At 38.4% G+C, this 144179-nt stretch overlaps 5 protein-coding genes and 1 long non-coding RNA gene across 8 annotated transcripts; 3 read left to right on the top strand and 3 right to left on the bottom strand.

Moving 5' to 3' along the window:
* The first annotated feature begins 4694 nt into the window (after positions 1-4694).
* LOC142178231 (uncharacterized) lies at positions 4695-5180 on the top strand. The gene has a single exon (XM_075247556.1). The coding sequence runs from the start codon at positions 4695-4697 to the stop codon at positions 5178-5180; it is 486 nt and encodes a 161-aa protein (XP_075103657.1).
* Positions 5181-16783: 11603 nt separating this feature from the next.
* On the top strand, positions 16784-18730 carry LOC142178587 (uncharacterized). The gene is made up of 2 exons (XR_012706856.1): positions 16784-17421; positions 18411-18730. It is a non-coding gene; the product is annotated as an uncharacterized LOC142178587 (long non-coding RNA).
* A 23188-nt stretch (positions 18731-41918) lies between these two features.
* LOC107786751 (uncharacterized) lies at positions 41919-47167 on the top strand. The gene is given in 6 exon segments (XM_016608267.2): positions 41919-41946; positions 41949-42077; positions 43537-43739; positions 43894-44134; positions 46500-46636; positions 46731-47167. Coding segments are annotated over 6 exon segments (966 nt in total). The 3' UTR covers positions 46959-47167.
* A 3383-nt stretch (positions 47168-50550) lies between these two features.
* On the bottom strand, positions 50551-52876 carry LOC107786743 (aquaporin PIP2-7-like). The gene is made up of 4 exons (NM_001325421.1): positions 52490-52876; positions 51548-51843; positions 51231-51371; positions 50551-50836 (listed from the first exon to the last, which is right to left on the bottom strand). Exons 1-4 carry the CDS (start codon positions 52782-52784, stop codon positions 50717-50719), a joined length of 852 nt encoding a protein of 283 aa, NP_001312350.1. The 5' UTR covers positions 52785-52876; the 3' UTR covers positions 50551-50716.
* Positions 52877-68056: 15180 nt separating this feature from the next.
* On the bottom strand, positions 68057-75318 carry LOC107786738 (uncharacterized). 3 transcript variants are annotated; one of them, XM_075247155.1, is made up of 15 exons: positions 74922-75318; positions 73669-73840; positions 73449-73586; positions 73134-73215; positions 72351-72427; positions 71959-72059; positions 71186-71294; positions 70725-70841; positions 70554-70639; positions 70348-70414; positions 69814-69892; positions 69456-69547; positions 69192-69335; positions 69010-69075; positions 68057-68569 (listed from the first exon to the last, which is right to left on the bottom strand). In XM_075247155.1, exons 3-14 carry the CDS (start codon positions 73581-73583, stop codon positions 69040-69042), a joined length of 1125 nt encoding a protein of 374 aa, XP_075103256.1. In that variant the 5' UTR covers positions 73584-73586; positions 73669-73840; positions 74922-75318; the 3' UTR covers positions 68057-68569; positions 69010-69039. The 3 variants fall into 3 exon arrangements, 2 of the variants coding, with proteins under 2 accessions (XP_075103256.1, XP_075103255.1); XR_012706502.1 differs by lacking the exon at positions 73669-73840 and having other exon boundaries at positions 68213-68406; positions 68498-68569; positions 74922-75312; XM_075247154.1 differs by lacking the exon at positions 73669-73840 and having other exon boundaries at positions 74922-75312.
* Positions 75319-77565: 2247 nt separating this feature from the next.
* Positions 77566-81960, bottom strand: LOC107812884 (SKP1-like protein 1A). The gene is made up of 2 exons (XM_075247930.1): positions 81576-81960; positions 77566-77900 (listed from the first exon to the last, which is right to left on the bottom strand). Exons 1-2 carry the CDS (start codon positions 81861-81863, stop codon positions 77727-77729), a joined length of 462 nt encoding a protein of 153 aa, XP_075104031.1. The 5' UTR covers positions 81864-81960; the 3' UTR covers positions 77566-77726.
* Positions 81961-144179: the final 62219 nt, after the last annotated feature.

Genomic DNA, 144179 nt, shown 5'->3' with positions numbered 1-144179 from the left:
GCGGCCGTAGATTGTGCAGACGAACTTATCAGAGATCTGTGAGAAGTGCGGTCGCAGAAGCTAGGCAAGAGCAAAAGTTCATAGAACCTGTCAACAGAAGTGCGGACCGCACAATTATTGCGCGGTCGCAGTTACATTTGTGTGGTCTGCAAAAAAGACATGTGCGGCCGCACTCAAAAATGTGCGGACCGTAGAAAGAGAGAGATGCGGCCGCAGTTCAGAATTATGGCGCAAGATTCCAATCCTGTCAGGTTAAAGCAAAAGTGCGGACCGCACATGGAATTATGCGGCCGCAGAACCTCCGAAAGGGCATTTTTGTTCGAAAATTCTAGCTTTGTATAAATAGAAGAGTTTTACTTTTTTAGGTCAAGTTTTGACATCACCAGATATAATAGTCATTTTTCTTTACTCTCTTTAGTAGTTTTTTCCATTTTGAGCTTTTTGAACATAGATTTCTTTATTCTAATTATCAATATGGGTTTAATTATCATTTCTTCTTCTATTTCTTCTATCTTAAGCATGAGTAACTAAATTTTCACTATGGTTGTAATCTAACCCTAGAGTGTAAACTTAATAGGTGTTTGAATTATGGCTTTTTTATGGTTGGATGTTTATTATTTAGCCTTGTTCTTGCTTTTAATTGTAGAATTAATGGTTGCAAACATTACTTCATGCTTATTTGACTTGGTCTCTACTTGAGAAAGAGAGACTTAGTCTAGGAAAACTTGGCTAATAAGAAATTGGGGTGAATCAAGACATTAATAGTCCCAATTAAAGGGTTGAATCTAGAGATAGTAAAACCCGACTTGAGCTTGTTATCAACCACTTTGTTCTACACCCATTTGGACTTGAGAAAGCCAAATTGGGCAAAGCCACTCTCTGACCGAGAGGTATTGAGTGGGTACTCAAGTGTTGATGGCTATAATACACTCCGAACAATAAAACAAGCTTTAAAGTTTATAACCCGTTAGGCAAACACCTAGGTGAAGGTCATAGCCCTGGGTCTTTTATCATTTGAAAAACAACAAAAACAAATTCTTAATTTCATTACTTAATCTTGCAATCTTAAATTGGAATAGACATAGAACAAGCATCAATTTGTGAAAGTGTAATTTGAGATAGTTCATACTCATACACTGCAATTTATACTCCTAAATCCCACGTATAGCTCCATGTGGAATTCGACCCTGACTCCTTGTTGGGTATTACTATTGCAATCGACTGTTTCATAACCTTGAATTAAGGTGTGAACTTGGACGAGATCAATGCCGCGGGCTCGATTTTACTATACACATATACTTCACTCTAAACATGTTTATCTCTTACTCTCCAAGTAAAATATTTAACTTTCTGAATTTCGATCCACGTACGAGTAAACTAATCCATAAAATAGGATTCCTAGGTAGGAGTAAGGTCTGCGTATACTCTATCTTCCTCAAATCCCATTTGTAGAATTTCACTGGGTAGGTTGTTATTGTTGCATGAGTAAACTAATCAAGATTTAAGGGATAACAATATTCAGCATTATTAGTTTTTTAATGCCCACTGTTTGAGTAATTAGTATAGCTACTCAACTTTTTGGCCATAAAAAGATGTACCTAACACTATAAATATATAATTTATATTTTGAAGTGTTGATGTGTTTATTGCGCATGGACGTCGGCACCTTAATTCTAGTTTCTTCCACACACACACACACATACAAAAAAACCCGAAAACAAATAAATAAATAACACACGACTAAACCCAAAAGCCCCATCCGCGCGTCCAAGAGCTATGGCGATTGGCGATTTTGTGAAGACTAAGAGAAAAGATTCGTGAGCTCTTTCATGGCGTCGCTTGTCACTGTCCAACCACCTGATGGGGTTGGTCAGCCATCTACACTTCTCCCATAACCTACTACATCTATTATACCCACAAATCAAGTCCAAAACTACGCAAATCTGTTACAACCAAATCATTAAATACTCTCATGCAAACCCTAGCCGTCGGTCCCATAAAACCAGTAAAGTATTTACATGGAGAGCCTATAATACGTTGGAAAAAGGCAGAAGTGAAGCAATCAATAGTTAACAAGGTTTACAACTGGCAGTGTTGGAAAAATGTTCCTATGGCAAGCCAATGATCAACGAATTACGCAAGGTCATACCAATTCAATGTAAGTTGAAATGTGCATGTTCTATAGGGATCATTGAAGATAATCATGTGCTAATTAGGTTATCATTGATGGAGGACTATATTCATCTACTTTCGAAGCCAGCTTTTTATTTGAAGGCACAAGGTGAAATGTGGCAGATGCGATGTACTAAGTGGAATCCATGGTGGAAACCTCATGAAGAGACCCCCAAAGCTATTGCGTGGATTAGTTTCCCAGAGCTTCCACCTAATGTTTTTGGTAAGGAATCGTATTTTTTTGGGAAAAAGAAGTAGGTAATCCACTCCATGTTGATTTGGCTACACAAAATGGCACAAGACCTAGATGTGCAAAAGTTAAGGTAGAAGTAAATTTACCTGCAAAATTCCCTACAAGAATTAAGATAGTGGAAGAAGAAGATGAGACTGGGCTGGAGGAATCTAAATGGATCAAGATCAAGTATGACTACTTGCCAAAATATTGTAATACATGTAAAATGCAAGGGCACAACGAAGTTGAATGCTGGGTAATTCATCCAGAATTGCATAAGAGGTATGATGACAAGGTTGAGGATCAAGATACTGGAAGGGAAGTAGTTGGTACTGCAGCTGCTTCAACTAAAGTACTCTCAAGTGGTAAAGTTTTGTGTAAACCAATCACAAATAATGCCAAGCAGGAGTGGATGCAATCAAGAAAGAATAATTATCAACGTGATAATAGGGGTCATATAATTGATAATAAAAAAGAGAAGGCAGTTGACAATGGGGAGGGGAAGAATAAAGATGAGGCAGTCTCAACAAAAAATAAATTTGATGCTTTGGAGGTAGAGGATATTGATCAATCAACTTTAAGGATCATTGATGGCAAAGTAGAGGGAAAAGGAAAAGAAAAATAGAAAGAACAACTAGAGAATGTTACCAAGAAAGGGCAGGAGAAGCAACTTGGTAATAATGCTATGAATGGTCAGGAGAAGCAGCAGGTGGGGAATGTTGAAAATCCCAGCTCCAATCATAAGGGTGCTGGGATTACTGTAATGGCTAAAGAAAGTGTTCCTAATCTTAGTAATATAAGGATTAGGGTGGAGGAAAGTATTGAACCTGGTAAAGAGAATCCGGGTGGAAATATGAGCCTTAATCCTAGTGATACTGGATTAATGATACATATACAAAGGATAGGATGATTGACTGGGTTCAAAGGAGTTTTGGTACACCTAATAAAGTATTTAATGTTACCTAAACCACTCATTCCAGGAGGTACCTTCTGAGACCTTTGTGGAATCACCTAAGTCAACTGGAGCTACTAGAGGTGATAGACAATTATGGAGTGATGAAGTACATGAGTTTGAAGATAATTCTGAGGAAAATACAAGCACAAAAACTGATGATTAGAGGTGCAACTTACAACTTGAACAAGCAAACATTGTAGACATTAGGTCTACAGTAAACCCTAGCTCCTAAGAAATTAGGATTGATGATTTAGAGAAGACCAATGCTCAGCAACCTTTGCAACTAATTAGAAGTAATACAGGAACACAAGAAGAACCTATAATCAATGGTGGATCAACTGAAAAAACAGTTGGGAAGAAGAACTTCAATGGGACAGCAAACCCTAAGGGAACTTTTTAGAATTTTAACAATTCTAGTGGTGATCCGGTAGAGATTTTGAGGAAAGAAAAGGTTGGCAATTTTAATGTCTTAGATGATACAGTGAGGGCAAATCAACAAACAGCTCAGGGCAGGACCACTGATCTTAATGGAATAGTAACTTCTGGGAAAATGACTACAGTGAACCCTAATTTGGGCAATGTCTATGAACTCCAATTCAGGATGATGTAGGAAATTGTAGGCAATTTGGAGCAGAATGCTAAGGTATCTGAGGAGCATGCTATTATACCAAAGACCACTGGAGATATAGAGGTAATACCAATGGCTTGTGCATCAACCACTGATCAGATCATGCAGTTGCAGCTCAATGTTCCATTGAAGTCACCTTTGCAGACAATACATGACCTAGTTACTCACAATGTGGAACCTGTGGAGATAGCTTTGATAGAGCAACAAAAACTGAAAGAAGAAGGAGATGATGAATCAACTGTTGAAAATTTCAAACAAGTGGCAAGGGAGACTGATTTATCTCCTAGAATTAGTGAAAAAGTGGGTAAGAAGACAAAGAAGCAAACTCAACATAAAGAACCTCTTCAACCCTTAAGAATCATGCCTAGGAGGGCAGCCTCACATACTAAATGATGATCAAGACATTGATTTGGAATATTAGGTCTGTGAATACACAACAAGCTTTTTCTAGGGTGATCAATATGCAAAGGGAGCACAATATTTAAATGGGAAGAGATGGTTGTTCTTTGATGTTGTGGTAGAGTGGGAATCGGTAATGGAAACTGCTCAACAGGTGACTGTTAAGGTGTTCCATCATGATATTGGGCAATATATCATGATGACCTTTGTGTATGCAAAGTGTTCATCCTTGGAGAGATTGGAATTGTGAGATAACTTGTATTATTTGGCAAGTGACATGGAGTTACCTTGGCTAGTATGAGGGGATTATGATCATTATTTTGCATGAAGATGAGAATATAGGGAGCCTACCAGTACATCCTCCTGAATATGAGGATTTTGCATTTTGTGTAAACTCATGTGGCTTGTTTAATCAAGGATATAAAGGAAGTACATTTATATGGTGTAATATGAGATCTAATGCTGAATGTATTTTTAAGAGATTGGACAGGATATTTGTGAACTTGCCATTTCAAAATATGCGGTCTACGATTGAAGTGGAACATTTGATTAGGACAGGATCAGATCATGCACCATTGCTTATAACTTGTGGAGAGCAAACTACAAGCTTTGTCAAACCTTTCAGATTTTTGAATTTCTGGACAAAACATGCTACATTTAATGAGGTGGTGAGGCAAAATTGGGATGTTGACTTCATTGGAGATCCTTTTCTAATGTTCAAGCATAAACTGAAGAAGGTGAGGGCAACTTTATCTAAATGGAGCAAGGACACCTTTGGAGACATTTTCAAGTAGTTGGCAATTCTGAAAGACATTGTGAAGGTCAAGGAGATGTTGTTTGAGGAGGAGCCAACAATTGAAAATAGAATAGTTCTTCAAAAAGCTCATAGAACTGAAGAAATACTTGAGTACAGATGAGCAGTATTGGAAGAAAAAATATAATATGACATGGTTTGTTGAGGGTGATATGAACACTAGTTTCTTTCACAATCATGTCAATGGCAAAAGGAAGAAGCTGCAATTGAAAAGAATCCAGAATGGGGATGGCAACTGGTTAGAAGAGCAAGAACAAATGGCCAATGTTGCAGTTAAATTCTATCAAAGACAGTTCACTAAGGAAGGGGATCTTACAGATTTTTCTATGCTAGAGAATGTACCTGCTATGGTGACCTTGGAGCAGAATTTGGAGTTGTGTAGATTTCCAACCCTAGAAGAGGTTAAGGTTGCAGTGTTTGAGCTAAGTGGAGATAGTGCCAGTGGTCCTGATGGATTTAATGAATTATTTTATCAAGAATGTTGGGATGTAATTAGTTATGACATACATAATACGGTACTTCATTTCTTTGGTGGTGCTGCATTGCCTAAGTCTATCACTCATACCAATTTGGTGTTGCCGCCAAAGAAACCAAGAGTCCAGACCTTGTCAGACATAAGACCAATAAGTTTGAGCAATTTTATCAATAAAGTGATGTCTAGAGTTATACATGATAGATTGGAGAAGTTCTTGCCTTCCCTAATATCACCCAATCAGTCTGTATTTGTGAAAGGGAGGAGCATATTTGAGAATATCCTCCTTACTCAGGAAATTTTCACTGATATAAGATTGAGAGACAAGCCTGCCAATGTTATCATTAAGCTTGATATGGCAAAGGCATATGACAGAGTTTCATGGAAGTATTTGTTATATGTTCTAAGGAGAATGGATTTGCAGAACATGTTATCAATATGGTGTGGAATTTGATGTCTAACAACTGGTATTCAGTCTTGGTGAATGGACAGTCCTCAGGTTTTTTCAAGTCAACAAGGGGAGTGAAGCAAGGAGATCTACTATCTCCTGCCATATTCATTTTGTCAGCTGAGGTGTTATCTATGTCTTTGAAGACAAATCATTTGTTGGATTTGGTATGCCTAAGTAGTATGATCCTTTGAACCACTTGGCATATGTTGATGATACCATCATTTTTGCCTCATCTCATCATCCTTCCTTGAACAAGATCATGGCAGTCCTTGGTGGATATGAGCAGGTATCAGGCCAGTTGATCAACAAAGCTAAGAGCTCCTATTATATGCATGCCAATGTAGCACATGTGTTAATCCAAGCAGTGGGAGATATTACATGCTTTGCTAGAGGAAACTTCCCTTTCATATACTTAAGGTGTCCTATATTCTACACTAGAAGAATGAAGGATTAATATGATGATCTTGTAAAGAAAGTGAAGGCTAAGTTGCGCTCTTGAAAAGGAAAGCTGTTATCATTTGGAGGAAAGGCAACACTTATTAGTAGTGTACTGCAAAGCATGCTAGTGCATCTCTTATAAGTTCTTGATCCCCCTGACAACATACTGGAGCACTTACATAAGATCTTTGAAAGGTTCTTTTGGAGCACCAAAGAGGAGGGAAGGAGTAAGCATTGGTCTTCTTGGAAAAACTTATGTCTTCCTAAAGAGGAGGGAGGACTAGATTTTAGATCATTACATGATGTATCAAAGGCACTTTTTGCTAAACTTTGGTGGAGTTTTAGGACTACTAAAACTTTGTGTTTAACTTCATGTGGAACAAGTACTGCAAAAAGGAGTTACCTACTATTGTGCAATTTAGAGAAGTTTCTCATGTGTGGAGACAAATGTTGAATATTAGGGAAGAAGTAGAATATGAGATTCTCTGGGAGATGAAGAGTGGAACAATAAATATATGGCATGAAAACTGGACTGGGCTAGGTGCACTTTATCATGTATTGCCTCCAGATATTCCAGTGAATGAAGAAATGCAAGAGGTATCATAATTAAGGCAAGGAGGAGCATGGAATGATAAACTACTGGAACAAAGCTTACCTGAGGATCTTGTTGAGTACATTAAACAAAATGTCCACTATGAAGGCAGTGAGGAATACTGGGACAAACCATATTGGATGCCAACACCTTCAGGCAAGTTTACTGTTAGTAGTGCCTGGCAGATCCTTAGACATAGGGCAACCCCTAATCTAGAGTTTAAACATATGTGGATCAAAGGTTTGCCTTTCAAAATCTCATTCTTCATGTGGAGATTATGGAGGCATAAGATATCTACAGATGATCTATAGAGAATGCATGGATATATCCATGTTTCAAGATGTTGGTGTTGTCAACAGCCATAGGAGGAGACATTTGATCATATCTTCTTAACTAGCCCTACTACTGACAAGGTTTGGAGGACATTCTTGGGGGCTGTAGGGATTACCATCACATTGGTGCAGGTGAAACAAGTTATAAGATCTTGGTGGAATACTAATTGTTGTCCAAAATTGAAGCCTTTATTTCAGGCAACTCCAGCTATTATCAGATGGGAATTATGGAAGAAGAGAAACACTGGTAGGAATGGGGGAACAATGTCTACTAATAGAGTCATTCATGAAGTGAATAAGACACTTTAACTTCTTGACAAGAGTTAGGTATCCATGGTTACCTAATATACCTGTGTTGTAGCTTGATATGATCCAGTTCTTTGAAGGATATAGACCTATTCTGATCACTAAACAAGTCACTTGGCAGGTGCCTTATGGAGGATGGTATAAATGTAACATTGATGGTGCTTCAAAAGGGAATCATGGACCTAGTTCACTTGGATTTTTTTAGTGAGATATAATGCAGGAGATTTGATTTATGCAAGAGTAGTGGACATAGGGGTAACTACCAATGTTGTAGCTGAAGCAAAGGCAATATTGGAAGGACTGGAGTATTGTGTTGAACAAGATCGTCATCCACTCATTTTGGAGACTGATTCTTTGGTTATGAAGAGGGTGATAGAAGGAAAATGGGATCCACCTTGGTGTATAGGGGCAGAAGTACAGAAGATCAAGGAGATAAGAGATCACTTCAATGTGATCTTTCAACATGTGTTCAGAGAGGGCAACACAGTGGCAGATTTTTTAGCTAACTTTGTTTTTTCTTTTACAGGTACTATTCAGTTTCATAACTTCTCTGAACTGCCTAGTGCAGGGAGGAGACTGATCAACATGGACAAATATCAAATTCCTAATCTAAGGGTTAGGATAGCCAAAAGAAAAGCACCTAATTGATGGCTAGGTATGTTAATAAAATGTCAGTTGCTGCTTCATGTGTATTTAGTATATGTTTCTGTGTATTACTAGGGTATCTTCCAGTGGTATTAGCATGTTATAATGCTCATTCTGGTGGTGACTTAGTGAGATATGGAACAGTTCAGATAAGCAGGCAGTTGAGTTCTTGTCATATAAGATCTCTATGTGCTAATGTGACTAGGCTGAGGTATTGGAATGCATTGATCCACTGTAAGACTGGAGTCATGCTAAGATTACAGGTCACTCCTAAACAGTATATAATAATGTGTACAGAAGGGTTACAATGTACATAGAAACTGGGATCCAACAAGATCACTGCATACTTGTCTACCATTGGTACTCTAGGTAATGTTATGACACTTTTCAGTGGTATTGGCATGACTACATGCCCATTCTGGAGGTGTCATGGCAATGCCTGGAGTTGGTTTGATATGCAGTTGAAGCTGCTCGATGATACTGGAACACAGCTTTTTTCATGCTACATTTTGAAGTCCAGGAAATTAAAATGCAAACTCATCTTCATTGCAATTACATGGTACTTGAAAGGAATGAGAAGTTTACTGCTCGGAATATTGAGGTTCATCTACATGACTTATGCATGTTGCTTGGATGTTATGGTGTTGCTCGGAGATTCACACTTTCTTTGTCCTTTGGAACGCAAAACTTGGCGCCCAGTGAGAGCATTAGAGGTGCTACATTGAGGTTTTGCACTTGGCTTGTAGATACACACCACCTTATGTTAGGAATTGTCTAGTTTTACATGTGTAATAGTTTGCATTTATAGCTTTCTTAGCTTTAGATCAGTAGTTTTCACCTTTGAGTCTGGACAAATTGTAAACTTTGTATTCCAGTTTTTGGATTATTATTTATATATTAGCCATTAGGCATGTAGCCTAGTGGTATATTTGCTAAAAAAAAATAACACACGACTTTGTAAGATCATATTGACAAAGTCACATACTCAACATAATCAAACCTTAACACAACTAAACCTTAGATGAACGTTGATTTGATGAAACTAATCAAGTTATACACTTTTTTTCCAAGTTCAACTTTAAATGTTGTCCAAATGTTAAATAAATCTTTTAAATAGAAGAAAATATTCATCAAGATAGTTAACAAAACGGATAGATACATGCATTTGGCGCTGAATGAACGAGTATGAAAAATAAAAAATAAAAATTGTGTTTGATAAGTCTTGGACAAAGACACAAGAATCAAAGGAAATTGTCATTAAACTAACAAAACATCTAGATTTTTCTCTTCTGTATAAACCGCATAAAAGGATTACTGATCGTTTATAAGTTAATTACTGATTAGACAGGTGATTACGACTCTATTGATTTGGTGTAACTCATGGAAGTAATCTATTATCTATTCTGATTGAGCCTACACTAATTAAACATTGAATTGCTAATTAAAAAATCGAAAACGGTAGGGACGACATACAAATAAATATTAACCATGCCAGACGCACCCAGTTGCAACCTACATTGGTTTTATCTGATAAGTGAGTGGACAACTAATTGCTAATTCACTTATCTGTTTTAAATAGAACAATGTGTCGGAGTACTAATGATGAGACAATGTAATTGTCACTCTCAATTTGAATATTGATTCTTCAACTTGAATTATAAAATTTACATACTTATATATTTATAAACTATATAAAAGTACAACGAAAAGTCACAATCTTTTATAGTAAATATTGCATGTCCACTTTTACTTTTCCTACTCTTTCACTTCAACATTTACTCTTGATTTTTTGATGATTTCCTTGTCTTTCATGCTCTCTTCTTCTTCTTTGGCTTTTCCATATTATTCCTTTTGCTGTTTTTTTCTTTTTGGTACTTGGGAAACTAGGAGGTCCGTTTCACAGTTCTCTTTCTATATGTATTACTGGCAGGGGCGGAGCTACAGTAGTGGGTGCGGGTTCGGGCGAACTCAGTAATTTTTTTCGGAACCCTGTATTTGTATTGAAATATTTACTAAATCTATATAAATATATACTGCCGAACCCAGTAACAAAAGGGGTCTTGGTTCAATGGTAAGAGTTGTGAGTCCTTTGGAAAAGGTGAGGGTTCGATTCCCCTTGAAAGCAATATTTTATTTTAAAATTTAGAACCCACACACTTAAATCCCTGGCTCCGCCTCTGATTACTGGTTAGTCTGATGTTACCCATTCTGAAGTATTGCATGTAAGTAACTTCTTTTATTTAGATGTTACCCATTCTGAAGTATTGCATGTAAGTAACTTCTTTTATTTAATGAAAATTTTGAGATTTTAACTAAGATTTGAAATTAGGGATTTAAGAATTCAATTTGACCAAACAACTGAAAGGCACAATATTGGGTGTATAAACCAAACCGGAAAACCGCACCAAACCGAAAAGTCAAACCAAACCGATTAAAAAATCTAATTAGATTTGATTTGGTTTGGTATAGAGTAAAAAAAAACTCGAACCAAACCGACATATAAATATATAATTTTTATATATACTTTTAAGACTTCTTATAAAATTTTCTTTAAATAATGTCTAGAAATATTTGTGATTCTCTTATGGATGTAATATTTAGTTAAATATAAAGTGCTCCATATTTATTTAACTTTAAATAATGGGTTATATGATCACTTTCTTATCAAATGTTAGTGAAATGCGTCAATCTCTTTGTTCTTCCATATTTATATATCAAGATCTATTAAATTTTTATATCTTTTTCGAATTTAAAATGGTATTTCGATAATTTAAAGTGAAATAGAACATATCATTATATAAGTTCATATCTACTTTTATATCTAATTATTAAATTCGGTTAATCTTGAAAGTGTACATCAACGTAAAATTATTGTCAGACGATTAAAAAATAACTATTATGTGTTACTAAGAAAATTCTTTCATAAGAATATTTTAATAGTTCATATATTTGTCAATTTTTTTAATTTTTACCAAATATATACTTACTTATAAAGAATTTAACAAAGTAAGATTGAAATAATATTCATATAATAAATGTCACACCTCTTTTCTACCCCACAAAAAGATATGTGTGTTTTATGGATCATTGTGGGTTAAAGAGTTTTTCCAATTAAAGTGACAAACTTGAGTATGGATTATTTTATTTACAGAGTCGCCACTTGGAATTGAGTTTTTGGGTGTTCCAAGTCACATTTTATTTGAATCTCTAGTCAAAGGAAGGTCTGACTCTATTATTATTGGTCTACGAAAATAAAGTCCGGGTAAGGAATTCTGTTGATCGGGGAGAAGGTGTAAGGCATTCTCCGAGTCTCGTGATTCTAGCACGGTCGCTTTATTGACTACATTTGGCTTATATTATTTGATTTATTACATGTTTAAAAACCTTTTTATGCGTTACTGCTTCTATACCGCTTTTATTTTTAGCCATTTTTAGTATTTATGGAATTTATTTGAACAAGTCACGATGTCGCGCACTTGTTATTTTTGTACGCATTGCAAATCACGTCACGTGAAACGTGCCCGTGATTTAAAATATATTTATTTTATTATTATTTTGAAGTTGGGGTCAAGTCACGTATACGTGCACTTGAAATTGTGGTTACGTATCATGACTATGTCACGGGAACCGTTCTCATAGTCACGATAATTTATTGTTAATCGCGCCTAAAAAGCATACTAGCGATGTTTATTCATGAATATTTTCCTAAGCTACTTTAATATTGATTCTGAGGCTCTTGTTTTATGGATATAACATTGTGGAAAGATATGTAGAGTTTCAACGATATTTAATCCACATAGTAGTTAAGGACATCATATGTACTTACAAAAATTGAACAAGTGGGTTTAGGAAAAGGGCCAGCATGGATCAACTTATTTGAGCCCATTATTGTTCTAAAGAAATCTGATTTTAAACCCCCATCTATTCCAAATTAAAGGCAGCCCACTATCTATTAAGTTACCATAGGCCCAAAGTTCTATCAACTAAATATCTCAATAGCACATGGCCCAACGTTGCAATATCAGAAGGGCTAGAAAATAAATATTCTTAAGCTACTAGATAATCATGCTCACACTCATCAATTTAAACACATAAAATAATCATTCGAAACTCAAAACCAACAATATAAAATTTATAAGAAAAGATATAATCAACCAAAGTGAAGAGAGAAACTTTATTGTTGAAAAATATTCTCCAAAACTTGTACAAGGGCAACAAAAACTTCTAACTGATTGAACATGGTAAGACTCAACGTCGATTGCCAAGGCCTCAACGACGACCTCGAAATGACCTCGACCCCAAGAAAATGATGTTGTTACGGGGCTATTTTTGGCGGTTTTGAGGCTGAATTTTTCCGGTTATCTTGGCGGGTTTTTGCAGGTGGCTAGAGTGTTTTGAGGGCTGATTTTAGCGGCATGACGCAATAGCTTTTGGAGGTGCGTTTCAGCTGTGTTTTGGCTGATTTTGGGTGGTATCTTGGTGCTGTTTCGTGGTGGAATTTGCAGTACCTTTCAGTTGTTGTTTCGGGTCTTTTTTAGGACTGATTGCAGCTAGCTTTTTGCTGCTTTGTTGGCTGGATTTTGGTGGATATGGAGCAGCTTTTTTTATGTTGTTTTCGCTGATCTTTTTAGGAGTTTAGGGGGTGGTTTTAATGGAGTTTGGTGGTGTAACTGGGCGGAAGGGAGCAGAGGTTCACTGCTGATTTTTTTGTGGTTTCGGGATGGCTTTACGACTGCGTTTTGGAGCTATTTTGAGACTGTTTGGTGGCTGTTCGGCAGCAGCAACGCAGCTGTTTTAGAGCTGGTTTTCACCGTGTTTTAGTGGTGGAAACAGGGGCTGTTCGGGATTGTCTTAGGGTGTTAATGATGGAGGAAGTTTCACTGCTGGTTTTGGCCAGCTTTCAAGGTAGTTTTAGGCTTAGATTTTGTGTGATTGAAGAAGAAAGAGTTTGCTTCCTTATTTTTCTTTTTTTTCTAGATCCCCTTTTTTGGTGTGTTATGTATGTGTTTTAATAGCTGAAAATGGGGTATGGGATTTGTGAGTGGGGGACAAGGGAAAGTGGAGTGGGGACAAAGTGTGGTATTGATGAGATGAGTGGGCGAAAATTCAAGCACGATTAAAAATTAGGTACTCACAATAAAAAAAAAATCTAAAAAACAAGACAAAACCGAACCAATCCAAATCGATATAGTTGGTTTGGTTTGGCTTTGATAAAAAAATCGAACTAGTCCATGTACACCCCAGGCACATATGCAAAAGGAAACGGGTGAAGGTTACAAAGAAGCTGCTTCATAGAAGATTTGTGAGCGACTCATATTGAGAGGTAATGGATGAATTATTTACTTGATGAAAAACTATTAAGATCTTTTTTTGGGTTATTTCAATTATTCATATCGATTTTCATGATTTTAGATAATTTCTATTTCAATACTCATAGTAGTTTAAGTAAAAAGAAATGGATGGTACCTACGAGTTTCAGACACATTAGTATTTCATTCATAAGGAACTGGCTCCAAGATGACAACCTCATAAAGATGTTGTATTTAACTTTCTATTGGCTGAAATTGGGTGTGACTCTGGTCCTACTTTCGTTTGTCCTGTTTGTATCTTCTTCTTGCGTACTTATGAATATTTCTTTTTGTTTTCCTTTCTATTTTGCTATCCCGTTCTATACATGCATGTTCTCATGTGTCACTGAGTTGCGTGGATCTAAGATTTCATATATAGTCCATAGATATTGCCAGTTCAGTTCCTTCTCCCTATCTTCTAATGTTTTTGAAACTGTATATTTTCCTTGATCACATTTTTCCTCTATTTGATATAAAGCTTTCTTTGAATGCGTGGGTTTTACATGGTCAATGTTTAAGAAATTTTACACTAGAATATAGCACTGAGCAATATGTTTTCATCTGAAGAAAATATCTCAATGTATTAGATGATTTTTAAGTAAAAAGAGATCTAGATGATTGATTTTAACATAAAAAGTGTGTATTTCTAGATTGCTATTAGTCTTTTATAGGCTCACATAATAAATACTATGTAGCTGGATGAATAACTCCAACAAAGAGATTGTCTTTCCAGTAAGGTAGGAATTACGGAGAAGTGGAGAAAGCTAAGATGGTATATATATGGTGCTTGATATTTCTATGCTAACTGTATGAGAAGATGGCATATTAAATTTCTCCATTATATGTTTATGTTACAAGGGAAGGTCTAGATCAGGATAGCTTCAATGGCGAGGGTTGAACAGATCATTCTAAGGCAAAAAGGACCGCAAGAAACTTAGATGTTACTTGTGACATACGCACGTACACATGCGCACTCTTTTATAGCTCAGTGCTTCACTTTTTTAGTTGTTACTCCCGTATCTTCCAACTCTTCTTATCCTAATGCATTTGTAGTGGCAAGTAATTTGAGAGTTCAAAAGGAAAATGATTTGAGACGGTCGAAGATGGACTTGCATTAATCTCTCAAGTAAAATGATCGAAAAAGCTTTATTACCTTGACAGTACGTTGCCTAATACTCTTTTATAAAAATCATAGCTAGACTCAAATTAAACTATCTGATCTAAAAGGTGCTACTAGCAGCTGGCTGAGCAGTAAGATGAGGAAGAGACATCCACAGAGGGCCATTTAATTGGAACGCTAGCTATACCTGGGTGCATACTCTGGACAAGCTGGAAGAAAATGAACTACAATGGTTAATATTTTGGAGTTTGTCGTTACAGTGTTGGGCCCGTGCAGAGCACGGGCTGGAAGCAACTAGTAACCATATAAGGTAAAAATTACATGGGCGCCCTATTTGGTCGCCCACATTTAACCTATACCCATATTTTTAAAATTACTTAACTTATACCCTAATTTTAACAACTTATACCCAATTTAACCTATACCTCGCCTCCTCTTCTTCCTCCTGGCCTATGGGCTCCTTTCTTCCTCCTCTTCTTGTCTATCAAATTAACTTTTCAACCACTACTTTAATATATTCACTAATAAAACGTGAAGTTAAATTAACAACTTAACCTATATTTGATCAAATACTGTCATAAAATAATAAAATAGAGTATTGTTATTGTTCTCTATTTGAAATCAGAAACCCTGTCAACAGAAGGTAAAACGTGGGCTTCTGCAAATTTTACAATCCTTTATTTTGCAAGCTCGAGATACAAATCCAAATGCATCGAGAGCGCAACAGATACTCTCTAGTTCATCTTGTTATGTGTTTATCTCATACTAAATATACAGAAGTTCCAAATCCAGTATAAAGAACATGAAGAATTTTCCATGAGGTAAAGCCCGATGTGATGCCAAACCAGCTCTTACTTACACTAAAAAGTTAATTTGTCCTGAAGTTTGCACTACAAATTGAAGAACTTCAGACTAATTTGTCTGAAATTTGCACTATGAAGTGAGGGGAAACTGATGTTTGCCCTTGCACTATGAACTGAAGTTCCTGAAGTTTGCACTACAAATTGAAGAACTTCAGACTAATTTGTCTGAAGTTTGCACTATGAACTAAAGTTTGCGTGATTGCCTTTGCAAGTTAGGCCAAACTTCAGGCAAAAATATCTGAAGTTTTGCTTTGATAAGGCTACACTTCAGGCAAAACATTCTGAAGTTCAAACTTCAGACATAAGTTTTTGCTACTTAAGGCCCGTATGCCTGAAGTTACAAGAAAAGTGGATATGCTTGCAATTTTTTTTACAAAGCGGGCATAGATTAAAATGTGACCCAAAAACTGGTATAGATACAAATCCCCCCGTATAAGAAAGCAATAATTTATCATTGTTTGTCCTCTGACTTACGAACTAGAAATGTTGTCCACTCTATCATCTAGGCCCATCTACATCCTAAATATTGGGGGGGGGGGGATTAAAAACTCGCATGATTAACAACTGGTAATTGGAAAATAGCCACATTTTCAAAATTAATTAAAATTTAATCACTTTTTCATGTAAAAATAAATCTGAACAAAAACACCCTCAAAAATCCGGAAAAATTCGAGTATAATATACTGTAGTTCGAATTTTTTACATATGAGATTCCGGCATAATGTGCTAGAATTTCATAATGTGCTGGTGTTCCAATATAATATACTAGAAGTTTAAACGCACGAGCTCCATAATCCAGCATATTATGCTGGAACTTTCCGTGTTTCATCTAAAATAGTGGCTATTTTTTGATTACTATAAATGCTTAATTTTGCACTTTCATTTTCTTTCTTTTTTATGTTTATTATGTGTGTAAGTGTAGGATTTTTTTAGTTATTTATAGTTAATTAAAAGAGAATAGAAATGTGGGCTAAGTTGTGTTGTTAGCAGAGTTGGACCGAAATTAGCCCCAAAATCGGAGCCCAAAAGCACCTGGACCTGGTCTAGTAGTCCAGAGATTAAGTCTCAGCCGTTTGATCTCTCTTGATCCAATGGTCCAAAATCAATCTCCCAACTAGGTATTTAAGACTTAGAAAGGCTGAAATTTTATCCCATTTCCCCCATAATTCTTCTACCCTCCTTCCCCCTTCCCTCTCTCACGTCCCTCATCAGACTCCTCTGCCACCCCCACGACGGCGGTGCACGTCCAATCACCCCAAACTTTCACCCCCCCCCCCCAACCCCTCAATCTCAACCTCCTCTTTTTGATTCCAACCTCCAAATCCTAAAAATCCCTCCCAAAATCCACAAATCTACCCAAATTCGAAAAATCCTAGCCTCTTTTGTCCCTAAATTGATGAGGTTACATACCCCCCTTTTCACATAAAACTTGCATATACATGTATGTCTTGCTTGGTTCTATCTCTTTGTGTTAGTTTCAAGTCCAAACTCCGTCTTAGTTTTTTTCAACCCAAAGGCACTTGTTTCCTTTTGGCAAGACGTCGGAATTTATTAGTTTAGCGTCTGTCAAAAAAAAACATGCGCCTCAGGGTCAGACAACAACCACTTGGCATTGTCTCGTTGCTCGATTCGACGTTGAATGTTCGGAATTTTGGTATAAACTCGAACTCGAAACCTTTCTTCCATGTTTCTGATTTTTATTTCAGCATTGTTCTATCATATTTCTTTGTAGTGTATATTTTGCTAGCGATCGTTTGATTCTCATCTTTGTTGATTACATTAGTTTGTCTCACTAGTAACATTTTTGTGTTTTCTTTTAAGTCGTTAAGTTTGAATTATGTTTTCTGATTTTGCTTTAGTATAAACTATTGAGTTCTATTAAGCCTTCACTAGTCAATGCATGTATTTGCTTAATCTTTAAGTTCCCGTTCTCTTTGATTGATTAATAGTTCAATGTTAAGTTTTAGTTACATGTTTGTGGTATTTTAACTAAGTTCTAGTTATTTGTTTTGGCTTGAAGCAAACAAGGTTTGGTATTAATTGGCTTAAAGCTGAAGTTAGCTAAGTTGATCATGATTTAGGATACAAAGTAGCTTACTTTTTAGTATTAGAGCAGCTGAAAGTACATTTTCCTCCATATTTTTGCCACTTTAGTTGGTTTGGACTGTCCTTTCCCTTTTGGATAGCCCTTGGACAGACTTTTAGCACACTTAAGTGAGTCTTTTGGGCAGGTATTTTGGTAGCAAAAGTTAGTCCTTTTGGACAGACATTTTGTAAACTAAAAGTTGTCCAATAGGTGCTTTAGTTTCCTACTTAAGAATTCATTTTCTCACACACTTGGACAAATCTTTCACTATAAGTAAAACACATAACTTTGAGAGAACAATTCAGCAGCGGAAGCATCCTTTAGCAACTGAAAATTGTGAGCTTTGTGAGTGACTTTTAGAGTGTAAAACCATTGAGAAAATAGAGTGATCGTTTGGCTAAGTTCTGAGTTTACTAGTTACTAGTTTCATAATTCTCTGCTGGATTTTCTGGGCTGTTTTTAACACTGACTGGCTGCTATTACGTAGTTGTTTTTGCTGGCTTTGTTTGCTAAAATTCAATTCGCTCTCCACTGATATTTTCTTTTCTGCTGCCCAGGTAATTTCTTCAACTGTTGTACTACTTTTGGATCAAGAGTGAATGGAAATAAAGTGATTCGAACCATTTTAGTATATTCAGCACCTTGAAAGTATTATGTTCGTGTATGATCTGTTTTATTTTAAGTATCAAGCATATATAAGAGTTGGTGTTGAACTTTTTCTTTTAGTTAATGACATGTTTAAATACTGGTTAGGTTGTTGTTTGTTTCAAATGGGTGTAGGTTTTATTCTGATGTATTAAAGATGATATTATGTTACTTTACTCCTTTATATTTTAAGACTTGCCTTGATGATGTTCATATTGGGTTTTATGTCCAATCTTTTTAGTTTATGGTTTAAGCATTCTTGATGAGTTATTAGCCAGATATTAAGCTTGATCTTTAAGAGAGAAAGAAGAGAGTTTTATGTGTTAGTATTAATTTCGTTTGGTTTATGAGATTAGAGCTGTTTAGTTTAGTGCAAAGCTTCAACCTGATATTTTATTCTTCTTCCGTGCATGTTTAAATTCACATATTTAGTTAGATATTAGCCTTAAAGATGTATGCCAAAAAAGAGATACTGATGAAGTAGAAGGTGATTTAGCAATGAAAAGAGTTTGGTTACCTTAGGCTATGGAAATAATAACTACCTTCTCGATTAGTCCATTGTAGTATCTGTTGGTTTAATTGTTCGCTATGAAATTGAGCTTGAATATTTAGTGCTCTTTCTACCGTTTGTTTTCCCAACAAGTTGTGTTAATTTTTGGGTTTAAATTAAGCCATTCTAGAAGACATGAATATGTTGCAAGGATTATTTTTTTAATGAAAGAGAATGTGGTTTAAGGTTTGGTAATGATAAGTGGGCCTTTAACCACCAAGCTAACAAATTGAAAAATGGGTCAAATAAGAGTAATATCAGTAGGCCCGATGCTAACTAAGCTAGTTGACCCATTCCTTTTCTTCTTAAAAATTAATTAGCTGGCCCATTTTCTTATAATAAATTTCAGCAGTCCAATAGCTCTAAAATCCATAAGTTGGTCTATTTTTCCTTTAACGAGAAGTTGGCCCATTTCTTTAAGATAGATAGAGGTGGTCCAACATCTTATTTGCATAATTTTTTCCAACAATAAGGCTAGAAAATAATAATAATAATAATAATAATAATAATAATAATAATAATAATAATAATAATAATCAGACTTTTGTTACTAATTAATTAACTCATTTCCTTCTAATTAATTAATTTAAACGCTAGGCAATTAGCAGGCGTGCTTTAACTTTTTTATTCACGGACTCGCTTGTGTAGCGTAATATTTAACACTTAATAAATTAATTCAATAATTTTAATAGCTTAATTAATTTTCAATTTAATTAATCTTTCGCTATAATCGCGGATTCGCTTGCGTAGTGCGATAGTGGTATTTAATAAATTCCTAAACTAATTTTCTCAAACACAAATGTAGTAATTTCTCAAAAATATTACAAATAATTGATTGTCATGATTTCGGATTCTCTTGCGAGGAGCAATTATAATAAGTTAATTAATTTTATTTTCGATCACGCATTCACTTGCGTAGCGTGGTCATGACAACGTAATATTCTCCAAGTCATTCTTCAATATTTCTAATAATCAAAGCAATAAAAAGGACATGGGTAATGCATGAAAATCAATAAAATACATTTTTATCCAAAAATAATATAAGTCAAATGTAGTCAATAAAGAGACCGTGCTAGAACCACGGGACTCGGAGAATGCCTGACACCTTCTCCCCGGTCAACAGAATTCCTTACATGGACTTTGTTATCGCAGACCAATAATAATAGAGTCAAGCCTTCCTTTGACTAGGGATTCAAATAAAAGGTGACTTGGAATACCAAAAAAATCAATTCCAAGTGGCGACTTTGAACAACAAAATAATCTCTATTTCAAATTGTCACTTTAATTGAAAAAACTCTTTGACCCACAACAAATCCATAACACATATCTTTTTGGGGTAAAAAAGGGGGGGTGACAGCTCTGACGACTCTGCTGGGGAACTCAACCAGAATTAAAGCTTGTACATGTTAACTTTTATTTGGTTTTATTAATTTTGTATATATTGTGATTTATTTGTGCCTAATGTGCTACTTTTTCGCTTTTTACCGCTTTGATATTGTTGAACTGTACATATAAATTATCTTCTCACGCACCCCTCTGAGTCTTCTTGAAATTAAATTGGTCATTTGCATGACATAGCCTGCTTTCTTTGAGATAGTTGAGGTGTTTGTCACCCGGTGAAGGATTTTAGTCACACGCATTTTAGGCGGGGAGCATCACTAGCTAAGCCGGAAAGCAATGCTACCGGTACGCTGACTCTCCTTGGCTCGAGTTGTCCGCTCGAGTAAGCCAGTCTAGATTCCTTCTCCACCAGGATTTAAACCTAGAAGAACAAATCTCATGCCGGATATCCCTAGTAGATTCGCTTTATTTTGCATCATGTGCATTTGACTTAGCAACGCTCGGCACAGGAGTCGGGTTCTGTTTTAGGATAGGTACCTTGTTGAGACCAATATGTTCATGTTACATATTATCTATTACATTAATCGGGAGGCTTTCATGTTGACCAGCTTTAGGATAAATCGGTTAAATGAACAAGAGAGAAATTCTACGATTTTTGTACAAATGTCTGTTAAAAAATTTTTAAAAAAACATAAGGGGACGATGTGGTCTAGTGTTATGATTTTAAGGATTAATTTTCATAAAAATCAAAAGAGAAAATAGTCGGTTTTTATCGAACTACAGGGGTTTGATTCTCACTATCCGGTGAAATACGTAGGCAATCTCAATCGGGTTCGGCCCACAATTTCAAAAAAATAAAAAGCATAAAAATTATGCATATGCATAAAAATTTTGGAAAAAATAAAAATAAAATTAACTATTTTTGGTCACCTTTTACTGTTTTTCCCTCGTATCCGGCCGTTTTGCCAAGACATCCTTAAAATCTTCCTCGGAACTCGGAAGTGCTGAAGGGTCATTTTTTGTAAGATAGCTACTTTGTCCATCTTTGTTCAACTTTTACCATTTTGCCCTCATGTCCGATCATTTTTGTCGAGACAGCTTTAAACCTTCTATGAAAGTATCGAAAGGCTGTTTTCACAAATTAGTCATCTTATCTGATTTTGTCTGACCGTTTTTTCGAGACAACCTTAAACCTTCCACGCAAGTACTCAAGGGCTATTTTTATTAAAATGGCTATTTTATCTAATTTTGTCTGGTCATATTTGCCGAGACATCCTTTGAACCTCTCTCAGGAGTATCGAAGGGCCGTTTTCATAAAAGTAGCCTTTTTTATTTATTTTGTCTACTTTTTATCATTTTGTCCCTGTGTTTGGCCATTTTTGCCGAGACATCCTTTAAGCTGGAAGTATCAAATGGTCATTTTCGTAATAATAGCCATTTTCCTACTTTTATCATTTCACCTTTTGTGTCTGCTAATTTCAAATAAATAATAATGAAAAATAGATCGAGTCCTAAATTGGCATTTAAAAACAAAAAAAATAATCAGAATTTGCATATAGTTTAGGTAAGTCATGACCCCTTTTTTATCTTATTCTTAGGTTCACCATGAATTCTCCACAAAGAAGCGGTCAGAAAAGGGTAAGGGATGAGACACCTCTTATGTTCTTGATCATAGATAAGACCCCGAGTAGTCTCTGTAATTGGTGGGCTAGTTTTGCTACATGGGAACGGAATCAAGTATTTAAACACCTCAAGTTCCTCACAAATATCATGTGAATTAAGCCTAAAAGAGATTTAATCGAGGCCCTAGTGGGGTTTTGGGACCCCGTGAACAATTTCTTCAGGTTCAAAGATTGTGAAATGATGCCTACATTGTAAGAATTAGGTGGGTTTACCGGATTGGGGAGAGACCTTCATGGGAAAAATCCTGCGGCTCCGAGAAAAGTTGGTGTGAACAACTTTTTGAAGAAGTTATGCCTCCGTCGAATTCCAATGGTTTGCTTGAACGAAGGTTGGTTCCGTTGGAATATCTCTATGACAGATTTGGGGACGAGAAAGGGTTTGAGAACTGCTCGGGCACATAATTCGTCAACCAATTGAGTTATGATACCTGGAGGGAGTTGAGAATCTTCGCATTCATGATATCATTTCTGGGGATCATGGTCTTTCTAGTGCGTGGTAGGCGCATCAGAATTCGATTGGCTGCGGTAGTCTCATTTTTGCAAAGTAGCGAGGATCATACAATTCTTACCATGATTCTGGGAGATATTTTTTGAGCTTTGACCCACTGCCAAGAGGGTAAAGATTACTTCGAGGTATGCAACATTCTGCTGTAGATGTGGTTCATAGAGCACCTTTATCATCATCTAATAGTAGTAAAATTCAATGACAATTGGCTGAATTACATTGGATGTCACCCAGACAGGGCCGCAAGTTGTAATATTCCAAAGGGGGTGAGGGCCTGGCGGACATTACTTGGTTCATTGAGTGCTGATAGAATCACTTGGAACTATTATTGGTTACCTTCTGCTAGGGTCATGCAAATGTCGACGTATCGCCCGTTCTTTATACTCATGGGTTTCAGAGGTTTCCAACCCTACGCACCCCTACGTGTCATGCACCAGCTAGGGAGAGAGCAAAAGAGGCCCCCGATTGAGGATATGCGACCATTCGTGTGGGAATTCAAGGGAGAGGAACTTCCAAAGGAGTCATATGAACAAAAGGTTTGGTTCAGTGGTCGATTTTCCAACTTGGACGAGATGGTAGTTGATCGTGAACATGGAGAGGTAAGCCTCGCATACATTGAATTGTTTCACAACCAAGCTATCCCGGAGCAAAGGCCAGAAAGATCTATACAGAATGCATTTGATTGGGAGGAGGAGATCGATGCCAGAGTTAGAGAAATTGGAAGGGAAGTGGCACAAGAGTACCAATCCAGTATTGACATTTTACAAGAAGATAAAGCCATTCTGGAGACCGCCATGGATATACAATATGCTGATTTCGAGCGGGAAAAGGTTCACTGGGCACAAGAGAGGCGAGCACTCAAAGCTCAAATTAGACGGAAAAAAGTGATCACTACCGCTCAACAATAAGAAGAAAAAGAAGCCCAGTTCAAGGTGGTTTGTGATCATGAGCGCAGAGGTTTTGCTCCATTAATCCAAGGTATGAGGAATCATATAGGGGGAGTTGAGTCAAGCAAAGAGCGTCAGATCATGGAGTTTGAAATAGAAAGATATCACTACCAAAGTATGATCAATCGATTGGAGGGGGAGTCACTAGAAATTCGGCGCTAGAGAGATATGGCCTTGGAGCGCGAGCATGATGTGCTGGATCTAGCTGAGACTCGTGGTTAGTGAAATCAAGAGTTGCATTTGGCTCAGGAACACATTAAGGGAAAGATCCTCGAGGTAGCCACATATACCTCTCGAGCATGCAGGAGTTTCTAGGGAATGACGCCTGAGTGGTTTGCAGAAGTATTATCGAACGTCACCCGTCACATATTTACAGACTTAGAGAGGATATACCGCGATGTTAGGGTTAACCGTAGGAATAAGTTCCTTGACTACAGTGATGCCGTTGGATTCTCCCGCAAAGATCAGAGTTTTCTTTCACTTGGCAGTCCATTTTGATTGTTCATTTGTTGCCATTGAGCCTTTAAGAGTCTTTTGGTGTGTTGAGTCTTGTTGTTTTGATTTTTATCTTAAAAAGTCCAAACCATTGTTCGAGTCTGGTCTTGTTTAGATGTTCGTCTTTATGTAATTTTTGTTTTTGGGTCTTGTATACAAAATTGAAAATTAATTAAAAAGATTTTGTTTTAGAAAAATTCGAAAATGAACCAAAAAGATTTTTGTTTTTGTAAACATAAGTAATAAAAAAATTGGTCATGTTCCTGAACTACGTAATGATCTGATTCATGCGGCGACATGATACGTAGACAACCCCCAAAAGGTTTGATCAAATATTTTTCAATGACTCTAAAATGAGGGATCAAAATGAGGCGAGTGAAAGGAAAAACAAGGAAAAAAGGAGAAGGAAATAGGAGCGTCAATAAGCAGCAACCTTATAAGCCGAAATAAAACATGAAGCCTTCCAAAGGCACGGTAGAAATGGTGATAATGTTAGGAGCATGGCACATTACATGTGATTCATATCTGTAAAATGCTTAACCCTAACACGTTTGTTGTCTCTTATATAGTAAGCTTAAGGTGGTTGGTTTGTGGTGAAACTGGCAACACATCATTACTTTACCAGATCTAAGGGAAAGGTAGCAATGGCTAATAATGATGAAATTAGGGGTGTTCAAAATCGAACCGAAATCGAAAACCGAACCGAAACTGAAGCTTAATGTCTTATTGGTATCGGGTTAACGGTTTAACGGACAGGGAACAGATTGATTTTTTTTTATTAACGGCTTATCGGTTTGGGGGCAGATTATTCAATTTTCTTAACGGATAATCCGTTAACCCGTTAAGAGTATATATATATATATATATATATATATATATATATATATATATATATATATATATATATATATATATTTTTTTTTTTCCAGAAAGATTACCATCTTCTAGAATCATTCATATTTTGTTACAAAACCTTAACTTTAAAAAGTTTTCTATATAGCCAAAGCAAAGCCAGGAGACACTGCAACTTCTAACTAGTTTCATGTCAACTTTTCTTAGCAAAATCCGAAAGAGTAGCAGCAGAAAGGACACAAGCCAGTTACAACAAAATTTACAGAGCAACAATAGCTTCAACCACAACCAGCAGTGACAACTCTCAGGTTAATACTGCTAATATCAACCATTACCATAAGCTAAGCATCATAGTTGAAAATACAATTCATCTGTTACAAAAAGGCATTTATAATGTTTGTCATCATTATAAGGCACTGAAGAATGTCACCATTTCAATCAACTGAAACTAAACCGATAACCGCCCGATAATAGCTAAACTGATACCAATGCGCCCGATATCTTATTGGGTGACTAGCGAATTAATACATTTAAAAACCGATAACCGATAAGCCAAACTGTTAAGAGTAAATAACCGCCTGATCCGCCCGTTAAGCAGCCCTAGATGAAATCGAGCTGGTCAGTGACGACCCCTAGGGTCAGCCAGTTGAGCAAGAGTCGAAGGAAGTAAGAAGATTGAAACAACAACTGTCTGATGTGTATCAGGCTTGGGTCTCCGGTCAGCCTCCGCCTCAGGGTCCCTCAGAAGGAACTTCCAACATACCTCTTGCTACTCAACCATCGCTCCATGTAATGAGCGATCATATTCTACCACAGGGTATGTGCCAAACTACAGCTTCCATGCCGCCCCTGGTACCTTTAATGTGCGACTTCCAGCCTCACCGGTCAAGAACACCCCTTTTGTCGTGTCTGGCACGCCAGTATATATAGTCCCGCCACCACCTCCTATGATGAGGTCAAATAATGAGCCACCATCTAATGCTTACGATGGCCAATACTACTCTCCAAATATGGCTTTCAAGGTCTCGGCTCCATACAATCAGACTCCTCAGCACGAGTCACCAGTGGGAAATGAAAAGTCTGCCAAGACGGGTGAGCCAGATGAGATGGCCAGGAATATAAAAAGTCTTGAACAAAACATAAAGAACATACAAGGACTAGGTAGTCACAAAAGTATTTTGTTCAGTGATCTATGCATGTTACCTCACATCCACTTCCACCAAGGTTCAAGACCCCAAAATTTGAAAAGTATGATGGACACGGCGACCCTATCACCCACTTGAAAAGGTACTGCAACCAACTGATGGGTGCGGGTAGAAAAGAAGAGTGTGTATTGTGTCAGACATGTGATGAAATAGTTGATCATTTATTCAGAGAATGTGAATTTGCACAAAGAGTATGGTCCAAGTTGATTATGTGGGCATAGAGGAAAGATCAGACTGTTGTTGGATGGGATCAGTATACTCACAATATCATTGCTAGAGTTAAAGGCAAGTCACAAGCTGCACAAATTTTTAAACTTTTATATTTTGAATTTGTACATGGCATATAGATAGAAATGAATCTTAGAGTTTTTGAGAAACAAAGAAAAAGCTGGGAGAGCATAGCAAGGGAGATTGCAATAGTTTGTAGTGTTAGAGCTTTCCCTGGAATTTAGAATGTTGTTCATAGACTTAAATTCTAGATTAGCTATGTGTTAGTTCTGGTTTTTTGTTTGAGATAACAGGTTGTGTGTAGCCTTGTTATGGATCATGTAAATATTTACTTAGTGATTAATACAAAAATTTAGTTACAAAAAAAAATTGATGATGGCTTATTTTGGGGAAAGTCTTGTGAGGGTAGCCTCTGAATGGTTCATTGACCAAGATATCTCTCACTAGCATGTCTGGGACGACATGGCCTATGCCTTCATCAAATAATTCTAGTACAATATTGATATTGCACCAGATCATAATTTTCTGTCCAATATGAAGAAAAAGCCGACTGAAAGCTTTAGGGAGTATGCCATCAAGTGGAGGGAGCAAGCGGCTAGAGTTAAGCCACCCATGGATAACCACGAGTTGTTCACCATTTTTTTGGAGGCTCAAGAGCCTAATTACTTTCAGAACATGATGTCCGCGATGGGTAGACATTTTGCATAAGCAATCAAAATAGGGGAGATGGTCGAAAATGGCCTCAAGACTGGCAGAATTGTAAGTCGGGTTGCTTTCAAAGCTAGCACCCAAGCAATCCAAAATGGGTCGGGAAGTTTGGCAAATAAAAAGAAGAGAGATGAAGGGTCCATGATGACTTCGGGATCCATGGAAGTTCAAAGAGGGGCATCGCACCCTTATATGCAAGTTCAACAGGGGCAATTCAGCTACCCTCAACATTATTACCCCCCGCCAACTCCTCAATACTATGTGGGCCCACCACAGTATATAGTGTTTAATGCCCAGTCTTATGCTCGTCCGCCCAATAAACAAGTACGGGCGCCAGATCTAAGGATCCTTTGACCTCAGTAACAAATGTTTTGGGCACCCTACAATGCTCGTCCCAGGCAGGATTATGGTCGAGAGCAGAGGCCGGTAGAAAATTTCACTCCACTGGCTGAATCATACTCTATTCTGTTCCAAAAGTTGAAGCAGGTGGACGTGATTGGACCCATCGCTCCCTACCATATGCATCCCGATTCACATGGATTTCAAGAAAATACTAGATGTGAATATCAATCAGGTGCTTGGGACATAGCACTGACGACTGTTGGACTTTGAAAAGAGCCATAGAAAGACTCATATCTGAAAAGTTGATTGTGGTGACAAATGGCGAGGACCCTCCTAATGTGACAAACAACCCATTGCCAGCACACAATGATGTTTATTTTGTGAGAATGATTGGTCGAGATCAAGAATACAAGCCTGTTGGCCGAGCAGAAATGACGATGGGAATGATTCAAGAAAGAACAAGACTGGAAGTAAGTCCAAGCCAAGATGTGCCGTTGATTGTGAAAGGCGTCTAGAGCTCAGAGAAGGAAACTTTATTTGTTAACAAAATTTCGAGGTTGGGAGTCGGTTCTAGTGTTCCAAGCCCAAAGTTGTATGTCCTGGGAGGCCACCCCGTTATGAGGCAGAATCAAGGTGGTACAAAAGGTATAACATAGCTGATCATAATCAAACACGCCGTGCAACCATGTGTGACAAACACGAAAACCATTCCTTGGAACTACAACAAAACTGTAGTAACCTACAAAGGCAAGGAAATCATAGAATAAGTGGGGGAGACTGGGGGCTTGACTCAATCGGGGAGGTATTACTCTCCAGAAGAGTTGAGGAAGGCCAAGAAAATCAAATAAGGCCAAATGCCAATAAAGAAACCAGTCACTGAAAAAAAGGCGGGAGAGTTTTTGAAAAAGATGAAAGTTCAGGATTACTCAATCATTGATCAGTTAAGAAAGACTTATGCTAAAATCTCTCTGCTATCTCTGCTCATACATTCAGAAGAGCATGTCCGTGTACTAATCAAGATCCTGAATGAGGTACATGTCTCAGAGAACACCACAGTGAATCAGTTAGAGAAGATGACCAACAATTGTTTTGAGGTGAATAAAATCTCCTTTACCAATGATGAACTCCCTGAGGAGGGAGCCGGGCACAATAGGGATTTACACTTAACTGTCAAATGTGAGGGGCATTACGCAAAGCGAGTCATGGTTGATGGAGGCTCGAGCGTAAATGTATGCCCTCTCTCCACCTTGCAAAGCATGAAGATCAATACAGACAGAATCTGAACAAGCAATGTCTGTATCCGGTCTTTTGATGGATCAGTGAGAGACACCATTGGGGAGATCAGCCTCACCATGACAATTGAGCCGGTTGATTTTGAAATTATCTTCCAAGTAGTGTACATGGAAACTTCTTATAACTTTCTTCTTGGAAGGCCATGGATCCATACGGCTCGAGTTGTGCCATCCACCTTGCATCAGATGCTCAAGTTCGAATATGACAGGTAAGAAATTATTGTTCATAGAGAATACGAGTCATCCATTTATAAAGACCCGTTAATCCCGTGTATTGAGGCCAAGGACGGGTGCGAGTCCATTGTCTATCAGGCTTTCGAAGTGGTTGTTATGGACCATGTTGAGTAATAAAAGCTTATTCTGCATCATCGTCTTTCTGCCACATCTATAATAATGGCTGCACTTATGCTGAGACGGGGTTATGAGCCAGGAAAAGGCCTGGGGGCATTATTGCAAGGAATTTCGAAAACCATCTCTCCCTTTAGCAACAAAGGTACTTTTGGCTTAGGCTTCAGGCCAACACAAGCAGATGAAGACAAAGCCAAGCACCGCAAAAAGCATGGGTAGGTCTTGCAGCAACCCATCCCTCACATTTTCTACACTTTTGTCAAGCCACGACTCCAAGAGGGTAAAAATTCCTCAGCACATGAAAACATCGATGAAATGTTCTATGGCCACAACCAGATATTTTCTGAAGTGAATATGATCCAAGTTGGTGAAGGCACTAGTCGTTCCGATATGCAACTAATTGGCTCAGACACCATGCTCAACAACTGGGAAGCAACTCCTCTCCCCACAAGGAAAGAGTCTTGGTAGTTTGCTTTTGTAGCTTCTTTTTTGTATTTTGGGTTACTTTCAGGGTTGTAATTCAAACATCTCAGTATGATTGTTTTGTTGTGATGTTAACACTTCTATCCTTTAAAATTCAATGAAATGCAGTTCAGTTTTGTATTAAGTTTGTATCTTTTTCTTTTCCTAATTTCTGTCATTTTGTTTCCATTTCAGTTTTGTTAATACCAGCTTTAATAACATGACATGCATGCAGAATTCATGCGACAGATCTTACAAAGCTATCTAATTTTGAAATAATGCATCAAGAGGTTGAATATAATGAAGATGAAGTTGTTGAGGAAATAAAAAGAGAGTTGGAACAATTTGAAAACAAGCCTAAGCCCAACCTCAATGAAATTGAGCCAATTAATGTCGGAAGTCATGAAGAAGTTAGACAAACAAAGATAAGCATTCACACTGAACAAAAACCAGATATGCCTTAATTCAACTTTTATTTGAATACAGAGATGTGTTTGTTTGGTCTTATGATGATATGCCAGGTTTAAGTGCTGACCTAATGACTTATAAGTTTCTCACATATCCTGATTTTCCACCAGTACAATAAAAGCAACGAAAATTTAAAATGGATATGAGTGACAAAATCAAAGAGGAAATAATGAAGCAACTGAGCGCCAATGTGGTCAGAGCTGTCTAATACACCACCTGGGTGGCAAATGTTTTTCTTGTGCCAAAGAAGGATGGAAAACTAGAGTCTGTGTTGACTACAGGGACCTGAACAAAGTAAGTCCAAAGGATAATTTTCCTTTACCAAACATCCACATTCTTTTAGATAATTGCGCAAATCATGAGATACAATTGTTCGTGGATTGCTATGCTGAGTACCACCAGATTCTAATGGATAAGAATGATGCAGAAAAGATTGCTTTTACCACTCCATGGGGTACTTATTGTTACAAGGTCATGCCATTCGGTTTGAAGAATGCATGGGCAACTTACATGAGGGCCATGACTATCATTTTCCACGACATGATGCACAAAGAGATCGAAGTATATGTCGATGATGTCATCATAAAATCAAAGACATAGGATGATCACGTGCGCGATTTGAAAAAGTTCTTCGAACGTCTTCGAATGTATGACCTTAAGCTCAATCTAGCCAAGTATGCATTTGGGGTTCCATATGGGAAACTTCTCAGTTTTATAGTCAGCCGGAGAGGCATCGAATTGGATCCATCTAAGATAAAGTCCATTCGAGATCTGCCACCCCCGAAGAATAAAACTGAAGTCATGAGTTTGCTCGGTAGGTTGAACTACGTCAGTAGGTTCATTGCTCAGCTCACAACCACATGCGAGCCCATCTTTAAGTTGCTGAAAAAGGATGTTACCTGGTCCCACCTGAACCTGGTAGGCCTTTGTTTTTATATCTATCGGTGATAAATAACTTATTTAGATGCGTTTTGGGGCAACATGATGCGACATGCAAAAAGGAACATACAATCTATTATTTAAGTAAGAAGTTCACCAATTATGTGGTTAAGTACACCCTTTCAGAAAGGACATGTTGTGCCTTGACTGGGGTCGCTCAGAAGCTGAGGCATTATTTTTTGGCCTAAACTACTTACCTCGTATCTAGAATAGATCCTTTGACGTACATATTCCAAAAGCCAATGCCCATTGATAGGCTTGCAAAATGGCAAATCCTGCTCATAGAGTTCGACATCGTCTATGTAACTCGTACCGCAATGAAAGCACAAGCATTGGCAGAGAATCCAGTTGATGATGATTACAATCCACTAAGCACATACTTCCCAGATAAAGAGGTCAACTCAATAGAGAAAGTAGTTCAGGACGATAGCCATGTATGGAAAATATATTTTGATGGGGCTGTCAATATCAAAGGAGTTGGGATCGGGGCAATCCTCATCTCACCTATTGGACAGCATTACCCTGCAATGGCCCGACTTCGTTTCTTCTGTACCAATAATACGGATAATATGAGGCTTGTATCATGGATCTGAAAATGGCCCTCGATCTGGATGTGCATGAACTATGGGTTATAGGAGATTTCAACTTGCTTATCTAGTAAGCCCAAGGCGAATGGGAGACTCGAGACATCAAGCTTATTCCATACAGACAATGTGTGTATGATCTGAGAAAAAGATTCAAATCCATCGAGTTCAGGTACATTATCAGGTTTCTCAACGAGCTAGACGATGCCTTGGATACTTTAGCCTCGATGCTCCTTTATCCAGGCAAAACCCATATTGATCCACTAGAAATCCAAGTTTTTAATTAACACGGTTACTGTAATACAATTGAGACATAACTAGATGGTGAACCATGGTATAATGACATAAAACGATTCCTGAAACAAAGGAATACCCAAAGCATGCAAAGGGAGATCAAAAAAGAACTATAAGGCAGCTCGATGTTGGTTTCTTCCTAAATGGGCAAATTTTGAACAAAAGGACCCCAGACTTGAATCTATTGAGATGCATAGATTCCACATAAGCTGAGCGGATCATGAGTGAAGTGCATTCGGGGGTATGTGGGCCTCACATGAATGGATACATTTTGGCGAAGAAGATTCTACGTGCAGGGTATTATTGGCTTACTATGGAGCAAGATTGCTTTAATTTTGTTTGCAAGTGTCACCAATGCCAGATTCATGGCTACCTGATTCACTCGCCTCCATCGGAGTTGCATCCCATATCCTCTCCTTGGCCTTTCGTTGCTTGGGGAATGGATGTTATTGGGCCAATCGAGCCAAAGGCTTCAAATGGGCATAGATTCATTTTGGTTTCCATTGATTACTTCACCAAATAGGTGGAGGCAGTTACTTTCAAAGAAGTCACCAAGAAAGCAGTAGTAGACTTTGTTCATTCCAATATCATATGTCGTTTTGGTATCCCAAAGACAATTATCACTAACAATGCAGCTAATCTAAATAGTCATCTGATGAAGGAGGTATGCGAGCAGTTTAAAATTATGCATCACCATTCTACGCATTACCGACCAAAAGCCAACAGAGTCGTTGAAGCGGCAAACAAGAACATCAAGAAGATTCTCAGGAAGATGATCCAAGGGTCCACACAATGGCATAAAAAGTTGGCTTTTGCTCTTTTGGGATACCGCACGACTGCTCGCATATCTGTTGGTGCAACTCCTTATTTACTAATATATGGAACGTAAGCTGTAATACCGGTTGAAGTCGAAATTCCTTCTCTCCGGATCATTGTGGAATCGGAGATTGAAGATACAGAATGGGTAAATATCTGTTTGGAACAGCTGATGCTGAACAATTTGGGGCAACATCGGAAATCCAAGGTCTCCATTAAACAATATAGAGTATCCGAGCATCTCGGTACCACACTAACAGAATCGGTTCTTCGACAGCAGTGGCCATGAATTCAAACTACTCGGGGGATCAAGGCCACAAACCGATCACCACTTTGAAAACTCACAATATTTCCTTGTTTGAAGCAGGAGCAAAGTGGTGTAAAATGGCGATTCTCAAAGGACGAATGTCACCAAAGATAAGTTCCTCAAAATCTCCATTTTCTTTTATTTTCAGCATTCATCACTAATGTTCATACCTCCCATTTTCGTAGCTTAACTCAGACAGAACCTTTTCGCCTAAGGGGATCCAACTCATATTCCGGGTAGAAGTACTCTTCGCTCAAGCTGTTTATGTAGTTTAACTCAGGTAGTTTCTTTTTGCCTAGGGGGATCCAGTTCATATTTCCGGGTAGAAGTACTCTTCGCTCATGTTGTTTATGTAGCTTAACTCAGGTAGAACCTTTTTTCCTAGGGGATCCAGCTCATATTCCGGATAGAAGTACTCTTCGCTCAGGCTGTTTACGTAGCTTAACTCAGGTAGAACCTTTTCGCCTAAGGGGATTCAGCTCATATTTCCGGGTAGAAGTACTCTTCGCTCAGGCTGTTTTATGTATCTTAACTCAGGTAGAACCATTTCGCCTAGGGGATCCAGCTCATATTTCCGGGTAGAAATACTCTTCGCTCGGGCTATTTTTGTAGCTTAACTCAGGTAGAACCTTTTCTCCTAGGGGATCCAGCTCATATTAAGGGTAAAAGTACTCTTCGTTCAGGCTGTTTTACGTAGCTTAACTCAGGTATAACCTTTTCGCCTAGGGGAATCCAGCTCATATTTTCGGGTAGAGATACTCTTTGTTCAGGCTGTTTTACGTAGCTTAACTCAGGTAGAACTGTTTTGCCTAGGGGGATCCAGCTCATATTTCCGGGTAGAAGTACCCTTCGCTCAGGCTATTTACGTAGCTTAACTCAGGTAGAATCGTTTCGCCTAGGGGGATCCAGCTCATATTTCCGGGTAGAAGTACCCTTCGCTCAAGCTGTTTACGTAGCTTAACTCGGGTTGAACCGCTCCGCCTAGGGGGATCCAGCTCATATTTTCGGGTAGAAGTACTCTTCGCTCAGGCTGTTTTACGTAGCTTAACTCGGGTAGAACTGTTTCGCCTAGGTGGATCCAGCTCATATTTCCGGGTAGAAGTACTCTTCACTCGGGCTAATTACGTAGCTTCACTCAGGTAGAACCGTTTTGCCTAGGGGGATCCAACTCATATTTCCGGGTAGAATTACTCTTTGCTCAGGCTGTTTTATGTAGCTTAACTCAGGTAGAACCTTTTCGCCTAGGGGGTCCAACTCATATTTCCAGGTAGAAGTACTCTTCGCTCAGGCTGTTTTCTTAGCTTAACTCGGGTAGAACCATTTCGCCTAGGGGATCCAACTCATATAACCTTGAAATTATCTTTGAAATAAAAATATAGTTTTATTTTGAAAATGAGTCGGCTTGCGTAGTTCCACGATAGGCGCCATCACGACAGGGGTTAGTTTTGGGTCGTGACACAACACCTGGTTACATTCATTTCAGTAATACAGAGTACCAACCCCTGATTACATTTTTCCTTTCAGTAATACAGGGTACCAAACCCTGGTTACATTTCCTCTTCAGTAATACAGGGCGCCAATCCCTGATTATATTTTATTTTTCGTAATACAGGGTACCAACCCTTGGTTACATTCCTTTTACGTTTCATATCATTAATACATGGCACCATCTCCTGGTTACATTTTATCCCCGAGTACAAAGGTATCAAGCCATAATTACATTTCTCTTTCAGTAATACATGGTACCAAACCCTGGTTACATTCCTCCCTAGTGATATAGGGTGCCAATCCTTGGTTGCATTCCTTTTCAGTAATATAGAGTACCAACCCTTAGTTACATTCTTTCTCAGTAATATAGGGTGTCAACCCCTGGTTATATTTTCTTTTAGTAATACAGGGTACCAACCCCTGGTTACATTCATTCCTAGTGATATATGGTGCCAATCCCTGGTCACATTTCCTTTCAGTAATACAGGGTACTAGCCCCTGGTTACATTCCTTCTAAGTGATACAGGGCGCCAACCCCTAGTTATATACATTTCTCATTTCTCAGTGATACAGGGTGCCAACCCCCGGTTATATTCCTCTTAGTGATACAGGGTGCCAAACCCTAGTTATATTCCTCTTAGTAATACTGGATGCCAACCCCTGGTTACATACGTTTCTCAGTGATACAAGGTGCCAACCCATAGTTACATCCCCTGGTTACGTTCTTTCAGTAATACAGGGTACCAGTCCTTGGTTACGTTTCCTTTTAGTAATATAGGATACCATCCCCTAATTCCATTTTCTTTTAGTAACACGGGGTTCTACCCCCTGGTTGCATATCCTCATATAGCTAGTTTAAACTACTGTCTCTGTCTTCCTTTCAACAAATTGGATAGTTTGTAGCTTTCTCTAATAACTCACAAAATTTTTCTAGTGCCAAACTGGAGCAGAAATATTTTGTTCGTTTTATTCATCTTTGATGGCTTTGCAGGACCCTGCCGTAAAGCACATATTATGGCGATTAAAGCTTGCAATTTTCAGTTCTCATCAGAAGAAAGAAAATTGTTGTCATAAGATAGTTGGAGTTAGTTTCGATAATGTGTCAGCAACTCGGCGTCTCAAGATTTATCTTCTCAATTTCGGATCAGGAAAGCAAGCAACTGATATTGAGTCATATTCCTTTTTTCAAAGAGCATCAAGATCCACTCTAAGGTCAAAACAAGCGAGCAAGTCAAGAATCAAGATTTGACTCCAGAAGACACATTGCTAGGAATTTTATAATCTTAGTTTGTAGATATATGTAGTTCTCTTCTCTTTTTATTTTAATGTAAGCACTCTTTTTCTTTTGATGTAAGCAGCAAGTACCAATAACAGTAACAACAACAACAACAATATCAGTCTTAACTTCAGTATCTGGTAGTCCCAGCTACCAAAATTTTTTCAAAACTACACTAACCTGATTCCTTTATAGCCAAGGATATTTAGGAAACCTCGGAAGCAAGGTTCGGTCACCTTTTTTCAAAAAAAGAATGCTTCAATTGGAGTGTTATATTAGCAAATTAGCAATGGCATTCACTATCTTTGCACAAAAACTCTCCATGTTCTCGAGCAAAGAGGGGCAGTTGTAAATGCCTAATTTTGCACTTCTTTTCTATGTTTATTATGTGTGTAAGTGTAGGATTTTTTAGTTGTTTATAGGTAATTAAAAGAGAATAGAAATGTGGGCTAAGTTTTGTTTTTAGCAGAGTTGGACCGAAATTGGCCCCAAAATCGAAGCCCAAAAGCACCTGGACCCGGTTCAAAATAAGGCCATCCCGTTGGAGTCTTTAAACGACGTAGTTTCATAGTGAAACTGCGTCGTTTCATCTGGTAGCCCAGATATTGACTCTCAACCGTTTGATCTCTCTTGATCCAATGGTCCACAATCAATCTCCCAACTAGGTATTTAAGACTTAGAGAGGTTGTAATTTTACCCCATTTCCTCCATAATTCTTCTTATCTCCTTCCCTCTTCACTCTCTCGCGTCCCCCAGACTCCTCCGCCATCCCCACGATGGCGACGCACGTCCAATCACCCCAAACATTCACCCCCCTCAATCTCAACCTCCTATTTCCGATTACAACCTCTAAATCCTAAAAATCCCTCCCAAAATCCACAAATCTACCCAAATTCGAAAAACCCTAGCCTCTTTTGTCCCCAAATTGATGAGGTTCCACGCTCCCTTTTCACATAAAACTTGCATATATGTGTAAGTCTTGCTTGGTTCTATCTCTTTGTATTAGTTTTAATTCCGAATTCCAAACTCCGGCGATCGGAATTCCAGCGTCCACCGTTGCCCACCCCTCTGCCACTACCACGGCTTCTCCGTCTTAATTATTTTCGAGCTAAAGACACTTGTTTCTTTTTGACAAGATGCCGGAATCTATTGGTTTAGCGTCTTCCAAAAAGAAACATGCACCTCGGGGTCGGACAACCACCACTTTGTATCCTCGGCATCGTCTCGTTGCTCGATTCGACGTCGAATGTCTCAAAATTTGGTATAAACTCGAACTCGAAACCTTTCTTCTATGTTTCTGATTTTTGTTTCACCACTTTTCTATCATAGTTCTTTGTAGTGTATATTTTGCTAGCGATCGTTTAATTCTCATCTTTGTTGATTACATTAGTTTGTCTCACTAGTAATATGTTTGTGTTTTACTCTAAGTCGTTAAGTTTGAATTATGTTTTCTGATTTTGATTTAGTTTAAACTATTGAGTTCTATTAAGCCTTCACTAGTCAATACATGTATTTGCTTAATCTTTAAGTCTTTGATTGATTAATAGTTTAATGTTAAGTTTTAGTTATGTGTTTGTGGTATTTTAACTAAGTTCTAGTTATTTATTTTGGCTTGAAGCAAACTAGGTTTGGTATTAATTAGCTTAAAGCTGAATTTAGCTAAGTTGATCATGATTTAGGGTACAAAGTAGCTTAATTTTTTGTACTTGAGTGGATGAAAGTATATTTTCCTCCATGTTTTTGCCACTTTAGTTGGTTTGGACTGTCCTTTCCCTTTTGGACAGCCCTTGAACAGACTTTTAGCACACATAAGTGAGTCTTTTGGGCAAGTATTTTTGTAGCAAAAGTTAGTCCTTTTGGAATGACTTTTGGTAAACTAAAAGCTGTCCAAAAGGTGCTTTTGTTTCCTACTTAAGAGTTCATTTTCTCACACACTTGGACAGATCTTTCACTCTAAGTAAAACACATAACTTTGAGAGAAAAATTCAACAGCTGAAGCATCATTTAGCAACTGAAAATTGTGAGCTTTGTGAGTGACTTTTAGAGTGTAAAACTATTGAGAAAATAGAGCGATCGTTTAGCTAAATTCTGAGTTTACTAGTTACTAGTTTCAAGAGTCTCTGCTAGATTTTCTGGGCTATTTTTAACACTGACTGGCTGTTGTTACGTGGATGTTTTTGCTGACTTTGTTTGCTAAAATTAGGGCTGCTTATCGGGTGGATTGGGCGGTTAATTACTCTTAACGGTTTGGCTTAACGGTTATCGACTTTTAAATGTATTAATCCGCTAGCCACCCGATAAGATATCGGGCGGATTGGTATCGGTTTAGCTCTTATCGGGCGGTTTATCGGCCTAATTCAATCTATATTGCATGCATTAATTGTTTGTTGACCGCCTAGCATACAAATTCAGAATAGGAAATTACACATTGAGTCCAGACATACATGTCTGTTAACGCCTACATAAGAATGATGTAGTGTGTCATGTGTTGTAGAGTGAAAAAAGTTGTGGCACAACACTGCTGTTCTTCTATTAAACATAGACAACTGACATTAGTTTAAAAAAATAAAAGCAGAGGTGATCCATAGACATCAGCTTAAACAATCTTGTTGTTGGGTGGGAGAATAAGCTAAGCTAAGCCAAGCCTGGGATCCTCTGATGCATAGTACGTAAGGATTCTGATTATTTAGGAATTAGGCGTTAGAACTTAGAGACAGAGTATTGGAAGAAGTGGAAGGGTTTTTGATATTTAATATATATATATGGATAAAAATAAATTTTATATATATATATATATATATATTCTTAACAGGTTAACGGATTATCCGTTAAGAAAATTGAATAATCCGCCCCCAAACCGATAAGCCGTTAATAAAAAAATTTCAATACGTTCCCCGTCCGTTAAACCGTTAACCCGATACCAATAAGCCATTAAGCTTCAGTTTCGGTTCGGTTTTCGATTTCGGTTCGGTTATGAACACCCCTAACTAAAATTCAGTTCGCTCTCCACTGATATTTTCTTTTCTGCTGCCCAGGTAATTTCTTTAACTGTTGTATTACTTTCTGGATCAAGAGTGAATGAAAATGAAGTGATTCGAACCCTTTTAGTATATTCGGCACCTTGAAAGTATTATGGTCGTATGTGATCTGTATTCTTTTAAGTATCAAGCATATATAAGAGTTAGTTGAACTTTTTCTTTTAGTTAATGACATGTTTAAATGATGTTTAGGTTGTTGTTTGCTTCAAATGGGTGTAGGTTTTATTCTGATGTATTAAAGGAGACAATATGTTACTTTACTCCTTTACATTTCAGGATTTGCCTTAATGATGTTCATATTGTGTTTTAGGTCCAATCCTTTTAGTTCATGGTTTAAGCATTGTTGAATTAGCCAGATATTAAGCTTGATCTTTAAGAGAGAAAGAAGAGAGTTTTATGTGTTAGTATTAATTTCGTTTGGTTTATGAGATTAGCGTTGTTTAGTTTAGTGCAAAGCTTCAACATGATGTTTTATTCTTCTTCCGTGCATGTTTAGATTCACATGTTTAGTTAGATATTAGCCTTGAAGATGTATGCCAAAAAAGAGTTACCGATGAAGTAGAAGGTGATTTAGCAATGAAAAGAGTTTGGTTACCTCAGGCTATGGGAATAATAACTAGCTTCTCGTGTAGTCCATCGTAGTATCTATTGGTTTAATTGTTCGCTATGAAATTGAGCTTGAATATTTAGTGTTCTTTCTACAGTTTTTTCCCTAACAAGTTGTGTTAATTTTTGGGTTTAAATTAAGCCATTCTAGAAGACATGAATGTGTTGCAAGGATCATTATTTTAATGAAAGAGAATGTGGTTTAAGGTTTGGTAATGATAAGTGGGCCTTTAACCACCAAACTAATAAATTGAATAATGGGTCAAATAAGAGTAATATCAGCAGGCCCGATCCTAACTAAGCTTGTTGACCCATTCCTTTTCTTCTTAAAAATTAATTAGCTGGCCCATTTTCTTATAATAAATTTCAGCAGTTCAATAGCTCTAAAATCTATAAGCTAGCCCATTTTTTCTTTAATAAGAAGTTGGCCCATTTCTTTAAGATAGATAGAGTTGGTCCAATATCTTATTTGCATAATTTTTTCCAACAATAAGACTAGAAAATAATAATAATATTTTCCAACATAATTAACTCGTTTCCTTATAAGTAATTAATTTAAACATTAGGTAATTAGTAGGCGCGCTTTAACTTTTTTATTCACGGACTCGCTTGCGTAGCATGATGTTTAACACTTAATAAATTAATTTAATAATTTCAATAGCTTAATTAATTCTCAATTAAATTAGCCTTTCACTATAATCGCGAATTCGCTTGCGTAACGCGATAGTGGCATTTAATAAATTCCTAAACTAATTTTCTCAAACACAAATGTAGTAATTTCTCAATAATATTATAAATAATTGATTGTCATGATTTCGGATTTGCTTGCGAGGCGCGATTATGATAAGTTAATTAATTTTATTTTCGATCACGCATTCGTTTGCGTAGCGTGGTCATGATAATATAATATTCTCCAAGTCATTCTTCAATAGTTCTAATAATCGCATCAATAAAAAAGTACACAGGTAAGACACGAAAATCAATAAAATACATTTTTATCCAAAAAAAATATAAGCCAAATGTAGTCAATAAAGCGATCGTGCTAGAATCACGGGACTCGGTGAATGCCTTACACCTTCTCCCCGGTCAACAAAATTCCTTACCTGGACTTTGTTATCACAGACCAATAATAATAGAGTCAAATATTCCTTTGACTAGGGATTCAAATAAAAGGTGACTTGGAACATCGAAAAAATTAAATCCAAGTGGTGGCTCTGAAACAATAAAATAATCCCTATTTCAAATTGTCATTTTAATTGGAAAACTCTTTGACCCACAACAAATCCATAACACATATCTTTTTGGGGTAAAAAGGAGGGTGTGATAATTATCAGTCCAAAAACTAGCTAACCCATGTTATTTTCACTAAATATTGGGTAGCTCTTTATCTTTGGGATATTTACACAAATAGCTGGTCATATTCATTATTTATTTTTTCTAGCCATATAATTAGATTATACACAATTATACATATATTATACTTCCATCGGCTATTTCTAGCTTAAGTGGTTGTGTGGGCGGCTATTTGGGTTAATTCTTCTTTATCATTCTGTAAAAATTGGGTGGGCAAGCCACCTTTTGAATCGACATTTAAAGTTCCATTACTTGAAATATAGTTAAAAATAGTCATTTTTTAATTCAAAAACTCGAATAAAAATACCCCCAGTCAAATTACTGAAAACCACTAGGACAACGTGTTAGAGTTTGAAACTTTTACAAGTAAAACTCCAGCACATTGTGTTGGAGTTTGAAAATTCTCTTTTAGGTGAAACACCAATATAGCATGATAATGTTTTGAAATTTTACAAGCCCATTGATTGGGACATGCGAAATTGCGAATCAAATCCAAATAAGGGTTATATTGTTCCCCAAATCCAGGTTCATCTCAAATTTCTTTCTCGGTCAAGTTCACACCCACTACATCAATCTCAAGCTGCGAATTTGCTCCTCCTCCATCTCTTTCTCCACCGAATTCGAGTTATAAGGTACATGTGAATTATGTTAAGCTGCATCTCTTTTTATCTATCTCCCAGTGCATAAAAAGAAGGTTTCGGTTTCCGATTTGTCATAGTTATTTGTGATTTATACAATTAATCTACACTTTTATTTGTTTTCCATGTGATAATAGCTACAAACATATGATATTGCGAATCTGCTTTTGCATTCACTAGTCAATTTTCTGACTATTTCTGTTATTAAATATAATCATTGATTAGAACGGTAAAATTATAAAATATAGCTTATTCAGTTCCTTCACACCTTTAACTTATGATTGGTGGGCAGAGTTCCCTGGCATCGATGCTGGTGGGAGGTAGCATATACCCGGTGGAATAGTTGCGCCCAAGCTGGTCAGGGCACCACCATCATAACAAAAAATTTCTAATTCACTTTTTATTTTTAAACCATATTAATTCAAGCATTGGGCATCAATTGGTTAAAAAAAAAGAAAAGCACTAGCTTATTGGTGTAGTAACTAGGAGAGGTTTAATGTTACTTGTAACTGGGAAAATAGTTTTAAGTTTTACCTCTTTACAAACTTGAGATGGATTGAAGTTACATCTAGACTTTACTTTATGAATTGTGATATTTTCCATGTTTGCCCGGTTTGAAAATTTATTTTGGTTAAAACTGTATATTTGTATTGACGATGCAGGAAATTGATGTGATAAGGGAAACTAGAACATGACTGAAGAAGGAAGAGTTCACCCCGATTGTCGAAATGCATCCAACCCTTATCATGAATGCAGCGATTATTGCTTCAATATAATAGCTGCAGCAAAGAAGCAAATGAGCAAAGCTGAAACAGGTTAGACTTTAGAGCTGGTTTTAGCTTACAACCCTGGATTTCTTTGGCTTTTTGGCGCTTATGAGTCAACTCACAAAAAGTTAAAACCATTTAGTTATGGCTGTCTGCACTTACCCAAAGAGCCAAAAAAAAAAAAAATTAAAAAGAATATGTTTTGCGCATTGTTTTATGTCTTTATTCCGTTGCTGATTCTATACTGCTTGCACAAGTTTAGATACCCTGTCGCTGAAGCTACTGATGGTTGTTTTTTCACCTGGAATTTTGTGTTCATGGTTTTTACGGGACTAGAGATTAGGTTCACAAAAGGCTCCTTGGTATTACTAGGTTTTTTTCCTTGTAGATAGCTGTGGTATATTGATTTGATTCAAGTATTTCTTCAGAAAGTTGTAATGAGGAGGGAGTTGTAGTAGAGCACCAATCAAAGAAAAAGTAATACTGGATAGAGAGTGACCAAGCAATCTTTGCCGGTAAAAGATGGCAAAGTGAGAGCGTAGGGTGTTAGCTGGTTGAGAGACATATATAGCTGTGCTGTCTCCTGCATTACTGAGGTCAAAAGAGTTGGTAATTGGTGCTTAAGGTAGTGAGGTGCTGGAAAATATGGGTTGTCATGGTTGCATTGCTGGAAAATTGACATCCCTAGATGGAAGGGTGAAGCTTGAAGTGTTGTTTTCAAGTTTGAATCTTGTTGAGCAAATGCTTTACATGGTTGCAGTACAATGGCTATAGATCTTGTCTAAACATGTCCTGCCGTATTGGGGAAAAGTAAATAATAGTGTCAGTAGTAGTTCATGGAACGGGGAAGAGTAAGTTTTTGTGAATGCTGCGTAGGAACTCCTTGTAAATGTGTGATCAGTTCTGTCGTATTAACAGCATTGAGTTGAGAAATGGGGATCTATATATGCTGAAGTGAACTTTATCATGTCAGCAAGAGGTTAAGCCACACACTTCATTTTAGGTTGTACTTATATGTGGCCAATGCTTAGCTGAAATGTGAATTCAAATGGTGTGAGGTTGCTGAGGACACCAATCTGAACTAATGCTAAGATTTCTTGGTTTTCTTTGAGCTTTTAGGGATTGACATGGATTGACAATCAGGGCTCTGAGTTTCCCCCTAATATGATAAGCTCTACCCTTCCTAAACCTCTCCTCCGCCCACAAGGAGCCCAATAGGGGCTCCTTTTAAAAGTCTATACCTCTATTATCATCTTTTAAAAGTCTTTCTTTATTGGTTGCACGAAGAAAACTATACTTGAAGCAAAGACAGCATTTCAAGCATGAACTGTTGGAGATTCTAATGTGTTAGGTTTAATTAGTTAAGCTCACATAAGTCTTTTCTCAAGCATCTCAGTTTGCTAGCACTTTTATTTCTAACGAGAGCTAAAGCCTAATGTTTGCTCCTTGGAATGGCAAATTTGTTATATGTATCTTGCCTTGTCTGACCTTTTTAATGTGCTATCAGGTGTATTGCAAGCTAATACTGTTAATGTTCGGCCCCACTCGGTTCTGAGTTCTGATAGGGGCGAAGTTGCACCTGATGAAAGGGATGATGTCGAGAGGCACAATGATGCAGATGATCAAGATGATGGGCGGGGTAATATGGGAGAAGACTCCGCAGATCTCACTGGGAGGAAGAAAAAGTTATTCGAATTAAGGTTAAAAATGGTAATTGCAAATATCCTTCCTTTCTGTTTCTTTAGAAAGCAATGCCCGCATTCAGTTAGCTTGTCTATTTAGTGTTTTTTTTCCTTGTTTTTTTTTGTTCTTTATGGTATCCTGATCAGATTATTTATATTCTAGCTTGTGGAATTTTATGCAGAATGAGGCAAGAAAAGCTAATCAAAGTGCAATGGTAGCAGAGAAGAAAAAAACAGAAGCTCCACCAGAGTCTAGGGGAATGTCCAAGCAAAAATGGATCGAGGAAAGGAAGAAGAAAATTGGGAAGTTGTTAGATGCCAATGGATTAGATATGAGTAAGGCATACATGCTAGATACACAAGAGTCGGCGGAGTCAAAGTATAAGAAGTGGGAAAAGGAGCCAGCGCCAGCTGGTTGGGATGGTATGAATGATTTTTCATCACTGCTCTATTTGTAGCCCTCCCTAAAGGGCAGCCCGATGCACTAAGCTCCCGCTATGCGCGGGGTTCGGGGAAGGGCCGGACCACAAGGGTCTATTGTACGCAACCTTACCCTGCATTTCTACAAGAGCTGTTTCCACGGCTTGAACCCGTGACCTCCAGGTCACCTGGCAGCAACTTTACCCGTTACGCCAAGGCTCCCCTTCCCCACAAAAAAAAGAATAAATAAATTAAATAAATAAAAAATAAAAGAAAGAAAAACTTTACATGGTTATTGAAGCTCACACCTATGTAGCATAAAATGTGTGTCTGAGATAAACTCACTTTATTTTGCCCAAAAGAATCATTGTCTGCTTAGTTATCAAGCTTTAAATGGTTCAATACCCTAAGCCTTAGCTGCTCAGTGAGATTCACATGTGATTCTTCACTTTAAAATGGTCGAGGAGGAAGTAAATTCTTGGTCATTCATTGGTATCAACTCTTCAAACAAATGGCAGTATATAGGGCTTTTAGCATGCACAATTTAAGCTGTATGCCTGTGTTTTTGGTATGAGACAAGATTACCTTGTGACTTCGTGTTCTCAGTATGCTTCATCTACTTTAGAGTTTGTATAGACTTGATAGTATGACATAGAGAAGGAAATATTGACATGAGAGAGCTAATTGATGTGTTCACTGTGTAACATAAGTATTATCCAGCTCTCCGATGAATTTCTTACGAATGGTAACAATTGGAATGTGATTTCAAAAGAGCTGAGAGTGTTTTAGAATATATTTTCACATAAGAGACAAATCATCTACAATTTGGTGAGATTACCTTTGTTTTCATGTTTCAGCACTATCTTTGGAGGAAGTGTGTGTGTCCTGCTTTACACTTTTACTTTAGGAGTATGACAACAATTGCGGTGCATTTATTTGTAAAAGTTTTTGCTTAATAAACCGGCGTGCATTTAGATCTTACACCAACAACAATAACTACTCCTCAATCCCAAGAGTTGGGGTTGTCGGTATGATTCCTTAATATCGTAAATGCTCTGTTTGGGTCCATAATCTATATGTTGTACTTGAGCATTATCTGACACTAGGGGTTTTCTAATATATTCTAGTGGTTATATCTCTAATATACTGAGGGTGTTGTAGCAAGCACTAGTCTTCTAGTTGGTATCACCTATATGGATTTTTAACTTCTATTGGTTTCTATCTTTTGCTATATCTGCTTGAATTTCAAGATATTTTTTATCTTATATTTTTTATCTTTTGAGATAACTTCTTTCCAGGTGATTTTATGTCTACCTCTTCCTCTTTTCACACCTTCAATCATCATGTTCTCACATACCGAAACCGGTGCATATGGAAGTCTACGTAACACCTGGCCAAACCATCTCAAGCGACATTCTCTCATTTATCCTCTATGTGTGTCTTCTGACGGATGTGATCATTTCTTATCTTATCTATCTTGTTTAACTCTACATCTATCTTAACATTCGCATCTATGCGACACTCATCTTGTGGATATATTGGGCTTTAGAGGCCCAACACTCACTCCCATACAACATTGCTCGCCTAAAATTCAGTCTATAGAACTTGCCTACTTGCCTTTCACTTTTGTAGGTATCTTCCTATCACATAACACTCCTATCACATAACACTCCTGTGGCACTGCTCCATTTCAACCATCCTACTTTAATGCTATGCATAACATCTTCATTTATCATTCCATTCTCCTGGAACATTGAGCCTAGATATCTAAATAGTCTATATTTAGGTACATCATTTCCATCTAATCTCACCTCAAGTTCACTCCTATCTGGTGGTCTAAAATTTGATGTGTCTAATTGGACAAGGTTTACATTTGTACAGTTGTGGCTTGTGGTGTTGCGACTGGGGAAAAACTAGGAATTAGTTGGATTCCTTCAGTTGATAAATTCTAATATTCTATCGTTTTTAATTTTTTTTTATGTTGATATATATAACTGGAACTAGAGCTATTTTAGGAGAAATTAATCATTATGTGTGGCTATGATTGTATATTCTGGCAAAATTTTCGCATGTATTTGCTAGCCTTGTATTATCTAGCTTGAATTTAGGTAGAAGATGGATTCCGGTCTATGATGCTGTAGAGCTACAAAGCTTGAGCAGTAGTAAATATGTGATATATCTTCGGGCCTGTGATGATGCATGGTAAACATATATTTTCTTAAAGTTCAATCCCTTATCTTGGAATATAGCTGACCTTCATTTTACCTTATATTTTTCTGGCACTTTGGAATTTATGGATTGTGATGCAGTTTTATATGGTGAAGCTGAGCTAATTTCCTTCCCTCTCTGTGTTATTTTCATTTTTCAGTTTTTAATCAGAAAACGCTATACAATGCATACAAGAAGCGGACAAAGAATGTTGCGGTTGATCTAGATGAGTACAGTAAAATGAAGGAAGCTGACCCCGAATTTTATCGAGAAGCTTCAAGTCTCCAATATGGGAAGGTAGGTGCTTCAGCCATGATCCCTAGTTTTGTTTTTTATTTATTTCAGACTTTAGCAAAGAGGTTCCCTACACTAATATCTTTCAACCGTACAGGCACCAAAATTGTCAGAGGACAAGATAGAGAGGATGGTGAAGGAGCTCAAGGACAGGGATGAGAAGCGCCAGTCATTTAGTCGGAGGAGAAAGTTCCATGAAGAGAAAGACATCGACTCTATTAATGATCGTAACGAGCACTTCAATAAGAAGATTGAGCGTGCCTTTGGAAAATACACCTTGGAGATCAAGAATAACCTTGAGAGAGGAACTGCTTTGCCTGATTAAGGTATTAACATGTCATGTCAACGTGTACTTTTCTGTATTCTAGAGTGCAGTCTTGTGGTGGGGATGCTTGTTGATGCTGTTGCTTTCCTGTATGATGATTTCAGTTAATGTCAATTACTATCTCTCAACCTGATGCAAATGCTTCGTGGTGGTTGATTATGGTTCATATTGTAAATCCAGTTATTTGCAAGGAACTTTTTTAATATAAACCAGATAACTGTGAATATCTAAAATCCCCTCCTCCTAAATGAAAGGGTAGAATAGGGATACGATCTATTAAAGGTATGAGCTTTTTTTCTCTGACTGGTATAGGATTATTATTAATCCTTTAACAAATAGTCAAGAAGTATTTTATCTTTGCATAGACGGACACTTGTAATGAAGAATTTGCATTTCTCAGCAATTTATGCATCCAAATGAAAAGGTAGAGGAACTTATTATTGTATATGCAGTGCATTGGTCAAGTCCATTTAGGTGCAGTATCAGGTGCTTAGATTTGCTTGGAGAAAGGAGTGACCGAGTGGCGTAGAGTGATTATTATGGTTTGGCTGCATTTTACAGTAAGTTTTCTCCCGCAATTGGTGAGTTTGTGTACAAAGGGTTTCCCGATGTCAGTTCTTGTTTGCTAGACTCGATTATTCGTGAGCAGAACAATTATTTGGTTATGCTATTTTGGGTTTTGCTTTAACTGAAGCTATTGCCTTGTAGGATGCTGGTTTCACTAGTTTTCCAAGGCATTTTGCGAAATCCTTTATTGATGGTGAATCAGTCTCACCTATGATTGTGATGATTTAAGTAGTGAGATACTGTTTCAATTTAGATGACACGCTTTCCTTATTAGTCCGTTCAAAAAAGAATGACACATTTCTACAATTGGAAATAATTCAACTTTAAACTCTTCATTTTACCCATTTTATTCTTAATGAGAAGCTTTTATAACCATACAAATGTTATGGCCCCACAAAGCTTTTACCCCCTTAAACTTTTAAGACCACAAGTTTCAAAAGTTTTTTTTTTCTTCTTAAATTCCGTATCGAGTTAAACTACATTATCTAAATTGAAACGGATGGAACGTAACTAAGGTGTCTTTATAGTTCTTGTAGGCATAGACTTGAGTAATGCGCAGGTGGAGCAAAGATTTTTGAATTACCAAAAGCCATTAATGTTAACAGCTGGAGTGCGGCTGAAACTAGGTGTGGCAAAATGATTAAAAAAAATAATTAACCATCCATATTATTCATTAAAAATGAGTTGGATAATAAATTTTTTAAAAACGGATCAAATGTGGATAAGAATCATATTATTCATTTAGAAAATTGATAACTAATGGATAACCAGTAGATAACTAATGGGTTTTAACTTTTACATTTGTAAAATTTCAAATTGGGGGTTCCTCAAGTTTGGAAGACTGAATTCTCTCAAAAGTGATCATATTCATGAAGTTGTGGATAATATGGTAACTATATTATTCGTCGATTAATCCGTTTTTTATTCGTATTAAATATGGATCGGGTCGAATAATTTATTCGTTTTTTCATTATCATTACCCGTCCCAATATGACCCAACCCGCCCGTTTGCCACCTCAAACTAACCATGATCAGCTGGTCATTGTACCACACCACTAGGCATATAACAGTTACATTTCTGCTTTCTTGCATGGCGTTACCAGGCAGAAACTGCAATTAACGACACTGGTATGTGTTGTTGTAAAACTGACAAGATAACCATGGCTTTGCCTTGCGATAAATTTACTTTATCTAAGTTTGGATTAGCAGTAATTGTTCACTGTATTACTCTAAGTCTTGACCTAATTATTGGAAGTGCAAAACGAACTTGTCTGGTTTCCGCCAATTCTAGTTGAAAATTCAAAATAATGCGAATAAGCAGTTGGTTGGCCTAACAAAACTGATTGTTAGAATACGTCTCGGATAGGTAAGAGGAGCTACAGTTCTTTTGCTTTTGCACCTTCCATGTGAGGCTACAGGAAAGAAATTACAGTTCTCGAAATTCCCATCTCTCTTATCTTTAATTTTCTTAACCTTTTCGTTACCGTTGCTGTTTTTTCCCTCACTTAGTCCTATTGTTTGTATTCAAGTCAAAAAGAGGCCAGGCACTTGTCATGCCAGCCTGCTATCTTTTGTCAGATCTTTCCAGACCCAGATAAGAGAGAGAGTGACTAGAGAGAGAGAGAGAGAGAAAACGGGCCCCACAGCATAGAAGGGTATCTTTGTTTCTTTGAAGAGACACGTGGCACCATGGAATGTGGCAAAATAGTCTCAAAGATCAATAAAGGACGAGCACAATTGAATGCATCCCTTTATATGACAAAAAAAATGATTCTATCAAGTGGCTCGATGCCCAAATTGAATTTCCACAAAAGCTTAGCTAAATACAATTTTGGGGGAAAGATTCTCCATTATTACAATAGAAGTGACAAGAGAATTGTTCGACAAAAATTAGTGATACAAATCATACTTTATAAAAAAGAATCTGCTCCTAAATGATTTGCTTAATAATTATTTATGCTTCTTTAAACTTGGGTTAGTACAATATTAGTATAGTACAAAGTTCTGCCTTTCATTTTTCCATATCCCACCAATCCCTTCTTTGATTAGAAGACTTCCTCCATCTAGTCGGAGAAAAAACTTACTCGGATATACGTTAAATAAATCCTTGTTTGGGGGAAAGATTCTCCATTATTACAATAGAAGTGACAAGAGAATTGTTCGACAAAAATTAGTGATACAAATCATACTTTATAAAAAAGAATCTGCTCCTAAATGATTTGCTTAATAATTATTTATGCTTCTTTAAACTTGGGTTAGTACAATATTAGTATAGTACAAAGTTCTGCCTTTCATTTTTCCATATCCCACCAATCCCTTCTTTGATTAGAAGACTTCCTCCATCTAGTCGGAGAAAAAACTTACTCGGATATACGTTAAATAAATCCTTGTTTGGGGGAAAGATTCTCCATTATTACAATAGAAGTGACAAGAGAATTGTTCGACAAAAATTAGTGATACAAATCATACTTTATAAAAAAGAATCTGCTCCTAAATGATTTGCTTAATAATTATTTATGCTTCTTTAAACTTGGGTTAGTACAATATTAGTATAGTACAAAGTTCTGCCTTTCATTTTTCCATATCCCACCAATCCCTTCTTTGATTAGAAGACTTCCTCCATCTAGTCGGAGAAAAAACTTACTCGGATATACGTTAAATAAATCCTTGTTTTTAGTTATATGAGCGTATCTAAAAGAATACTACGTCATATATTCAATAGTATGGTGTTAATTAGGGAGCGCAATGATTCGGATAAATCAAGCCGACCTAATCTGACTCCATTTATAGGATTATACTGCTTGCGTTTGTTGTTGTGGCTAGCTAACAGTTCCCACACACTCAGATCATGGTTTTGAGTGCTGAACAACGTGAAATCATTAGGGGCTTGTTTGGTAGGGCTTATTTCGAAATTAGCTAACACCTATAATTAAATATATTATAAATACAATTTCAAATTTTAAACTAAAATTATTATCTTTATCGAGGAAATGAAAAGAGGAAAACACCACCAACACTAGTCATACCAAATAAATACACATCCAATGCTAACATTAAAGATTAAACTGTACCAAACGAACAAAAAGAGAATGGTTCGTACATTCCTCATACACAGAATCAAACAATTAGACAAGAAAAATTTTGAACTTGTGAAGGCAATTTTCTTCTTCTCTGGTTGTGGGTAACTTTGCTCAATTGGTTGGGTTGCTGCGGAAAGATCCCAAAGCTTTAACAGCTCCTGCTCTCAATACAAACTGATAGTATATTGCTGCTATCAAAGCTCCCACAAATGGTCCAACCCAGAAAATCCACTGCAATATATTCCGAAAGTAATATGAAATTATGTTTGGACATGCATTTAAAAAAATATTGTAGCTTTTGTGAGGAGAAATGAAATTTTACTAGAAAAAGTAATAAAACCACTTTTCAAACTTGAAACTCATATTCAAAAATATTTTCAAGAATTTAGTCAAATTTATAACAAAACAATATTTTGAAGATGAGTTTTAAAAAAAAAGTAAGAAAAATTATGGCCAAATGGGTCCCAAGGTTTATGTGTTGACGATACAAAAAATATTTACAGAGACCCCTTTAAAAGGTTTACATGAAATAAATGGTCGGTGATGTACTATTATATGTTAAATTACGCTGATGGTATAAAAATCTCATAAGTTAAATACTTTCTAAAATAATAAATACACTTACTTGGTCATCCCATATTTTCTCTTTGTTGTAAATGACAGCAGCTCCAAAGCTCCTAGCAGGGTTGATACCAGTTCCAGTAATTGGGATAGTTGCCAAATGAACCATGAATACAGCAAATCCAATTGGCAGAGGAGCCAAAACCTTCATTTCCAAATATAAAATAGTTTATATTAGTATTGAAAACTCAAAACCACAACTCCATTACTGCACCACTATTCATTTGTGACAATAAATTCAGACTTAATACACACAAACAAAGTATTTTCAAGATTTTATACTTAAAATTCAAGATTTGTCTAGTTGTTAGAGGAACTTACAGGGACGTGAGAGTCACGTGCACTTCTCTTGGGGTCAGTAGCAGAGAAAACAGTGTAAACAAGAACAAAAGTTCCAATAATCTCAGCACCCAAAGCTGTACCCTTGTTGTAACCAGGTTGCACAAAGTTAGCACCTCCACCTTCTAAGTTATAGTAATGTTTCATAAAAGCCTTAACGAAACCAACACCACAAATAGCACCAAGTGACTGTGCTATTATGTATGCAACAGCTCTTATCAATGACACTTTCCTTGCCAACAACAAACCAAATGTCACCGCTGGATTAATATGACCACCTGCAACAAAAAAGCAAACACACATCCGTTAGTTGTTTCTCGGAGTCCAAGATTCTAACTTTACGGGGACTAAATTTTAAAACGAGAGCTACTAACTGAGTTCTAAATTTGATATTTATACATATTTAATGAATTTTTTAACACAAATATATCATTTGAGAAAAAAGTTACTGGTTCAATCGAACCGGCTTTTAGGCAGCTTCTAGCTCCGCCCTGCTTAAATGGGTGTTTGTTGCCTTCAATCTTTAAGAGTTTAGTACTTACGCATGTAATTTTAAAATTATCGTTAATTTAGTGCCTAAATACTAAATCTAGTTGAACAGTTAGGATGGGGGAAAGCTGCATGTCTTAAAGGGATCAATTGACCCCCTTCATCGAAAAATTACACTGCATAAAAAATAAAATATAAGTAGGTTTTAGAAATATATAATATATATACTGAAATCGGGGTATATTTTTCAAGTTTGAACACACTTATGGGAAATTATTGGCTTCGCGTATGTTACATCTCCCTTTGTATAGGAGAATCTAGTCATTTCTAGCACGTTTAAAGTTGGCCCCCGTACCATGTATGCATATAGTAAAAATCTTATTAGTGAGTCTAAATTCGGTATTCGCCTCGAAAAAGTTAGGTTATTGTGCTTACCAGAAATACCAGCAGTGCAGTAGACAAGAACGAAAATCATGCCACCAAAAGCCCATGCGATACCAAGAATGCCAACACCATCACAATGGTCAGCGGCGTTCAGTTTCTTGTGGCCAATGACAGTGGCGACGGTGACGTAAAGGAATAGAAGAGTGGCAATGAACTCAGCAATAACAGCTCTGTAAAAAGACCATTTGGTAAGTTCAGCCATGTCAAGAAGAGGAGCTGGTGGAGGGTCAACATAGTCTTTTCCATGTTGATGAGTTTGTCCTTCCTCAATTACGTCCTTTGACATGTTTTCTTTGATGAAAGTAAAGGTACTTCTGCTTAGAAGTTTGCAGTGAAAGAGAGCAGAGTTTTTAAGTTTTTGGTTTTCTGCTTTTGTCTGAGAAGAAGGTGATGGGTTTGTGTTAGCTTTTATGGGTGGGGGAATGAACGAGGATAAGGGAAAGGGCATTTTAGGAAATACAAGTGAAGGAACAACGAAATATTCCTGTCAAGAAGATATCATTAATGTAAATCCTGATGTTATTAGTTTAAATTATAGTGGTTTCTAATTATTGTTGTGCATTTGAGTTTTCTTTAACAGAGATCTTTACATTATCTAATAATACACCTTTGATGTTTATTTTAATTTTGAATCAAATTAGTCTAGCTGCACTAGTATGTACTTACCTCAACTATTTCACATAGTACTCTTTATGCTTCCATTAGTACAAATATCAAATAAATCTACCGGCTTAGCCAGATGGAATAATGTCTCGTTCTATTTTATATCGGCTTAAATTTAAATCCTAGTCTAGTGATTTCCAATTGTTGTTCAATTGAGTATTCTTTACTCGCTATCTTTAGGTCGATGAAATATATACAAGATAAGTTTTAAAATATTCTTAACGATTGTGATACATGTATTAATAAAAGATAACATATATCCAATAATATTAGTCGGAGGTGCGCCTACTGTTTCCGACATCACCGTTACAACAAGAGAAATGTTTTTAAGGATTGAAATTGATGTATGTTTGGACCAATAAACTGCGTTAGGGAGTGGGATTAGTGGGGGATGGGTGGGACAAGAGAGACAGCGAGGCCATGTGAGGGCTAATTATCTGTTGGTCTGTATTGAGTTGTTTTTGTAGGGACTTTTGTTTTCTTGCCCGTTTCAGCCTGGCAGCCGAAAAAGCCAGCCCTATTGTCTATGGCTAACCCTCCTTCCCTTCTCTCTAACGGTCGCATATTTTTTGTCCACTTAAAGCACAACAATAAAATAACATATTCAGTGAGATTTAATATGTGACGCCTCGGGAGAATAGGGTTTATGCAAATTTTACTGTTACTGATAAATGAACTTTGAACATAACTCAACCTCAAAAACAAGCTTAAGATGTGAGAATTGTTCAAGTCCATATAAGGAGATCACCTAATCCTCTTCATTGTCGATGTGGGACTTGACACCCCCTCTCACGCCCAAAACTGGACATCTGGAGCATGGACAATTATAGGGCCCCAACATCGGAAAATCGGGTTGTGTCCTGCTCTAATACCATGATAAATGGATTTTGTGTCTAACTCAACCTCAAAAGCGATAGCTCAAGAGGTGAAGATTGCTCAAGTCCATATAAGGAGACCACCCATCCCCTTCATTGTCGACGTGGGACTCAACACCTACCTTATATGAGGTAGAGCGGCCTTTTTTGGATAGACCATCGGAATTTTTTTTAAACAGGTTTGAAAAATACAAAAGTAAAAAAGTTATGATGAAAATACGGAAGAAGAAAAATACTCCTATATTGCCGGCAAAAATAGTAAAGAGAACCAAAATAAAAGAGACAACAGTAATAATAAAACTGAAGAATAAGATTACTGGAATTACTAATAATAATACTGATAAAATAAATAAATTTTACCTTTTTGGCTTTTTCTCGATACTTAGTTTAAAATCTGGAAATAAAATTGATAGATATTTACTCAAGATGGAGTATTAATTTAAAAAATGACAACAAAGAGTTGCTAAACTCTCAAATTCATTTGAAACTTAAAATCCACTGCTAAATTTTCTTTTTAAAGCGAAAGAAGGTATAGAGTTCTTGAAGTAATTTACAAATTTTGGAACCGAAGATTTCATGCTTAAAACTTAAGTGTGATAAATTGAGTACTTGTAAAGATTTATTTCATGATTTTTAGTCCGAAACTACACGTTGCTACCGAAAATGGCTTCCTCCAAAATCAAGAATGTCTCTTTAAATATTAGCATTATTGTAAAACATTTAAACTTTACTGGTTGGTAAGTTTTCATATTCATGTTACAAAATATAAAGTTAAAACTGTATTATTATACCACCGAATTTAGTATATTATCCAAGGATAGGTTTCTTTGAGGCCGATGGCCATAACAACAACGACAATAATATACTCAGTGTGTTTCTACAAGTGAGATCTAGAGAGGACAGAATATACACCGTCTATCCTTATTTTGCTGTGAAGTAGATGGTTGTTTCCGATAAACACTCGACTCAAGAAAAACGTTTTCAAAACAGGTTTAAAAATGCAAGAGTAAAAAAAAAAGTTAAGATAGAAATATCGAAAAAAAACGTATTAACAAAAAAATAGTAAAGAATATAAAAATAAAAGATAGTGGAATGATCCAAAAACTACATGATAGTGGAATGATCTTTTATCATCCTTATGATCAATTTTTTTTTTCAAAGGAATTTAAATTTTGCGCATCCCTTTACTTATTTTGTCTTTTTTTCTTTTTCAGTTGAGAAACGTTATTTTGTTCATCGTTCGAGTACTTCTTTTTATTTTTATTAAGCTGTACAAACGTGGTATGGACATAGCAAATCTTGTGTCCTTATCTAGAATTCAATTCTGTAGCATAAGGAATATTATTTGATTGTAGTAACCCAAAAAAGAAAACATTTATTAATTTATTCTTTTGTGGTTTGCTGTGTTTTGATCAATCATCATTATTATAATTGAAAAAACTCGTCATATTGGAAGAGCTGTATTTGTAGTTTTTATAATATAATAATATTGATTTCTTGAATGCACAATTAACTAAGCAATGACAAATTCAGTCAGTCAACTTGAGGTCAAAAAAGAAAAGAAAAAGAAGCTTTATCGTAAAATGAAAACAAACAATTTCTTGTGTGGCTCGAAACTGTATTTTGTTTATAATTTTAGGGTCAGTTTAGTTATATGTTCTGTTTGTTAGGGTTAAGCCAAGTACCGTTAGACATTCTTTGGATGCTGCAAATTCTGAACTTTTCTTTTTCTTTTTGTCCTTTCCTTATAAAAAATAAATTAGGTATTGGTCCTTCTTTTTTAAAAGATAATTAAAAACAGGTCCATTATCAAAAAGAAGCATGTGAAACACAACTGGCTTTTAGTGTTCGCCAACCCCACAAATCTTCATTTCCTTATCTTTTGTCACACCAACCTTTTATCCCTTTTGCCAAACATTTTATGTCTCTTAAATTTGATTTCGTAGATAATTTGCTTCTTATTAATGATTATTTGGAAGCTTAATTAAGCATAATACTTCATGCTAAAATTAACAATTTTTCGGAGCCACAGATTCATAATAGAATGCGTAGATAAAGTATCACACCTATGATTTGAATCTATGACCTAAAAAACCCTCAACTATTACGCTATAAGCTTTTCTTATGTTGAGGTTATTCAACAACAAAAAAATTATTTTTGTCCCTATTTACAGTGTGATATATTCCGGGCGATAGAGTAGTCTGTTGAACTTCCTTGAGAGACAGATTGATTTAACTGCATATTTTGGGTTCGAGTTGTGAAGATTGATAAAATCTTGTTACGGAGCTTTTCTTTGTTACTAAATCTTATGCAGCATGAATAAGTTGGTCGAATTTCGCTACGAATACAATGAAAATAGGAAGAAGAACATGTTTGCTTTTGTTTTGCCCTTATCTTAAAATTGAATGTTGTGGAGCCATACAAAATTTGTTATATGTATCTTAGAGCTGGCTTAAGGACTGGAAAAAACCAGTGAGAGACTGACACGTGTACAATGACGTTGAAGAAAGCTGCTGCTACTACTTGCTAGACGTTTTGAGAGGGTTCCTTTTAACCGTTGGAGAACAAAACAGAGTGGAAATTTGGAAAGTTTGTTTCTTTTTTTATTTCTGGTATTAGAGATATTCAATGCAAGCAGTTTGTGGCCGCTGCCCCACCCCACCATTCGCCTTAAAAAGAAAACGACACGACGTTATTTGGTTCATTTGATGTTCCCATCAGCTTGTTTTCGTATCTTGATCATTAATATTGGTAGCTTACAAAGTATTTCGTGTTCACACAGGATTCGAGAAAAGACGGTCTACTTTAATATAAGTATTAGTGATTGTTTTTACGACTTAAATATTGAGTTATAAGTCACACATAGACAATTTTACCGTTGGTTCAACCCGTAATTATTAATATTAACATTTTTTGAAAATCAAATAATTCTATATTTTAATATTAAGCAGATGAAAAATACTTATTTTATTGAATCTATAAGAATTTGAACCAAGACTAGATATCCCCTTTGTTCTAATTCCAACTTTATCCAACACTATATACCACACTAGTAGATACTTCTAACTAACATTCTTTCTATGTCCATTTCTATGTCCTATGAATTCAAGTTCACGTCTTATTGCATCTAGTTAAATTTAATGAGGGAAAATATCAGTTATGTCCATTTATAAGTATCAATACATAAAATATTACTAATATTAATCAATTAGCTATTTATTATCACATCCCTTTTATATCACAAAAAGATATATATTATAGATTATTATATGTTAAAGAGTTTTTCTAATTAAAGTGACAAATTTGAGTAGGGATTATTTTATTTACAGAGTCGCCACTAATAATTGATTTTTTGGATGTTCCAAGTCATCTTTTATTTGAATCCCTAGTCAAAGGAAGGTTTGACTCTATTATTATTGGTATACGAAAATAAAGTCCGGGTAAGGAATTCTGTTGACCGGGGAGAAGGTGTAAGGCATTCTCCGAGTCCCGTAGTTCTAGCACGGTCGCTTTATTGACTACATTTGGCTCGAATTAATTTTGGATAAACTCTGATTTATTGGTTTCCATGCTTTATCTATCAGCTTTTAATTATTAGAATATGAAATTATCTTTGAAACGAATCACGTGTTTGAATCCGTTTTGTTTATTGTGCCAAAATTATGTCACACGTACGTGTACACAATTAATAACATTTTACTATATTAAGATTGTTTTGACCAAAGTTGCGCGAAAACATACTTCGATTTTAATTTTGAAAATCACAATTATGGCATGCGAACGTATACATAATCGCGATAAACTAATTAAAAGTGCGCCTAAAGCATTCTAACTATATTCATTATTCTTCCTAAATTTTGAGATTATTGTGAGGTCATGAATTATAGAATTACTTGTGGAAGAAGTGTATGATTTTAGATATTTGAATAAATAAACCATCATATACCAATACCCTATAACCCAACAATTGAATCCCAAACTTATTAGGGTCCAAATCTTCCCAACTTTAAAGCAAGTTTGAATACCATATTTCTAGAAACATAATTAAGCATATAACTTTTAAGGACTAATTTACATTATTATTTATAAAATTTAAAGGCAAATAAATAAAATCACATGAAATAAGATAAAAAGAACATAGGAAAGAATAAACCTTTAATGCAAAATTTCTAATTAAATGAGTCTTCAATAACAAGTACAATAACTCAGACGAACGTCGAACAAGCATAACCGAAGAAGAACATCAAAGCTAGTGAACGGAGCTCCAACGGAATTCTCGACCTCGACTATTGACTCCATTGTTTGGCGTGTGAAAGGGATATTTTGAAGTAATTTATGTTGGTTTTTGGGCAATGAATTGCTGAATTTTTTGAAAGAAAGACGAATAAAGAATGACACAAGTAGAAATTTCCTTAACGTAGAAGAAGTAAAATATTTTCTCTCAATTCCCTCCTCTCTCCTTTTTCCCTCCCTTTTCTCCTCACATTACTCTTCTATTTATAGAAATAATTTCGGAGTTATTCATATATTTTTTAAATTTTTTTATTTTATTATTATTTTTTAATTAAAAAGAATTCTCACTTCCCATTTTTCTTCTTTTTAAAAAAAACATAATTCCTCACTTTCCTTTACGTTTATTTTTTAATTTCCCATTTTTAACTTTTATTATATTTAAATTTCCACTTTTTTTACTTTTTTTTATTTCGCACTTATTTTACTTTTCTTTTCTTTTTTTAAATTTTCCACTTATTTTACTTTTTTTTAATTTCCACTTTCTTTTACTTTTTTAAAAACAAATTTCAGCTACCTTTACTTTTATTTTTTTAATTTCATCTTTCTTTTACTTTTTATTTTTTAAAATTTTCACATTCTTTTACATTTATTTTTTTTATTTTTCACTTTCTTTTACCTTTTTTTAAAAATAATTTTCACCTACTTTTACTTTTAATTTTTTATTCCATACTTTTAAGTTTCCTATTATTTTATTCCCATCCAAAAATTAAAAAAAAATATTTTATTTTTTCGGTTTTTTTAATTTATTTTATTTTAAAATAAAGATAAAAAATAAAAATAATACTAATAGTAATAATTTGACCTTTTAAATTATTTTAATTCTTACTATATAAAAAAATATAACAAAGCTAAAAAATATATATTATAAAAAAATATAACAAAGCTAAAAATATATATATTAAATTTCTAAAAATATTTACATAGTAGAAGGTGGTAAAAATTCAAATATAGTCAAAAATTAGGTGCTCACAGCTGCCCCTCTTTGCTTGGAAACATGAAGAGTTTTCAGGCAAAGACTAGGTGAGCCATGTGACTAATTTTTGACCAAACCATTATTCAAAATGAAAAGAAATAAAAGATAGGATGTAACCGAGTCCTGATTTTGGACAACCTACATATCCCGGGTTATAGGGGAATCATGTCACGTGTACTTCAAGAAGAATGGTGGAATGATGAGTTGAGGAATCGAGTGAGGTTCCGTCGAGGCACCGGTCCGCGATCCTGCTATTATTAAAAAAAAAAACTAAACAAGCCTATCAGCTATGAGTTACAAGATTCCTATCTATGAGTCTTCTGAAACTTGATCTTGAGTCTTGACTGGTTCTTCATGTAGACTCTGATCTAAACCTTGATGATCGCTAGCTGTAGGTGCTAGTTCATTGTTTTATAACTTCTTCTAATCAAAACAAGACTTCAATGCTCGTGGCTTTAGTCATGTCTTGAGTATTTCACATCTTTTCAACTGCTTTTGCATTTTGGATTTACCTATTTTTTTCTTTACTTTTATTATGAATTGATGCTTCTTCTTTTGGTCATCTCGAACCCTGTTCCTCTAGGTAAAATCTACTCAAATACCAAAACAAATAAACGAACAGAATTTTTCTACCCCAGTTTGCACTAGAAAAATTTCGTGAGTTATTGTAACAAAATTCTAAACTACTTTTTTATTGAAAGCAATAAAAAGTCGAGAACGGTGTACCCCGAAAAAAAATAGAGACTAGGGAATGGAGACCCTATATCTAAAAATGAAAGAAACTAGGGAGTGGAGACCATATATTGGAAAAGCGACTAGGGATCGGTGTACCCTGATATTGGTAAGGAAATATAACCATGGGTTGATACCCTGTATTACGGAAAAAGAATGTAATCAGGGATTGGTATTTTGTGTTACTGAAAAGAATGTAGTCATGGGATGGCGTCCTATATTACTGAAAGGAAATGTAACCAGGGGATGACACCCTGTATTACGGAAAAGAAATGTAACCAAGGGTTGGTCCCCTATATTACTGAAATGAAAATAAATTCCCTGGGCGAAAAGGTTCTACCTGGATTAAACTGCGAAAAGCGAGCCTGGGCGAAAAGTACTTGTACCCGGATTATGAGCCGGATCCCTCCAAGCGAAAAGTTTCTACCTGGGTTAAGCTACGTAAAACAACCTGAGCGAAGACTACTTCTACCCGGAACTATGAGCTGGATCCCCCTAGGCAAAAATATTCTACTTGGGTTAAGCTACGTAAAACAACCTGAGTGAAGAGTACTTCTACCCGGAACTATGAGCTGGATCCCGCTAGGTGAAAAGGTTCTACCTGGGTTAAGCTACGAAAATCAGCCTAGGCGAAGAGTATTTCTACTATGAGCCGGATCCCCCCAGGCAAAAAGATTCTACCTGGGTTAAGCTACGTAAAACAACCTGAGCGAAGAGTACTTCTACCCGGAACTTTGAGGTGGATCCCCCTAAGCAAAAATATTCTATCTGGGTTAAGCTACGTAAAACAACCTGAGCGAAGAGTACTTCTACCCGAAATTATAAGGTGGATCCCCCTAGGCGAAAAGATTCTACCTGGGTTAAGCTATGTAAAATATCCTGAGCGAAGAGTGCTTATACCCGGAACTATGAGTTGGATCCCCCTAGGCGAAAAGGTTCTACCTGGGTTAAGCTACGTAAAACAACCTGAGCGAAGAGTACTTCTACCCGAAACTATGATCTAGATCCCCCTAGGCGAAAAGGTTCTACCTGGGTTAAGCTACGTAAAACAACCTGAGCGAAGAGTACTTCTACCCGGAACTATGAGCTGGATCCCCTTAGGCGAAAAGATTTTACCTGGGTTAAGCTACGTAAAACAACCTGAGCTAAGAGTACTTCTACCCGGAACTATGAGCTGGATCCCCCTAGGCAAAAAGATTCTACATGGGTTAAGCTACGTAAAACAACCTGAGCGAAGAGTACTTCTACCCGGAACTATGAGCTGGATCTCCCTAGGCGAAATGATTCTACCTGGGTTAAGCTATGAAAATGACAGGTATAGACAGTAGTGACGCATGTTGAATAATAAAATAAAATGGAGATTTTGAGGGACCTACCTTTGGTGATATTCGTCCTTTGAGAATCGCCATTCTGCGCTGCTTTGTTCCTGCTTCAAAACAAAGAAAATTTGTGAGTTTTAAAAGTGGTGGTCGGTGTGTGGCCTTGATATCTTTGGCAGCTTGGCTTTGTGCCCATCTTCTTTTGATGATAATTTCAACCTATCACTAGATGTTTCGTGAATACCACTTGCATTTATGGACCAAGAGAGCCTTTGACTTTTCAAACTTTTACATGACGGTTGGGTCGCGTGAGACTTAACCTTTTCAACTTCATTTTGCCCTTGCAGGCACTGTCAATTTGATTTCCTCATTTCGAGAGTTTTTATTTCAAAGCATGAGCTACCATGGCTAGTCGGGTTTGACTTGATGCCCTTGCTGAGGTTGGGTGCCTCTTGAATATTAGCTTGTATCAAACAAAAGCCCTGTAAATTAGTCTTGCCATCCCTTCCTCGCCTTAGTTTTGGAACAGAGTTAGACCAAAAGAGATTCAATGAACAACAAACAAATGGACAATGAATTTAGACAAGAGGTATCCCTTTCGAGGAAAGGAAAGAAGGACTTATCTGGAGTATATGCAAACTTCAATGAACATGACATGCCTTTTGGACTGGATGCCTGATCTGTGTAAACCATCCGACTTTCAGAAATTCATCATAACTTTTGCATCGAAACCGAGAAATCTTGCCCAGAACTGTGTTGATACCAATGGCTGTGAAAATCCTCTTTTCGATCATTAATGCCCTTTGCGGGTTTTCAACAGCTGACCTCTCTCATTTCTCTTCTCACCATCGCCTTATAGTGCCCTTTGCGGGTTTTCACTAACAAGACTCTCTTATTTTTATTTTCTCTGCTCGACATCGCCCTACGATACCCGTGAGGGTTTTCATCAATAAGACTCTCTTATTTTATTTCTCTCATTTGATTGTATTAGATCCAAGTAACTCTATCCTCCAATTCTTGAACATTCTCGTTGATTGATCGGAAGGACTTGAAAAGGATTTGGGTAAAAAATATTTGGAATGAATTACAACTTTGAAACCTTTAAGGCGAAACCATTGTCGAACCATTGTAACATATGCCCCAGTTTCATTTTTTTTTTGGAAATGTGGATTTTTATTTTGGTGTGGCTGAACCCCAGAGAGAGGTTGCATATGTATCCTTTCGGAATCAAGTCGAACGTAGTTCAGGGAACTTTATTTTTTTATATTCTTTTTCTTTTGCTTTTTCTTCTATTTTGTTTTGTTTACTCTTTCTTTTTCCTCTCTTTTTTACATTTCATTTTCTTTTTGTCTTTTCTTCTTCTCTTTTTTTTTTTTCCATTTTTATTTTATTTTTTTTCAATAATAACTTTTAGGTTCCAAAGAGGGTAATAAAAAAAGGGATCTGACTGAAAGGGTTTGCAAAGGGTTGAATATTTAGATAGTGAGAAAGAAAGCCTTATTCATCCCAACCAGAGAACATTAATGTTATATAGAGGATCAAGCATAGTACCTTTTGACTGTACTTGCGTTGACAGTTATTTCAGGGACATTTCCTTCGATGTTTCACCGCTCTCTTTTGGCAGTACTCTGGTTACCATGGATGGATCTTTCCAATCTGGAGCCAATTTTCCTTTAGATGTTCCGATTCTTTGTTTTATTTTCTTAAACATATCTTCATTGCATTCTGACTCTTGAATCATTATTTCAAAGTCTAACAACATTTTAGGATCTGGGCATGAAGTCCGCAAGCATGTCATGTCATTAAAATCTGCATTAAGAGAACTGAAAAAAGAATAAGAAAAGTGACAAAATTAAGAAAAGAGACATTCTTAGACAACGAAATATTAATTTTATTTGATTTTTAATTTTTTTTATTTGTTTTCTTTTGAATTTTAAAGATAGAAGGGTTTACATTGGAAAGTAAGACAATAAAGTAAAACATCCGGATCACACCCTGAGATAATCCGAACATAGAAAGGATAGCAAGACTTGCTAACGAAACTCTCGTCTGATGGGGGACTTTCAGGCTTGGCGACCATTTTTTGGCTTCTCTTCTGTCTCGGCAATGGCTGCAATGGCCTTCAGTGTCGGATCAAATTCCTCATCTTCACATATCATTCTGACTACTAGCCTATTGGTGTGAGTAGCCAGAGGATTATTCATCATATTAGGGGCCTCTTCATCCCTAAGCATTATTGCCTTGCCTCGATGAGGTCTTCCACTACTCTCTTAAGAGTCCAATAGTCTTCCGTATCATGTCCCACTGCTCCAGAGTGGTATTCACATCTAGCATTAGCCCAGTGCGAGAAGAACTCAGGGTTTGGCTGGTTCGGGGCTAATGGCTGCAGTAGACCTAGCCTGATTAGCTTTTGAAACAAGCTCGAATATGATTCACCAACATGGGTGAACTGATTCCATCTGAGGAGGCTTTTTTTCTTTTTCTTTTTCTTTTTTTTTTGAATTTTTTTTTCATATCTTGATTTCTTTTTCTTTTTCTTTCTCTTTTTGTTGTTTTTCGCTCTTTGTTTTTCTCTATTATTTTTTGTCACTCTTTTCTTTCTTTTTCACTCAATTTTTTTTCGGTTTATTTTTTCACTCAATTTGTTTATGGCTATGATCGAATCCGATGGAGATTGCCTACGTATCATGACGCCGCATGAATCAGATCATTACGTAGTTCAGGAAAGATCAAGAATAAAGTAAACAAACTAACCCTTTTTCCTTAATGTTTTTTACTCATACACTAAACAAACCACGAAAACTTCTAAAAAGCAACATATTTTTGAGTTTTGAGTTTTTTATTTTTATCTTTTTGGAGGAAAATTTTTGAAAGAAACATTTATTTAAGAGTAAAGAAAATATTTTCGGATTTTAATTTTTTTAATATATTTCTTTTTATGTTTTTTTTTTTAGAATTTTTAAAAGAAAGACTTCTAAAGAAGAAAGAAAATATTTTTTTTTGAATTTTGATTTTTATTTTATTTTATCCGAAAAAAGACTTCTAAAGAAGGAAAAAAATATATTTTTGGATTTTGATTTGATTTTCTTTTTCAAATGAAAGACTTCTAAAAAGAAAAAAAATATTTTTGGTTTTAATTTTTTTTTATTTGGGATTTTCTAAGGAAAGATATCTAAAGAAGGAATTAAATGAAAATATTTTTGAATTTTTAAAAATTGGGGCCGGAACCGATGAGGTTTGCCTACGTATCTCACATCCGGTGAGAATTAGCCCCGCGTAGTTCGGCCAAAACAACTATTTTTCTCTTCTTTTTTTTTTGATTTTTTAATAAAAATTAATCTTTAAAAACCATATGTACTAGACCACATCATTTGTTTTTGTTCATTCAATTGATTTATGCTAAAGTCGCTCAACGTGCAAGCCTCCCAAATAATGCAACAAGTAACACATAACATGACATAATGATCTCAACAAGGCACCTGTCCTAAAACAGAACTCGGCCCATGCGCCGACCCCTGCTAAGTCAAATGCACGTGATGCAAATAAAGCAAACCTACTAGGGATATCCGACATGATGTTTGTTCTTATAGGTTTAAATCCTTATGGAGAAGGTATCTAGACTGGCTTAATCGAGCGGACAACTCGAGCCGAAGAGAGTCAGCGTACCGGTAGCATTGCTTTCCGGCTTAGCTGATAGTGCTCCCCGCCTAAAATATGTGTGGCTAAAAAATCCTTCACCGGATGGCAAGCATTTCGGCTATCTCAAAGAAAGCAGGTTATGTCAAGCAAATGCCCAATTTTAATTTCAAGAAAACTCAGAGGGGGTGCGTGAAAAGTCAATTTATAATGTACAGTTCAACAATATCAAAGCGACAAAAAGCAAACAAGTAGCACATTAGGTCCAAAAAGAAAATCACAGTATATACAAAATTAATAAAGCCAAATAAACGTCAACATGTACAAGCTTGAATTCTGGTTGTCCCCAGCAGAGTCGCCAGAGCTGTCACACCCCTTTTATACCCCCCCAAAAAGATATGTATTATGGATTATTATGTGTTAAAGAGTTTTTCCAATTAAAGTGACAAATTTGAGTAGGGATTATTTTATTTACAGAGTCGCCACTTAGAATTGATTTTTTGGGTGTTCCAAGTCACCTTTTATTTGAATACCTAGTCAAAGGAAGGTTTGACTCTATTATTATTGGTGTACGAAAATAAAGCCCGGGTAAGGAATTTTGTTGACCGGGGAGAAGGTGTAAGGCATTCCCCGAGTCTCGTAGTTCTAGCACGGTCGCTTTATTTTGGCGCTTTAGGGTCATAAAACAGGAATTCAAGACGATGTCCAATTATACGTGTGCTAATGTCCACACCATCATAATGAATTCGGACGACTGGCCCCGAATCGCCTAAAATTCAGTGGGTTCATCACGACCTAATGAATAATAGTCATTGCTTCGCTATGCCCGTTCCTCATTTTTTGGCGTTTTAAGGCCACAAAATAAGAATTCACGACGATTTTTAATTTTTCATGTGCTAATGTCCATGTCATCTTCATGAATTCGGGTGAACGACCCCGAATCACCAAAAATTTTGCGGGCCCATCAGAAATGACCTTATGCACAATAGTCATTGTTTTCCCATGACCGTTCCTCAATTTTTAGTGTTTTAGGGTCATAAACAGGAATTCAAAACGATTTCCATTTTTCGCGTGATAATGTCCACGCTATCTTCATGAATTCGGGCGACCGACCTCGAATCGCCTAAAATTTTATTAGTCTATCAGAAACGACCTAATGAACAATAGTCATTGTTTCGCTATGATCGTTCCTTGTTTTTTGGTGTTTTAGGATTATAAAACAAGAATTCAAGATGATTCTAATTATTCGTGTGTTAATGTCCACGTCATCTTCATGAATTCGGGCAACAACTCCAAATCTTCTAAATTTTGTTGTCTCTTCAGAAACGGCCTAATGAACAATAGTCATTGTTTTGCCATAACCATTTCTCTTATTTGGCGTTTTAAGGCCATAAAACAACAATTCAAGACAATTTTCAATTTTTCGTGTGGTAATAGTAGGAGAATGGGGGAGATTGAACAAAGTAAGGGAAGGCTGGTAGCCGCTTTGTATATAATTAGTTAACGGCATCAACAATTTTCCTTCTAAGGAAATTGGAGTCACTTGTTTCGTTTTTTAATTTCTTTTTGGAGCTATTATGTAGTGTATGACATTGTCTTATCCATCTGGAGTATCTGAATATCTGGCATTCTGATTCTTGAAAAGCGATGGTGCATGTTTCTGCCCACTTGCCCCGCTGTGTAATGTATACGGAATAATGGAAAGGAACATGAAAACAAACAAATCTTTTTTCCCTCAATAAAACACAAGAGTTGACCGGGGGCGGCTCAATAAATATAGAGGCCTAAAGCAAAAATTCAACAAGATACTCTTTTTTTTATATAAAAGAAAAAAATCATATATAATTTCATTTAAATTCTGTATTTCTAGTTTTTCATATGCAAAATTATTAATAATTTTATCTAATCCATTTAATTTCTCTTGAGATATACAAGTTGTGGGAGGGCATTAAAGTTTTAACCTTTTTTGAGTTATGAGTTAATAATCGAATCCTTTCTCAATTTATGGTCTAGAGAGTGATTCCCAAAAAGATATTTTTTCTCAATGATCAACAATTTAATCGTACTTTTTTACTATGAAAATTTGTACTTTCTCATTTAAAGCACTAAATATTCTTCTAAAAATAAATTAATATATAACCTATTAGAAAAATTTGGGGCCCCAAAAATTATGAGGCCCAAAGCAGCTGCTTTAGCAGCCTTACCCTTGGCCCGACACTGGACTTGACAGCCCCACCCTGCACTCAACAATAACAATAACATACTCCCTTTGTTTCAATTTATGTGAACCTATTTCCTTTTTAGTCTGTGCCAAAAAGAATGACCCCTTTCCTTATTTGGAAACAATTTACCTTTATACAATGATTTATAGCCACACAAAATATATGTGCCTCATTTTACACCACAAGTTCAAAAGTGTTCTCTCTTTTCTTAAACTCCGTGCCCGGTCAAATGAATTCACATAAATTAAAATGGAGGGAGTATTCAGTATAATCCCATATAGTAGGATCTTGGGAGGGTGGTATGAATATAGACCTTACCACCATATCCTTGTGGAAATAGAGAGTCTTGCTCAAGAAGCACCAAACTTCACTTATTGCATCAAAAGTGGGTCATACACATATAATAACAATAACTATTAAATAAATTCTTCGGGTTGCCCAGTTGGTTTGGAGGGCGGTCATCTATACATATGACCTAGGATCGATTTCCCCCCCCCCCCCCATACCTTCTGGGTTGAGCATGTCGTACATGATTTGCCTAGTGCGGTTTACATCCCTTGTGTGGTTTGCAGGCTATTACCCAGGGGGAGGTTTCCCCAATGCGCACAAAGTGCTCATCAGAGGTTGAAGCGGCTGCGAGTTTCCCCTCTTACCAAAAAAAAAAAAAAAACTATTAAGCCTCAATTTCAGACATGTCGGGGTTTGTTATAAATCGTATATGAAACGTAGAGAGTGCTCTTTCAATGTGGAAAAAATAGGATATTCTAGAGAGTGCTCTTTCAATAACCAACAACTGAAGGCTATCAAGGAAAAGAGTTCTATTTCATATTCAAAGAATGATCAATTTTTGTCTTAAAGCAGGGGCTCAAATACCAGCGTCTTCATTGATCAACATTAATAAGAATAGCAGTATTATATTATAGATATAAGTTAGCTTCTTTTACTTACATCATTTCTGTCAGAAGCTTAAGCCAAGTATTGTTTTCAAGGAAACTGCTCCTGACAAAGAAGTATTTGCTTATCTAATGGACAAATCTGTCATCATTTATCACTACAGGAGAAAATATTTCTGTCACTGTGACTGTGTACAGTTATAGATGCTTGCTGCTGCACTGCTTCATCACCTCAGCAGCAGGGTATCTTAGAGAAGTCTCAATCAATATCCTTTCTACACAAAAGTCACAGGTACAAGTACTGGAAAATGGAGACCAGGTTGAAGCACCTGAATAACCATGACTGCTAGCATTGAATAATGAGTCACTAGTACAAGCAATAATGCAGATACCTGAATCTGATCACTTCACAAATACTGGTGTGCTCTTGAACTTTTTGACATGTATTGTGCAGAGAAAGGAACCTGTTAATACAGAGACACCACTGTGTGTCAGCAACCATCATTGATCTAACTTCACTTTAAACAAGAATAGGTAATCCGTAAATTTAAGGTGTAAATGACTTCTCCGGACAACTTTAGAGAGCAACTTATGTATTTTCCCATGAATTTATGTGAGTTTGCAGGTAAGATTATATACCTCTACATTTAAGTTGTGTCAACAAAGAGTGGCTTGCCATTCTTTGGTAGATATTACTAGTAATAAACAATCCGGATGTGGAGACAATCTTGAAGCAGGTTGTTTGTTTTTGTTTTGGAATAGTAACTCTATTTTAGTATCTACGCCGAGGCACTGGATAGATAATAGAAACTAATAGATATTTCGTGCATTGTCTATTATCCGTTTTATAAATCACTTGATGCTTTCTGTGGATCCAACTTAATAAGAAGGAATATATCCTTACTTGTGTGAGGGAACTCATGAAGCCAGGATATCATTTCTGTACAAATTGTGTCACAAGCCAACGAACCTATTCAAGAAAATTCAGCAAAAGCAGGCTTGCGTTATTCTTCTAGACAAAAATCAATAAAATAGGGGCATAGATCTTTTTCTCCTTGAAAATTGGTGAACTAAATCAACACTTACAATGTTATTACGTGGATCTCGCCAATAAAATCCTTGAATTAGAATCACAGCTATATTTGATGTTATGAGAATAAAGATACTAAGAGAATGCTTTCCCATCCACTCAAGAATAAACATCAAGCGCCTCCAACCATAAATGTCCACCTAAAGTTCATAAGATTCACACGACTGTTAAATGAATTTTAAATCAGAATGATAGCAATAGGTGATGATTATATTAAGCCAAAGAGATACCGGAGAGAGGGTTTTATTTTCAAAACTTACCAGCATATATAGCAAACAGAATGTGATTCCAGCAGCAGCTGAGGTTACCAGCAAATAACTTATCGTGTATAACGATTTGTTTAATGGCACGCCTGAAAGGAAAAGAAATTAATCTCACATTTCATAGTGACTAGAATCATATTTTTCTTGAATCGAATTGATAATTTCCTACATTGATTAAGGGAATCAGCACAACTAGAGCATGAACTAATCTTATATTCTTAGGGAAGGGAGATCTAAAATATGGTAAAGTTAAAGACAGAGAGTATATATCGTAAATTGGAAACCAAAGGTTTCTGGTTTGTCTATGATAGTCCAGGTGATTATGCATTAGTATCTAAAAGTAAGAAAGACATACCTATGAAAGCAAGGAACAAACCAACTACAAGAAGTGCAAGTGAGAGGACGGACCAACTGCATAGCCGTTCTTTATGATCCTGAAACAGTCATATAAATTACATCTATCAGTGACATATCTGGCATTAAGGTACTCTGGATCATTCTCTGTAGCTAAATATACACCACCGAACAGTAGTGACAGATTTCCCTTCATTCTGAAATCATGATATTCTCCTATATAGCTAATTTACTAGTGATAACCAATTACGACAGGACCAATAAGATTCTAAAAGCATAATCATCTAACACAACTCTTGTAGTACTTCTTTCCAGAAAACTCTTTTAGGAAACCAGCACTTACGTAGATCAATATATTTCACTGATAAAGCCATCTAATCGGAACCAACACAAAGTAAAATCATTTCTTGAGAGCTTAAAGCATTTCCACGACTTCTCCTGAAATAACCTTTCCTAACATTTCCAAAGCTTGGGACAAAAAAATAGAGCACCTAACAGAGGTAAATCAGTCAGCTAGCATTACCACATGGCTTACCTGAAATTTAACAAGTATGTGACCGTATTGGAGTCCAATGATGCATGCAGCAGCAGCTGTTAGTGAACTGCAAAAAAGATTACCAACGGTAAAAGGTGTTAAGCAACAAAGTAGATAATTCATGAAATGAAGAACATGATATCACTAAATAAGTAGTACAATTCATGAGAGAATCCAAGGGTGAAGAATAATGATGGATTTGTTACCTCAAAATGCCTTCAGGATCAAAAGGGGCATGACACCAAGAAGGCATAGTCGAGGAAGCTCTAGTATTGTTGGATCCATAGCATTCCTATGAACAATAATACTAGTCACGAGGGATTAACTGTGAGGTCTGGATATAAGAGTTCCAGCTTTGCAGTCCAGTACAAAGTTACCTTCATATTTCTATATACAGGTTTTGCATAGAGGTGATCCATTCCAAGAATATAGCGATCAATCATTCCAGCAGAATTACATGCCGGTCCAAAATCACCTCTAACAGAACATTTTACCTGAAAGTGGCGCCAAAAGTTAACATCTTATATTACATATATTACTGATAGAAAAAGTGCTCTAACTCAATTGGGAAGAGTACTGATCACACACAAAGCAGTGATGACTGGTAATAGTCATTTTTAAAGCTTCTATAGGATAACAACTGATGAAAAGAGTTTTCGATTATGAGCAAGTCCTTTACATGCTGAATAAAAGGTAGAGAAATATTACTATTATCACTCAAAGCAGTAACGACTGATCACACCCTATTGAATTCTTAATGTTTTTGCTTGGAGCCCCTGGAATTGTTTCCAGAATCTAGTTCAGATTAAGGGGAAAAGAAAAGCAAACAGCTGCTAACCTCATAAATGCTGCTGCCAGTTGACCGCGGCACACTGAATTGCCAATCAGGTACATACAAACCATATAACAACCCACTATGTATAGCAGACAATAGGAACACGATACCCCTACAAATGAAGTAAAATGTTATATAAAACTATAAACAAAGATAACCATATAGGACAATCAACAATACTACAAAATATGAACATCTTTAACAAGAATATGCCAATATCATTGCAGTTGGACTCATATTAGTTTTCCAATTAAAACTTACAAAATTCTTCTGTTTTGCCTGCTCAATCTACTGGTTAATAGCCAATGAGCCTGATCCAGATAGTTAGGTTGAGACCTCGTACCAATATGTCATGGGTTTGACTTCCACCAGCAACGAGCACAGATGTTTATCAAATTTAGAAGAGATCAATCCCCTACTTATGAGAAGTTGGTTCTTTCATAATGGTTAAATGAAGTTCCTAGTAATGATAATATGATGTATTTATGGTTCCATTGAGTTGTGGTCATCTGCTTGTTACTAAGATTTTGTTCTCAGCACAATATGAATAGTTAAAGCTCTTGGTTTATCTAAATGTATGCCATTTATCAAAAGGAATATAAAATCAATTTGTTAAGATATTTGGTCTATTTTTTCAGTTTTCAAAGCAATACCTTCACGATGATGAAACAGAAGATATATGTATTACTCCTAACAATTGCACAATCAAAAAAGTTATCCACATTAGTTTTACAGACTAAACATGCACCTGAAAATCAGGGATTTAGTCATCTTACCATTGCCAAATATAATTGCTGAGAATGGTGACTCTTTTCATCCATTGACATGGAAACCATATCTCGCACAAAGCTGCTACAATATATCCAACAGCTATCCTCTGGATAAATGAAAAGAAATGTATAATATTCTGAACCAGAAATTGATATGAACGGGTTACATGCATAAGTTCTTTATTCTGCGCCTATTTATTGACCATCTAGTGATTAGAAATGCTTCTAAACATGACGATCTCTTAATAAAGATCAGGGAAACCAGGTTAGGACGTTTCTCTCGGAGAATCAGCATGACTGGCAATGCTAGTGAAACTGAAACGGTACTTCTCTTGTAGCTATTCTATTCATCTGATACTACAGTGGCAGAATAGTCGTAAACATAGTATCAGTTGTACCTGCAAGATTCCCATCCATCGCATTTTTTCGATATCTACACCATAGGTCAAACCAGTTATCCCATGCAAGTAACCCCCTGAAACGAAGCAAACGTGGAATTAGTAATTCTCCAACAGCATTCAAGTATAGATATGTCATACAAGAAAACGACATGCTTCGAACGAAATCAGAAGACAATAGAAAAGGTCATCAAGAGCAAAACAGGAAAGCCCTCCAGACGTAAAGTAAAAAAGAATCCAACAATTTGAATTCTAGCGAAAAAGCATATATTAGAAAATGTTTTCTGTTATGTTACTTGGTAACCTACAAGGCTACAATCTTCAATTTTGACTTTCTTCCGGTGATGCTTTATCTCTCAGGAATTTAACTACAGTATCTTCACTCTGAACATTGTCTACTCATCAGGCTTAACTTGAATGTAAAACATCAAGCTGATGCCTAATTATGCCCCAGTAACATTATGTGTATCTGTGTGTTGTCACATGTTTTAATTATGTACATTCTTGTCGATTAAGCATCTCTCTTTCACTTGATGTTTGACGTCCATCGTGGAAGGCTTTTAAAGGGGCAATTTCTCAAGAAGAAAAAACGTGTCATCATTGAGCTTCGTTTTGCTTGTTAGAACCAGGAGTAGTATTTTATCTAGTTGTGCCACAAATTTAGAACGCACTCATTTGCCATAATATAAGAAGAGTGGAAGATCCATTTTGAAAGACATATACAGGCTTGTACTTGTAGTGAATTATAATATTCATTTTACAAATTCCAGTGAGCAAAATTACCTTGCAGGAAAACACCAAGGAGAAATAGTTTCAATGTCCTAATCACAACTTTCAAGGTTGTCCTTGTTCTGTCTACAACTATCTGCAGTTTCGAAAGAGGAAAAAGTTCAGCCTGTGCCAAGGTAAACAATCACCTGATGACAGGCATAATATGATCTTATTCAGATGATTTAGTTAACTGGATATTGCCAGCACAGGGGATAGGATATCACCCATGCAATTCCGGGAACAATGTGTCATAATTCATAAGCCTATAATTTTAATAATGATAAGGTTTATGTCCACGATTTTATCTGAAGATCAAAGTATAGATACCTTATTTACAATTGCCAGGGAAACTCCAACAACAAAGAGGAAGAAAGGCATTACAAAGTCTGCCAAGCGGACACCATTCCACGGGGAATGAGCAATGCTTGGGAAAACAGAACCAGCATAATCCACAAGCATCATAAGCTGAGTGCAGCAAACAAATTAAAGTCAAAAGTTGAGAAGTGGAGAAATTTCTACTAGGAAAAAGGAAAAGAGAAGAACTTACTCTTGTAAATAGAAAATCCGTTAAACGTGTGCAACAAGATCTCACTGATGTGGAGTATGGTTAGTTAAAATGCTAAAGACACTACACATTCAATCCAAAACCTTAAAGTACGGGGTTGAGTAGTTCAAGATCTTCATAAACCACTTGGAATACCATTCACATTTAGGGATGCCTGCAAGTAAGTGGTGTCATTATAAGCACGAATTGGTTAGGGAATTTCGGGAGATGGCCATATCTTTTTTAAGAATGTGGTATCGAGGTTCGACTCGAGAGATTGTTTCGAAATAAGATACTTGAGTTGACCCTTTTGTGAACTACAGCCAGGGGAGGATGAGATAGAAAAGGGAATCAAAATGTTCCGTTAATAAAGTGATGGCTTTCATGAGCACCATGCTAAATATCTCTACCATTTTCTTCTCTTCAACTTTGGCCAATATGAGTGCACATTAGTACTTGCAGTTTAACAGGGGACTTTCCATCTTGTTGGCAGTGTATTGTCTTCGACTCTCATGAAAGTACATTGATGCGATGGTATTCTACTCCCACTGGCTGCTAACTTAATCAATGTAGAACGAAACTCCACTAATTCACTGCTTACGCGTGCTCAATATCGAGAACTGAGCGAGTGGAATTGTGTGCTACATGATAACCCCCCCACAGCATTCCTAGAGCTGCATACCCACATGCCTTCATATCCGAAAGAAAACTAAGCACACTCTTCAACATATTTAGTAGTTGCTAACTCTTTCAATCTTAAACAACTTGGGATAAAATGAAGTGCCAAGGGAAAACAAAACTAAAAATTCACGTCTCTTTTTTTCAGTAGTTTTCTCGACAGCCAATAAGAACGTATAAAGCGGAAAAAGACACAAAGCAAAGGTACGGACTAAACTAACGTCAGGCCCCGATATTCCCGAGAAGTTAAAAGAAGGAAAATCTTTCAATCTGCCTAAATCATAACATGCATATGAAATTCGCAAGATCAATATATCCAAAAGGGTTTTTTTAGAAAGGAAAATGAATTTTGAGTTGACAGCTTTATCACAAATTCAAAGTGCATAAATTACAATATCATAGCTTCCTACTATAAGACAAGTTTGAATTTGGTTCAAGTGCTTATTGATTATATCTCTTCGTAAAGTAAAAAAAAAACATTTGAAGGTTATTCTAGGCCTAATCTAAATAGGTTCTCTCATAATTAAACAAACTCTGTTCCAGAAACGTAAAAAAAGAAAAGAAAAAGAAGTCCTTACAAAAACGCAAAGGCCTCTAAAAACATCGAGAGAAACAACACGAGCAGAAGCTGTACTTTTCCTTTCAGTTCCTTCACTTTCACGCACCACTTCGTTATCGTCGCTTCGTAATAATGGCTGATTTTCTGCCATTTTTGAGCTGCCAACTCACTCCACTTCCCCAAGTATATATGAAACTGCACCTCTTTTGTTAGTGTTAGAGACGCAAAGGTACGGTTCAGGATTTTAAGGCTGTGAGTTGTATGTATAAATAATACTATAGTATAAAATTTAAATTAAGGATAATGGATTTGATCGAACTCAACTGACAACAGATTGGAGTTTGGTTGAAGAAACGAAGAGAGAGAGAGAAGGGACATATGGTTTATGCTTGTTTGATGCGTTTGAACTTGAGGGTGGGGACTTGTCATTGGTGAAAATCATCACTTTATATTCTAATTTTGACCAATCATTTTTCATTTAATGTCCATTTTCACCCATTTCTCTCCCTCAATTTCATCGAATAATTCATACTCCCGTTTTAACTCTTTTCACGTCCACTTAAAAATACAAAGGTATACTTTACTAAGCTATTCTTATTAAATACTTTTAAAAATTGAGCAGTACTAAAAAGAGTTGCTACAATAACACCAACAAACCAGTGAAATCACACAAATAAAGTCTGAGAGAGTAAAGTGTACGTAAACCTTACTCTTACTTTATAACGAAAAAAAAAGAGCTACAACTCCTTAATAATAAGGTATAGTTGAAAATAATTAATAAATTTAATCTTGAAATCCTAAAGTAACAGTTATTTTGGAATAAATTGTTTGAGCTAAGCGATAGTTCAAATGGGACGGAGAGAGTACTAACTTGTCTCATCTTCCTGAAAATGATTTAATTTTAATTTTTTATTTTAACATTAATGAAATAAATTTATAATTAAATAAATATCTACGACTTACAATAAATAATACATTTGAAAAGTCTTTCTTTCTTAAATATTCTGTTTAGACAACACGCCAGAGAGTAATTGGTTATAAAATCTCCTTAATAACTTTCCATTACTTTATACTTCGGTATACTCCCCGAGTCTAACCAAACAAATTGATTAACCTTTCTTTTTAAGCAAAACATTCACCAGACAGTCATTGTTACAAATTCTAATCCAGTTAATGAGTTGGGTTTGTTCTTTCTTCTACTCCTATTATTAGTTTGTTGAAACAAAAGTCTCCACAAAAGGAACAAAAAGAAAAAGATGCTATTATAATTTGTACTTATTTTATTTTATTTGATAGCTTTGAAAGACAATTCCTAGTCCAACAAATTGACTCTTGTACATTACACTGGACAAGGACGGATTTCTTTTCCGAAAGGTTATCATGGTTTGCGTCATTTTTTCTTCTTCCTTTCCATTTTCTTTCTTTAGTTTGTGACACATCAATAATACTATTATGTATGGACAGGTAAATCAAATATATACAAAATATCAAAATATTTTTTTTTTAAATGTCTTTTTATTTTCTCTCCTTGTTAAAATATTAACTTTTCCACCAAGTTGATATCCAACAGATCATGTCATTAAGGATGAAATATAGATGCTAATATTAAGTAATTTTCAAGAGAAAAATATGTTACTATTCCTTTTTTTGGACAAGCTAAAAAGGGAAGTGTCATATAAAGTAGGATTGGCAAGGTATTTTCTTTTTCCTATTCAATCTCTTTTACTTTGTAGAATGTTTGCATTCCCCTTAGAACGAGATACGGTGGCACCGCTATATGATAATGAAACCAGCAAAAAACATTAACACTGCAAAAAGTGATGCCTCAACTGATGTACAATAGAGTTGTAACTCACAAGTTATAGCAGATGATGGCCAAATTGGAAAAGAAAAAGATACTTGGAACTGTCTATATCAGTTTCATCCTTTAGAAGCATATCACATTTCAGATCTGATGAAATAAGATAAACAACACATGGGAACTTGAATGTTCATCAAAAAGCATATACTCCTACATTTCAGATCTGATGAAATAGGATAAACAAAACATGGGAACTTGAATAGGTTCATCAAATCTATGACCTGCTTAAGAGAGTTGCTTTGAGCTTTTTAAGAAAGAATGCATCACATATACATTAAGTAGCTATAGTGGTGATCAAGCTACTTGATTCTTAAACAATCACGGCCGCTGAAGTAGAAGGAAAATGGAGACATAATGGCATGAAGATAGTCACTGAATAAGGCTACAGTAATATAAGACCTAGCCAATCTCCTGCCACAGCCGGGTAATGTTGCTAGCAGAATCCATAATGATCATGGAAACCGTCACATAATAGGAACGGAGAAGACAGTCTAACAAATAATCCCGCTACACCCAAGTAAAAATGTGCAGCCGGAGAAAAGAAATTCTCGCAAATAATACATAAGGCTCAAACTTATTGTATGTGACTCCTATCCATGACAAGCCTCGTCTGTTCTCCTTATGGACATGTTTGCCAAAAACCATCACCATATCGCCACCAAAATGGACTTCTCCATCTCTTAGTCACACTCAAACTCACAAACTGAGTCTGTCTGACACATTAGGCTTCGAGGACAATGGAGATCAATTACCAACATGATTTTATCTTCAATTTCGATTTAGGACACAAGAAACCATGGCATAAAAGGCAAAAGAGGTTCTACTGTCTCCCTTCAACTGACAAAGTCAAAGATCCGAGAAACAACAGTCACATATTTACTAATATAAAAGATTGTTTATAACATCTACTAAGATATTGCAAATCTATCAGCAGAATATTGACGCCGCTTAACAGACTCGAATTCACTCGAAGGCCCAGGCATTCTCTCTCCTGACTTCTTCCTCTTCGTCAGGAGTGAAGTCATTCTTAATGTTGAATGTCTTACGGATCTCCTCCGGGGTCTTCCCTTTGATCATGTCTGCAACTGTCTGGCATGTCAGATCAAGCAAGCTCTTTATGTTCAAATAGTTGGCAGCCTGTAAAAAGATAAGAACAAACAATTTACTGCAACTGCAATGTAAACTTAACCTCTAAAAGCACTCAACAAAAAAAAGGTAATACCCAAATCTCTATACAGGTAAGTTGAGAGAACTAGATATTAGATGGGATGCTCCTTGTAACTCATCAACTAGCAAATATAATAGCAATAATTAAAAGGAAATGTAAGACCAATATAAAAGGAAACACATAAAAGAAATTGTCAGCCACTCAACAGTCAACAGGATTCAAAAGGCAAGCAAGAACTCAGGGAGTGGAACAGAGAGGGATATCAAACATGTAAACAAACCGTGCTACAGGAATGTCCAAACTAACACTTGTTTCCTGAAAGGTAACAAACTAAGTATGACTACAAGTTCTACAGGTATTACAGACTAGTAGACACTGACATGTCCGCGCGAGTGGATCTAGCTTCAAGTTTATCCTTATAGTCTTAAGCATCCAAATTTCTTAATCTGAATATTAAATAAAAGAATATTGGGTAGTTAATTTATACAAATACGAGCTCAGAACAGTCAAATGCCAGTACCAATAACCGATAACAGTTCAGAAAATACTGGATAAACCGTAGAAACAGTAAATCAATAATGTCAAGTACAGCTCGTTCTCATTTCAGGAATTTAGACATGCTTTCAAGTATAACAGCTTAAAACCCAACACGGATAAAGCAGGTCAATTGCCAGTTAGCATGAGGACAGTATATCTCTATGCCTACATGTCAAGTATACACGTAAATCAACACTATCACAATGGATTCCATCGATAGTATTTACACTTAGCACTATACGGGTGCCTGGCATAACTGCCCATCATCAAGCACATATATAAAACATTGTGCCTGCGCCCACTGCTGGCATGTCAGCCTTCGGCAGAGCAGATCCTGCCCAAGCGCCTATTATAATCACTTAGCCCAATAATGAGGCCAAGTGCATGCGTCGCCACAAAATGGTAACACTCAGCCCAATATGGGCCTGGTGTACGCGTCACCTCATAATCAGTACCAAACCGGCTCTAAGGCTCAAACATATCTTCTTTACACTTACAAGCATATCTTCTTACCCATTGTTTTAGAATGAGCCATGGAAATTATTCACTATAATAATACACTTTTAAGTTTTAACTAAGCAAACATGAAAAAAGGGAGAAGAAGACTACCAGAAATAAGAGACTATCAAAAGAAGCGGTCAAAATTTATTTCATTAGTTCAAACGCATCAAATAACACCTAAAAACCAACTGCAGTTAGTTGCATACCGCAACAGAGTGACTACGTATTGAAATGTCATGGACTTGAATAAGGCGGAATGATGTAGATGACCTTGCCTAGTTTGGGATTGAAGCATAGCTGATTGATTATATTTATACAATACATATTACCCATGAAGCTTATACAGGTGCAGACTAGAGTAGAAGCTCACCCTATGAAAATTGAGGCAGCAAATAAATGCCAAGGCGGAATGATGTAGACGACCTTGCCTAGTTTGGGATTGAAGCATAGTTGATTGATTATATTTATACAATATATATTACCCATGAAGCTTATACAGGTGCAGACTAGAGTAGAAGCTAAGCCTGCAGCAAATAAATGCCAAGAACACAGGCAATGGAAGCCAAAAGTAGAAGGTGCATCAACAACAACAAATATGCCTCTGCCCCAAACAGCTTGAAATCGGCTATATGAATCCTCAGTGACCACGTTACTCCATTTAAATCATCTCGTGCCAATATTTATGCAAATAATGAATGTGCATTAACAAACTTCTATAAATCCACACATAAACAAAAATATCAAAAATTGCAAAGCTGATGACACAAATCTAATACTGATAGTTTACACAACTACCAATCCACAAGGCCCAAACAAAAAAGTAAGGAAACAATCAAGCCAAATAACACTCCAACAATTTTCGTTTATAAGGAACTATTACTAGAGGAGCCACATAGTTCTCTTTCCCTACAAACTTTTCATGGATTTAAGTTATATATACTGACGACAACAACAACGACGACCCAGTAAAATCCTACTGGTGGGGTTTGGGAAGGTTGGTGTGTACGCAGACCTTACCCCTACCCCGAGGGAGTAGAGGAAACAACCTCGGCTCAAGAAGATGAAAAGAGACAATATCAGTACCACCAACAGATACCATAGGAATAATAACAGCATCATAAAAATCAGAAAATAAATGAAACGCAAAAGCGATATCCATTAAATAGACCCGGTACTATAAAAAACGAAAGGTACAAAGTAGAAAAAGACTCAACTACCTACTAACCTACAACCCTAATACTCGACCTCCACAGCTTTCTATCAAGTGCCATGTCCACGGAAATCTGAAGCCTCGCCATGTCCTTCCTGATCACCTCTCCCCAATACTTCTTATGACGTCCTATATCTCTACTCGTGCCTTCCAAAACCAGCTGCTCACACCTTCTTACCGGAGCATCTGGGTTTCTCCTCTGTACGTGCCTGAACTATCTAAGCCTCGCTGTCATGTCCTCGAAAATCTGAAGCCTCGCCATGTCCTGACCGATTACCTATCCTCAATACTTTTTAGGCCGCCATCTACTTCTTCTCGTGCCTTCCAAAGCCAGTCGCTCACACCTCCTTACCGGAACATCTGGGCTTCTCCTATGTACGTGCCCAAACCATATGAGCCTCGCTTCCCACATCTTGTCATCAATGAGAGCCACGCTCACCTTCTCCCGAATATCATCATTCCTAATCTTATTCATCCTAGTGTGCCTGCACATCCACCTCAACATCCTCATTTCTGCTACTTTCATCTTCTCGATACGTGAGCTCTTAAAAGGCCAACACTCAACCCCATACATCATGGCCGGTCTAACCACCGCTCTATAAAACCTATCTTTGAGTATCGGTGGCACTCTCTTTCACACAGGACTCCGGATACTTACCTCCACTTCATCTACCGCACCCCAATACGGAGTGTGACATCCTCGTCGATCTCCCCTCCCCACGGGATAACCGACCCAAAGTACTTGAAACTAACTCTACTTGGGATGACCTGTGATTCATGCCTCACATATACGCCCGCTTCCCTCGGCTCAACGCTAACTTGCACTCCAGGTATGCCGTCTTATAGCTTGAAACCCTTAGACAGGGGTTTGTCTCCAAACCCCCAGCCTCTCGTTAACACCGGCTCGCATCTCATCAATCACAACTATGTCGTCGGCAAATAACATACACCATGGCACCTCCCCTTGAATATGGTGTGTTAGTGCGTCCATCGCCGGGGCAAACAAGAAAGGGCTGAGCGCAAAACCAGGAAACCGGCATACCTTTTGCCTCGAAACATCTCCAGATAACCTCTTTAAAGACCGTGATAAAGATTTTTTACATTATCAGTGAACATTAAACTATTGATAGCAGTTTAGCTGCTAGTTACCAATTTTATCAGATTACTAATAAATGTTTATCAAGAGATTTACATGTAATTACCTAATAAGTGACCATCAGTGCATATAACTTAAAACTCTTTCTTCATACATATTTAAAATGACTTATAAGTACCTATTCAACGGATTTAACGGTCTTACTCAGAACCCTAGATGAATTAAGTAAGATACACATAATAATCTTCACGAAATTCAAAATTAGTATAAACAGCAGTATCAAAATAAAGAGATACAGACCAGGATGAGATCGAAGAGGGTACTCTGGTCAACTTTGACAAAGTCAGCATCGAAAGCCTTGAGATCGTCCTCGACGGCCTTATCTTCCGTCTTAGAGGCGGCGTCCACGTGGCGCTTGCAGTACTCAATCACCTTAGCTAAGATCTTGCTCGTCACGTTAGGTAAAGGGATGCTGGTGTCGGCGCAGTCGTCTTCGATCATATGCTTGATTGTCTGCGACTCTACGGCAACTGACTCTTCTACCTCGAAGGTTTCGCCGTCGGAACTCTTCAATACGATCATCTTCATTTTTCAGTAAAGAGGAATTGTGAATTGGAAAACGAATTTACAATCCCTAACAACACTCGGACGAAGCGAATAGAGCTGAGAGAAAGAGAATGCTACAGCCAATGATAGGGGCACCTTTTATATAAGGTTTGCGGGTCAGGCTAAGATCCGTGAATAATTGAGAAATGGGAAAATTATAAAATTGGGATTTGGGAAGCCTTTTTCGGGGGATTAAAATGTTACTCCATTCCCAATCCCAATTCCCAAGTGACGAGGGTCAACTTGCAAACCACTTTTTTTTAAAAAGGGTATGCAAAAAAAAACAAATTAATATATGTATATACATGTAATAAATTCCACATATTTCAAACCTGCTGACTCAAAAATGTACTGGAATTACTAAATTATTTTAATAAAAAAAAATTCAAAATTATTTAAGCATCACAAAAAGTTACTAGACTAATTTTTGTAATAAAATATCACTCAATTTTGCTTAAATATCACATAAAATTATTGTCATAACTGCTGTGATTTTGCTTTTATTGAGGCAAGGGTATACCGGAAACAGTTTCTCTATCTTCACCATGTAAGGTAAGGTCTGCATATATACTACTCTTCTCAAACCCCATTTGTGAAAATATAATGGGTATATTGTTATTTTTGTATCACATAAAATCACTAGATTATTGAACTCACAAATTCAATAATTTGTAACCAAAAAGTTGCAATAGAATCAACTATGAACTTGCACAATGTATACGGTCGAAATAGATTTTGGCCTTCCGTACGTTTGTTCGAGCTCGAATGGTAAGCGATCGAAGTGAGAGCTTGAGACGAGTTCCGAGGATAGTACATACAAGCCTCGAGCTCCAAGAGCGATCGAGGAATCAGCTCGATATCATTATCGAGCCCATGACCAAATCGAATCGCAAGGCAAGAAGAAGCCGTTGAAACCGCACTAGAGGAGAGAATCTTGGTAGGAATCGAGGAAGCGACAATTTATCATGGGTTCTCCACTATGTATTTATTATTATTATTATAAATAAAGTAACATCCCCCTACTATAAAGAGGGGGAATCCTTGTAAGCAGAGGGGACATTATAAGAACAGACTACTTCTATTTATTGAATAATAAATCTCTTAAGTTTTTTTACTCAACACACTCACTCTTCTAGTTCAATAATTTATATCTCATTTTTACAGCCAAGAATCCAAACATTTCCACTTCTACGTACGATTTATGTCAGGCTATATCACATATCCTTAGAACTACTTATAAATTCAACAGTATCTGATTTTTCGGGTAAACAATTTGGTACCCACCATGGGTCTAAGGATAACAGTGGTTGTTTGATACAAATCCGCAATACGTACCAGTTTACAACTCTGAATCAGCAATGGCAAACCCTCAATTCATGGCTTTACCTATCGACCATGAAGCCGGCCTTCAGGATGAAACCAACAACTTGATACCCAGGGCCGGAAGGCCACTTAACGATGTCACTAAAGCTCGAGTCGAAGTACCACTAGACGTCAATTCACAAGTGGCTCTTGAGGCGAACCAACGTTCCGAACCGGAAAAAAGTATTCAGGGCGGTACTCGATCCTTAGCTCGAGACGCCCATAACGTGGAGGAGATCGGAGTCAGCTTACGGATGATCTTCGAGATGTTACAAGCCCAGCAAATAGCGATAGCTCAGTTGTAGAGCCAAACTCAAGTACAAAGCAGGTCGGAGCCCGATCCGCTTCGGGAAATCACCCACAGAACGGAGCCAGCCATAGTGAAGTCAAATGAGTAAGAATCGGGGACTACTCCCAAAATTATCAAATTGCTCGAGGAACTCACAAAACGAGTCAAAGCCAACGATTAAAAAGTAGAAACATATAATTCCAGGGTCGATCAGATCCCGGGAGCTCCACCAATGATAAAAGGGTTGGATTCGAAGAAATTCATCCAAAAGTCTTTTCCCTCGAGTGCAGCCCCAAAACCAATCCCCAAAAAATTTTGTATGCCCGAAATTCCCAAATACAACGGTACGACCGATCCCAACGAACACGTCACCTCTTACACGTGTGCCATCAAGGGTAACGATCTGAAAGACAATGAGATCGAATCCGTGTTATTGAAAAAATTCGGAGAGACCCTCTCGAAGGGAGCGATGATTTGGTATCATAATTTGCCCCTAAATTCCATTGATTCTTTTGCCATGTTAGCGGACCCTTTGTAAAGGCGCATGCTGGTGCCATAAAGGTTGCAACAAGGAAATCAGACCTCTTCAAAAATAAAGCAAAACGGTAATGGAATGCTGAGGGAGTTCGTGTCCCGATTTCAAATGGAACGCATGGAATTGTCACCGGTCACAGACGACTGGGCCGTCCAAGCTTTCACCCTAGGGTTGAATGAGCAAAGTTCAATAGCATCACGTCGGCTGAAGCAAAATTTAATCGAGTATCCAGTAATGACTTGGGCAGATGTGCACAACCGATATCAGTCAAAAATCAGGGTCAAAGACGACCAGTTGCCTTCCAGATCCATGCACCAGAACAGGGCAGCTATCAAAAACCAGAGGGATATCGACAGAGAACAAAGATCGAACAGAGACCGATATCAACCGTATGCCACAAATCAAATGAACAATGGCTCGCCGCGCAACTTCGCTCGGAACAATCAAGGACAAAATTCTCGGGGGCTTATGAGCAAGAGTGGATTCGATAAATATGGTGATCCCATAGAGGCACCCCGACTATCGAAGTACAATTTCAGCATCGACGCATCGAGCATTGTATCGGCGATCGGAAGAATCAAAGATACTAGGTGGCCCAGACCCATGTAAATTGACCCTTCCCAAAGAAACCCGAATTTGATGTGCAAGTATCATGGCACGCATGGCCACAGGACCGAGGATTGCAGACAATTAAGAGAAGAGGTAGCCCTCCTATTTGATGAGGGCCACCTTCGAGAGTTCCTCAGCGACCGAGCCAGGAATCACTTCAGAGAAAGGGATGCCAGCAAAAAGGATAAACAAGAGGAACCTCTGCATATCATCCATATGTTCATCGTTGGGGTCGATACTCCGTAGAGACCCGTGCTCAAGTACGGCAAGATACCGGCCACAGGGGAAAAATAAACTCGAGGTTATGTACCCAACGACACTTTATCATTCGGAATTGAAGAAGCCAAGGGCATCTCTCAACCTCACAACGACGCTCTGGTAATTTCTATCCTATTAAATAAAGCTCAAGTTAAGCGTGTTTTAGTGGATCCAAGTAGCTCTATGAATATCATCCGATCTTTGGTAGTGGAGCAGCTCGGTTTGCAGAATCAAGTCGTGCCCGCAGCTCGGGTCTTGAACGGCTTCAATATGGCTAGTGAAATGACTAAAGGGGAGATTACTCTACCAGTGAATGTAGTTGGAACCATCCAAAATACCAAATTCCACGTAATCGAAGGGGATATGAGATACAATGCCCTACTCGGAAGACCTTTGATCCACAATATGAAGGCAGTGCCTTCGACCCTCCACCAAGTAATGAAATTTCTTACGTCGTACGGTGTGAAAACAGTATACGGGGAACAACATGCTACGAAGTAAATGTTTGCGGTTGATGAGGTAACACCGATGCCAACGCTATCGGTCTCAAAAAGATCGAGCACTAAAGATAGATAAGAAACCAAATAGCAATCACAGCCACCAATCTCGACCGAACCAGTGGAGCAGGAAATAGAGGATGACAAGAAAGAGTTTCTGACAGCTCAAGCTTTCATCATCCTCGACGACTCCGACGCTACCAAATCTACGATCGAAGAACTGGAGCAGGTCATATTAACCGAATATCTGTCCGATAAAAAGGTATACTTGGGAACGGGATTGACCTCCGAACTCAGGGAAAAACTCATTTGATTTCTTATTGATAACATAGACTATTTTGCTTGGTCCCATTTAGACATGGCAGGGATCCCACCGTCGATAACGACACACCAGCTGAGCTTGGACCCTAGGTTCAAACCGGTAAAGTAAAAAAGAAGACCACAGTCCGAGGTAAAATACGCATTTGTAAAGGATGAGATAACTAAACTTCTCAAAATAGGATCAATTCAGGAGGTAAAATATCCCGAGTGGTTAGCCAACGTAGTTATAGTCTCTAAAAAGGGGAACAAACTTAGAATGTGCATAGATTATAAAGATCTAAACAAAGCATGCCCCAAAGATTCTTTTCCACTACCTAGCATCGATCGCATGATCGATGCCACAGCCGGCCACGAGATCCTTACTTTTCTCGACGCCTACTCCGGGTACAATCAAATTAGAATGAACCTAGAGGACCGGGAAAAAACTTCATTTATCACCAAGTACGGAACCTATTGCTATAATATAATGCCATTCGGGCTAAAAACGCAGGAGCTACTTACCAACGCCTAGTGAATAAAATGTTCGAAGAACAAATAGGTAAGTCAATGGAAGTTTACATTGATGACATGCTAGTTAAGTCCCTGCATGCAGAGGACCATTTGACTCATTTGCAGGAAACGTTCAAGATCTTAAGGAAATATAACATGAAGCTCAACCCCGAGAAATGTGCTTTCGGGGTTGGATCGGGCAAGTTCCTTGGTTTTATGGTATCGAATCGGAGAATCGAGATCAACCCCGACAAAATTAAGGCCATCGAAGACATCACCGTTGTGGATAGCGTGAAAGTAGTGCAAAGGCTGAGCAGGCGGATAGCTACCTTAGGCCGATTCATTTCGAGGTCATCAGATCGAAGCCACAAATTCTTCTCCCTACTCAAAAGGAAGAACGATTTCGCCTGGACCCCGGAATGCCAACAGGCGCTAGAACAATTGAAGCGGTACCTATCGATCCCACCACTACTTCACACTCCAAAGACATATGAGAACCTTTACTTATACTTGGCGGTATCGAAAATCGCGCTAAGTGGCATCCTAATTCGAGAAGAGCAAGGTACACAGTTTCCTGTTTATTATGTAAGTCGGACCTTAGGGGAAGCGGAGACTAGATACCCTCACTTAGATAAATTAGCACTTGCATTAATAAGCACCTCTAGAAAGTTAAGACCGTACTTTCAATGTCACCACATATGCGTTTTGACCACTTACCCACTTCGTAATATTTTGCACAAGCCCGAACTATCGGGTCGATTGGACAAATGGGCCGTCGAACTCAGTGGGTATGATATCGAATATCAGCCCCGTACGACCACTAAATCCCAAATTTTAGCGAACTTCGTTGCCGATTTCATGCCAACCCTCGTACCCGAAGCTGAAAAAGAACTCTTGTTAAAATCGGGTACGTCGTCGGATGTTTGGACCCTCTACATAGATGGTGCTTCAAATGTGAAGGGGTCCGGGCTTGGCATCGTCCTGAAACCTCCCATAGGTGGCATTATTAGACAATCCATCAAAACCACTAGATTAACTAACAATGAGGCCGAGTATGAGGCTATGATTGCAGGTCTCGAGCTAGCTAAAAGCCTGGGAGCAGAAGTCATTGAAGCCAAATGTGACTGAACCAAGTAAACAAAACTTTTGAGGTTCGAGAAGATAGGATGCAAAGGTATTTGGAAAAATTACAGGTAACTCTACACCGTTTCAAAGAATGGACCCTACAATATGTGCCTCGAAAACAAAACTGTGAGGCCGATGCACTCGCAAATTTGGGATCGTCGGTCGAGGAAGATAAGATCGACTCGGGGACTGTCGTTCAACTCTCGAAATCTATAATCGAGTATGGACATGCCGAAATATATTCCACGAGCTTAACCTTGGATTGGAGGAATAAGTATATTGAATATTTAAAGAACGAAAAACTCCCATCGAATCCTAAAGAATCAAGGGTTTTACGAACCAAGACTGCTCGATTCACGCTGGTTGAAGATGGAACATTATACAGAAGGACGTTCGACGGACCACTGGTGGTATGTTTGGGACCAGGAGACACCGATTATGTTTTACGAGAGGTTCATGAAGGCACTTGTGGAAACCACTCCGGCGCCAAACCATTAATTCGCAAAATCATCAGAGCAGGGTACTACTGGGATAGGATGGAGAAGGACACTAAGGAGTTCATTCGAAAATGTGATAAATGTCAAAGGCTTGCACTGATGATCCACCAACCCGGAGAGCAGCTTCATTCGGTCATTTCTCCATGGCCATTCATGAAATGGGGAATGGATATCGTCGGCCCCCTACCATCGGCCCCAGGTAAAGCTAAATTCATTCTGTTTATGACTGACTATTTCTCTAAATGGGTTGAAGCACGTGCGTTCGTAAAGGTGAGAGAAAAAGAGGTTATAGATTTTATCTGGGACCACATCGTGTGTCGATTTGGGATACCAACAGAAATAACATGCGAAAATGGTAGATAGTTTATCGGCAGTAGAGTGACGAAATTCCTCGAAGACCATAAAATAAAAAGAATACTGTCTACACCATATCATCCTAGCGGGAACGGACAGGCCGAATCAACGAACAAGATTATCATCCAAAACATAAAGAAAAGATTGAACGAAGCTAAAGGAAAGTGGAGAGAAATTTTTCCCGAAGTCCTTTGGGCATATCGGACAACATCTAAATCCAGTACAGGAGCAACCCCATTTTCCCTAGTATATGGATCTGAAGCTCTAATTCCGATCAAAGTCGGGGAACCAAGCGCAAGGTTCCGATATACATCGGAAGAATCGAACTACAAGGCAATGAATACTAGCCTCGAATTATTAGATAAAAAACGAGAGGCGGCACTGGTTCGAATGGCTGCACAAAAACAACGAATCGAAAGGTACTACAACAGAAGAACCAACCTCCGCCATTTCAAGGCCAGGGACTTGGTCCTAAGGAATGTCACCGTTAACACTCGAGATCCTAATGAAGGGAAGCTCGGCCCAAATTGGGAAGGACCCTATCAAGTCCTCGATATAGTCGGGAAAGGGTCTTATAAACTTGCAACAATGGATGGAAAACCGTTACCAAACAATTGGAACATATCGCTTCTCAAACGATATTACTGTTAAGGTATGATTTTTTCCTCTATCGTCTACATACGTACACTCGACACTAACGCATTACAGGAATTAGACAAAAAAATTAAGACCTCTGGTTTCAAAGCACGCGTTGTACTCTTTTTCCCTCAAGTTCGGCTTTTATCCCAAATGGGTTTTTCCGACAAGGTTTTTAACGAGGCAACAACTATGTGTTACTCGGGGACAAATCAACAGTATTTGAAGCTCCTTCATAATCAATCTCGGATACTGGGGGTCTACCAAGCGAATAAATCAAGTTCGGGACAAGAAAGTTGCACCATATCAAACTCATGACAAACAAGGTCTCGATCAGGAAAAGTGTAAGGGCCAAATGGTCAAAACGAACCATGTCCACGTAGTTTCGCTCGGACTCTGGCACAAGATACAAACACATGTGTAATGACTTATAAAGGAGAACTACTTTTTCAGATATCTCATACTTTGAAAAGATTTTCCTGCTTCATGATTCAAACAGGCTTAAAGGCCAACCACTATCAAAGGGATTTTTATAGCGATCATCAAAAGCCTATGGGCTAAGATATTCTGAGTTCGAGTTCGAAACAATCACTCATTCAAATTAAAGCCTAAAGGCTATCTGAGTTTGAGTTCGAAACAATCACTTACTCGGTCATAAAAAGCCTACAGGCTAAGATATTCCGAGTTCGAGTTCGAAACAATCACTCACTCAAATTAAATCCTAAAGGTTGTCTGAGTTCGAGTTCGAAACAATCACTCACTCAAAAAGCCTACGGGCTAAGATATTCTGAGTTCGAGTTCGAAACAATCACTCACTCAAATTAAAGCCTAAAGGCTATCTGAGTTCGAGTTCGAAACAATCACTCACTCGGTCATAAAAAGCCTACGGGCTAAGATATTCTGAGTTCGAGTTCGAAACAATCACTCGCTCAATTATTAAAAGCCTAAGGGCTATCTTACTTCGAGTCCGAGTAATCACTCACTCGATCGTAAAAGTCTACGGGCTAATATACTTTGAGTTCGAGTTCGAAACAATCACTTACTCACTTATCAAAGCCTAAAGGCTATCTTGCTTCGAGTTCAAACGTTCACTCGACTACTAAACCTGTGGGCTACTTTTATTTTTCGAGTTCGGGCAAGCGCCCACTCGACCACTAAGCCTGTGTGCTACTTTTATTTTGAGCTCGAGCGAACACTCACTCGACCATAAAGGCTACGAAGGCCGAATTCGATGAAATCACCTAAATACTCATAAAACATCTGCAAGGCATGGATGAAATCTTCACGAAGCAAGACAGTAAAAGAAAAAGATATTTGTATAGATATACAAGGATGGTTTACATAAATGAATGCAACATAGAAGAAACTAAGGGCTAAGCTTCTGGGTTATTATCGAGAGAGGTCTCTTCTCCACTGGGCTCCCCCTGTCTTTGGACCCTCTCTTGCTACCTTCATCATCATCGTCATCATCGTCATCAGAAGCCAAGGCTTCAGCTTCAGCTTCGAGCTCTTTAGCCCTTTTTATCTCTTCGGCAAGGTCGAAACCTCGAGTATGTATCTCCTCGAGGGTCTCCCTCCGAGACCGACACTTAGCAAGTTCGGCAACCCAATATGCTCGAGTGTCGGCAGTATCCGCTGCCTTTCTTGCCTCCATTTTGAGCAGCCTTAGCATCAGCCTGATACACGACAATGGACTTGTCTGCCATGACTTTCGATGACTCAACCTCTGCCTTGGCCTCAGCAAGCCGTGTTTTAAGCTCCTCGATCTTTTTGGCCTGAGCCGAACCCTTTTGCTTGACGCTTCGAAGCTGAACTTTGGCCGATAATAATTTGGCCAAGATGGTTTCTTTTTCTGCAGCCAGGCGGTCGATAGTCTCCTTCCACCGGTTATATTCGGCCTTGATTTGATCGACTTCTTCCCGAAGCAACCCGATCTTTTCAACCTTTTGCTGCAGCTGAGACAACGAAGGGTTAGCATCCACAATTGGGTCAAACCCATACTCTAATAGAACGATGCTCACCTGCTTATCTAGTTCGGCCTCTTCTTCACGAGCCTTAGCCAAATCTGCTTGGAGGTCCTTTATAGCCTCGTCCTTTTGGTTGCAAAGAAGCCGCAGAGCATCTCTCTCCCCTGAGACCTTCTGAAGCTCGGCCTCACACTGGTTGAGGTCGACTCGAAACCTGCTAATGGCCTGAACAATAGGGAAAAAACACAAGTCAAGTTTAGAAAAGAACGAAGAAACCAAGCACAGTAAAATCATTACCCGAGAAATAAAAGGTTGGGCCTCTTCTAGGAGAAGAGAATCGTCACTGATGTCGGAGGCATCATCGACTCCAGTAAAGAAATCCAGAAAATGGTCCCCTACACTTGAGCCTCCGCCCATATCGGGGGTCTTTAATTCTCGAGCTTCCTTTAACGCCTCCCCAGAAAAGGTCAGAAGAGAAGGCAAATGAACCACTGTCATAGTCCCAAGCGAATAGCTCGGGACGCTCTGATCGAGACTCGGGGTACCGGAACCGACCCCGACCGGTATAGCTGTCATCGGCTCAGAAGGTCTGGCGACCTCGATAGGTTTCACAGATCGGATCACCAAAGCCGAGGTATCATCATCATCATCTTCTTCTTCTTCTCTCAGTCGTTGGACCGAGTCCATCGAAAGAGCGTTTGCCTTCCTCCTCACCCTTCGAGTTTTGGGCTTGGGGTCCTCTGGCTGAGAGACGGCTTTTCGCTTCTTATCTTTCCCCGGTTCCGGGACCGGGGACTTGTTCCTTCTTCACCACTCGAAGGCCTCAAAACGGCATCTTTGGTTACACCTGCATGAAAGAAAACTGGTAACGAATGGAGTATAAAAACATTTCGAAGAACACGAGAAGTGACCCTTACCGTGATTCTTGGCCTCCCATCTATTTTTTGTCAAATCACGCCAAGCGTGTTCGGCATAAGAGAAAATCGAGGCTAACTTTCGAACCCAATCCTCGAGGTCGGGTACCACTTGTGGCATCCAAGGGGCAGTTGTATATCGGAGAAAGATATCAGATAGAATCGGAGAAAGATACGAAAACCAACGCCTTATGAAAACCACTTACGGTCGAAATTCCATTCCTTGGAGAGCGACATCTTCTCTTCCGGAATGAGATTATGGGTCCTCACCCAAATATAACGGCCCATCCAACCCTGATCCTTGTCTTCGTCGATGCTCGACATCAAAGCTTTCGATGCCCGACGATGAAGCCTGATTAGTCCTCGAAAGATTTGAGGCCGATACAATCGTATGAGGTGGTTTAGGGTAAAATCCAGTCCCCCGGCTTTATCGGAGAAGAAGCGAAGTAAGGTTACTATATGCCATAGAGAAGGATGAATTTGACCGAGGGTGACCCGATATCTTTTGCAAAAATCAATGATCACTAGGTTGACGGGACCCAACGTGAAGGGGTAAGTATAAATACTTAAAAACCCCTCTACGTGAGTGATGCCGCTCTCTTCGGGAGAGGGAATTTGCAACACAACCTCGGAACCCCAGTTGTAGTCTTTCCTCACAGCCTCGAGATGGCCCTCTGTTATCGAGCACGTGTACATCGACACATGCTCACATCGACTCGGAACAAACGAAGGATTTTCAACCTTAAAATCGATCATCAGAGTACACGGGCCAGGAACGTACTCATGGGGAGACGGCTCCACCGGCGCCTTGTCGCCGGACGGCCGTGAAGAGGAAGCTTTCTCCTTCTGAGGTACGGTTTATGAAGTTTTTGCCATTGATGTAAGAGAAAGAAAGCGAAGGAAGATGAAAGGTTAATGGTGCCAAACGCTGATGAAGGTGGCTATACAAGCGGCGAAACAGAGGCAAAAAGAGTAAGAAAATTTGGGAGATTGAAGATGTAAAAGTGGTAAATGATAAATGGAAGGGCTATTTATAGGCTTATACCGTGGCGGTTCAGTATCAGCGATGGCCGACCACCGTCTGACGTGCATTAAATACCTTAAAAAACTAAATCTACGGGACAACTATCACATACGTCACGATCGAGCCCAGTGAAAATGTCAGCTTATAATCTGATCGAGCCGTCGGAAATCATATCGCTTCTCACCACATTCTTCCTGAGAAATGAGGGGACTATCTGTATACGGTCGAAATAGATTTCGGCCTCCGTACGTTTGTTCGAGCTCGAATGGTAAGCAATCGAAGTGAGAGCTCGAGACGAGTTCCGAGGATAGTACATACAAGCCTCGAGCTCCAAGACCGATCGAGGAATCGACTCGATATCATTATCGAGCCCATGACCAAATCGAACCGCAAGGCAAGAAGAAGGTTGTCGGAGATGCACCAACCGATTGACACTCACTCCGAATGTCGAACTCGAACTCAAGGCTGAGGGCTCGATCCAATATCGAGCTCGAGCCAGTATCGAGCTCGCAGACATGAGCCGTTGCAACTGCACTAGGAGAGAGAATCTTGGCAGCAATTGAGGAAGAGACAATTCACCATGGGTTCTCCACTATGTATTTTTTATTATTATAAATAAAGTAACATTCCCCTACTATAAAGAGGGGAGAATCCTTGTAAGCAAAGGGGACATTGCAAGAATAGACTACTTCTATTTATTGAAGAATAAATTTCTTAAGCTTTTTTACTTGACACACTCACTCCTCTAGTTCAATAATTTATATCTCATTTCTATAGCCAAAAATCGTACGATTTATGTCAGGCTATATTACATATCCTTAAAACTAGTTATAAATTCAACTATATCCGATTTTTCGGGTAAACACACAATAATACTATAACTTCAAATTGGACCTTGCGCTGCTTCATTAATCAGTTTGTGAATCTTGGTAAAACCCCTTAGTGAGGAAAATTGCTATTATTACATGAAATATATAAAATATAATTCAATAAGTTCACCGTATAACTATAGGAAAATGTTTCGTTATATGTAAAGTTTGGCAAACTCTCATCTCCAACATAGATCAACAGTCTAATGACTCTATTGCATTTATCACCAAGAGAGTTGTAAAGATCATTTTTTCCCATTCAAATTGTAAGTGATAAGAGATTATTTCTTCATTTTAATACAGGTGATCTATGTCTCACTTGATCAATTGATTTTGTAGCTCTTTACAAAACAATTTTAGTTTTATGTCAAATTTCTCAATAAATCGTAATTTTTACACGTAAGAGATTACAAGCTTCTTAATATAACATTCAATTTAGTGATAATACTAAGTTGTTTTGCATCTATTGGGCTTCAATATGTTACCTCTTCAATGTTGGGATCTTTACACAAATAGCCAATCATATTTATTATTTACTTTTTCTAGCAGTATACATTGATTATACATAACTATACATATATATTATATAAATTATGTATATATTATACCACCACCGCGCATTTTTAATTTAAATGGTTGGATGAACGGTTATTTGGGTTAATTCTTCTTAAACGTTCTCCTTCATGGGGAAATGGACGTATGCCAAACACTGTTGGGTTGGGTCGAGTTTAAAGCCTACTTTATTTTATCTCTGTTCAAAATAAAGAGATAAAAATGAAGCAAGTTCAACTCTTATTACCCTTTGTGAATTGTGATGCATTCAGAAAATTAAAACTTCTCATAATAATTAATTCTTCTATTTGGCCATCTTAGGATCCACTGTATGTTTGTATGTCCGTATTTGTTAAGTTGTTTTGATCTTGAAAATGACAGTGAGATATAATTCCAAAACGTTTGAAATAATATTTACATTGTTAGAAAAACAAAGAAATAAAATTTATATATATATAAAAAAGCTTTTATACCCATTAAAAACATCTAGTAAAATTACAACTAAAGAAAATTTATTTTACTTTGAATAAATGCCATCTAAAGCAGAATGGGAAGAAGTAATATATAGAATCCCGTCTAAATAAAGAGGCATCTCTTAATAAATAAGAAGTAAACACGCAACAAAAATAAATTTAAATTGAAATAAATATATAAAGAGCAAGTTGTTTGAGGAAGTGTTTACCCGAAAAATCGGATACGTTAAATTTATGTATGGTTCTAAGGATACGTGATACCCTTTGATACAAATTGTATAGAGAGATAACAATACGAATATTCTTGACTATGAAAATGGAAATAATGAACAGAAAGAATGAATAAAATGAAGTAAAACAAGCATAAGGAAATATCTTTTATTCCAGTGTATTCAGTATATCCATAGCTTACAAGGATCCCCTTTTATAGTAGAGGGTCATTACTTTATTTATAACAAAAAATAATAAAATAAAGCATATAGCGGAGGACCCACCCAAGATGATTTGTCTCTTCCTCGATTCCGGCCAAGATTCTCTCTCTTGGTGTGGTTGCGACGACTCTTGTCTGTGAGCTCGATACTGGCTCGAACTCGTTACTGGGGCGAGCCCTTCGGTCTTGGCTCGAGTTCGACCTTCGGGATGGGCGTCGCGTATTTCCGACCTCGAAGCAATGCCTTGCGGATCGATTTGGTCACGGGCTCGATAAGGTTATCGATCCGACTCCTCGAGCAGCCTTCAGACTCGAGGCTCGTTAGTACTGTCTTCGGAGCTCACTCCCAAAATCTCACTCCGATTTTCTACCATTTGAACTCGATCGAACATAGGAAGACCGAAATCTATTTCGACCATATACAGATAGTCCCCTCGTTTCTCACGAAGGATGCGGTGAGAATCGATATGATTTTCGAAGGTTCGATCAGGTTATAAGCTGACGTTTTATCATGGATCGATTATGACGTATGTGATAGATGTCCCATCGATTTAGTCTTTCAAGGTATTTAATGCTTGTCAGATGGCGGTCGGCCACCTCTGATATTAGACCGTCATGATGCGAGCCTATAAATAACCCTTCCATCTAACATTTATCACTTTTTCGCATTCACTCTTCCAAATTTTCTTATATTTTCTCTCTATCTCGTCGCTTGCAGAGCCATCTACACCAGAGTTTTGGTGTCTTCAATTTTTCACTTTTCTTTGCCTTTCTTCCTCTCATATCAATGGACAAAACTTTGAAAACTGTACCTCAGAAGGAGAAAGCTTCTTCTTCACGGTCGTCCGGCGACAAAGCACCGGTGGAGCCGTCCACCAATGACTATGTTCCCGGCCCATGTACTCTGAAGATCGATTTTAAGGTTGAGAATCCTTCTTGTGTTCTGGGTCGATGCGAGCACGTGTCGATGTACATGTGCTCTATAACAGAGGGTCATCTCGAGGCAGTTAGGAAAGGCTGCAACTGGGGTTCCGAGGTTGTGTTGCAAATTCCATCCCCCGAAGAGAGCGTCATCACCCATGTGGAGAGTTTTTTAAGTGTTTACACTTATCCCTTCACATTGGGTCCCGTCGACCCGGTGATCATTGATTTTTGTAAAAGATATCAGGTCACCCTCGGTCAAATTCATCCCTCTCTATGGCGTATAGTAATCCTACTTCGCTTCTTCTCCATCAAAGCCGGGGGGCTGGATTTTTCCCTGAATCACCTCATACGATTGTATCGGCCTCAAATCTTTCGAGGACTAATCAGACTTCATCGTCGGGCATCGAAGGCTTTGATATCGAGCATCGATGAAGACAAGGATCGGGGTTGGATAGGTTGTTATATTCGAGTGAGGACCCGTGACCTTATTCCGAAAGAGAAGATGTCATTCCCCGAGGAATGGAATTTCAACCGTAAGTGGTTCTCATAAGATGCTGCTTTTTGTATCTTTTCCCGATTTTTTATGATGTCTTTCTCCGATATACATCTGCCCCTTGGATGCCACAAGCGGTGCTCGACCTCGAGGATTGGGTTCAGAAGTTAGCCTCAACTTCCTCTTATGCCGAACGCGCTTGGCGTGATTTGGCAAAAGATAGATGGGAGGCCAAGAATCATGGTAAGGTTTTACTTCTCGTTTCCTTCGAAGTGTTCTTTGTGCTCCATTAGTTACCGATTTCCTTTCATGTAGGTGTAACCAAGGATGCCGCTTTGAGGCCTTCGAGCGGTGAAGAAGGAACCAAGTCCCCAGTCCCGAAATCGGGGAAACATAAGAAGTGAAAAGCTGCCTCTCGGTCAGAGGACCCCAAACCCAAAACTCAAAGGTTGAGGAGGAAGGCAATTGCTCTTTTGATTGACTCGGTCTAACGACTGAGAGAAGAAGAAGAAGAAGAAGGCGGTGCCTCGGCTTTGGTGATCCGATCTGCGAGTGCTATCAAGGTCACCAAAGCTCTTGAGTCGATGGCGGCTGTACCGGTCGGGGTTGGCCCCGGGATCCCGAGTCTTGATCGGAGTGCCCCGAGTGATTCGCTTGGGGCTATGACAGTAGGTCATTTGCCTTCCCTTCTAACCTTTTCTGAGGAGGCATTAAAGGAAGCTCGAGAATTGAAGACCCCCGATATGGGCGAAGGCTCTAATGTAGGGGATCCCTTTCGGAATTGCTTTACTGGAGTCAATGATGCTTTCGATATTGGTGACGCTTCTCTTCTACTAGAAGAGGCCCAACGTTTCATTACTCAGGTAATGATTTTACTATACTTGGTTTCTTTGTTCTTTTCCGAACTTGACCTGTGTTCTTTCCCTACTTTGCAGGCCATTAGTAGGTTTCGAGTCGACCTTAGCCAGTGTGAGGTCGAGCTTCAGAAGGTCTCGAGGGAGAGAGATGCCCTGCGGCTTCTTTGCAGCCAAAAGGACAAGGCTATAAAGGGCCTCCAAGAGAATTTGGCTAAGGCTCGTAAAGAAGAGGCCGAACTCGATAAGTAGGTGGGCCTCGTTCTGTTAAAGTATGGGTTTGACTCAACTGTGGAAGTTAACCCTTCTTTGTCTCAGCTGCAACAAAAGGTTGAAAAGATCGGGTCACTTCGGGAAGAAGTTGATCAAATCAAAGCTGAATGTAATCGGAGGAAGGAGACTATCGACCGCCTCACTGTGAAAAAAGAGACCATTTTGACCAACTTATTGTCGGCCGATGTTCAGCTTCAAAACGCCAAGCAAAAGGGTTCGGCTCAAGCTAAGAGGATCGATGAGCTTGAAGCTCGGTTTGCTGAGGCCAAGGCGGAGGTTGAGTCGTCGAAAATCTTGGTGGATAAGTCCATTGCCATATATCGGGCTGATGCTGAGGCTACTCAGATGGAGGCACGAGAGGCAGCGGGTACTGCCGACACTCGAGCACATTGGGTTGCCGAACTTGCTAAATGTAGGTCTCGGAGGGAGACCCTCGAGGAGATACACGCTCGAGGTTTCGACCTTACTAAAGAAATAAAAAAGGCTAAAGAGCTCGAAGCTGAAGCTGAAGCCTTGGCTTCTGATGGCGATTATGATGATGATGACGGTAGCAAGAGCGGATCCGAGGACGGGGAAGAGCCTGACAGAGAAGCAGCCCTTGAGGATGATCAGGAAGCTTAGTTCTTAATTTTTTACGTTTTTAATCAATCATGTAGAAATTTTTGTATATAGACAACTTGGCCGACTTGTGAAGACTTTATACATGCCTTACAAATGTTTTCACAAGGATCTTAACAATTTAATCAAATTTGGACTTCGTAGTCTCTATGATTGATTGTTTTTTCAGACTCGAAGTGACGTAGCCCTTAGGCTTACTAGTTGAGTCAATAATTCGAACTCGAAGAAATATAACCCGTAGGCATAATAGTCGAGTGAGTGCTCGCTTGAACTCGAAATAAAAGTAGCCCGTAGGCTTTAGTCATTGAGTGAATGATTCGAACTCGAAGTAATGTAGCCCGTGGGCGTAATGGTCGAGTGAGTGCTTGCTCGAACTCGAAATAAAAGTAGCCCGTAGGTTTAGTCATCGAGTGAATGATTCAAACTTGAAGTAATGTAGCCCGTGGGCATAAAGGTTAAGTGAGTGCTTGCTCGAACTCGAAATAAAAGTAGCCCATAGGCGTAATGGTCGAGTTCATCTTAATTTTGATTGCATAATAAATCTCAAAAATAGAGGAATTTTTCTTGGATATACATGTGTTCATGTTTTGCGTCTGTGTTCGGGCCAACTACATGAGCATGGTTCGTTTTGACCATTTTGGCTCTTATAACTTTTCCTACTGGAACCCCGTTGTTGCGAAATAACTTTCTTATATTAGAACTTGATATATTTGAGGGCTAATGCCCCCCAGTATTCGAGGTCGATTGTACAGAGGCCTCGGATACTTGTTGTAAGTGCAGTACGATCATTGGTTGCCTCATTAAAAACTTTACCGAAAAACCCATATAGGATAAAACTGGTCTAAGGGAAAAAGAGTGCAACGCGTGCTTTCAAGCGAAGGGTCCATCTTAGCTCTTGTTCGGACTTCTGCAGGGGTCAGTTTTGAAATGTAAATGAATATGGAAGGGTCGTACCTTAGCGGTAGTATCGTTTTAGATGTGACACATTCCAACTGTTTGATAGCTGTTTGCCGTTTATAATGCCGAGCATGTACGATCCCTTTCCGACGTTCTTGAGAACCTGATATGGTCCTTCCCAATTTGGTCCTAGTTTTCCTTCGTTCGGATTTCGGGTATTGATGATGACTTTTCTTAACACTAAGTCTCCGGGTTTGAAATGGCGGAGCTTGGTTCTTCGATTATAATATCTTTCGATTCGATGCTTTTGGGCGGCCAATCGGACGAGAGTAGCTTCTCGTCTTTCGTTCGATAATTCGAGGCTGGTATTTATAGCCTCGTTATTTGATTCTTCCATCGTGAATCAAAATCTGGTACTAGGTTCACCGACTTCGGCTAGTATCAATGCTTCAGACCCATATACTAAGGAGAATGGGGTCGCCCCCGTACTGGATTTTGACGTTGTCCGATACGCCCAAAGGACTTCGGGCAGGATTTCTCTCTATTTTCCTTTAGCATCGTTCAACCTCTTCTTTAGGTTTTGAATGATAGTTTTGTTCGTTTATTCGTCCTGTCCGTTCCTACTGGGGTGGTATGGTATTGATAGTATCCTTCTTATTTTGTGATCTTCGAGGAATTTTGTTACTTTGCTGCCAACGAATTATTTCCCATTGTCACATACTATTTCGGCGGGTATCCCGAATCGGCATACGATATGATCCAAAATAAAGTCTATAACTTCTTTCTCTCTTATTTTCTCGAACGCCTGTGCTTCAACCCATTTAGAAAAATAGTCAGTCATAAATAAAATGAAATTGGCTTTACCTGGGGTCGATGGCAGAGGGCCGACGATATCCATTCCCCATTTCATCAACGGCCATGGGGATAGGACTGAGTGAAGTTGCTCTCCGGGTTGATGGATCATTGGCGCAAACCTTTGACATTTGTCACATTTACGAACAAATTCCTTCGCGTTTTTGCCCATATCGGTCCAATAATACCCTGCTCTAATTATTTTTCGAACTAATGTATCGGCACCAGAGTGATTCCCATAAGTGCCCTCGTGCACTTCCCGTAGGATGTAATCGGTACCTCCCGGACCCAAGCATACTCCCAGCGGTCCATCGAATGTCCTTCGATATAGCGTTCCATCTGAAGCCAACGTGAATCGAGCAGCTTTAGTCCGTAGGGCCCTAGAGTCTTTAGGGTCCGATGGGAGCTTTCCGCTCTTTAAGTATTCAATATAATTATTTCTCCAATCCCAGGTTAAGCTTGTAGAATTTATCTCGGTGTGACCTCCTTCGATTACCGATCTCAAGAGTTGGACGACAGTCCTTGAGCTCAAGTCATCTTCCTCGACCGACGATCCCAAATTTGCAAGTGTATCGGCTTCATTGTTTTGTTCTCATGGAACATGCCGTAAAGTCCATTGTTTGAAATAGTGCAAAGTGACAAGTAGTCTGTCTAAATACCTTTGCATTCTACCTTCTCGAACTTCTAATGTTTTGTTCACTTGACTCACCACCAGCAAAGAATCACATTTGGCTTCAATGACTTCTGCTCCCAAGTTTTTAGCTAGCTCGAGATCTGCAATCATGGCTTCATACTCGGCCTCATTGTTAGTTAACCTGGTAGTTTTAATAGATTGCCTAATAGTGTTACCCGTGGGTGGTTTCAAAACTATGCCCAGCCTGGACCCCTTCACGTTCGAAGCCCCGTCCGTAAAAAGGATCCATACTCCCGATGATGTACCCGATTTCAACAGGAGTTCTTTTTCGACTTAGGGTACGAGGGTTGGCGTGAAATCGGCCCCGAAGTCTGCTAAAATTTGATACTTGATGGTCGTACGAGATTGATATTCGATATCGTACCCACTGAGTTCGACGGCCCATTTGGCCAATCGGCCTGATAGTTCGGGCTTGTGCAAAATATTACGAAGCGGGTAAGTGGTTAATACGCATATGGGGTGACATTGAAAGTACGGTCTTAACTTTCTAGAGGCGCTTATCAGTGCAAGTGCCAATTTTTCTAGGTGCGGATATCTAGTTTATGCTTCTCCTAAGGTCTGACTTATATAATAAACAGAAAATTGCGTACCTTGCTCTTCCCAAACTAGGACACCGCTTACTGTGATTTCCGATACTGCCAAGTACAAGCAAAGTTTTTCGTCCGTTTTTGGAGTGTGAAGTAGTGGTGGGCTCGATAGATATAGTTTTAGTTCCTCCAATGCTTGTATGCATTCCAGGGTCCAAGCGAAATTGTTCTTCTTTTTGAGTAGAGAGAAAAATTTGTGACTTCGATCTGATGATCTCAAAATGAATCGGCCTAAGGCTGCAATCCGTCCCGCTAGTCTTTGTACAGCTTTCACGCTGTCCACGATGGTGATGTCTTCGATGGCCTTGATTTTATCGGGGTTAATCTCTATTACCCAGTTTGACACCATGAAGCCGAGGAACTTGTCCGAACCGACCCCGAAAGCACATTTTTTGGGGTTGAGCTTCATGTTGTATTTTTTCAAAATCTCGAACGTTTCCTGCAAATGGGTCAAATGGTCCTCTGCGCGCAGGGACTTAACTAGCATGTCGCCAATATAAACTTCCATTAATTTACCTATTTATTCTTCGAACATTTTATTTACTAGGCGTTGGTAAGTAGCCCCTGCATTTTTTAGCCCGAAGGGCATCACATTATAACAATATGTTCCATATTTGGTGACAAATGAAGTCTTTTCCTGGTCCTCCCGGTTCATTTAGATTTGATTATACCCGGAATAGGCATCGAGAAAAGTGAGGATCTCGTGGCCGGCCATGGCATCGATCATGCGATCGATGTTGGGAAGCGAAAAGGAATTTTTGGGGCATGCTTTGTTCAAATCCTTATAGTCCACACACATTCTAAGTTTGTTCCCTTTTTTAGGCACTACAACTATGTTGGCTAACCATTTGGGATATTTCACCTCCCCAATGGACCCTATTTTGAGAAATTTGGTTACCTCGGTTTTTATGAATGTGTGCTTTTTCTCGGACTGGGGTCTTCTCTTCTGCTTCACCGGTCTGAACCTAGGGTCCAAGCTTAGCCGATGCATCGTTATGTCCAATGGGATCCCTGTTATATCTAAGTGGGACCAGGCAAAATGATCAATGTTATCGATAAGAAATTGAACAAGTTTCTTCCTGAGTTCGGGGCTTTACCCCGTTCCCAAGTATACCTTTCGTTCGGGCCAGTGCTCGATTAGTATGATTTGCTCTAGTTCTTCAATTGTTGATTTGGTGGCGTCGGAGTCATCGGGAATCATGAAAGATCGAGGGACCCTTTGACCATCATCTTCTTCGATCTTCTGGTTATTTGGCTGGGTCGAAGCCAACATCTATGATTGCTATTTGGTGTCCCGTTCTCCTTCTAAGACCGATCCCTTTATCGGCGAAGGCGAGGATATTGATTTCGCTTCCTCGACGGCGAACATTTATTTTGCGGCCGGTTGTTCCCTGTACACTGTTTTGACACCTCTCGATGTTGGGAATTTGAGGACCTGGTGTAGGGTCGAAAGTACAACTCTCATGTTGTGGATCCATGGCCTTCCGAAAAGGGCGTTGTACCTCATGTCGCCTTCGATCACGTAAAACTTTATTTCCTGGATGGTTCCGGCCACGTTTATTGGTAGGATTATCTCGCCTTTGGTGGTTTCACATGCCATATTGAATCCGTTTAGAACTAGAGTTGCGGGTACGATCTGGTCCTACAGGTCGAGCTGTTCTACGACCTTCAATCTGATGATGTTGGCCGAGCTACCTGGATCGATTAACACACGCTTAATTTAATTTATTCATGAGTACTGATATTACTAGTGCATCATTATGAGGTTGGATGACTCCTTATGCATCTTCATAATCGAAGGACAAAGTCCCTATGGGTGCGTAATCTTGAGTCCGAGATCGCTTTTCCCTCACAATCGATGTTTTAGTGCGTTTAAGCATTGGTCCCTGAGGGGTATCGCCGCCGCCGATGATCATGTGAATTACGTGCTGCGGTTCTTCTTGCTCGTTTTGTTTGCCGAAATCCCTGTTTTTAAAAAGGTTCTTCGCCCTATCACTCAAAAATTCTCGAAGGTGCCCTTTGTTAAATAAGCGGGCTACTTCCTCTCTTAGTTGCCTGCAATTTTCTGTTCTGTGACCATGGGTGCCATGATATTCGCACATTTGATTGGGATTCCTTTGGGCAGGATCGATCTGCATGGGTCAAGGCCACTTGGTGTCTTTGATGCATCCGATAGCCGACACGATGGCAGATGCACCAACGCTGAAGTTATACTCTGATAACCGAGGTGCTTCTATAGGATCAGTATATTTATCAAAGCCGCTCTTGCTCATAAGTCCACGAGAATTTTGCCCTCGATCAATCTTTTGATTGTTCCGAACTGTATTGCGTGTTGAACCGTTGTTCATCCGATCTGCGACGTACGGTTGATATCGGTCTCTGTTCAACCTTTGTTCTTTGTCGATCTCCCTTTGGTTTTTAGCAGCTGTCCTTTTCTGATGCACGGGTCCATACGGAGCTCCCAACTGGTCATCTTCGACCCTAATTTTTGATTGATAGCGGTTGTGTATATCTGCCCAAGTTATTGCTGGATACTCGATCAAATTTTGCTTCAGCCAACGTGATGCAGTCGAACTTAGCTCGTTCAACCATTGGGTGAAAGCTTGTACAGCCCAATCATCTGTGGCCGGTGGTAATTCCATGCGTTCCATTTGAAATCGGGATACGAATTCCCTCAGCATTTCATTACTCCTTTGCTTTACTTTGAAGAGGTCCGATTTCCTTGTTGCAACCTTTATGGAACCAACATGTGCCTTTACGAACGAATCTGCTAACATGGCAAAAGAATAGATGGAATTTGGCGGTAAATTGTGATACCAGATCATTGCTCCCTTCGAGAGGGTCTCCCCGAACTTTTTCAACAATACGGATTCGATCTCATCGTCCTCCAAATCGTTACCTTTGATGGCACATGTGTAAGAGGTTACGTGTTCGTTAGGATCGGTCGTACCGTTATATTTGGGAATTTCAGGCATACGGAATATTTTGGGGATTGGTTTTAGGGACGCACTTGAGGGAAAAGGCTTTTGTATGAATTTTTTCGAATCAAGCCCTTTTATCATTGGTGGAGCCCCTGAGATTTGAACGACCCTGGCATTGTATGTTTCCACTCTCTTGTCGTTTGCTTCGACTCGTTTTGTGAGTTCCTCGAGCAATTTAGTAATTTCGGGAGTGGTCCCCGATTCTTACTCATTTGATTTCACTATGGCGGGCTCCGTTCTGGGGGTAATTTCTCGAAGCGGATTGGGATCCGACCTGCTTTGTATATGAGTTTGGCTCTGTAACTGGGCTATCGCTACTTGTTGGGCTTGTAGCATCTCGAAGATCATACGTAAGCTGGCTCTAATTTTCCCCGATTTATGGGTATCTCGGGCTACGGATCGAGTACCGCCCTGAATGTTTTTTTCACTATGGCGGGCTCCGTTCTGGGGGTAATTTCTCGAGGCGGATTGGGATCCGGCCTGCTTTGTATATGAGTTTGGCTCTGTAACTGGGCTATCGCTACTTGTTGGGCTTGTAGCATCTCGAAGATCATACGTAAGCTGGCTCCGATTTTCCCCGCGTTATGGGTATCTCGGGCTATGGATCGAGTACCGCCCTGAATGCTTTTTTCCGGTTCGGAACGCTGATTCGCCTCCAGAGCTATTCATGAATTGACATCTAATGGTACTTCGGCTCGAATTTCGGGTACTTCGATTCGAGCCTCAGTGCCATCGTCAAATGGCCTTCCGCCCCCAGATCCCAAGTTGTTGGTTTCATCTTGAAGGCCGGCTTCGTGGTCGATACGTAAAGCCATTGCTGATTTGAAGTTGTAAACTGGTGTGTACTGTAAATTTATGTCAAACAATCACTGTTATCCTTAGCCTCACAGTGGGCGCCAAACTGTTTACCCGAAAAATCGAATAACGTTAAATTTATGTATGGTTCTAAGGATACATCATACCTTTTGATACAAATCGTATAGAGAGATAACAATACGAATATTCTTGACTATGAAAATGGGAATAATGAACAGAAAGAATGAATAAAATAAAGTAAAACAAGCACAAGGAGATATCTTTTATTCCAGTATATTCAGTATGTCCATAGCTTACAAGGATCCCCCTTTTATAGTAGAGGGTCATTACTTTATTTATAATAAAAAATAATAAAATAAAGCATATAGTGGAGGAGGACCCATGATGATTTGTCTCTTCCTCGATTTCCGCCAAGATTCTCTCTCTTGGTGCGGTTGCAACGACTCTTGTCTGTGAGCTCGATACTGGCTCGAACTTGTTACTGGGTCGAGCCCTTCGGTCTTGGCTCGAGTTCGACCTTCGGGATGGGCGTCGCGCATTTCCGACCTCGAAGCAATGCCTTGCGGATCGATTTGGTCACGGGCTCGATAAGGTTATCGAGCCGACTCCTCGAGCAGCCTTTGGACTCGAGGCTCGTTAGTACTGTCTTCGGAGCTCACTCCCAAAATCCCACTCCGATTTCCTACCATTTGAACTCGATCGAACATAGGAAGATCGAAATCTATTTCGTTGTTTGAGGAAGGTTGTTATTCTATTTGCATTTAACCAACATTCATAGAAGTAAGTGTAAGCATTTAAATTTTATCGAATCTAAATCGATAAAATAATTTGGACTATATTTTAAATTCAAGATATATTGGTCCCAACCAATATTATGGGCTAATATAATTCTATTAAGAGATTTTTACGTTGTAGAGCCATTAGTAAGCAAATATTTACATAAACAATATTACTTTTGTTTTATTTAATATGTAGCACATTCATTTACATATATAACATATCTCAAAATTGATACATTACCATTAGTCTTTATTTTTTAAAACTGACCCATAATTCAAGGGATGATGTATTAGAGATTAAAAGTCTCCCATATTCCACCAAATTTTCAAAATTATAGTGATTATTTCTCCACTAATCTCTCCATCACCCCGAACCCAAAATCTCACTCTTTTTGTTCTTTCTCTCATCATGTAAGGCAAAATCTTACCCAAAACTCTTTCCTCTTCCCTTCTTATCGTAAACTGCAAATTACATAGCAAAGAATAAGGTGAAACTCATTAAGATTGTTGATTCCATCGCTACATCCTCTGAAATCGATAAGGAATAGAAGAAGAAAATAATTCACTGAATATAAGGTGTATATAGCAGCTTTCTTTGTATACTAATGTATTAATATACATGGTATAATTTTATTGAGTTATAATATTATATATATCTCATAAAATATTTTTTTTAGAGAAATACAATGTATAATAATGGTATTAAGGTATAACATTATATATAACTAGTATAATGATATTTCAAGAAATACTAATGTAATAATATACCTTTGTTCTTTTTAATAAGAAAGTACTCCCTGGCATAATAATTATATAAAATTATATTGTTTATAATATATATGTATACCTCAAATATACATTATATTTTTCATGAAACATATGTATTTTATTTTTTCAAAATATAAAGATGTATACTTTCGCTAGAGTTTATGTTATATAAAAAGGTACTAGTACTCTTTTTTCTAGTAAAAAGATCCATATATGGAAAGTATAAAATCCGTTATGGAATGAATTAGTTTCCAACGAAAATAGGAAAAGATATATATATATATATATATATATATGTAAAAAAAAAAAAATGAGGCCTAAAGCAGTTGCTTTACCTGCTTTATGGACGGGCCGCCCCTGCTAGTAATATAAAGTATATTCATATATAACATTACTATTCATCATGTATTCAATAATTATACAACACAATGTATTATTAAAGTTAATATATTATAAGTATAACAATTAGAGTTAAAAGCAGTTAATGAGAGCAGGTAATGCATTAATTGGAGAGAAAGTTGTGGGAATGATTGTTTTAGCATTATAGGGTTGTGTTAGAAATGTAATTAATTAGGTGCCATATTTGTTAATTACTTATTAGTGCTAGGACTCTGTAAAAATTTCTTAAATATTGGCTAAATATATTTTTTCCCCTTCAATTAATTATATAATCCAATATATATGGATTAAACAAATAATTCTTAATCCATTGGGTTAGCCCATTTAATTGGGCTGAAGTGATGAGCCCACTTCATTAAGCCCAATGTGTCATGTTCCTAAAGGCCCAGTTTGGTACCACGTGTCAAATGACGTGGCACACCAAGTCAAACGAAAGAGTCAATAAGATCATGCTACGTGTCAAAATGACAAGGCATGCCAAGTCACATTAAAAGACCAATGAAACCGCGGCACGTGTGCAAGTGACATGTTCTGGCAAATCAAATGCGGCCTTGTCACACTTCAATTTGATTGGTCGGAAAGAGTTTGTTCTTATCATAACTCTTCCCACCCACAACTATAAATAGGGGTTTTCATAACCCAGAAAAGACACCAAAAGTTATAACAAGAAGCAAGAAAGAGCTCGTGGATCAAACGCTGCAAATTCCTCCATAAGTTTCAAACTTCAAGCAATCAAGTTCAAGCTCAAGAACGAAGAACAAATCAAGTTTAAGCTCAAGAACGAAGAACAAATCAAGATTCAAGGAGTACGAGTTCAAATCAAAGTTGGTACTAGTTGAATTCAAGATCATCATTCGTGACAACAAATATAGGTTCAAGCTCAACCTCAAAAGCCCTTGAATTTATTTACTATTGAAAAGAAGAATCAGAGAATTCATAGAGATTGTACACTCGAATTATTTGAAATCAAATACTACGATTGTTGTAATATTTTTCGGTATGAATTTATTTTCTCGATACAAATTTATTGTCTACAAATTCTGGCACGCCCAGTAGGACAATCTCTACCTCTCATCTCAACTTTTCAATTACCAAAGTTCAAGAACATTGAAATGGCTTCAAAGAAAATCAACTCCAGTTCAACTTCCACCAAAGCTGCTAATTCCAGGTTCTATGCTGATGTGGAAAGCATCCTCGATGTTACTTTTGGAAGCTTTGGACCAGTTACGAGGAGCAAAGCAAGCTCGTTAGGACAACAAGCACCCCAAGTGTCGTCCGCATCAACCACTGTTTTCGGATCTTCATCCTCAAAAGGAGCAAGATCTTCCACAAACGCACCCAAAGGAGGAAGCGATGTTGCTGGAAAGATCCAGAAAACTCTTGCTCTGCTTGACCTCTCCAGATCCAAGCACTTTGTTGTGAAGGAAAATGATGATGCTTCAAGTGATGGATCCTCTCCACTTACACCACATAGCGTGAGCCAATCGAGGATCGATATGTGTGACAATCCATGCTACTCTCCATCTTCCACGACAATCATGCAAGCCATGGTGACAAACAATTCATCTGTGGAGGACCAGTTGGAAAACTTGACGGAAGCAATCGCTGGCTTGACCAAGTGCATGTAAAATCAAGACGCTAGAATCGACAAGCTAACAGATAGGGTGGGAATCTTGATGGAAGAAGAATCCACCCACGCACCTGGCAAGCTCCCAGAAGTTCGAGAGAGTGATTCGCCCCCAAGACAAGTAACATCCGCTAAGGCTATCCCTGTCTTATCTGAAGGGCTGATTCCAATTGATCAACTGAAGGAGTTCATTGAAGGAACCATTAAGAACAAGTATGAAGTTGCTGCCAAGTCCTCCCTTACATATGCAAAGCCATACACTGCCAGGGTCGATATGTTGAAGATGCCTGCTGGCTATCAACCTCCAAAGTTTCAACAATTTGATGGTAAAGGTAATCCAAAGCAATATGTGGCGCACTTCGTTGAGACGTGCAACAATGTTGAGACTTATAAAGATTACCTCGTCAAGCAGTTTGTCCGCTCACTAAAAGGAAATACTTTTGACTGGTACACAGACCTCGAGGCTGGATCTATTGATAGTTGGGATCAACTAGTGCAAGAGTTCCTCAATCGCTTTTATAGCACGAGACGTACTATGAGTATGATAGAACTTACAAATACTCGTCAACGAAAGAGTGAACCAGTTATCGCCTTTATCAATTATTAGAGGAATGCAAGTCTTAACTTAACGTGTTATAAAATAAAGACTATAAAAAGAAATAAACTGAAGACAAGTATAGAGGGAGATTGATTTTTATTCAACTTTTAAAGTTATGTATATAATGAACTGAAACTCCTCTATTTATTTTCAGGAAGCAGCTGCAAGGCTTTTCTTTAGCTGCTTGTAAGTTGTCTGCATGAACTGCTTGCAACCTGCCTGTTTAATAAGAAGCTGTTGCAAATTATTTCATTGAGCTGCTTGCAACCTGCCTGCATCAGTTGCTTGTAGATAAACTTCAACAGAGTACTAAATGAATAATCTTCTTCAGGAAGATTATCTATAGCGGAGTAATAAATGAACATCCACAATATAATTATTTTCATAACACTCCCCCTTGGATGTTCATTAAAAGATAATATGCCTCATTAAAACCTTAATAGGAAAAAACCCTGTGGGAAAAAATTCTAGTGAAGGAAAAAGAGTACACATATTTAGTAATACGCATTGCTAGCTGCCTCATTAAAAACTTTATAAAAAAAACCCCATGGGAAAAAAATCTTAGTAAGGAAAAAAGAGTACAGTGCGTATTTCATTCCCCCTGATAAAAACTTTGTTTCAAATATTTGAGTCTCCTTTTTTGGTGAAATGTGCTTCGTTCTATCTCCTTTTATAAATCCTCCCTTTCATTGGGCTATGCATGCAGCATTGTCTTCATATAAAATTATGGATCTTTTATCACATTCCAAACCACATTTTCTCGAATGAAATGAATCACTGATCTCAACCATATGCATTCCCTACTTGCTTCATGAATAGCTATTATCTCAGCATGATTTGAAGAAGTAGCAACAATAGATTGCTTTGTGGAGCGCGATGATATGATAGTACCTCCACATGTAAAAACGTACCCGATTTGAGATCTAGCTTTATGGGGATCATATAAATAACCTGCATCTGCATAACCAACAAGATCTGCACTACCTTTTTTAGCATAAAACAAACCTATATCAAGAGTTCCCTTTAAATATTCCAATATATGTTTAATCCCATTCCAATGTCTCAGTGTAGGAGAAGAGCTATATCTTGTTAGTAAATTAACAGAAAATGCTATGTCAGGCCTTGTAGCATTAGCAAGATACATAAGTGTACCAATTGCACTAAGATAGGGTGTTTTAGGACCAAGGAGTTCCTCATCCTCTTCTGGAGGTCGGAACGGGTCCTTATTCACTTCAAGTGATCGAACAATTATTGGTGTACTCAATGGGTGCGCTTTGTCCATGTAAAAGCGTTTTAAGACCCTTTCTGTATAGGCAGATTGATAGATAAAAGATCTCGTCTGCTAAATGTTCAATTTGCAGACCAGGACAAAGTTTTGTCTTTCCAAGATCTTTCTTCTCAAATTCTTTCTTAAGATATTCAATTGCCTTTTGGAGCTCTTCTAGAGTTCCAACAAGATTTATGTCATTAACATAAACAGCAAGTATAACAAATTCTGATGCCATTTTTTTTAAATAAAAATACATGGATAAATAACATCATTTATGTAACCCTCTTTCAGTAAATATTTACTAAGGCGATTATACCACATACACCCAGATTGCTTTAAACCATACAAAGATCTTTATAATCTGATTGAATACATTTCTCGAGACTTTGAACTATATGCTTCAGGCATTTTAAATCCTTCAGGGATCTTCATATGGATTTAATCAAATGAGTCATATAGGTTATGACTTGTATCTAAATGGCATGACATCTTCAAGTGTCTAGACTGCTGGTCTGATCCTCACAATCTTTTACAATATTGTGCACTATATTGTATCAGATATATCGTCGACGATCATTTCATATCGGTTCGCAAGCGACATAACTTGTTGAGATCTCATCACTTTCTTTATTTTCAGGTACCTGAACTTTTTCTGGAGTTTCATGAAATGTTATGTCGTGGGCTCTTCCAGAGCTTATTTCCTCCTTATTATGATCATTTTGATCATTTGCTCCTATTCTTTTCAAGGATTTTTACCTTTGGAACCGATTGGTCTACCACGCTTCATGCGTACAGTAAACTCTATCCTCCAGGGACTTTAATTTTAATAGGAGCATTTGCAGCTGAAATATAATATTTAATTTTGGATCAACAAATGCTTCTGGCATTTGACTTGAATTATCTTCTAAGCGAGGATCATATTAATGATAATTCGATTCATATAGCATATTTTTCAGCTATTTTATTCCATCCCCCAAATGTTAGAAAAACTAACTCATATCCCCAATCTTCTTTGGGAAACATATCTTTGTGCATTGCGGTAGAGAAATTAATCATATACCACACATCAAAAGTTATTAGATAATAAAAATATTTAGTTTTTGATCCTAAACCAATTGTGAGGGGAGGACTTATCATATTTTGTTGGTCTGATGCATACAAGTGCTGCTGTATGCAATTTAGAAAATCTTAGACCAACACATGGGGCTTTGTTCTCATAAGCAATAGCTTAGCCATTAATAAGAGGTATTCAATGCTAAACTAGCTTAGATATAAACCAGCATCATCAAGATGAACTATCTTGATTTCATAATCTGAAAATTATACTCTTAATTGAGAAAGACAATTTCAAATGCCAAACTGCAGGTTGACAATAAACATACATGTAACCATCTTATATATGCATCTATAAGTGGTTCACATGATAGGTGAATGAGCCCATATTCACCTTTTATATATTCCAGAATTTGAGAATTTTAGTCCCAACTTTAGCTAGTATAATCAAGTTATTATGAGAACAAGCAACACAAGAGAATTTTTGAAGAATCTTCTAGTTCTTTAGTATATGCTTATCTGAATTCTCAAATAGCTTATTTAAAAATGGCAAATGAAAACTTCAAGTTTATCATGTCATGTGCTATCTCTAAGTAAACTTCTGGTTTACTATGCCATAAACGTTTGCATTAGTAAACTTCTGATTTACTGTGGCTACTTTTGTATCAGTGAATTTTTGATTTACTGTAGCTACTTTTGCCTCAGTAAAACTTCTGATTTACTGTGACTGCTTTTGCATTAGTAAACTTCTGGTTTACTGTGATACATGATATAGTACAACTTTGAAGAATAAGGCGGGTAACTTCTCACACACATATTTACCCCATATGATTGTGGAAACATGAAGATTTTTAATCTTTCAATGATTTGTAGTCTCAATATGATAGCCATTTGTATTAGTAAACTTTAGGTTTACTACAACATATGTTTTGACCATAATCATATAATATGAATAACATATTTGTATATAAGCTCTTCGAGAGCCTTCCTTTATTATCCGCAATCTAATATTTATCAGACACCACTGGTGTCATGTGTCTTCTAGACAAACAATTAGCTCTTCAGGAGTTGTTGATACATTTTGTACTATCAAATATTGCTCATACACTTATGGTATCATGAGAGAAAATCATAATCAAATAAATAATATAAAACTAATTCTAAATTTATAAATGACGAAAATTAAGAATTTTAATATTTCTACCACTAACTTTGTGACAAATATCTCATTCAAGGAGAAATATCATTAACATCTGAATATTTTGTATCAATATGACAACCACATAGTCATTGCATCTTTTAAGAAAAGATACACGAGTTGTTATTTCCTTCGGGGAACTCAATAACTAACCATAATATATTAATGTGGTTGTAGTAGAAAGCATTCTACAAGAATGATTTTGCCTTAGAATGATACTTAATAAAATTATCCACGATGTTTTACGTATAACAGGTACGTGCGACAATGATCTTTATGTCACAAAAATAATATTTATATCATCTATTATTCTAGCTCTTCCAGAGGTGAGTTATAGTATTTTTTCATTCACTACAGGGAATGAAAATGTGCTTCAAAAATAACTTTGAATAGCTCATTATTTTATTTACGCACAGAAAGACACAATTTCAAAAAGAGGCTTAGTGAAGCTTCTGGCATAGAGATGTGCATCCAAGGCATGCATTGGGGACTCCGCTACATCTTGCAAGGTATTAAGCCCAGCACATTTGAAGAACTCGCGACTCGTGCCCACGGCATGGAGTTAAGTATGGCCTCCGCTGGAAACGAAAGGATGCCTATCTATGAGCCTCGCAAAGGGAATGACAAGCAAGAAGTAAGGAAATGGAGCAAGTTTGTACCCAGGTCTGAAACTAAAGAAGCTATGAATGTCAACACATCACCTGTGAAGTTCACAACGAAGGTGATCAAGAAGCAGAGTACGAAATCCACTTTTTTCAAGATAAACCAAGTGGGAAGTTGACTCTAAAAGAAATGCAAGAGAAGGAGTACCCATTTCTGGATTCTGATGTGCCAGCAATTTTTGAAGAACTCCTCGAGTTAAATCTCATTGAGCTTCCGGAGATGAAGCGGCCAAATGAAGCTGGGAAAACTGATGACCCAAATTCCTGCAAATATCATCGACTTGTGAGCCACCCTTTGGAGAGGTGATTTGTTTTCAAGGACAAAGTTATGGACTTGGCTCGTGAAAAGAATATCGTGCTTGAAGATGAGAAAGCAAGCGCAAACCAAGTCTCTATCATATTTGGCTCATTCGGTCCAGATGAATTATGTAGTTTTAAAGAAAGTAAAGATGAAGAATTATTCAAGAACAACAATGTTGAACACGATCAATGATGAAGGTTGGACGTTGGTGACTCGTCGTAGGCGCCACAGAAGGAGCCCACGAAAAGAATCAATAGAACAACCAATAAGAAAAATGATGGTAAAAAGACCAAGAAAACAAAATCCAGTTAGGCGTTTGGGGAAAGCAAAAATTGAGGTATACCACCCTCAAAAGCCACGACATCCAATGACCTTGGAGGATTATTTGCCATGTTGGTTTCGCATGAAGATTTACCGTGATGGTATTGAGGCCTTTTATTGCAATGCTGATAAAGGGGAAGAAAATAGTGATGACCTACCGTTGGCACCATCTCTAGAAAAGGTCATAGAGTCTATCCCTCAAGAAGTTAACGCATGCGAGGAAAACGTTACGTTCACAAATGACGACCTTATACTAGATGACACTTTTCATAATCGCTCGTTGTATATGGTTAGCTATGTGCGTGATGAAAGGGTAAATCGAATTTTGGTTGATGGAGGATCCTCAGTGAACATCTTGCCAATTCGCATTGTGAAAGAACTTGGTATTCCCATGAACGAACTCTCGAAAAGTCGTGTGATGATCCAAGGATTCAACCAAGGGGGGAAAAGAGCCATAGGTGCGATCAGGTTGGGAATCACCATTGAAGATATGCAATCAAGTGCATGGCTGCATGTGATCGATGCAAAGACTTCATACAACGTCTTGCTTGGAAGGCCTTGGATACATGAGAATAAAGTGGTTCCATCTACCTACCATCAATATTTGAAATACTACGAGGGTGAAGTCGAGAAGAAGATAGTTGCTGATGATGAGCCATTCACTGAGGCTTAGTCACACTTCACCGATGCAAAGTTCTACTTAAAGAACCGCATTGTGAAGGAGCTAAAAGCTGATGATGGCATGAAAAGCAAGAATGACGAGCCCAAAACTAAAAGAGTTGAGGTGACTACTGGTAAAGCCAAAGCTGAGCTAAGGTGATTACTGGTAGAGGGGATATTGCGTCTTATGGCAAGAAAGTAAGTCATGTTGTCACGACCCAATTTCCCCTCCGTATGACGTCGTGACGGCACCTAGTCTCTATGACTAGGTAAGCCTAACATTTGCAGAATAATGAAATGAAAACATGAATTAAACAACTAACTTTTCAAAATACACAGTAATCCCAAAACCCGGAACATCGAAAGTCACAAGCTACAGAAAGAAACTAGTATGTGTATACACCAAAATCTAATAATAGAAGTAAGGAAGGTAAATGACATAGGAGGGAATAGAGGGGGACTTCGAGGTCTGCGGATGTCATAGATATACCTTGAAGTCTCCGTACAGCAGCAAGCACTCCCATCTAGTAGCGGGGCTGATAAGAAGTACCTGGATCTGCACACAAAACATGTGTAGAAGAGTAGCATGAGTACACCACAATCGGTACCCAGTAAGTGCCAAGCCTAACCTCGGTAGAGTAGTGACGAGGTCAGGTCCGGCCCCTACTGGAATATGATAATAAAGCAAGGCAAAAATGAAATATCGCAGTAAAATAAAGACTGAAATTTAATAAGAAAGAGTTTATAGAAGGTAATAGCTCAACACACAGAAATACAACAGGGGATCTCCCGAGATACCGTCTCAGAGTCCCAAACGTAATTGTGCAGGGGGATCTCCCGGAATACCATTCCGTAGTCCCAAAGTAAATATGCAAGACATGGGTATCTCCCGGAATACCGTTTCGTAGTCCCAAAGTAAATATGCAGTACATGGGGATCTCCCGGAATACCGTTCCATAGTCCCAAAGAAAATATGCAGTACACGGGGATCTCTCGGAATACCATTCCGTAGTCCCAACATAAATATGCAGCGCAAACAAAAGAAATATAACTACATCACAAAATCTTATGATTTAGACTAAGTACCAGTTAAGGAAGAAGCAGGAAATTCACTAAGCATGCTGCACAGAGTTCACATAAGCAGTTAAGACACGTAGACATGCTGTATTAGACTAAACAGGATAGCTACACATATTAGAATAACTCAATTATGAATGAAAATAGATTAATACTCATTAAAATGGTATAACTCAAAATAAAAGGAAAATAGGTTGCTGTCAGTAAGAAAATCAGGTTTTTTTCCACAATTAGCCCGTGTACGTACTCGTCACCTCACGTACACGACGCTCACATATCACAATAGTTCCAAATATTAAAGGGGATTTCCCACACACAAAGCTAGACAAGCCACTTACCTCGAACCAAGCTCTATCAATCGGTCACAATGCCTTTCCCACGAATATTCGGCTCTGAATGGCCCAAATCTATCCAAAAGCAATTACATATCATAAATACAATCATAATAGACTCATCTAATTAATGAAATCAATACTTTAACAAAAATTCCGAAATTCGTCCTAAAAAGTCGACCTGGGCCCACGTCTCGAAATCGGGTAAAAGTCACAAAATCCAAAAGCCCATTCACTCACGAGTCTAACCATATCAAATTTACTAAAATCCGACACCAAATGGTCCTTCAAATCCATAAATCAAACTTTTCAAATCCCTAGCCTAAAATTCCCAAATTCCACCTTAAATACACACTAACTAGGTGGAAAAACAAATGGGGAAGCAAGATTATTGATCAAAAATAAGCACAAGGGACTTAGCTCAAGAAATGCCTCGAAAATGCTCTCAAAAATCGCCCTAAACCGAGTTTGCAAAGTCAAAAAAATGACAAAAATTACGAAGCCCTTCGGTTTTAAACACTGCCCAGGCATTTCCGCACCTGCGGAGCCTGGGCTCGCACTTGCGCGCCCGCTGGTGCAAAAATGTGGGCGCACCTACGAAAACGAATAAACTTTGGTTGCCTCCACTTCTATGACCACTGGCCCGCATCTGCGCTATCGCAGGTGCGGAGAAACCATCGCACCTGCGACCTCTGCTGATCTCCACCCCTTTCGCACCTGTGCTCAACCTGCGACTAATACCCTAGCAGGTGCGATCATACCAGCAAAAGACCAAACTTCAGAAATTTCTCAACTTCCATTCCAAGTCCGTTAACCACCCGAAACTCACCCGAGGCCCCCGGGACCTCAACCAAACATACCAACCAATCCTAAAACGCCATACGAACTTACTCAAGCCCTCAAACCACATCAAACAACGCTAAAATCACAAATCATCCTCCGATTCAAACTTAAAGAACTTGAAACTTTTAAATTCGACAATAGATGCCGAAACTAACCAAACCACATCCAATTGACCCCAAATTCTGCACACAAGTCATATTCAACATTACGGACCTACTCCAACTTCCGGAATCAGAATCCGACCCGATATCAAAAAGTCTACTACCGGTCAAAATCTCCAAAAATTCGACGTTCGCCATTTCAAGCCTAAATAAGCTACGGAGCTAACGGAACTGACCGAATTCCATTCCAGAGTCGTCTTCACACAGTTCCGACTATGGTCCAAATCCTAAGGCTTAAACCTCCATTTAGGGACTAAGTGTCCCAAAACACTCCAAACACCAAAACGAAACCTCCTGGCAAGTCACAATATCAGAAATAGATATGGGAGAAGCAGTAAATAGGGGATCGGGGCTATTAGTCTCAAAATGACAGGTCGGGTCGTTACATCCTCCCCCTCTTAAAACAGTTGTTCGTCCTTAAACGAGCAAAGAGACATACCTGAAGTGGTGAAAAGATGAGGATAACGGCTACGCATATCCTACTTGGTCTCCCAAGTTTCCTTCTCGACCGACTGTCCCCTCCACTGAACCTTCACAGAAGCAATGTTCTTTGACCTTAGCTTTCTGACCTGCCTGTCTAAAATAGTCACTAGCTCTTCAACATAAGATAGATCCTTGTCCAATTGGACTGAGTTGAAATCCAATACGTGAGCCGGATCACCGTGATACTTCTGGAGCATCGAAACATGAAATACCGAATGAACTCCTGCTAGACTGGGAGGTAAGACAAGCTCATAAGCAACCTCCCCAACATGCTGCAACACCTCAAAAGGACCAATGAACCTTGGGCTCAGCTTACCCTTCTTTCCGAATCTCATAACGCCCTTCATAGGCGAAACCCGGAGCAAGACCCGCTCTCCAACCCACCGGGGACCGACACCGCCTATCATACATAGCCTCATATGGTTTCCATCTGAATGCTGGACTGATAACTATTGTTGTAAGCAAACTCCGCAAGTGGCAAGAACTAGTCCCAAGCACCCCCAAAATCTATCACACAAGCGCAGAGCATATCCTCCAGTATCTGAATAGTGCGCTCGGACTGTCCGTCCGTCTGAGGGTGAAATATTATGCTCAACTCAACCCGAGTACCCAACTCATGTTGTACAGCTCTCCAAAACAGTGATGTAAACTGCGTACCCTAGTCAGAGATGATAGATACTGGTACGCCATGAAGCCTGACGATCTCACAGATGTAGATTCGAGCTAGTTGCTCGGAAGAATAGGTAGTCATCACAGGAATAAAATGAGCCGACTTGGTTAGCCTATCCATAATCACCCAAACTGCATCAAACCTCCATTGAGTCCGTGGGAGTCCAACAACAAAATCCATAGTGATCCACTCCCATTTACATTCCGAAATCTCCAACTTCTAAAACAACCCACCTGGCCGCTGATGCTCATACTTCACCTGCTGGCAATTTAGACATCGGGCTACATACTCTACTATGTCCTTCTTCATCCTCCTCCACCAGAAATGTTGTTTCAAGTTCTGATACATCTTTGCAGCACCTGGATTAATAGAGTACCGCGAACTGTAAGCCTCCTGGAGAATCAACTCAGGCAAACTATCTACATTAGGCATGCATAGCCTACCCTGCATCCTCAATGCACCATCATCTCCAATAGTGACCTCCTTAGCATCACCGTGTTGGACCGTGTCCTTAAGGACAAGTAGATGGGGGTCATCATACTGACGCTCCCTGATACGATCATAAAGGGAAGACCGAGAGACCACACAAGCCAATACTCGACTCGGCTCAGAAATATCCAATCTCACAAACTGGCTGGCTAAGGCCTGAACATCTAATGCCATGGGCTTCTCTACTGCTGGTAAATATGCTAAGCTCCCCAAACTCTCTGCCCGGCGACTCAAAGCATCGGCTACCACATTGGCCTTCCCAGGGTGGTACAAAATGGTAATATCATAATCCTTAAGAAGCTCCAACCACCTCCTCTGACTCAAATTAAGATCCTTCTGCTTGAACAGATACTGCAAACTTCGGTGATCGGTGTAAATCTCACATGGAACACCGTACAAATAATGTCGCCAAATCTTCAAGGCATGAACAATAGCTGCTAACTCAAGGTCGTGGACATGATAGTTCTTTTCATGCACCTTCAGTTGTCTGGACGCGTAGGCAATCACCCTACCGTCCTGCATCAATACCGCGCCGAGACCAATCCGCGAGGCATCACAATATACAGTATAAGACCCCGAACCTGTAGGCAATACCAATACTGGGGCTGTAGTCAAAGCTGTCTTGAGCTTCTGAAAGCTCTCCTCACATTCCTCTGTCCACCTGAACGGAGCACCCTTCTGGGTCAGCTTGGTCATAGGTGCTAAAATAGATGAGAAACCCTCTACAAATAGACGGTATTATCCCACCAAACCAAGAAAACTCCGGATCTCCGTAGCTGAGGACGGTCTGGGCCAACTCTGCACTGCTTCAATCTTTTTCGGATCCACCTGGACCCCCTCACTCGATACTATATGACCCAAGAATGCCACTGAGTCTAGCCAAAACTCACACTTTGAAAATTTTGCATATAACTACTTTTCTCTTAAGGTCTGAAGCATAGTCCTCAAGTGCTGCTCATGATCCTCCCGACTCCGGGAGTATACCAGAATGTCGTCAATAAACACAATGATGAATGAGTGAAGATAAGGCCGGAACACACTGTGCATCAAGTGCATAAAAGCTGTCGGGGCATTGGTCAGCCCAAAAGACATCACAAGGAACTCGTAGTGACCATACCGAGTCTGGAAGGCAGTCTTCGGGATATCTGGCTCCCGAATCTTCAACTAATGATAGCCGAAACGTAAATAAATCTTGAAAAACACTCTGGCACCCTGTAACTGATCAAATAAGTCATTAATACGAGGCAATGGATACATGTTCTTCACTGTGACTTTGTTCAACTGGCGATAATCAATACACATTCACATAGAACTATCATTCTTCTTCACAAATAAGACAGGAGCAGCCCAAGGTGACACACTGGGCTAAATGAAGCCCTTATCAATCAATTCCTGTAACTGCTCCTTCAACTCCTTCAATTCAGGAGGAGCCATACGATATGGAGGAATAGAGATAGGCTGATTGCCCGGCAACAAATCAATGCCAAAATCAATATCTCTGCCGGGAGGCATGCCCGGAAGATCAGTTGGAAACACATCTGGAAAGTCCCTCGCTACTGGAACTGGCTCAACTGTAGGGGTATCAATACTGACATCTCTCACATAAGCTAGATACGTGTCACACCCCTTCGCAACCATTCGCCGAGCTTTAAGAAATGAAATAACTCTGCTGGGAGTATACTCTAAGGTACCTCTCCACTCTAACCGTGGTAATCCTGGAATAGCCAGTGTCACGGTTTTGGCGTGACAATCAAGAATAGCATAATGGAGCGACAACCAGTCCATGCCCAAGATAACATCAAAATCTACCATGCTGAGCAATAATAAGTCGACTCTGGTCTCAAAACCACTAAGAGCAATCAAAAACGACTGATACACGTGGTCCACAACAAGAGAATCTCCCACAGGAGTAGACACATAAACAGGGGAACTCAAAGAATCCCGCGATACGCCCAAATACGGGGCAAAATAAGAGGACACATAAGAATATGTAGAGTCTGGGTCAAATAATACTGATGCATCTCTATGACAGACTGGAACAATACCTATAATGACAGAATCAGAAGCAACTGCCTCTGTACGAGCAGGAATGGTATAATATCTGGCCTAGCCTCCCTCTCTAGGGCGACTTCTACCTCCCCGACCTCGACCTCGAGCTGGCTGAGCAGGTGGGGTGGTAGCTGGTGCTGTAATCATGGCCTAAGGACCCGGTGGGGCACGCTGTGGCTGAGAAGTATGTGGAGGTGCACCCCTCCTAAATCTGGGGCAATCCCTCACCATATGGCGAGTGTCTCCACACTCAAAACAAGCTCTGGGAGGGCGTGGCTGCTGTGACTGGCTCTGGCCAGATCTGCTGGACTGGCCGCTAGGAACACCCCATGCAGGAGGCACACTAGATACTGGCGGTGCATAATAAGGCTCCTGGGGCCTAGAAGGGACCGGAATAGCACTGGCAGCTGGAAGAGTTGAATGGACGGTGCGACTCACATAACCCCTACCATGGCGAGCTGCTGGGGCACGAGCACCAGAATAAGAACCAGTCTCTCGAGACCTCTTGGCCTCCCTCTCCTCTCTATCCCGGGCAAGCATGCCCTCCAATCTTTTGGTGATACTCACAACCTGCTGATAAGAAATATCCATCTCCAACTCCCTGGCCATACTAATCTGGATGCTGGGGTTGAGTCCCTTAATAAACCGTCGAACTCTCTCTCGAACTGTGGCAAACAAGGCCGGTGCATGTCGGGCCAAATCACTGAAGCAAACTGCATACTCTGACACAGTCATAGCACCCTGGCACAACTGCTCAAACTCCACGCGCCATGAGTCCCTGAGGCTATGAGGGACATACTCTCACAAAAACATGTCCGAGAACTGAGTCCATGTAAGTGAAGCTGCCTCAGCCGGACTACTCAACTCATAAGCACGCCACCACTGATAAGTTGCTCCTTTAAGTTGGAATATAGTAAAAGAAACCCCGCTCGTCTTCGCTACGCCCATAGTACAGAGAATACGAAGACACTCCTCCAGAAAACCCTGCGCATCATCTGTAGCCAATCCGTTGAAGGTAGATGGGTGGTACTTCTTGTACCTCTCAAGTTTGAGCTGCTCCACCTCAGAAACTGTTGCCCTAACCTCGGGCTGAGCTGGAGCTACCGGCTGCATTGGTACAATCTCTGGAACCTGGTCGACCTGAACCCGCTGCTCTGGAGTACCGGCAACGAGAGTCTGTGCTCCTCCCCCATCCTGAGATGTGGTAGGAGCAAGTGGAATCAAACCAGCCTGAGTTAAGGTGCTGAACATGCTCAGAAACTGGGCTAGAGTCTCCTGGAGGGCTGCTGTAGGAACAGGTACCTCAGGTGTCTGCCCTCCAGCTGGAGCTACTGGGGGCTCCTCTGTAGCAGCTCGTGCAGGTGCTCTGGCTGCACCATGTGGACGTCTTCGGCCTCTACCCCGACCCCGGCCTCTCGCGACTCTAGCAGGGGGCGCGAGTGCCTGGTCATCAGATCCGCTTGTATGTGTCTTCACCATCTGTGAGAGAATAGAATATAAAAGTTTAGAATTTTTGAAGTCAACAATTTTCGCACGACAAGGAATCAAAGTAGTGAAAATTTTCTAATAGTTCCATAGCCTCCCGAAGATAAGTACATATGTCTCTGTACCAATCCGCGAGACTCTAATAAACCGGCTTGTGACTTACGACACCTATGAACCTAGAGCTCTGATACCAACTTGTCACGACTCAATTTCCTCTCCGTATGACATCGTGATGACACCTAGTATCTATGGATAAGTAAGCCTAACATTTGCAGAATAATGAAATGAAAACATGAATTAAACAACTAACTGTTCAAAATACATAGTAATCCCAAATCTCGGAACATCAAAAGTCACAAACTATAGAAGAAAACTAGTATCTCTATACACCAGAGTCTAATAACAGAAGTAAGGAAGGTAAATGACATAAGAGGGAATAGAGGGGAACTCCGAGGTCTGCGGACGCGGCAGATATACCTTGAAGTCTCCGTACAACAGCAAGCACTCCCATCTAGTAGCGGGGCTGATAAGAAGTACCAGGATTTGCACACAAAACATGTGCAGAAGAGTAGCATGAGTACACCACAATTGGTACCCAGTAAGTACCAAGCCTAACCTCGGTAGAGTAGTGACGAGGTCAGGTCCGGGCCCTACTGGAATATGATAATAAAGAAAGGCAAAAATGAAATATCGCAGTAAAATAAAGACTGAAATTTAACAAGAAAGAGTTTATAGAAGGTAATAGCTCAACACACAGAAATACAACAGGGGATCTCCCGAGATACCGTCTCATAGTCCTAAACGTAATTGTGCAGGGGGATCTCCCGGAATACCATTCCGTAGTCCCAAAGTAAATATGCAAGACAGAGGGATCTCCCGGAATACCATTTCGTAGTCCCAAAGTAAATATGCAGTACAGGGGGATCTCCCGGAATACCGTTCCGTAGTCCCAAAGTAAATATGCAGTACAGGGGGATCTCTCGGAATACCATTCCGTAGTCCCAAAGTAAATATGCAGTACAAGGAATAGAAATATAACTACATCACAAAATCTTATAATTTAGACTAAGTACTAGTCAAGGAAGAAGCAGAAAATTCACTAAGCATGCTGCACAGAGTTCACATAAGCAGTTAAGACATGTAGATATGCTGTATTAGACTAAACAGGATAGCTATACATACTGGAATAACTCAATTAAGAATGAAAATAGATTAATACTCATTAAAATGGTATAACTCAAAATAAAAGGAAAACAGGTTGCTGCTAAGTAAGAAAATTGAGTTTTTTTCCACCACTAGCCCGTGTACGTACTCGTCACCTCACGTACACGGCGCTCACATATCACAATAGTTCCAAATTTTAAGGGAATTTCCCCCACACAAAGTTAGGCAAGCCACTTATCTCGAACCAAGCTCAATCAATCGGTCACAATGCCTTTCCCACGAATATCCGGCTCTGAATGACCCAAATCTATCCAAAAGCAATTACATATCATAAATACAACCATAATAGACTCATCTAATTAATGAAATACTTTAACAAAAATTCCGAAATTCATCCTAAAAAGTCGACCCGGGCCCACGTCTCGAAATCAGGTAAAAGTCACAAAAATTGAAAGCCCATTCACTCACGAGTCTAACCATATCAAATTTACTAAAATCCGACACCAAATGGTCCTTCAAATCCACAAATCAAACTTTTCAAATCCCTAGCCTCAAACTCCCAAATTCCACCTTAAATACACACTAACTAGGTGGAAAAACAAATAGGGAAGCAAGATTATTGATCAAAAATAAGCACAAGGGACTTAGCTCAAGAAATGCCTCGAAAATGCTCTCAAAAATCGCCCTAAACCGAATTTGCAAAGTCAAAAAAATGACAAAAATCACGAAGCCCTTCGGTTTTAAACACTGCCCAGGCATTTCCGCACCTGCGGAGCCTGGGCTCGCACCTGCGCGCCCGCTAGTGCAAAAATATGGGCGCACCTACGAAAACGAATAAACTTAGGTTGCCTCCACTTCTACGACTACTGGCCTGCATCTGCGCTATCGCAGGTGCGGAGAAACCATCGCACCTGCGACCTCTGCTGATCTCCACCCCTTCCGTACTTGCGCTCAACCTTTCGCACATGCGGCCTCGCACCAGCGGCTAATACCCTCGCAGGTGCAATCATACCAGCAAAAGTCCAAACTTCAGAAATTTCTCAACTTCCATTCTAAGTCCGTTAACCACTCGAAACTCACCCGAGGCCCCCGGGACCTCAACCAAACATACCAACCAATCCTAAAATACCATACAAACTTAGTCAAGCCCTCAAACCACATCAAACAACACTAAAATCACAAATTATCCTTCGATTCAAACTTAAAGAACTTGAAACTTCTAAATTCGAAAACCGATGCCGAAACCAACCAAACCACATCCGATTGACTCCAAATTTTGCACACAAGTCATATTCAATATTACGGACCTACTTCAACTTCCAGAATCAGAATCCGACGCCGATATCAAAAAGTCTACTACCGATCAAAATCTCCAAAAATTCGACGTTCGCCATTTCAAGCCTAAATAAGCTACGGACCTCCAAAACACAATTTGGACATGCTCCTAAGTCCAAAATCACCTAATGGAGCTAACGAAACCGACAGAATTCCATTTCGGAGTCGTCTTCATACAGTTCCGACTACGGTCCAAATCCTAAGGCTTAAACCTCCATTTAGGGATTAAGTGCCCCAAAACACTCCAAAAACCAAAACGAAACCTCCCAGAAAGTCACAATATCAGAAATAGATATGAGAGAAGCAGTAAATAGGGGATCAGGGCTATTACTCTCAAAACGACCGTCTGGATCATCACACATGTGCTTCAATATGTCCCTAAAAGGAAGAAAGGTAAAGGTGAATCATCTAATCTCCAAACTAACATGCTAAAGGAGTTAACTCTTCCGGTAAAACGAATTGAGGCAGCAAAGTTGTCCTCAAAGCCACTTGCAGGGTTTGTGGCCCAAAATCGTTTGTAGAATGTGGCACTCCCTAAAAAGCAAACAGATGAAGGTTCTGATCCTATCGCTTATAGCCTATTTGCAAAAGTTGGATACAATCCCAATGAGCCATCAAAGTTAGGGAAGCTCCCATCAGAAACTGCGATGAGGCAACCAGGTGAAGGTTTGGGATACAAGTAACCGTCACCAGTGCGCATCTCCATAAGAAGGGCGAGCAGCAATTATATCACTGTAAAAGACGAATCTGCCGCTTCTAACAGGCCTTCTGTCTTTGATCGACTTGAAAAATCAACTGTGAGAACTTCCGTATTTGAGAGATTGGGTCCATCAAATAAAGGGATTAAGTTCCATAGAAATTATCGAAATACAAGAACACCCGCTTCGTCCAAAATTCAGAAGATCTCTAAGGATTTCCAAAGTCTGGTTCCTTCTAGAATGAAGCGATAAACAAAAGTCATGGTTTTGTGTGATGAGGTACTGAAGGTGAATCCATACACTGTGGTCTTCACTAAAGAACGTGATGAAGATGAAGAAAGTGTGGGTTCTTCGTATCATATTATCGTACAAGGCGAGAATGGTGTTCCATCTTCAATGGAGGATGTTTCACCGTGTTACCATATATCCTTCAACGATGGGGACCCTCAAGAAGAGAAGATGTAAAGGATGCTCCGCCTGAACTTGAAGAAGGGGTAAAAACTTTACAACAATGGACGCTTTGAAAGAAGTAAACCTCAGCACTGAAGAAGAACTGAGGCCCACTTATCTAAGTGCTTTACTAATAGCCGATGAAGAAAGCACTTATATGGAGTTACTCAAGGAGTTTAAAGATGTCTTTGCTTGGAGTTACAGAGAGATGCCTGGCTTGGACCCTAAAGTAGCAGTCCATCACCTTGTAGTCAAGAATGACGCTCGTCTTGTTAAGCAAGCTCAAAAGCGCTTTAGGACGGACTTGGTTCCCTTGATTGAAAGTGAAGTTAACAAACTCATCGAAGCTCGTTTTATTCGTGAAGTTAAATACCCAACATGGGTTTCAAGTATTGTCCCTGTAAGGAAGAAAAATGGCCAGATTCGAGTGTGCGTTGACTTCAGGAATCTCAACAATGCGTGTCCGAAAGATGGATTTCCACTTCCTATTCCATAGCTGATGATCGATGCTACTACTGGTTATGAGGCAATGTCTTTCATGGACGGTTCATCGGGCTATAACCAAATTTGCATGGCACCAAAAGATGAAGAGCTTACTGCATTCCGTACCCCAAAGGGTATTTATTGCTACAAGGTAATGCCTTTTGGCTTGAAGAACGCATGTGCTACTTACCAAAGAGCTATGCAGAATATCTTTGATGACCTTCTCCACAAGAATATCGAATGATATGTTGACGACTTGGTGGTAAAATCAAGAAAGAAGAGCGACCACTTGAAGGACTTGAGAATGGTGTTTGAGTTGCTCCGGAGGTACCAACTTAGGATGAATCCATTGAAATGTGCCTTTAGAGTTACTTATGGAAAGTTCCTTGGTTTCATTGTCCAGCATCGAGGGATCGAAATTGATCAAGCCAAAGTAGATGCAATTTTGAAAATGCCTGAGCCTCGGGATATTCGTGAATTAAAAAGTCTGCAAGGAAAGCTAGCATACCTTAGGAGATTCATCTCGAACCTAGCTTAGAGGTGACAACCATTCAGTCTCCTCATGAAGAAAGGCGTTCCTTTCAAGTGGGACCAAGCTTGTAGCAATGACTTTGAAAGTATCAAAACTTACTTGATAAAGCCTCCAGTTTTGGCAGCCCCTATACTTAGAAAGCCGCTGATATTGTATATTTCAGCACAAGAAAGGTCCGTTGGAGCGCTGTTGGCCCAAGAAAATAGTGAAAGGAAAGAAAACTCCCTTTACTACTTGAGCAGGATGATGACACCAAATGAGCTGAATTATTCCCCAATTGAAAAGTTATGTTTCGCGCTAGTCTTCTCAATCCAAAAGTTGAAGCACTACTTTCAAGCTCATGTCGTTCGTTTGGTTTCTAGAGCAAATCCCATCAAGTTTGTGATGTCAAAACCTGTCCTTAGTAATCAACTAGCAAGGTGGTACCTCCAGTTTCAACAATTTGAAATTGTGTACATCCCTCAAAAGGCTATAAAAGGACAAACATTAGCGGACTTCTTGGCAGATCACCCTATACCTGATGATTAGGAGCTAACTGACGAACTACCTGATGAGGACGCAATGGTCATTGAAGTTCAACCTCCACGGAAGATGTACTTTGATGGTGCTGTAAATCGCGGAGGAGCTGGTGCCGGTGTAGTATTTTTCACTTCTCAAGGTGAAGTTCTGCCCTACTCTTTTACGTTGACGCAACTCTGCTCTAACAACGTTGATGAGTATCAAGCACTAATACTTGGGCTTGAAATAGCTGTCGAAATGAAGCGGTTGCAATTGCAAGTCTCTGGTGACTCTCAGTTGGTGATCAGCCAGCTTTTAGGTAGTTACGAGGTCAAGAAACCTGAACTACGCCCATATCATGATTATGCTAAAAAACTAATGGGATGGGTCGGTGACGTGACTATTCAACATGTGTTAAGAAAAGAAAATATATTTTTAGATTTTTATTTGATTTTCTTTTTCGAATGAAAGACATATAAAATGAAAGAAAATATTTTTTGTTTTAATTTTTTTTTATTTGGGATTTTCTAAGGAAAGACTTCTAAAGAAGGAATTAAATGAAAATATTTTTGGATTTTTGTAAATTAGGGCCGGAACCGATGAGGTTTGCCTACGTATCTCACATCCGGTGAGAATCAGCCCCGCGTAGTTCGGTCAAAACAACTATTTTTCTCTTCTTTTTTTTGAATTTTTTTATAAAAATTAATCTTTAAAAACTATATGCACTAGACCACATCATTTGTTTTTGTTCATTCAACTGATTTATGCCAAAGTCGCTCAACACGCAAGTCTCCCAAATAACGCAACAAGTAGCACATAACATGATATAATGATCTCAACAAGGTATTTGTCCTAAAACAAAACTCGGCCCCTGCGTCGACCCCTGCTAAGTCAAATGCATGTGATGCAAATAAAGCAAACTTACCAGGGATATCCGACATGATGTTTGTTCTTATAGGTTTAAATCCTGATAGAGAAGGTACCTAGACTGGGTTACTCGAGCGGACAACTCGAGCCGAGGAGGGTCAGCGTACCGATAGCATTGCTTTCCGGCTTAACTGATCGTGCTCCCCGCCTAAAATATGTGTGACTAAAAATCCTTCACCGGGTGGCAAGCACCCCGGCTATCTCAAAGAAAGCGGGCTATATCAAGCAAATGCACCATTTTAATTTCAAGAAAACTCAGAGGGGGTGCGTGAAAAGACAATTTATAGTATACAGTTCAACAATATCAAAGCGATAAAAAACAAACAAGTAGAATATTAGGCCCAAAAAAAAAATCACAGTATATACAAAATTAATAAAAACAAATAAAAGTCAACATGTACAAGCTCGAATTCTGGTTGTCCCCAGCAGAGTCGCCAGAGCTGTCACACCCCTTTTATACCCCACAAAAAGTTATGTATTATGGATTATTATGGGTTAAAGAGTTTTTTCAATTAAAGTGACAAATTTGAGTAGGATTATTTTATTTACAGAGTCGCCGCTTAGAATTATTTTTTGGGTATTCCAAGTCACCTTTTATTTGAATCCCTAGTCAAAGGATGGTTTGACTCTATTATTATTGGTGTATGAAAATAAAGTCCGGGTAAGGAATTATGTTGGCCGGGAAGAAGGTGTAAGGTATTTCCTGAGTCCCACGGTTCTAGCTCGGTCACTTTATTGACTATATTTGGCTCGAATTAATTTTGGATAAACTGTGATTTATTGGTTTCCATGTTTTATCTATCCGCTTTTAATTATTAAAATATGAAATTATCTTTGAAACGAATCACGTGTGTGAATCCGTTTTGTTTATTGTACTCGATACCCCGATTTGATACCATAAAGCCGAGGAACTTGCCCGAGCCGACCCTGAAAGCACATTTCTTCGGGTTGAGTTTCACGTAGTATTTCCTTAGTATATCGAAGGTCTCCTGCAAATGTGCCAAATGGTCCTCTGCTCGCAGGGACTTAACTAGCATATCGTCACTATAAACCTCCATTGATTTACCTATTTGTTCTTCGAACATTCGATTTACTAAGCGTTGATAAGTGGCACCAGCATTTTTTAGTCCAAACGGCATTACATTATAATAATAGGCGTCGTACTTAGTGATGAACGAAGTCTTTTCCTGATCCTCCGGGTTCATTTGTATTTGATTGTACCCGAAGTAGGCATCGAGAAAACTAAGGATCTCGTGGCCGGCCGTGACATCGATCATGCGGTCGATATCCGGCAGAGGAAAAAAGTTTTTAGGACATGCTTTGTTTAAATCTTTATAGTCTACGCACATTCTAAATTTATTTCCCTTTTTAGGGATTACGACTACGTTTGCTAACCATTCGAGAAATTTTACTTCCCGAATGGATCCTATTTTGAGAAGTTTGGCTACCTCGTCCTTGATGAATGCATGTTTTACCTCGGACTGGGGCCTTCTCTTTTGTTTTACCGGGCAGAACTTCGGGTCCAAGCTCAGTCGATGTGTAGTGATCTCTGGTGGGATCCCTGTCATATCTAGGTAGGACCAAGCAAAACAATCCATATTATTGATAAGAAATTTAATGAGTTTTTCCCTAAGCTCGGGGGTTAACCCCGTACCCAGGTATACCTTTCGATCGGATAGATGCTCGATCAGTATGACTTGCTCCAGCTCTTCGACTATCGATTTGGTGGCGTCGGAATCCTCGGGGATTATGAAGGATCGAGGGGTTCAGTAGTCATCATCCTTGTTCGTTACCTGCTTCTCCGACTGAGTCGAGGCTGGTGGCTGTGGTTGCTATTTAGCTTCCTGTTTTCCTTTGGACTCCGATCCCGTTGTTGATAAAAGCGCTGATACCGGTATTATTTCGTCGACCGCGAATATATCTTTGGAAGCATGTTGTTCCCCATACACCGTTTTTACCCCATCCGGTGTTGGGAACTTCAGTATTTGGTGAAGGGTTGAGGGGACTGCCCTCATGTTGTGAATCCAGGGTCTTCCGAGCAGTGCATTGTATCTCATATCGCCCTCGATGACATGGAACTTTGTCTCTTGAATAGTTCCGGCTACATTTATTGGTAGGATGATTTAACCTTTTGTTGTTTCACTCGCCATGTTGAAGCTATTGAGAATTCGAGTTGCGGGTACGATCTGATCTTGTAGGCCGAGCTGCTCTACGACCCTCGATCAAATAATATTGGCCGAGCTTCCTAGATCAATTAAAACATGTTTAACCTGAATTTTATTCATAATGATAGAGATTACCAAAATATCATTGTGGGGTTGTGAGATCCCTTCTACTTCCTCATCATTGAATGATAAAATGCCTTCTGGCACATAGTCTCGAGTTCGTTTTTCTCTGGTGATTGATACTTTAGTGCATTTGAACATGGGCCCTTGTGGAATATCGACCCCATCAACGATCATGTGAATCACGTGTTGTGGTTCTTCCTACTCATTTTTCCTGTTTGCATCCCTGTCTCTAAAATGGTTTTTAGCTCGGTCGCTCAAGAATTCTCGAAGGTGACCCTCGTTGAATAGACGGGCCACCTCCTCCCTTAGTTGTCTTCAGTCTTCGGTTCTATGACCATGTGTACCATAGTATTTGCATATTTGATTGGGGTTTCTTTGGGATGAATCGGTTTGTAGGGGTCTGGGCCATCTAGTATCTTTGATTCTCCCAATGGCTAACACAATACCTGATGCATCGATGCTGAAGTTGTATTCTGATAATCGTGGTGCTTCTGTGGGATCGACATGTTTATCGAAGCCACTTTTGCTCATGAGCCCTCGAGAGCTCTGTCTTCGATCGTTCCTTCGATCATTTTGGATGGGATTGCATTTTGGGCTATTATTTCTACGATCTGCGTTGAATGGTTGATACTGATCTCTGTTCGACCGGGGTTCTCTGTCGATATCCCTTTGAGTTCTGTCGACGGGCCTGTTTGGATAAACGGAACCGGAAGGGATCCCCAATTGATCGTCCTCGACCCTGATCTTTGACTGATACCGATTATGTACATCGGCCCAGGTTACCGCTGGATATTCAATTAAATTCTGCTTTAGCTGTCGTGATGCCACCGAACTTCGTTCGTTCAAACCTTGAGTAAAGGCTTGAACAGCCCAATTGTCTGTGACTGGTGGTTCGTTCCATCTGGAACCGAGATATGAATTCCCTCAACATTTTGTTGTCTTTTTATTTCACCTTGAAGATGTCTGACTTCCTAGTCACAACCTTTATTGCTTTGGCATGTGCCTTTACGAAGGAGCCTGCAAGCATGGCGAAGGAATCGATGGAATTGGCGACAAATTGTGGTACCATATCATTGCTCCTTTCGACAAAGTTTCTCCAAATTTCTTCAGTAGAACAGATTCAATCTCATTGTCTTCCAAGTCATTCCCTTTTATTGAGCATGTATAAGAAGTGACATGTTCATTACGGTCCGTGGTCCCATTATACTTAGGAATTTCTGGCATTCGAAATTTTTTCGGAATGGGTTTCGGAGTCGCACTTGGAGGGAAAGGCTTCTGTACGAATTTCTTTGAATCCATACCCTTTAGAATCAGCGGTGCCCCCAGTATTTGGTCAACCCGGGAGTTGTATGTCTCTACTTTCTTGTCATTTTCCTAGATTTTCTTTTCTCCCGATTCAATCCGTTTAGTGAGCTCCTTGAGCATTTTCATAATGGCGGGGTCAGTCCCCGATTTGTTGGCGTTCGACCTTTCCGGCACAGGCTCAGTCCTGTGGATGACTTCTGGTTCGATCCTACTCGGTGTTCGGTGTTGATTTTGTAGTTGTGCTATAGCGGCTTGTTGAGCGTGTAACATTTTGAATATCAATTGGAGTCTAACTCCACCATCTTCTCCGCCCTGCGTACCTCGACCACCTAATCGAACTTCCCTGTGTACGCTACCTTCGGGATCAACACCCAAGTTTGCATTTAGGGCAACATGTGAACTAACATCGATGAGATTTGCAATTGGTGCTCCCTTGAGGTCAGCCTGAGGTGCCTCGATCCCTGGGAAGGCTATATTGTCATTTTCTCCGTGAAATTCGAGGCCGTTGTCACCATGTGTAGGCGTTGCTTGTGAGTGTTACATATTTATCCTGAAAATAAAGATTCTTACGAGAACAAGTGTAAAGCGGTGTGTGTTATCAGAATCAGTATTAAGCAATCACTATTATCCTTGGCCCCACGGTGGGCGCCAAACTGTTTACCCTTAAAATTGGATACCAATTAAACTTATAATGTGGTTCTAAGGATACGTGATTTCACTTAATACCAATTGATAAATATGAAGATTAATAACAGAAATGAACTATAAAGTAAAGCAAACCAGTGTTAGAATGGAACTCAGCCCTCGAGTTTGGATACCCTCGAACCGGTTGATGTAAGAACAATTAAAATATAACAAGCTAATGAACAATAGTATAAACGAGAAAGAGAATTATATTGCTTTGATATATGTGAACAATGTGTGTTACAAATGATTAGAACCTCCTTTAAATAGTAGAGGAATTTCATGATATAATTCTAATTACATAAGAAAATTCCATGATTAGCTAATTAACCGTTTCTGATTTGATTCGTTCCGAGATTTACGCCATGATCCTCGATCAGTCACGGATATCTCGTCTTTCTGTTATTGCGCTATCTTTGATCTTGCTCGATGTCTGTCTTATTTGGTTTCAATCGCTAATAGCCTCGATCTCGATAGTTACCTCGATTCTGAACTCGGTACCTTACACTCGTGATATAGTCTGTTCCGTTACGAGGCCATCCTTCGATACAACCTTCCGGTTTTGGTCAAATAGTAAAATCGGGTGGGCCCGATTTTAACCGTATACAATACTATAAACAGACTCTTAAAATTTTGTTTCAATATTTGAAGGTTAGATATTATTTTGATAAACACATTTTTTAAATTAAATTAGTTGATCAACATTTGGAGTAGTTTTGGTACAGTATCTTTAATTTAGGGCAGCTCGATGCACTAAGCTCCCGTTATGAAGATGTCTCTACGTAAACATCGATCGCATGACATCTCAATGCCAATGTATATGCTTCAATAATGCACTTATATATATCTCCACATACCTCTATGAAGCCCTACAAATGGACCACATACCTCTATGAAGCCTTACAAATGGACCAAAAACTCCAAACCTTTATGGGTACGTAGTAACCCATACCTTACTTTGAAAAATTTGTTTGAAGAATATTTCAAGCGAAACAGAAACATTTATCCACAGATTTTAAATAAATTTTAAGTAAAACTCATGTTCAAAACACAACTTCAACTTACAAGGTGGACCCAGGATTTGAAGTTTGGAGATGTACTTTTGAGTTCAACCAAAATGTGCTTTGTATATAGGGTGTCAACTACTAATATATTACTATTTTCTAAAGATATATATGTATACTTGGAATTTTTGCCGAACTTTACGAGTGTCAGTGACCCCTTTCGGTATAGTATAGGTCCACCTCTGCCCCTTAATCAACGTCAAGTTCAAATACTCTTTTTTTGTTTCAACCAAATATTATCCTAGTATGTAACATGCACCAACAACTCATCAATTGAAGCTGTTTGAAGTTTGATAGCTCATGAAAAAGTATGACTTATAGGACTTTAATGGCACGAGAGCAGTATGAATGGGAGTACATGACTGATGACTGCGACAAATGGAAAATTATATGAGTACAAATTATTGTGTACTTCATCTCGCACTGACATGCAGAGAAATAAGCAGGGATCGGAACTTGTGTGTTTGGTTTGGTAAAGATGTTCACATGGATTTCAGCACTCAATTATATATGCAGAGAGTTCCTCATGATCAGGGTGGCAAACGGATAGGTCGGATCAGATTTGGACAGGTCGAAATAAGTAATGTAAAAACGGATAATATCTTACCCTCCCATATTCAATACTGGTAGAGAATGGGTTTAACCGGCCCATATTACCACAGCTTTTTTTTAATGTGATCACTTTTGGAAAAAAATTTTGTCTCCTAAATTTGAGGAACCCGGGGTTCTATCGAAAACAACATCTCTACCTTCAAGGTAGGGTTAAGGTCTGCATAGACATTACCCTCCTCAGAACTCATTTGTGAAATTACACTGGTTTGTTGTTGTTGTTATTGTTGCCAAATTTGGTGAACCCCTAATTTGAACTTTTTTAAATATAAAAATTAAACGGTCATCGGTTATATTTTAAGTATTTATTTTTTAAGTGATAATATGGATATTATTCATCTATTTTTAAAAAACTTATTTCATCATATTTTTTAATGAATAATATGAATAAATAATTATTATTTTTATCCATTTTGTCACCACGATATATAGTATATCATAAATACTAGACTAATAAGCACGGAACAGACTCTTTAGACATTAGTACGTGGGCAGTACATAGGCCCCCATATCCCTCATTTCCCACTTCATTTAATGACTAGTTCATTCAATTTTCAAGAGAAACTGAAGAAATTACTCATCTGCTATTTATGTACCATAATTAAACTATTGCACCAACGTAGTTATTGGTGCATTATGATCATGTTAGAGTATGGTACGTACCAAAAACTTCAAGAGTTACTCTATTTATTTTCTTTTTATTTAAATTTTAAGAAAGTATTATTCTGTAGTAGCAAAATTACCCCAGAGCCGGACTTAAGATTTCGCGTCGTGTCAACACCATGACATTCCATACAAATTTATCACTGCTCACAAAGATTGATATGGGAGCCTACGTTAATATCTGACTATTTCTTAAATACATTTGCAAGTATACATAAAAATTTTGCTAAAATTTCTAGATGCCGGTGACCATTTTCCTATAATGTGTGTCCGCCCCTAATTACCCCAACGGGTGAACCCAAATACATGACTACAGGTGCGAACACACAAATTACTTTTGACTCAATTATATATATATTTGGGAAAAAAGTACAAATATATACTACTAAATTTACACAATGGAATTACTTTACGTTAGGGACATATCTAATCAGATTAAGTAGGATCTTCAAGAGTTGTCATAGTCATTCACATAAATTTCATTGAACTATTAAAGTCATCATTGATCAGACAAATACCAAGATCATGCACCAAAATTGGAACCGTTTACGATGTTACCGTGTTGGAAGGATCAGTACTGCAAAAAGATGCACATCGAATAAATTTTTAAAAAAAAAAGAAAAGAAAAGAAAAGACCCATTTAATTTCAATACATGTGATAGTAAACAGATGGAGACCTACGATACTACCTTATTACTGATCAAAAAAATGAAAAGTGAAAGTCCTTTGGTACTATCCTATATATCAATAATTTTTTGGCAATGTTGAAAAGACATGTAGAAGTGTAAGTAGGGGAAAAGACTCCATTTCTCGCACTTGTATTGTTCTGCCCTTTTTTTAGGTGGACCAAATTGGGCAAAAATTTCCATAGTGAATTCAAAAGTCACAAATGAAAACAGTCCAAAATGGATTGATGGGTCGATAGTTACATACACATCCATTCTGGTTTTTGTTTGGCCAAAGAATGTCATGTGCTATGTGCCAAAGTAAGAAACATATGTTGGCTGATTTTTGTGCAAAATCAGGGGAACTTCGTCTAAAAGGATGTGAACAAAGATACAAACAAGCAGGGCGGGGCTAGGCGAGCGGAAGGGCCGAACCTCAAAAATTACACTGTGTATTTAACATTGAATTTTTTTTCATGTATGTATATTAAATGTTGAATCTTCTTAGTTTTTTCACGTGTTTACTTTTTTGTTTTTTGAATGCTCTTGGTAAATTTTTTGTTTTCGTGTAACATCCCAGACTTTAGACAGAGTCTCACATCGACAAAACACAAGAAATGTGCTGAGTATATAAGTTAACAAGCCTTAGACCTTAGTGATGCATTTTAAACCCTCTGACCTTAGTGACGCATTTTAAACCCGTGAGGGCCTAGGCGCAAAGCGGATAATATCACTAGCGGGCTGGGCTGACGTTGAGCCCCTAAGGGGGAGAGGGGTATGTAACACACAAGAGAGATGCTGGGTATATAAGTTAATACGCCTTAAACCCTAATGACACGTTTTAAACCCGTGAAGGTCTAAATCCAGAGCGAACAATATCACTAACGAGTTGTGCTGTTATATTCCGCCACTACAAACAAGTATGATGATGACTACGAGAAACATATCCATCACTAGTTACTACTATTAATTTCTATTGCAGTTCTTTTCATGTGTGATGACATACTACTGTTTTCCTTTAATTTCACTATAATTCATGTTCCATTGCCCCCATGTACTACAAGAACACCCCCTATCCTCCCCACCCTCTGTCCTCTCTTTTCCCTTAACTTATACAGTTTGATTTTTATTGTTTTGCGCATCGAGTTAGTAAGGGTGTGAGTTTCAAATTTTATATCAATGAGTGTGGATTATTGTTAAACCACTATTATTTTGTGTGAACGGGTTTAGACTTAATATGTGCGAACGAGTTAGTAATGTCATTGCAGTCGCTTCCCTTCACTTTAATTTAATCCGTCTAAAAGGTGGGATTATCCTATTATATAAGCAGACATCATATATATATATATATATATATATATATATATATATATATATATATAATTACCTAATAAACCATATTTTCTTTAACAATTTAAGTTTTTAGATGGCATGGTCACAATTTCACATGATTTTATAGTAAACAAAAAAGGAAATAATATTTTCAGTGACAACTTTCTGTGGCGACTTATTTAGTCGTCACCAAAGGTAAGTCCCAATATATGTCGGCCGTAGAAACAGCGACCAACTTTAAGTATATTTATTTACTTTTTGTGGCGAGCTGAGTCGCCACAAAAGCTAATTGTTTTAGTATTAGCGTGTGTGGCGACCAAGATCACCACAAAAAGTAAGTAAACGCGCACAAAATATATTAAATGTAGGTCGCTAGTTCAAAAGTCTACATATACTCGACTGAAAATTTTATTTCCTATAATGAAACAAAGGTCCTTAATTCGAGTTACATGGTCACCCATTATTTAAAAAAATCATATGATATTGGCTCATGAAAAAGAATTAAGTTCACACATGAAAGGGCATATTAAAGATATAGTTAAATAAAAAGGCTTAAATCTTAAGATGCGGCTGTAACACACCTCAAAAATCAACAATCGTCACACCGGGTAGAATGATTTGTCTCATGGCCACAAGCCGCAACGCAGACTTCGTTGGACGGGCATTTTTTTCGTATATCTATAAGGTTGCAGGGCTATTACAATACAGGAGTTAAATAACCGGATTAATGTGATCTTTAGGGGCCTGTTTGGAAGATCACTTTGTAATTAAATTTAAGTATAATTAATTGTAATTATATAGTTTGGCCATTTTGTCTGGCCAAGTAATTATATTGTTAACCTGAAATTAAGTGTAATTAAGAAGACACAATTACATTCTCCAATTTCAAAGAGAGGCAAAAAGTCGATGGTAATTATAAGATGTATAATTACCATCAAATTATTTCTTTTTTCATTTTTAGTTTTTTTTGTAGATATTTATTTTTCACATATTAAAACTTATTTACATGTTGAAAAAATATATCATTTAATTTCTTATAATTAGTTTTTAATTAAATAATATAATATAAAATCATGTAATTACACTAGTCAATCAAAGATGACTCTGAAATTACACTATAATTAAATTATGAAAAATAAATATGTCATCATAATTATTATATTGTGTCGTTATATGAATATATAATTACTATCCTAATATTTATACAATCTAATAATTACACAATAATTTCCAAACAGGCCTGAATACAAAGTCAGCTCTTGTCACTCCAATATTTATTTAGCTTTCCCTACTATAAACTCTGAGAAGCACCATGCTACCCTTAAAAATTATGGAAAATATTTCAGGTAAGTGATGTGACAAGGTTGAGTACCTATTAATTAAATTGTTTTACATTTTCAACTTTTGCTTAAACTATGCTCGGAGTCTTTCTTTCTAGATTGTGATATGTAGCGAGGTCTATCGGAAATAGTTTCTTTGTCTTTATAGGGTATGGGTAAGACTGCGTCCACACTACCCTTTATACAGGGGCAGCCCGACCAATTTCGTGGTCTAAAGCCACACTTTATGAGGGGCCTTAACTTTTTTATTAATAAAAAATATTTTATTTTTATTTGAAATCTATTTTTCTAATTTTTTTTAGATGCAAAGTTATTATTAATTTTTTATAATCAATTTTTCCTAATAGGTCTTTCTCAATTGATAATATAGCTAATTCATTTAATATCTTTGAGACACTGTTGATCTTAGGTAAGGTTTTATCAATTTTAATTTTGAAACACTTTTTTCCATTGAAGCAACGGTAATATGAGTTATTAATATTATTCTACAAGTAATATATGCATTTGGAAAATAATCAAACCTTTTTATTTGATTGAGTATATCAATTAAATTGTTATCTTCTAATTATACTATTTTTCTTAATATTTTTGATTCAGAAAATAAATCTAAACTATCAATATCGGGTTGATTATTATGATTTAAGGAGCATTCAAGATGAATGCAATATTTTTTTAAATTTTCATCAACTAGTGATCTCAATTTTTACCGCTAAATAGAAAATCAAAAATATTTTCATATGCCTGTAATTGTTCAAATCTATTTTAAAGTGAAAAAATAACCCTGTCTACTACTCTCTCCGGTCCATAATAAGTGATTTTTTTGGCTTTTACTTTGGTCCAAAATAAGTGTCTTTTTATATAATCGAGAAGGAAATAGCTTTATTTTTCCAAAATTTGCCCTTATTTACATATCTCAATGTGTCAAGTTAACAACATATAAATTTTAATTAAGGATAATTTAGTCAAAATATATTTTTGTTCTAGGAGTGAGTATTTTCTTAAGGGGCACATCAAAGGTTAAAAAGTCATTTATTATGGACGAGAGGGAGTATGTATAAAAAGTAATCAACTCTAAAGGACACTTCGAGAGATTTTGAGATTTCACTATTAACATTCTCCTCAAATTATTTCTTCCTATATATTACACGTTTCTTATGAAATTCGGGTTCGATATTAATTTCAAATGCAATTTCCTTGACAGAAATCAAAACAGTTGCAAATCCTTCATCTCTTTATTTAACAAATAAAGAAATCAAACTTTTTCACTTCACATAACTTTATTTTTAAATTTATATATAGTCCATTAGATGTAAAAAAATAAAATGAGGCCTAAAGCAGCTGTTTTACCTGCTTTATGAACGGACTGGGTTTGTTATTGTTATTTTTGTGCGGTCATACGTAGCGAGTAGAATTCATAAAACTTACAGTAACTTTCATGATTAATTAGCGTAATACTGTTTTGCTTGGGATTTAATAAGACCACCTAATTCCTAGTGATTTAGGTGAGATGCTTGTTAATTATGAACAGAAATACATACAAAAGTAGGCATATGCCTTATCTCATAAATATCTTACCTAAAAAGTAGACAAATTAATCACTTTTCCCCCAAAATTTATACAGATGGAGATAGTTTGATAATCAATTCGCAATTCACGACTGCGTATGACAGAAAGGAGGTGCTTATGACAGAAAGTATAAAAAGATCTATTAAATCTAAGCAATGTTTGGTTCATTAATAAGAAGTCAGAAAAAAGTAGCTGATTTTTTAGCTAAGGAACCAAGCAAGCCACTTCGTCAGTTAAAAGTATGTCATTTGTTTCAATTTATACTTCACATTTCGCTGGTAGAGAGTCAATTTGACTAAACTTCTAAGTTAAATTGGATTAGTTTAATTCAATATTTTAAAATCGAAATTTAGATATTCAAATACTATAAGTTGTAATTTTTCTCATGTTAATATGATAAAAAAAAAATTTAAAATATTGGTCAAACTTTATACAATTTGACTATTGTTTACCCTCAAAATCGGATAACAATTAAATTTATAAGTGGTTTTAAAGTTACACGGATTAATTTGATACAAAGAGATAAATTAAGTCAAATTTGAACAAACAAAGATAAAATGGATTCAAACCATACAAGAAGGATAATTTCAGCTTTAATGAAGTATTCGCCCTCGATTCGGGCTCACTATGGCCAACACTGATAAACAAGAGAAAGAGCTAATAACAGAGAAAATAATAATATATTGCTTTGGAATGCGTGTTACAGTGTGTCCTTTTAATAAAAATCATCTCCTTTATATAGTATGAGAGTTTCATCCCTAATACAATTCTAAAAAAGGTAAAAATCTTCTTTTTTGTTAATCACTAATCTGCTGCCGATATGGGCCGAGATTCGCGCCGTGATATCCAGTCGGGCGCTGATATCATGGCCCTTCGTTAGTCGTGTGCAACCGTTTGGTAAGGCTTTTTCGAGGTCTTGGAGCTTGAACCGAATCCGGGGGCGTGGTCTCGATCGATGGCTCCGGTGGTAAGCGATCTATTCGGGCCTTAGCATGAGAGGTATATCCGGACGGTCCAGGACATAACGACCCTCTGTTGGACATGCTTGATTGCCCGACAATGTTCTTCGGAGTCGTTCAAGGCTAGGACCGATTCCGAACCATGACTCGAAGAGACTCTTGCCCCACTTTCGGCCCCCTATCATCATGTCTCGAGCTTGGCTTATTTTGTCGGAGACCGGGGTATACCATGAACCCAATTTTAACCGTATACAGATAGTCCTTTCGTTTTTTTGAGAGTAAATAACGAGAAACGACATGAGCTTCTGATTCTTACTTTGACATATCGCGGCAGAAACGACAAAACATCTTAAACGTCTCGTCAGTCATGTCATAACGGCAGTAAATGCATGTCAGCCGCCGGTCGGCCATCCCTGGACGTGAAACGTCGCCGAACTCCTATAAATACCCTCTCTCTCTTATCCATTTTTCACTTTGCACTAAATCTTCTACCCTCGTACCTTCAGGACTTTAATATTCTCTAGCGTTTTTACCCCCGTTACCCAAGGTTCTTCAGTACTTTGCGAAAACTTTTACTCATCTTCTACCCAAGTCAACAAGTGTGATCTTTCAATTTTCACTCTTTCCCCATCTTTTCCAAGCTTTACCTTCCATAACAATGGCAAAAACCTCTAAATTTGTTCCTCATAAGGATGCTCCTTCTTCCTCGCGACCGTCCCAAATACGATCGTTGATGAACTGGCGAAAGAGCCCCCCTTGAAGATGTTCATTCCCGGTGGTTGTTCGGTCACCGACGACTTTAAGGTTGAGAAGTCTTCTTCTATACAGGGTCGGTGTGAGGAGGCCTCGAGATACATCTGCTCAATTACTGAAGAGGTCCTCCCCACGGTCCGGAAAGATTGCAACTGGGCCGACAAAGGCATCGTGGTCCCAACCCCGAAGAGGCCATTACCACCCATGTCGAGGGATATCTAAGTGTTTACACTTATCCCTTTACATTGGGCCTGGTAGACCCGGTCATTTTAGACTTCAGCAAGAGGTACAACGTGTGCCTAGGCCAGATTCATCCATCACTGTGGAGGATCGTGATCCTCCTCCGATTTTTTGTGAACAAAATCGATGGGTGCTCGTTCACCATCGATCATCTACTGCGCTTATACAGTCCCCGAATCTTCCGGGGGAGACTGATAAAGCTGGTACGCCAGGCCAGCAAAGCCCCGTTCTCGAGCATTGACGAGGATCGGGATCGGGATTGGCAAGGACATTTTGTTCGAGTGAGGACCGCCGACCTGGTACCTGCCGAGTGGAGGCCATTCCCCGAAAGGTGGAATGCATCACGTAAGTATTCCCTTTAAGCATCGATTTTATGACTTATCTTCCTTTTTCTTATCGGTGCTTGTTATGTTGTAGCCCTTGCTCGGGTTCCGAATGCTATCTCTCGACTAAAGGAGTGGGTTGAGGGCATCGTATCACAGATGCCCTATTCCGAGCGCTCATGTCACAAACTTTTAAAAGGCTGTTAGGAGGCCCGTTCCCATGGTAAGGTCCTTTTCCCAAACAAGTCCTAATGAATCTTTTTCTTCTAACATCGCGTCCTCATCTCCTTTACTTTCCTTTGCAGGTTTGCCTAAGAACGTCGAGCTTAGTCCTTCGGTTGGGGACGAGGACTTGCCCATTGAGTGTCCTACTCCAGGGCAAGCCAGAGAGAATAAGAGGAGGAGGGCTTCGAGTTCCCTGAGCTAGGAGAAAAAGAAACAAGGAGAAGGCTGGTGCGCAAGCCAAAGGAAAACACCAGCTCCCCAGTACCAACTACGAACTTGATTTATCGGCTTAGGGACAAGCCCAAGGAAGAAGAGCCTTTTGTTTTTGTGAACCGCGAGCCGTCCCCTCTCGAAGAGCAGGAGGCCATCGAAATAGCGACCCGTGAGGCCGATCTGCATCAGGTCAGGGATGCTGATAAGGAGGCTGGTCTGCCTCAGGCCAGGGAGGTCGATGAAGAGGCCGGGGTTGAGGCTTTCCGGGATGCGGGCAGTGTCCCGAAGGAGGCACTTGGCATGATAGACATCACCGAGTCACCCTCGTTTACCGAGTCAATGTATAACGAGGCCCAAACTGTGAAAGAGCGACTCAATAAGGGGGCCCACGAAGCGGATGATCCCCTCCATTGTTTTTTTGATGGCATGGATTCCACCACCACGGAGGACGTCACCGGGTTTGGTGACTTAGAGGTACCGAGAAAAAGTCCATCCTCGGGGGAAGGTGGGCCTAACTCGATCCCGAGACTGGTCAACCGGTTCCCTACCCTGAGTGCGGATCCTGGTCGAAAGCGGTCAATTATCATCACCATTCCAGAGGATGCCCGATTTCTTTCTGCCCCTGTAGGGATAGCCAGTTACCTCGGGTGCCTGGTGACTGAGGAAGACCAGGCCCAAATGAACGAGGTAGACTCGACATGCCTGTTCAATGAAGCACAATAGGTGCTGAACCGGGTAACTCTTGATAATCCCTGATGATTCTAATTTTTCTTCTAATATTTGAACTAATTTTTTGATAATTCTAATATCTTTCCTCGTATTTGCAGGCCTCGGTGCTCCACCATGAGACCTTTCTCTAGTATCGAGACGAGTTGAGCCAACTCGAGGCCGAAGCCAAAGAGCTTGCTGAGAAAAGAAACATGTATAAACATCTCAGCGAGCAACGCAAGGGTGAAATCAAGAGCCTCCGAGCCGAGTTGGATGTGGCTCAGAAGGAACATGTCGATTTGTTGGAACAGGTAAAAAAATTTGACGTTAGTGATAATGAGCTAGGCACGGTGTCTAACGGTCAAAATCTACAGGTCCAGCTTGGGTTGTGCATGGATCGGGTCGGATTTAGCACATTTCGGATCGGATTTTCGGATTTCGGATTCTAAAAAATGCAATCCGAATCCGATCCGAATTAATATCAGATTGGATTGGATTTTAAAGTTTGGATCAGATCGGATTTTGGAATTTCGGATCGGATTATTATGCCTCAAAGTTGCAAACTCATATTTATATTTTCTTTGTAAAAGAAGCAGTACAGTAAGAAAAATTCATGTTTATACAATTATGAGAGTAATATGGTGCCAATAGAGCTAAATCCATCAATTGTAAAGGTAATAACTTGGAGAAAAATATAAAGAAAGTACTAATTATCCGAATTAAAGTTTAGAATTTATACATGCCCTAATAATTTCAGATTTTGGATCGGATCGGATCAGATCGTATTAACATTATACCAATCTGAATCTGATCCGAAATTTTAATAAATACAATCCGAAATCCTATCCAATCCAAAATC

This window comes from Nicotiana tabacum, chromosome 24 (assembly GCF_000715075.1).
Source record: "Nicotiana tabacum cultivar K326 chromosome 24, ASM71507v2, whole genome shotgun sequence".
NCBI classification, from domain to species: domain Eukaryota; kingdom Viridiplantae; phylum Streptophyta; class Magnoliopsida; order Solanales; family Solanaceae; genus Nicotiana; species Nicotiana tabacum.
The sequence above is the reverse complement of the archived record's forward strand: the minus strand, read 5'-3'. Positions and strand labels throughout refer to the sequence as shown.

Bases quoted from the DNA above. Each gene is read 5' to 3' on its own strand.
- LOC142178231 (XM_075247556.1), top strand. From the start codon at position 4,695: ATGATCATTATTTTGCATGAAGATGAGAATATAGGGAGCCTACCAGTA.
- LOC107786743 (NM_001325421.1), bottom strand. From the start codon at position 52,784: ATGTCAAAGGACGTAATTGAGGAAGGACAAACTCATCAACATGGAAAA. The intron at 51,844-52,489 runs GTAAGCACAATA...TTTTTGTTGCAG, and splicing joins CTGCACTGCTGGTATTTCTG to GTGGTCATATTAATCCAGCG. The intron at 50,837-51,230 runs GTAAGTGTATTT...AATATATTGCAG, and splicing joins AGAAAATATGGGATGACCAA to TGGATTTTCTGGGTTGGACC.
- LOC107786738 (XM_075247154.1), bottom strand. From the start codon at position 75,053: ATGGCAGAAAATCAGCCATTATTACGAAGCGACGATAACGAAGTGGTG. The intron at 69,893-70,347 runs GTAAGCCATGTG...TGACTGTTTCAG, and splicing joins ACATACTTGTTAAATTTCAG to GATCATAAAGAACGGCTATG. The intron at 69,336-69,455 runs GTAAGTTTTGAA...TATGAACTTTAG, and splicing joins TCTGTTTGCTATATATGCTG to GTGGACATTTATGGTTGGAG.
- LOC107812884 (XM_075247930.1), bottom strand. From the start codon at position 81,863: ATGAAGATGATCGTATTGAAGAGTTCCGACGGCGAAACCTTCGAGGTA. The intron at 77,901-81,575 runs GTCTGTATCTCT...ATCTTTTTACAG, and splicing joins CCCTCTTCGATCTCATCCTG to GCTGCCAACTATTTGAACAT.